The 128,510-nt window shown below is 42.8% G+C and overlaps 7 protein-coding genes across 10 annotated transcripts; 4 read left to right on the top strand and 3 right to left on the bottom strand.

The window, feature by feature from the left end:
• Positions 1–52,960: 52,960 nt before the first annotated feature.
• LOC139640234 (adiponectin-like) lies at positions 52,961–54,258 on the top strand. The gene is given in 5 exon segments (XM_071514416.1): positions 52,961–53,167; positions 53,562–53,723; positions 53,936–54,097; positions 54,099–54,148; positions 54,150–54,258. Coding segments are annotated over 5 exon segments (690 nt in total).
• A 7,016-nt stretch (positions 54,259–61,274) lies between these two features.
• Positions 61,275–72,176, bottom strand: LOC139640175 (WW domain-containing adapter protein with coiled-coil-like). 3 transcript variants are annotated; one of them, XM_071514351.1, is made up of 13 exons: positions 71,883–72,176; positions 71,360–71,393; positions 70,719–70,902; positions 68,944–69,035; positions 67,257–67,372; positions 66,932–67,029; positions 66,311–66,592; positions 65,149–65,271; positions 64,480–64,637; positions 64,219–64,313; positions 62,669–62,858; positions 61,945–62,072; positions 61,275–61,857 (listed from the first exon to the last, which is right to left on the bottom strand). In XM_071514351.1, exons 1-13 carry the CDS (start codon positions 71,921–71,923, stop codon positions 61,788–61,790), a joined length of 1,611 nt encoding a protein of 536 aa, XP_071370452.1. In that variant the 5' UTR covers positions 71,924–72,176; the 3' UTR covers positions 61,275–61,787. The 3 variants fall into 3 exon arrangements, with proteins under 3 accessions (XP_071370452.1, XP_071370459.1, XP_071370465.1); XM_071514358.1 differs by having other exon boundaries at positions 62,669–62,855; XM_071514364.1 differs by lacking the exon at positions 65,149–65,271.
• A 3,144-nt stretch (positions 72,177–75,320) lies between these two features.
• On the top strand, positions 75,321–92,054 carry LOC139640198 (MAGUK p55 subfamily member 7-like). The gene is made up of 18 exons (XM_071514375.1): positions 75,321–75,345; positions 75,674–75,792; positions 76,593–76,670; positions 78,258–78,338; positions 79,987–80,121; positions 81,844–81,925; positions 82,033–82,118; positions 82,334–82,408; positions 83,023–83,219; positions 83,379–83,437; positions 83,656–83,676; positions 84,091–84,144; positions 86,839–87,012; positions 89,283–89,363; positions 89,459–89,552; positions 89,878–89,986; positions 90,847–90,990; positions 91,824–92,054. Exons 1-18 carry the CDS (start codon positions 75,321–75,323, stop codon positions 92,052–92,054), a joined length of 1,845 nt encoding a protein of 614 aa, XP_071370476.1.
• A 3,959-nt stretch (positions 92,055–96,013) lies between these two features.
• On the top strand, positions 96,014–102,546 carry LOC139640263 (homeobox protein Mohawk-like). Its single transcript, XM_071514449.1, has 6 exons — positions 96,014–96,186; positions 96,848–97,007; positions 97,142–97,295; positions 97,452–97,790; positions 101,981–102,014; positions 102,279–102,546. Exons 1-6 carry the CDS (start codon positions 96,014–96,016, stop codon positions 102,544–102,546), a joined length of 1,128 nt encoding a protein of 375 aa, XP_071370550.1.
• Positions 102,547–103,974: 1,428 nt separating this feature from the next.
• LOC139640217 (ras-related protein Rab-18-like) lies at positions 103,975–108,555 on the bottom strand. 2 transcript variants are annotated; one of them, XM_071514398.1, is made up of 7 exons: positions 108,429–108,555; positions 107,962–108,017; positions 107,772–107,833; positions 107,450–107,522; positions 106,890–107,008; positions 106,452–106,518; positions 103,975–105,709 (listed from the first exon to the last, which is right to left on the bottom strand). In XM_071514398.1, exons 1-7 carry the CDS (start codon positions 108,494–108,496, stop codon positions 105,534–105,536), a joined length of 621 nt encoding a protein of 206 aa, XP_071370499.1. In that variant the 5' UTR covers positions 108,497–108,555; the 3' UTR covers positions 103,975–105,533. The 2 variants fall into 2 exon arrangements, with proteins under 2 accessions (XP_071370499.1, XP_071370506.1); XM_071514405.1 differs by lacking the exons at positions 106,890–107,008; positions 107,450–107,522.
• Positions 108,556–110,074: 1,519 nt separating this feature from the next.
• LOC139640272 (patched domain-containing protein 3-like) lies at positions 110,075–113,193 on the top strand. Its single transcript, XM_071514460.1, has 4 exons — positions 110,075–110,794; positions 110,882–111,003; positions 111,189–111,334; positions 111,671–113,193. The coding sequence occupies exons 1-4, from the start codon at positions 110,075–110,077 to the stop codon at positions 113,191–113,193; spliced, it is 2,511 nt and encodes an 836-aa protein (XP_071370561.1).
• A 355-nt stretch (positions 113,194–113,548) lies between these two features.
• Positions 113,549–128,032, bottom strand: LOC139640206 (ATP-dependent zinc metalloprotease YME1L1). The gene is made up of 13 exons (XM_071514388.1): positions 127,888–128,032; positions 120,961–121,044; positions 120,421–120,594; positions 120,051–120,203; positions 119,706–119,838; positions 119,170–119,232; positions 118,941–119,053; positions 118,455–118,610; positions 117,965–118,116; positions 117,446–117,572; positions 117,170–117,243; positions 116,946–117,032; positions 113,549–116,627 (listed from the first exon to the last, which is right to left on the bottom strand). Exons 1-13 carry the CDS (start codon positions 128,012–128,014, stop codon positions 116,484–116,486), a joined length of 1,587 nt encoding a protein of 528 aa, XP_071370489.1. The 5' UTR covers positions 128,015–128,032; the 3' UTR covers positions 113,549–116,483.
• Between the last annotated feature and the right edge of the window lie 478 nt (positions 128,033–128,510).

Below are 128,510 nucleotides of genomic sequence, written 5' to 3'. Positions count from 1 at the left end.
TGCAAATCTGTCTGGGCTAAGAATGAGCATGTGCAGGACATTCTCCCCACGTTTTTTTTTTTTTTTTTTTTTAGAAGAAAACACCTACGAGGTGATAGCAGAGGACGTGTAAGGAAAAAATATTTCTAACATTTGGTAAGGTATTCACTCCCATGAAATGTCACGACACAAATTTCTTCAGGGTGTAGGAAGAGGGATGAGGAGTATATTTTTGTATTGATCGGTTTCTGACTGTAGCTACAAAGTGAGGTTGAAGAACCCAAGTTTTTTTTCTTCCCCTCCAGCATTTTGATGACTTCCTAGACTTCCTAGACAAGATGATAAAGACAAAAAAAAATGACTTTAGCACAATAACGAGAATGTACTGGTAACAATTTTCAAAGTATCAATCTTTTTTGTCTTTCTTCCATGTGAACTAATTTTCATTTTCTTCGTCACTTAACACTTTAACATGTTTCAGTGGTTGTCAGCTTTTATTGATATTTGATATGTAGCATTGCTCGCATGTACAGTTCCTTTTAAACCCATTGTAAATATGCAAGAATAAGTAGCTGCTTGAAGCATATGATCCAGAAATGGTGACTTTGAGGCTACAGAAATAGGTGCACATCCAAGAATGATATATATTTGGTTCCTTCAGTATTGAGTTTGCATGTGCACTCTATTCAGAGTTGGAGAAACACAGTAATAAAAGATTGTTGATTACACAGAATTTATCAATGGTAGCTATTTTCAGTGAATGTAATGTCATTGGCACAGATAATTCATTGGCTAAGGCACATTCCTCTAAAAAGAGAGCAGGTCAGTGGTACGCATAAAACCTCCCAGGGTACAGGCAAAAAAAAAAAAAAACTTCTTTAGAGAGGGGCACTAATTCATGCTCTTCTGGGACTTTTTTTGGTACAGTTTTTAAATAGGCTCCTTGTGTGGTTCCTATTCAGCGGATGGTGCACTTCCATACCTTAATTACAGCTGAGAGATCACATTTTTCTGGTCAAACCCAAAAATTCAGGGTGCTGCATGTGTCTAAAAATAATAGGAGTCACTTACTCCCCTGAATGTAGCAAGGTTATCTGGAACGAGTTACCAAACGATCCGCAGAGTCCCTCTCAATCTTTAAGAAAAGGCTAAAGACCCAGCTCTTTAGTGAACACCTTTTCACCTGATGGACAGTGTAACCACAAAAAAAAAAAAACTCTTTATCTGCCTCTATGCACTCTATGCACTCTATGCATTGCCTCGTAGCACTGCCTCATAGCACCTATGTCCTGTTGGACCAGAACTTAGCTTTACGGTACTTACTCTCATTGTTCTCTCCTGACTAGAACCTTGCTTGTGTTGTATTAAAATCTCATGTGTACGTCGCTTTGGATAAAAGGGTCTGCCAAATGGGAAATTTTAATTGTAGTACAACATGGATAGATGTGGGTACCGGCCTCTTCTGGCTACTATGTCTGGCATTTGATTGCACACATATTTGATTAACTGGCAATGCGACATGAAATGTAAAAATTCTAAAAGAAACACAAAACCCTCCCTCAATAATTTCATTGATTTTAACAAAGTTACTTGAGGCAACAAGCATCTGATAGGTGTGATGAGTTTGTTGTGTATATATATCGTTTGCCATGTGCTTGTCTGCATCTTGTTCAATTTTGACAACCGACTTGACATGCTTTGTTTGTTTGATGATTGTAGAGCTTCTAAAAGCATTGCATTGACGCTTTTCTGTCAGTAGATGTCTAAGCTATAATTGGTGTAGTACTTGGGCTAGTGATTATGGTGTTTGCACTTCTATGTGTTTCACTTTTAGGACATGAACTGTTTTCTATGTACCGTCCAGATCTTGTATACACCAGTGTACATAAGGTGATACCAAAGCTGAGGAAATTGTAATATTTTTTGAAGGGTGATGTTCAATAAACATTTTTTTTCTAAAGCAATTCACAATACTTTGCTGTCTCTTGATAAGTTTGCTTAGAAAGTGGGGTGATCAAACGTATAGGCTTAAAGAGTGCTATAGTCATGTATATAGGTATATAGCTATATACTGTATGTATATAATGTACAGTCATATTGCAAATAGTCATTAATAGTCATATGTGTATATACAGTATATTTCAATCCATAGAATCACATTCAAAATACAGCTGCACCTTGAAAAAAACGCTGATAGTGAGCAATTCCATAGCCAGGATCATAACATTAGACTGTAACTGTGATAACATCGCTTCATATGAAAGTTACCTTGAAAGAACTCTGCAAGCTGCTAATGCAATAACTACAATGTAATCAGCTTTTCAAATGGGAATATTACATTTCAGACTAAGTCAGTCCTGTGTCACAAGATAATTTTTCCATCAGAGGACCTCTATCAAGTTTGAACTAACTCCAAGAAGTTTAGCCATGCCACCCTTCAACTCCACACACACACACACAAACACACACAGACGCATGCACGCACACACAATCAAATGACTTTGGGGAGTCCAATGCCTAAATGCTCAATTCTTCCAATACCCTCTTGCCAGATGTCTTTTTTAGACTCTTTGTTTCCCTCCTTAACCCATAATTTAAATTCACACTCATTTAAGCCCTGATTTACCTAAGCATGTTAACTTATAAAAACAACTTTTTTCCAGCCACAGCCTGGGGAAGTTAGTTGCAGGGGGAGAGAAGGTTACACATTCACACACACACAGGAGCAGCCAAGTAGAAACACAGTCTGGTGTTGTTGGCCACTGAGTTGTTCCTCTGGGTTCCTCAGATTAAAGTGCCTTGTTCAAGGGCAAGCCCACAGACAAGCTGCTGAAGGAAACGTGTACAACGAAGACCTGAATATGGATCCGTGTGTGAAATCTATGTTACGGAAATTATAGTGAATTGGCTAAAATAGGGACAGTTCTCAAATGAAATATACTATTAGTGTTACTATTACTTTTCTAAATTTGATGTTTGATGAATAAAACTCAAAGGTTGTATCATATCATGAAGTGATGTGATTATATTACCCATCTGAAAACAGTCACCCATGTTTTTAGTCAACACTGTAATATTGCTAAATTATTAAAAATGCTATTACAATATCATTTCAGAATTCTACTATTTTAAATTAGATGACCTTAGAAAACCTGAATGTCTTCAATGAGACTTTGAGATAGCACAAGGATCAAACTTGATGTTTGATAAATAAAAGACAAAGCTTGTATCATATGATGAAGTGATGTGATTACATTACTCATCTAAAAGCAGTCAAATATGTAATATTTTGAAATTATTAAAAATGCTATTACAATATATATCTATATTTATACGTTTTACTATTTAGATTACTTCATTAAACTTCAATGAGACTCTGAGATGCCACAAGGCACCATAACACCCACATTTTAAAAGCATAAAGCATCGCTAACAAACCATAACAGCAGTAATGAACACTGATCTGTGGTTTTGGGAGCAAGGTGCCAGCTGTTCAAATGAAGCTGATGGGCCCAATTATTGTTATCAATCATAGATGGATCATTATTAGATTATTAGGCTTACTACGTTTGATGTGTTCGATTATTTGCTGTTGTATTCGGGGCAGTAGATATTACATTATCAGCTGCCGTGAGACAAGATGCCCTCGTTTCCAAATTTATGTCATCAGTAAGTAGAGTTACAAGAACTACACAAACTAACTCATAGGCTTATCCATAGGACATTTATAGAGTGAACTTGTCCTGGTAGAGGGACTCAAAACTGTTCTCAGCACAGATTTTAAACCTTTCAGGCCTCACTGCACCTTTAGAGAAGTTCTTCTTGTGTTTTTTGTGCGTTGTCCTTGGTCTCCGCTGTTTACTGTAAAGCCTCTGGTGAGTGCAGATAAGAGACGCCCCAATAATCAACATGGCTGTGAGACGGCATCGCGGCGTTGGACTCTATTAACCAGCAGCCCCGGGTATAATGTCTGATTAAGCAGCTGAATAGCCTTATGACACCCCGTCCTCCATCAGGGCTGGAGCAGGGATGAATGGAATCCAAATGACCCCTTTTGTCACCAATCCTCTCACCTTTAGGCAAAAATAAGAGCCAGTCAGTTGTCTTGATAAACAGCTGCTCAGGAAGGGCCTGCGTCAAAATTGATCTCCCTCTCTCTCTCACTTTCTCTCTCTCTCTCTCTCTCTAACATTCTCTCTCTCTCTCTCTCTCTCTCTCTCTGATTTTTTGCTGTGGAGAATGTCAAGGGCTCCTTGATTTGGTCAGCGGAGAGGAAAACAGATTGAGGAAATAAAACGCTGGGTTTAACAGAAAGTTTACAGCTCAGTTATGTGTAGGAATCTAACTTTTCATTTTATTTCCAGAGGTTAGAGACATGACTTACATGCCTATGTTTTGCTGTATCAGCAGACCTTTTTTTTTTACTGTTAGAGATTAGAGGGATACAGCAGCGTTTATTAGCTAAACCGTAGAGAAAGACATCAAGCTCGAACAACCGGAGCAAAGTTAAAAACATTAAATAATAAAAGGATCCATAGTAGCAATCTGGTGCAGCACTCTCGCCTATTAAAAACACATTCTTTCCAGTAAGATTACACACTTGATGTTTTAGTCACAAGGACGAGTTTTTATGGACAGCAGTGTTCCTATTTGCATAATTTATGCAGGGATTTTGATTAGTCACAAAAATCAGCTTAAACAAGCACAAACAACAGTCATCTACAGCATCGACAACAAGAGGGGTTTTTAGCAACTGCAGACACTTGCATATTTCAAGACCTTACCTGTGATCCTTTGCCTTCACACCGGTAGCAACTACATTCATCCTAGTGTCAGACGGGGGATTTGAGGAAGATGAGAAGTAAAGATAGGCAGGACATATAGCAACACTGGCACGTATTGGCAGCTGATGGGCAACTGTGACCAACTTTTCTGTGCAGGCGAAGAAGAAAACAAGGCAGCCGTAGTTAATCGGTCCGCATCGCCTCGGCCATGCAAGATGATCGGAGTCCTACCGACTAGTTTTTCAAGGTGCTTGTGGTGTGAATGCACAGTTATGCAGCAAATGAGGCATACGACACCTCTAGTCTGGGATGGCCATTCTTTTAGCATTTTCTACAAACGTGACATTGAAAGCCTGGCAGCCCACTCTGTAAGTGAGATGAGGTTATGTGCCCACCTTGGAGGAAAAGAAGAATTGGAGACTTTGCATGACAAAGGCCCGAAGGAGGCAAGGAGTTCAGCACCATAACCGTTTCCCTTCTCTGGATCGATCTGACGTGTATAATGTATGTCCATATTTATCCAATAAATTTACCAATCAGTGAGTTATCTAATCAGTCACGTAATGTTTTCCTGCAGGCTAGACGACATTTATGAAGCAGCAGAGCACTAAAGAAATCAATTTCTCTAACATCACATTGTCATGGTTCCTGCAGCGCAGGTGGTGGAGTGTTTGTCTATGGCTCCTGCCAAACAAGCCAGACTAACAACGATTGTAATATCTGGCAGGCTGCCCTGTGACCAGTGGGGCCAGCCAGCAGTCTGATGATAAAACACATTGTAAATGAGTGCAGACAGGACGGGGGATTCCACAGTTAATTGATTAATACAGTCCACGGTCACCCTAAGCTGCCCACTGTGGATTTTCGCACGGGTTTTCCAGTTAGGACCTGGCAGATGCTCTTTGTGTGTGAGGCAGGGCAGGACCAGAGCTCATTTTCTCACTGATATCTAAAGCACCTCACTTAGAATTAACTCTCCATCAGCCATTGGGATGAGTCTGACCGGATCACAATTTTGCAGCGCATCTCAGATACTGCATGTAAGGGATTTCTATATTGCAAAAAAAAAAAAACAGGTATGTTAACAGTTCATTAATATACTGTATAAGTATGCTGCTGAAAGTTCCCTAATCAACAGTGTTTAATTACTGAATATACAATAAATGGCTACAAGCACAGGCACAAAACTTACTTGGAATGACTCAAAGCTGCTAATCAGTGTCATTGTTGTATCATGAGATCTGTACACAGTGGGAGTTCTCTATGTTGGTGAAGAAAAACAACTTGACATACAATTCCTGCAATTATACAGTGATTATAATTAAATGTTTCACTAGTTATCCTTATTAGTATGTGGATATAAAGTTACTATTAGCTTAAATTACAAGGCATTGAACTGACTCATTGAAAATTTGATGCAAGGTTGCTGTTTAACTGAGTGGGATGACAGACTACAGAGAAAGTGAAGAGGGTCTTGGAGGAGTATTTAAGTCTATTGGGCTGGCTAATCTACATATAACAATTGTTCTTCTCTGGTGTTTGGGATGGTGTAATAATGAGATAAAAAGAAAGAAGAACAAATCACCTGGTGTTGAATGGAACGCCACTGTTTTATTTCTTTCTTGTTAGTTTCCAGCTTTGCACAGCATTAACAGGCTCCATTTGAATGAAATTCAATTTCCGCTCTCTTTATATAGGCCTCAAAACCAAGATAATTCTAGTAAACCCACAGCGTTACGAGGAACAGCTTTCCGGCCCAACTCCATATCAGATAGTGTGAATAATTCAATTCATAGCTATATAAAATTTGTCTGGCACAGATGTTCAGTTCGGTGGGTCTCTCTAATGTCATTGCTGTGAATTTCTCTCTGGGAAAGAGGTATGTACTGTATAGAGAAAGGTGGTGACTCCTAATGATGGAAATAGCAACCAGATTGACACTCTGTTATGCTAAAGCAGTGGTTGTCAAGCTGAGGGTCGGGACCCACCAGGGGCATTTGATACGTTCTGTGTGTTGGGTGGACATCAGGTCAGTCCTAAAATATTTAAGAGTAAGCTTGCTACTGAAATGGCCATCTGCTATTGGCTGATCTTTGATGCCAGGTAATCAGCCAATAGCAGATGGCCAGTTCAGTAGCATGCTTTTTATCATTAGATGTCAGGCTTTACACAGATTCGGGTTTGGTGTTTAGTTACTCTTCATATTCTACATATTCTTATTCTTATTCTTCTTAATATTTATACAAAACAACTGCACCAGTAGGTGAGGATGGGTGTATGACTACCGTACTGCAGCTATACCATCATGTGATACATAAACTCCCATCTTTATATGAGGATGGATTCCATACTCCCAGCTGGTGTTGTTTGAGGCAGGGCCACTGGCTGCGGCTTCAGAAGCTGCCTTTGTGGCCTGCCGTAATGTGTGATCACGATTCCCCGACTCCCTGAGTAAATTGGTAGCGGCTACACATCCGTGGCAGCCAACTTCCACAGGGCATACCCTGGTTTTCCACCACTGCTCTTCAGCGTTAGCCGCTAACTCAGTGAACCCAGGCTCCTTCCTCTCATATGCCTTGTCTAGCAGGTCCTCCCGTGGCACGGCGAGCGCTTCAAAGTAAATAGACTGCTGAGTATTGGAACCACAATACCAAAGTCAGATCTTAAGATGGTGCTGACAACGTCTGGCTTGCATGTCCCAGTCCCTCGCCTCCCGCTGCTGCCCTGACTTTAGCCTTTTTCTTGAATTGTTCACCCTCACGTACAAAGACACAGGGTTCTCTCTCTTAATAGGTAAAGAATTGATTTATGTTTGTTTATTCTCAGTTGCTGCTGCCAGGGACTTGGTTATGCCACTGAATGTATGATCCTTGTGATAGACTAAGGTTGCATCCTAACAGGATATGCTTAAGTGTTGCTGTTTTTGTGTTTGGACAGTAGAGTCTTCACTAAGCCACTGGGTGAGGTTTGGGGGGGGGGGGGGGGTGCTCTAATCAACAGCAAATCACCAAGCTTAACATCAGAATCACAGGTAGTGGGAGACTCTTGATCTCAAGGACAGATGCAGCTGGAAACAGTTTGAATGTGATATGTATGAATTGGTCTGAGTGGAACCAACTCGCATCCAACTGAGACCCTGCATATTCAGCCACACTGTACCTGACATCCAAAATTTGGATGTCAGGTACAGTGTGTACACTTGTCCGCCCACAGGATGTGACAAATCGAAACTTAAAGCATAAGTTATATAATTTGGCTCTTACATGCCTGTAGTATTTGGACCCACAAAGAATATTGACAGTCAGCTGTCGGTTGAAACAGTGAGCTCCGTTGCCTGTTGCTGCTAACAAGTGAGTGAACGAATGAGTCCAAACAGGGTTTGTCAAAATATCTCTAAAAAAACCATTTGTAGGCTCCCCAGGGGAGTTGAGAGTAAACATGACACAGTTCTGCCATTACGCACACTTTCACTGATCAGGAAGTCACTGAACTATTTTTCTCTGCCACAGGCAGCTGTGGGTGAAAGTGCGTTACTGGCAGCGTGATCTAGTTTTGCGGGCGGTCAGGTCAGACTGTGAACAGTAGAGTTTGGTAGAAGACTATCCACTGAGTAGAAATGGTGCGGCGCTGCTACTTTCCAGGCTGCAAATATAAATATGTTGGTTGGTCTCCATATCGTTTTCACAGACTGGCTTTATTGGAGATATTCTGACAAACCCCGTTTGGACTCATTGTTCGCAGCAAGAGGCAATAGAGCTCATCGTTTCAACAGACAGCTGACTCGGTAGCCAATATCGTCTGCGGGTCCAAGTCCTATAGGTATGTAAGAGACAAATTATGTATAGAACTTATCCTTTAAGAGCAAAATAAAAATACAAACTGTCTCCTGAACAGCAGTGAGCAGCGCTCTGTCCAGAGAAAGCTGGACTCACCAACATTAGATCTTTCACCTCTAACATCCCTTTGGTATCTTTGGTATAACGCATCACAGACCAGCTGTGTTGGTAAACATGAGTGTGCAGTTTACTGACATTACATCACATGATTTCTGGGTATTGAAGTTCAAACTTTTCAAACAGTTACCTCTTGCAAACGTGCAAAGCTGCCTATAGTGCAACTTTAAATGCTTACTGCTGCTTCACTGCTACCCTATCCTCAGGAGAAACTGTTGGCAGAATCCTGGAGTACTAATGCAGTATAGGTGAATTGTGGAGGAACTTTTACCCTGGATACTGTAGGAATCTGCCACAAGAATAGTGAGAGAGTAAACACTCTTGTTGTTCTCTCTGTCATTTCTCTTTCTCTTCTCATCTTTGCTTTATTCCGCATTTTGTCATTGTTTAGCGATTATGTCCAGTTTGTATCTTTGCTGCTACTCACCTCATAAGAATTCAAACCTATCCGTACACACAACAAAACAGACAGAAAACAAAGCCAAGAAAAACAAGGAGACAGACAGACTGGCAGATGTGCACACAAAGGCGTATGCCTGCACACGCATGCAAACACACACGCACGCAGACGCGCGCACACACACACACACACACACACACACATACATACATACACACACACGTCTGGTCGTCTATAATAAATAAAAATCAAAATGTTTCTCTGAAATAATGGCATTTTATGTGGGAAAGGCACTTTACCGTAGTATACAGTGGTTCCTGGACTAGTACTTCATAGTCCTTTTTTATTTGCATTATCTAAAAAACATTCAGCTACTATTTAGACAATATGGATTACCTAGGGTATCTATGACTAACTTCATCAGTGAAATGCTTGGACCATTTCACTACCATACCATATATATTTATTTGATCTATTGGAGTTCCACAATAAACACTGAACAATGATGTTTGTCTCAACATAGAACTATTACATAACCAACAAATACAGTCCCACATCGATGATAACCCATGCTACCTCATATCTATGGTCCTGATAACGACTGATAACGGCCATTTAATCGGCTGATAACATCCGAAGCGGGTGGTCCCACAGCACATACATAGAGATGAAGTAGAGGCAGGCACCATTGATGTCAATGGTAAAATTGTGTCTTTTCTGTCTCTTCATACTGAAGCTGTCATAACATCGGTTGCATTCTGACATTCAACATATTTGTCTTGTCTTTGTTGGGTAACGCTTTATTTCACAGCCCGCTAATTATGGTGTAACTAGTTTGTAATTATGTTGTACTAATAAAATAACAATGCTGTAGTTACAAGGTAACAAAACAAGAAGTCCGGGAATTAAGGGATAAAAATTTTGTAATTATGAGAGATTTATAAGGTAGTTATGGTGTAACTGTTTGTGATTACTGCATACTTCAAAAATAATTACAGGGTACAATAACGTAATTAGTGGGGACTAAACTAATGTTATTGGTGCTTAAAGGTTAATGCACTGGAAAAGGACATTGTTACAGTGCTACCCATGTTTCTATTAACTACATTGGTTGATGCAGGTTGTTCTGGAAAAAATAAATTCTACACCTGAAAACCTTAAAAGCTGAATGGAAGATTAATAACTTTTGTTTTTATTTTTTTTCTAAAGTATCCCCTCAGATATGATAGTAGGTAGTAGTAACAGGTAATAGCAATATATAGTAGTAACAAAAGTAGGTAGTAGTAAGATTAGAGTGAGCTAACTTGTGGCTTAAAACAGTGAAACTGCAATAGGAATTAGCAATTAAATAAATGTTTTCTGCATAAAAAAATACATTATCTTAATACAAATACTAAATATTCAGTTATGTGTTTTTTAATCATGTGTAGTTTATAAACCATGTACGAAGTGAGACATCTCTGTCATCAAAGTTGACTGGAGCCTGAGCTTCATCTGATGAATCATAATGCAGCTGGACACAATGCAGCAGAGTTAATAGAATTTAGAATGTCAGTGTCATAAAGACAGACTGACCTGAAGACAGACTCAGACTCACAGTTTCACCTGCACATTGAGACAGAAAACTCACGTTGCTTTCATTTGGAGAAACATCAACAATATCTGCCTTTTAGAAAGGAAAACATGGAGAGTGATTTCCATCCTGGTGAGCCACATATATTTATAATTGTATTATTTACCAGGAAAAGATTAGTACAGAGGATTTTGCTGAACAGACAAACAAGAGACAGACAGTCAGGATAGACTAGTTGTTTGTGTTGAAGGATTTGCATTTGTGTCCAGTTCTTCCTTAGTTTGATTTACATTGTAAATTCACAGTTAGATTTGTTGCTGAAACAAAACTATGATGAAAAGCATAAGAATCTGAGGAAGCAACAAGCGAAATGCGTTGTTCGCTCCTAAAGCCTATTTTTGCAAATGTTATAAGAAAAATAAAGATGTGAGTAAACTGGCAACAAAGTCTAACAGTGTGCGGCTGGATAATTCCTTTATATGGACTATGATGAAGTGTGTTGACCTTGAATGAAGCTACATCAAGTGGCCTCATGGTTATTTGATTATTAAGATGTTGCCATTGCATTTCATCCATGCAAATGGTCGCTCGACTCAACGCCCTTAATGACGATCACCATGAAAACTGCATGTTTGCGAAAGTCCTGAACAAGGAGCAATACCTTTATGCTGAAGCCTCTAGTTTCTCTGGAGTGACTGCTGAGCTCGACTGTGACCTTTCACCTCAGTCTGCTGTTGGTCTCGGCTCCAAACCTGCTTGTGGATTTGTGAGCCTCAATATATGGGAACCAATAGCCAGCACAGCTTCATCAGCATACAAACTTCTCTTGGATATGGATGAAGGACACCTTCCTCCCACAGAGAAAGAGTCTCCTCTCATGACCAAGGACACAGTGTTAGGTAATGCTGGAGCATCCATCCACCCAGCTCAGCATGTTGAGGATCAATCCAACCTGCTCCGCCTTGTTGAGGCTTCATCCCATGAGGCTCAAACTGATGACTTCAAAATCATTGAGAGATTGAGGCTGCTTCAGCACTCCCCCTTTGGTTTTGACGATGACATCCACCTGGAGAAAGTTGGAAAGAGATACCTCTATGCCCCCCCATGTGACACATCTGGATTTGTGGCTGACTGCTGCTCACCCTGTGGATCCACTCTGGGCTGCCTGGATGAGTGGGAGCCACTGGTCAAATCCCACTGTGACTTGGAGAGGGAGGGATTTGGTGAGGAGCTCCTCTACGCTTCATCACATCTCTCTAGATTTGTAGTTGACTGCTCCCCACAGCATAAGCTGACTCTGGACCAGCTTGACAAATGGGAACCTGTTGTCAGCAGCACTGATTCTCACCTGATGCAGTTCCTCTCAGTCCTCCCGGAGGAGGAGGAACTTCATCAAAAGCACATGAATGCTTCCTCATCAGTGAGTTCTACATTTATGGCTGCCTGTGCTGCACACCATGCCCCTACTCAAGATCATCTTGATGAATGGGAGCCAATCGTCAAAGCTGATTCTAAACTGATGCTGTTCCTCCAGGACTTGGAGAAGGAGGAAGAACAATGTCCTTTTATCATCAAGAGTGAAACGGTCAACCCTTGTGCACAGATTGAGGCCTCTGCTGAAAGCTCGGTCACCGTCCTGCATCAACCTGAATGTTGTGAGGGAACAGAAGTCTCTGTCCTCTCTGCTGGACCTGACAATAACTCCACCTCAGAGGAGGCTCTCCCCGTCTCTCCTGCTGAATACACCCTGATTCACCTGCTTCAGGAAGGATCAACCAACCTGCTTCAGGAGTCCCAGGCTCCGGCCATCCAGGTGGAGTTCAAAGCTCCACCAAGCCTTGTGGTTGAAACTGTAAAGGACACCAAGGATCTGTCCTGTCTGACCCTGGAAAAAACACTTCCACCCATCCAGCTGGTCAAACCTACAGGACCTCAGAGTCCCAGTGCCAAAGACGGTCTGTCAACAAAACCAAAGAAGAAGAAGCGTGGCTTCTTTTCTTGGCTATCCCGCATATTCCGGAGGAAGAACAAGAAATCTGCTGACAACATGGCTGCAACAGCAGAGACGCCGCTCCAACAGACCTGCCAGACAGAAGCAGATGAGCCAAAGCCCTGCTTGACTGCCCTCTCACCTGCAGTCCACTTCTGAACTGTCATCTTCCTTCCACTTTACACAGTTTAACAACTGAATCATTTCATTTGAATACATTTATTTGCACACCAGCTGTTACAGTGTCTTTGCAAATTTCTTAACCTGTAGCCCTAAAGCAGTGAAAGTGTAATGGAATTAGTAAATATATGTTGGCCATTAACATTTTCAATACCTCTATTACTAACAATATAATCAATATTCATTCTAAATGTGGCTGTTTTTTCACTGAGAGTCCGTTTTGCTTTTAATATACCACTTGTTTTCTGTAAAAAAAAAAGTAATTCTAGAGTAAGTTAACAGACTTAACTTAACATACAAGAGCTTTATTGAATGTAATGTACAGTATGTTGAGATGAAATATCAAATATGTCAATTTTATAATATAAAATGTAAAATAAAAACCTTCATAATCCTTTTATTAAACAAATTAGGTAATTTTGTCCCCCCTAATTACGTTATTGTACCCTGTAATTAAGTATGCAGTAATTACGAAAACAGTTACACCATAACTATCTTATAAATCTCTCATAATTACAAAATTGTTACCCGTTAATTCCTGGACTTCTTGTTTTGTTACCCTGTAACTACAGCATTGTTATTTTATTAGTACCCCATAATTACAAACTAGTTACACCATAATTAGCGGGCTGTAAAATAAACGTTGCCTGTTGTTGTTTTTGAGAAACAAATGCATAAACAGTGAAATCCACTTGCCTTAAACCATTAAAAAGCTCCTTCCCTTCATCTTGTTTCCTGGCTCAAACACCATTCTGTATACATGGAGATGACATATGGTTCCTTTAGAATAGGATTGCAGGACGTGAAAATTCACAGCTAAGGTGTGAAGATTATGAACTGTAATTAGTGCGCTGGTATGGAGAGAGGAATGAAGTGTCTATTCCCTGACTGACTGACCTGAATTCGGGTCTGACCAAGGTGCTGCAGTGATGGCACCCTGGTAAAAAAAACCATTATTATTTCTGCTTAGATCAGTGTAGAAAACCATTTAAAGGTCCAAGCTGTTGTTCAAATGATTAGATTCCATACTGCACCATGTAGCCCACACAAAACTTCTGACAAAACATCAGTGTTTAGAGTGTCGCTGTATGCCACAGTTAGTTTGACAGACTTGCGACACACTTAAGTCCAATCATATGGCTCTAATTGGAGCCGTGGGATTCGGTAAGGAGGCCAAATGGACAGTATCAGGTCATCCTTCCTGTGAAGTCAAGAAAGTCTATCTGCAAATAGATCCCACACTGAGGTTTCCCCACTGACAGGAGGCTCTTTGAGCTGCTCTTGCCTTTAAGAGATGTCTCTGAAAATCATCATCTACGTAAATCAGTGTATTTATAGCGTTACATGAAAACAATTAAAGAAATAGGTTGGAGTGGACGCTTTAATCTGTCAATGATAATAAATTCCAAATGTGTGTTATTAAGTTTGTGTTTCTTCATAACAGTTTCCATTAATTCAAATGAATGAAAGGATGAAAGAAAAAGTAAAAGACAAGCTCAATGATCCACTGTGGGAGGGACATTCAAATGTATGTGCTCTCCAGTAGCACCTCAAGAAGAGGTCTGGCATTTGAAGACAGAGGAAACAATTCAAACAAAAATACGTTGAAAAGGTAGAAAAAAAGTGAGGCAGCTTTCTTTGTGTGCGTGTCACAGTGATTTATGTTGAGGTCACACTGTCTCTGTAATCGTCCACAAGCACGGGCCAAGCTTGATTATAGAATTTAATTAGTTAGACAGTGGCTGATGGGAATTAACGGAGGAAAGTGACAAAAATGGGAGGTTATTATGCATGGCCATGTTAATTGTCCCATCCAGTATTATAGAAATCCAAGAGTGAGGAGGGAAATTAAACTCCAATTAAACTTGGAAAATATGACGTCTTTCCCCCCATCATAACCCCTCCCCACCCTCCGAGAAATTGGATGGATGGATGGATGGATGGTAGATCAAAAGATGAACAGGCTAAGAGACAGATGGATGGTGAATGGATGGAGGATAATGGCAATATGAGCAAAATATCTGATATTGTAATAAAGTGGTGGGCTCCTTTGAAATAGAGGGTGAAGACAGAGTGAAAATGGAACAGCACAAAAGATAATTGACCACCCGCTGTGAGAAGGTGAGATTTTTTTCTTTGTCAGGCGGCTACAAGTTCTTCAGAGGAGCACCTTAACTACAGGGGCCCAAAAGTGAAATTTCATCATGGCATTTGGGAGCAGTTTGGCGGTTTATGCATTCATGTTTCTAAAATAGTAATGCTCATTGTATTCAAATTTTTTGGCACTGTTGTATAAAATTAATTTGCATTGCAAAGTTACTTTTACTGAAGGGGGTTGTTCAGAGATTATTATGGTGGCCCCAGCAGATGGTCCAAATACTGGATCTGTATTTCAGGTTTACAGTCTCATTGAAACTACAGAATTGCATGCTTGTGTGTGTGTGTGTGTGTGTGTGTGTGTGTGTGTGTGTGTGTGTGTGTGTGTGTGTGTTTGTGCATGATGTTTGTGTTTATGGCTTGAATTGACAATGCATAAATAGTACAACTGTTAAGATTAACAGCATATTTGCCTCTGGGAGTCGAGACACAAGTCTTGAGTCAATGGACTCTTGTTGTCATTTTATTGAAATTCATACAGACACACACACACGCACACGCACACACACACACACACCAAAACAACAATCAGAACCCAAACAATTTCATGGTTCATAAAATTCAATTTCCAAGTTTACAGTTTGGCTATTCAACAAGAAATAGAACTAAACGGGGGGGGCATGTGTAGCACCATATGTCTAAACATTATTCATTCAATTGTTTTGAATTGTTTACCAAATATGTATCAAACTTTGGTGGCAGCAGGAAATCTCCACATACAAGGTAAAAGGTAAAGACGTTGTACTATCACAAATCATGACTTTTTTTTCTTATGTAACAATAAAAGCTCAGATAGAAGCCATACGCCGCACGACTCTAACCAAATACAACAGCCAGGCACTGCAGGTAAGTCGATGAGCAGTTCTTTGGAAGCTAAAATGGGTCGGCGCAAAGATAGATAAGGTGCCTGATTGCTATGTTTGCGTGGAAATGGCAGGGCAAATCACTTTTCCTTTCTCTGCACCAAATTGCCCACTTTTTCACTTCTCCTCTGCATTTTGCATTTACTCTAACTGTGTGTTCCCTCGATATGGAATAACCATCTTCCCCCCGAAATGATTTTTTTCCTTTACATTTTCATTTAAACAGTTGCTCTTACTTCACATATGCAGCACTTACCACTTGGCTGTCAGCTGCCCCCTAAGTGTTACACTGTTTTCTTTCTGTTGTTGGATCTTGGAACTTGGTCTGCAGATGCCGCATGTTTCTGAGTGGACTTTTGTAACTTGCTTAGTATGAAAAATTGCTTTGTTGAATGTGATATTTAAACACTGAGAGGCGTCGGGAGGTTAGCAAGACTATCATGAAGTCACGCAGGAGGTCAGACTGTGCATAGCCCTGCAGAGATGGAAGAGGTATTGAAGCACTGATGCACAACCAGGGCCTGCAGATAATTCATCAAGCAAGGTGGATAACCTGTCTTCCCCTCTCCCCCCTGTCACAGCCAGGCACACATCACTCCAGAGGATGACTCACCACAATCGGCTCAATAACTGTATCAGTTTTGAAGGGCACACATCAACCATGCCAGAAACAACAAGAAGGGCACTCGGAGAGGGCAGACCTCCGCCAAGGTTCGTGCTATTATTGCTTGTTCGTGAGTCGGATGCGGATCCGCTCCAAAGTTTAATGGGTTCTTCCTACACCCTTCCACGAAGTTTCATGAAAATCGGGCCAGTAGTTTTTCCGTAATCCTGCTAACAGACAAACAAACAAACGGCACTGAAAACATAACAAGAAGCCAAAATGTACAGAATATTTAGAGGATGTCAGGGGGAGATTAAGATATTGCATTACATTTTTAATCTAAATGTCCAGTGATTGTGGCCTTTCCAAACACCTGGGATGTCATTCAGCAATTGTGAAAGGATGCAGGTGATTATGATTTGATTGCATTTTCTGGTACAGCACTACAACATGGAAATCACATAGTAAAGCACTAGTATATCAAGTGCAAGCATACTACATACTCCTGGCTTCTCTCCATTGGCTCCCTGTTTGGTTTAGAATCGATTCTGAGATTTTACTGATCACTTTTAAAGCACGTTTGGGTCTGGCTCCAAGCTACATAACAGATATGTTGACCCCATATGAGCCCTTCTGGCTGTTCCAAAGTCTAGACTTAAAACTAAAGGTGACCGTGCCTTTTCCATCAGGGCCCCTCAGCTTTGGAACGACCTGCCTGAGGAGATTAGGCTAGCAGAATCAGTGACTTCTTTTAAATCACTTCTTAAAACCCATTTTTATAGACTGGCTTTTATGTGATGTCGTCTTTTTATCTTTTATCGGCTTTTTATTGTCTCTTTATCATCTTTTTATCATCTTTCTATTGTCTTTTTTACGTCTTTTATCTTTTATCTTAACGCTATCTTAATTTGATCTTACTTTTATTCTATTATTTTATTTATTTTGGTTTTCATCCTATGATTATACCACTATTTACTTGAATGTTTACTCTTTTCCACCTCTGTCCTATGAATTTAATCCCTGTTTATTATTGTGTTATTGCCTTTTAAATTCATAATTTGAGTATTCTGCTTTTATTTTGTCTGTCGAAGCACTTTGTAAACTCTGTTTTTAAAGGTGCTATATAAATAAAGTTATTATTAATATTATTATTATTATTATTATTATTATTATTATTATTATTATTATTAATATTAATATTAATATTAATATTAATATTAATATTAATATTACAAGGCTCCAAAATCAGCCTCCTGTCAATCACAGATCACCATCTTGATGACATCACCAATTCCATTCTCTTGATATTATCCTTCGGTGACAGTTGGTTATGCTCACAAATGTTATAATAATAATAGTAATAATACATTTTATTTATATAGCGCTTTCTCAATTACTCAAAGGACTGTGCAGCATAAAAACAGCATTAGAAAACAGCATTAAAAGAAAACATTTATAAAAAAAAAAATTATATATGCTTCCCTAAAGAGGTCTTGAGTCTTGAGAAGTGTTGATTGAGCCATAAGGTGAAGGTGAATCCTGTTGCTCAGTCAGTTCAGCATGGTAGTATAACACACACACACACACACACACACACACACACACACACACACAAACACACACAGGGTTGTTTGTTTTGTAATCACCTTCTTCTAAAACCACAGAGAAACAAAAATCCCTTTGCTTTCCTATAGCCACAAGATGAATCCCCCAGCAGCCTTTATGACTCGACCTCCATATTGTTCATCACAGTTCACCGTAGCGCCGATCCCCGCGGACGCTGATGGCAGTAACGTTTACAACAGATAGTAATCATCCCGGCTCCTCCCTCATGCCCCGTGGCCCTCGACATTTCATCAAGCATTCCTCTCTCTTTTCTCTCAATGCCTTCTCACCTCCCCCCAACCCCCCGTCCTCTCTTTCCCTCTCCGTCTTCACCGGCTCCCTCCGATGTCCCCATTAAGCGCCGCGGCGGTGATGCAGTGCCGAAGGTAAATTGAACTATCCCAGATCATTCCAGCTGCCTGTGGCCAGGTAGGGGAAAACGCAGATTCAGTGGGAGTATCAGGAAGGGCAATCTCTGGGTTTGGAAAGGAGAAAATTCCCAGGGAAAACAGATGGCATTCCATACTTCATTAATCACCAGCCAGGCTGACAGCTGGACTAAATTGGAGAGGCAGGGGCCCTGATTCGCTCTCCATCAGTCCTTCCCTACACTCCCCCCCCCCCCCCCCCCCCCACTCTCTTTCTTTTGCACCTTTTCCTCTGTCCTCATCAGTTCTACTCCCACCTCTCTCCATTCTCTTTCCCGCCTCCCACGCCCACTTTTTCTTCCCTGGACTTCCGCAGCACTTTCCACAGTGCCGTCCACTTCGGAGCGCGCTCGCACACCAGCAGTAAAATAGGCAGTGCGGCCTCCATTATGCAAATATGCAATTATATTTTAAATAGACCAGTGGATTTCCCTGTTTCCCAAAGTGTGTGGGTTGCTCTCTTTTCTGTCTTCTCTCTTTTTCTTCTCTCTCTCTCATTGCTGTGGTGTCTCATCGCAAACAGTGTGGCCAGCACTGTGATGTCTTTTCCCTTGGATTTTCTGTTGATGAAGATTGTAGGCACTGGCAGGGTCCGAAATGACCACCCACCAAGCGCCAAATGCTGGTGAAATTTGTCTTTGGCAGATAAATCAATCACCCGCCACACTGGACACTAACTTTTTTGAGGCGATTACATTTGGTGCCTCAGTTTACAGTCTTTGTTGTTTGCCTGTTCTCCAACTTTGTCCCTGCGGACCGCTGCAGAGTCTCTTTGACCGTGAGCCAATCAAATCAAAGCAAAAAAAAATGGCTCTGTATCAAACAGGCTCCTGATTGGCTGCCTGTTACGCTGCTCTACACAAAGCGGCATAGAATTACAATATTACCATACTATACAAGTGTCTGAAATGGGAGCACCTGCTACACAAAATTGATTTTTACTAATTTACAGACACGTCTGGATCTCACGCCTCTATCCTGAACCTTTGTCTCTCCAGCGGCTGGATGGTTAGCTGACCAAATGTTAGCTGAAACTTCACATTATTCCCATGTGGTGACACACAGCGGGTGTGACGCCACTAAGTGAGCAAGTTTTAAATTAAAACTCCATATCTGCTTGTCTCTTTATTCAGTTTCATTTTACACAGCACCTGATCCTATACACAAAATAGCACTGAAAACGTGTAGGGTGACATATTTCTGTGAAATTATGAAAATATTCATAATTTGGGCTGGAAAAAATGATTCTTGGCAGGTGATTTATTTTTGTTTACCCGCTCTAGGTAGGTGATCCAGAAAATTAATTTAATCCAAAAATCAATCAATTATCTGCATAAATTTTGCAACAGAGAGTAGCAAAATGGACATTTATTTATATTAAAATGTTGTAGATGCGTAGAGCCTTCTCACCCTGAATAAATCTTTATGCTCAAATGTCATATGGTGAAATAAATGCCACAAACTGGAGGTAAAGAATGTGTGATTATTGTTCCACTCGTTCTACACTCTACCCCACTGGTCCAGTTTGTTGTTCTTTCTTCCACATGTACAGCACACCGGCCTTCCCTCCGCTCCCCGTCTCCCTTTCTTACTCTTGCCTGTAACACAGATGCACAAGTCTCCAGCATATGTGCCAGTTGTGTGATGGATTAAGTCAGTGTATCAGGGGCTTATGGGAGACCCCTTGAACCAGAGCTCCTTCATCATCCAGATATGGTCATTACTCTTGAAGAGGCTCAGGAAGCCGCCCCGGCTCCATCACCCCATTATAGTTAGTGGTGGTCATGGCGGTGATGATGATAATGATGATGATGATGATGTTTTTTGGTGCTGCGCTGCCCCTCGATGCAATGTCACCTAAAACAATGATATATTCTTAGCATGAGAAAAGGTAGTGCTGTGTCTCTCTAAAGAAGAGCTGCGCTGTTCTCGTTCTTTATCATGTTTTATCAAACAGTTGACTTGGGGATTACTTCAATTACTATTAATAGTCTCAAATGTGCAGTGAAGGTGTGAGGTGTTGCTTTGGGTGTGTTGGAAACTGTGAACTGTGCACACTGAACGTACAGTGTGACGTAGATTTTGGAAGTTTCACAGTGTGCATGCAAGGCCTGGTGTTTCATGGGTATTCTGAGTGTTTTGTAAGAGTTATACTTCAGCTATACTTCAATTTTTCAAATGGTAATAATATGTCAGACGCCATTTCACCTGCAGCTGCAGGACTGTCACCAAAATGTTCTATCTTCGAGATGCAGAACTTTTCCAAAATGATAAATCAAGTTTATATTCTCACTGTTATATAATTTGTCCCACGGGCCCAGACCCTGCTAATGTGCCGCTTGCGGCTATATTTAATATTTACTTCTGATGCAAGCAGAATGGATTCGACAGGCAGATCTATCATCTTTCTGCTGTATTTGCTGTGACCACAGCGGCATGGTTCAAAATGGAGAGGGGATTGATTTGTAGCTGTGGTGAGTGTGGGGTTACCCAGACGACTTGTTCTGACAGTACATGAGGTGAAGAGGGGGAAGCATTATGCAAAAGAGGAAAAATGGTTTAATCAGGAAATGATAGCAATGACATGCCAAATATCTCAGCTGCCAATAAGTACAATGAAGACTATTAAAATGTAGCCAAAACAACTGGTTTTTAATATTTTATGGAATTATAAACAATTCACCACAGAACCAGCCCCCACTCTGCACACCTGGACTTGTTTTTCCTTCAAATGCAAATGTGATGAACAATTGCTCACTGATGTCTCTTAATTGTCACCTCCCATGTTGTGCTACATGATAATGTTGCTTATGAACTGTGAGCAGGGAAGAGACCAAGGTGCCTCTCCAGCTCAAAACGCCACTCAGCAGAGGAAGCGGAAGTCACTGAGCTGGCGTGATGTTCCCATAATGCATCAATTACCCGGCGACATGTTCTCTCCATCCCGACAACAGGCAACATGCTCGGCGGGGAAGAGCCTGTGATGTCCCATTATTTCAAGGTCTTCCTGGGCTAACCCTAACCCACGAGTTAATTAAGAAAACAAATGGTTAATTATATGGTCTGTTTACCCCTGAAGGAGGGCCGTGGTGATAAACGGCTGCAGCAAGTCCATTAAAAGGGTTTTGATGATCGTGCCATTTCTGTTTTAGTATGAAAAGATCAAAATGTCAAAAAAACAGCTAATTAATTTAAATGATTTTAAATTAAATTAATTGAAGCTGAAAAGTGTGTGTGTGTGTGTTTGTCTGTCTGTGTGTGCATGCACATTCATTCATTAATGTATTTATGTTGCAATTATATTGCTACTTAATATCTAAATAATAGCAAGGTTTTTAATTTGTGTTTTTTTTTACTTACCTCAGATTGTTGGTTGATGGTGCCTCTGAGCTGGGCATTGGGCCAATTTGTGTGTGTGTGTGTGTGTGTGTGTGTGTGTGTGTGTGTGAGAGGGAGAGAGGGAGAGAGAGAGAGAGAGAGAGAGAGAGAGAGAGAGAGAGTGAGTGAGAGAGAGAGAGCACTCAAGTCAGAATAGTACTCCTGTCCATGCCTGACTGTTTCTGCTCATCTGTCTGTCTGTTCGCCCCTCCAGACTACAAGCAGCTTGCATTATGTTGTAAATCGAGTTCATTAAAAGAAACTAAGTGTCAGACAGCTGTCAACAGGTATCAGACCATCAGACAGCAACCTCAATGGCCCATTGAAAAGAGCCTGGCTTGTCAGAGCTGATATTCTCATGCAGTGGAGCGCTCCGTTCTGCAGTACATTTCAAAGAGACGGAGAGCGTTCCACTCGCGGCGTGATTATGCCTTTCTGAAGTCTGGAGCCATTCTCGCCTTCCACACAACTGCACGGTCCCTCCAGTTGGATCTATTCATCGCACTCAGCTCACTAAATCGCCATTTCTTGAAAGCTCCACGCTGCATTCTGTCCGTTTCACTGCAGGGCGAAGTGATGGATTGTTGAAATTGTCACATTGAGACAGATCTGCTAAGTATTCAGCGCTGTCATTGCAGGCACTCAAGTCAAGGCCATCTGCAAAAAAAAAAAAAAAAAAAATGAATGGCACCAGCTGTTGTGAATGAGTTGCAATCTAGTGGTGTTTGCTAAAGAAATCAAACCAATTACCTATGCTTTTATTAATATTTCCATCAAAAAGAAGGAGGACTTATTCACTGGCTGTCCTTTTTCTCCAAGTGACATTTGTTGTTGCATGAACTCTAGCAGGATGGATGACTATCAAACTCAAGGATGGGATAATGTTGCTTTCAGCGAGGTTCTGGGAAACACATTTTCCTGAATTTTATGATTGACAATATTATACCATATGACCTGCTTGCTGAGCAGTGAGTCATGTGGCTGTTCATTACTAATAGCAGTAGAAGTGGTGATGATGGATGAATACAAAGCTTTGAGAAAAGACACAAAAAAATGTGTCATTTAAGTACTTTGTGTGAGACACATGTTACCGAATTTCGATGCTTTCAGTGAAATGGCTTCTTAAGGATTTTATGCAGTTAAAAGTCACAGCGGTAAGTGCAGTAGTAGAAATCCTGTGGTTCTGAGGCAGCTAAGGCAGTACATTATGTTCACTAGAAATTAATAGGCATATCGGGACACAAAACCCATATTTCTAAATAATGCGGTTGTCATTCCTCGCCTGTAATGACTGGAATTAATTCTTCTCAAGGCTGGGTGATAATACAGCAGAAATGCAGCGAGCAAATGCGACTTCTACAGGGGCGCCATCTGTCCGTGTGCCATCACTGTCACACGCTGTTGAGAAGTTCATTTTCTGCAAAAAAAACAAAAAGTCACATTTGTTTTAATCAACACCTAGAGCTCCCACGTCACAGAATCTATTTTGGAATGACCAAAACTTACATCTTTCCAGTTTTCAAACCGCTGTGTTGGAAGCCTTGGTTGGGCATCCTGTTTGTTAATAGAATATCAAATGTCTACAACATGAATTTATAAGACTTTGAAATCTAGTAATACCTAACCTAAGCATTCATGTACAGAAGGACTGGGGGTTGTACACTCCAAAAAAGACAGACTTGTTAAGTTATTTTATCTTGTATCCAGACTTATCAAGCTTCTTTTTTTTGTGAAATCATCTTACTGCACTGCCAGATAATTTTACTGATTTCAACAAATTTGACTGTTTTTTTCCTGGATAATGTAACTTGTTTCAGGACATATACCTGGTAAAAGTGAAATTGTCTTGGAGAAAGTTTCACGATGATTTCTTGAAAGATTGGCATGTATCAAGTGACATTTATTGAAGCCAACAAGATTATCTGCCAGTGGAATGAGATAATTTGACTAAAAATATCCTGAAATAAGCTTGATAGGTCTGGAAACAAGATAAAAAACACTTGACAAGTTGTCATTTTTTGCAGTGTAGCCCTTAAAGTCTACCTGATTTCCAACTTCTCCTCATTTATTTCTACCTTCTCTTCACTAAAATGAAGCAAGGCAGCGGATGCGGTTGAATTCTCTTTGCAGGATTCATGTGTTTGTATCCTTCAGTGTGCACCGGATGCTCTATCATGCAAGCTGGAAGCGTGGCATTCGGGAAGGACACTAAGACTAGTCAAAATGGCATGATGGTATGCTAATTAGGTCTCTGCAGGAGGCTTCTTTCCACTGAGTGACCTTCCTCTCTGAACTGGGCACAGCCATCCGAGCGCGGGACGGGACGGGAAGGGGAGGGAACGCCGAGGGAACCGGGCCGGGAGTTATTGAACGGCCTTCACGACTGACAGCGACTCCGTTTGTGGAAGCAGACACATGCATAGACGGATACACACACACACGCACGCACACACACACACACAACCTCTGCGGCCCTTCATCCCATCCCATTCATTTTTCCAGTTTCCCCCTCCCCCCTTTCAACTTAAAAAAAAAAAAAACTTTCCCAGGAAGACATGGGCTTGAGAAAATTAGACAGCGGGGAAATCAATGTGCTGTCCCTGGGGTCCTGGGAGAGAAAGGGGAGGACGGGGCTGTTGCGAGTGGGAGAAAGAGAGCCTGTCATTTCTACTCGTTTAATTAATTTCCCAGGTCCCCGAGGCTGAAGGCTACAGGGTGAGGAGGGAGGGCAAGATGGAGTGAGGGAGGGATGGGAAGGAAGGAAGGTGAGTCAGTGGTGCTAAGGTGAAGTTTGCATAGTGCGGTTTCTCCTACTTTAGATTTATATGAATACTCTCATCCATTAATTGATTCATTCATTCATTTTCTCTACCTGCTTAATCCTATGTCGCAGGAGGGCTTGTTCCTATCCCAGCATGCATTGGGTGGAAGGCAGGGAGACACCTTGTATAGGTCGCAGTCCACCAGTATATCATAAATGTATATCTAAACACATCTATAAACCTTTTATTTGTGATAAAACTGTGATAAGACTTACAGACAGAATATGCAGAAATTATATAATGCATGTCTATACACTGAGACACTTTCTGTACATGTGTATGCGGCCCTCTGTGTACCCGGTTATGTGAATACAAGCACTGTTTTACACATTTTTATTTGCATATATCGATTTTTTTCTAATTTTGTATGTGAATATGTATTTCATATTCATTTTTGCCTCAATAAGTAAGTTAACAGCCACTTCTGCTGCTATTTTGTATACCCTCTTAATACTTAACAGTATGTTAAACCCCCATTTGCTCCATTCTGGTTTACATTTTATGTTTTTTTATCTTATTTGCTGCTCTAATGGCCCCATTTTCCCACGAGGATCATACAAATGTCATCTGATCTTAAAGAGGCTATAAAATATGGGCTTCATATAATGCAACCATGCACCTTATCTGTCTGCCAATCTCCCCCGTCCTCATTAGATGAATGCTTCCGATTTAAACCCCAGATTAATTAATGAAAGCAATACTTTCAGATCCGACATGATGAAATCATTGAAACTCCTGTCCACTAATTCTTTTTGATTAGACTCTGAAAGAAAGTGCGCTAATTGCGTGTGTAGCAATCTGAACAGAAATAAAACGGCTAAAATACAGCCAAGTGGTACGGACGTGGATCAATAATCCATTTACATACAGATCAATGAATAGCGATAAACATGTCGGCCATATATTTCCCCCCTCCATGTCGCTGTAAGTCATCTCCCCCTCACGAGTAAACCGTCATCGCGCGCCGCCACCACTGGACTGTATAATCGTATTAGTGTACGCCACTCCCCTGCTGCCTTTACCTGGCCTCCTCGGGGGGGGGGGGGGGGGGGGGGGGGCAGAAAGGCTGGCACCGGGACGGTTATGAATGGACTGAGAAATTGGAAGTAAATAAAAGCTGTGTGCGTGCCAGCCCTGTGTTCTGAGATCCTGCAGAGTAGAGGGTGGAGGCCCGCCGAGCTGAAATATGGAGCTGTCAGGGAAAGGCAGAGAGCGGCAGAGAAGGACACTGTGACCCAGCCAGGGGATCACAGAGGTGTGGCTGGGTAGGTTCAGGCTGACTTCTGCTATTGGTGTGTGGATAACCTTCTCCCAGTCTGAATAAAACTTTTGTCTGCATTTAAATGTGTGACATTTTAATAAACATCCGTTTTGCTACTCTCTATACCATAATGATTGAACCAATACCCATTCATAAAAGCTTTTACATTTGCTGCTCTAAACATCCGGTGTCTGGTAGATTTTTCCCAAGAAAAATCCTTCGCCCACACTGTTTGATTGACAGGTGAACTCTGGGATGTGCAGTGCAGAAATACCACAGCAATGAGCGATTAGCACCAAATACTAAAAAATTACATTACTGCTTTAAATTCAAATGCATATATGTATGCTGCGTACCTACAAATAGCAAATAAACTTGAACTTGAACTCTCCATCCATGCACCGTGACGCTCGTCTTCCTCCTGTTTGCTGTTTCCACTGTGTGGCACACAGAGGGAAGGCAGCGCCTGCCTAAAAATATCTGGGTAGAGGAAATGAAATTTCCCCACTTCAAAAACTACTGTCAGACTGTCCTTCAAAATAGAATACCACTAAACTGAAGAATTCGGTTGTATTGTTCAACATGACTTCAGACGACAATCTGCAGTGGCTCAGAGACGACAAGCTATACTGAGGAGCTCTAAGGTGTATACATGGTCTTTACATTTTTTTGTGTGTGTGTTCTCTCTGTTACCTGCATAAAAATCAGATGTCACCAAATAAAGATTAAAAAAAAAGTGAGGGAGGTAAATGATGAAATAGGCTGATAAAAAGCAGCTTATGGGCTCTGTAATGCTGCTCCGATGGTCGTTCCCACAATTAATTTGAAACAAAGCACCATGTTATTTTTAATAAGCGTGTCAAGACACATAGCGGAGCTCATTATAAAGTATAATATGCTCTGAACCAGCCCGTTATAACACAAGCCAGTGCAGTGGAAGGGATTTAAATGGATGCTGGGGGGAGCACCTTAAGTGTGCTTAATTAATCTACTAATCAGAGTAATGGCTTAATCGATGTATCGAACCGCTGAAATCAGGTAATGGAAGAGTCCTCTCCAATGCACCCGCCACAGAGATTAATCAACGCTGAGGATCAATGAGTCAATGATGGGACTGTGTATGTGTATCTGTGTATGTGTGTGTGTGTGTGTGTGTGTGTGTACGTGCAAGTTAATGTGCTTAGTTACATGATAGTTAGCATGTGCGTATCCACATGCTTGACTGCCTCCTTGCACATGCATGTTTGCAGGTGCAATAATTACTAATTACGGTAAGGCTTTTATGAAGAATTGCAGAGGATGTGGAAATTGAGAACTAGGAACTGTGTGTGTGTGTGTGTGTGTGTGTGTGTGAGGACTAGGTGGTGGAGGGGCAAGTTGTGGCCAGGCGATAACAGCGATGAATGGCCCCGCCAAGTATCTAATGAAGCATTAGTGACAGACTGAGGGAGGACACCCTTCGCCTCCTCTGCCGCCGGTGCACCCTTTCCCATTTTTCATCCCCGTACGGAGGGACCGGACCGAAGATGAAGGGATAAATAGAGGTGTAGAAAGCGGGCGGCGCGGCGGAGGCGCTGACGACGAGCTCTCACCTCAAGGCGGCGGAATGCCGTCGTCTCATTTATTACGTTCGTTAGCGGAGGCGCATTTGCTGAATATGCAAAACGCGGGACGTCTCTATGTATCAGGAATGACATTATTGGGTGTCGCCTGCATGTGAGGATGGAGGGTATTGGAAAAAAAGCAGGTGAGGTGCCACCAGCTTGTACAGTGGTAATGAACAACTGTAGATAGGAGCAATCTGACCTACCAGTGGAGGAAAAGGGGGAGGGGGTGTAGCTGCTGTCACTGCTCCCACATTGCATTTTCACTACAGTGTTCAGTGGTTTCTAAGGATCACAAGACCCACAATAACTTTTACCATCTTTGCTCAGGCTACACTCACCAAACACCATATTTCCTCAAATTTTCTCTGGAATCAAAAATTGGTAGAACTATTTTGAGGGGGAGGGAGGGGGGCAATTTCACCACCTCCCAACCTCTTACCTCCCCCCAATGTCTGTCTACATTACACATCCTATACAAGACTATAGGAAATGGAGAAAGCCAGTGGAAAAGTCTGATGCTCAGTCTGATGCCTCGAAGGCAGCAGTCGGAGAGAAAAAGCAGAAATAGGCCCTCGTAAGAAAAAGGTCATGGTAGATAAGAGGTGTAAAGATATGTATAACTCACAGAGAGCCAGAGGGAGGTGATTGCTACTCTCGAAAAATGTCAACTTCCAAGAGCTCACGGTGTCAATTGCGCGGCGAGACACTCTTTCTCCTCTCACAATTCATTCTTCATTAGTCTCAAAGCTACAGTACGAGTGTGTAATGGCCTTTAGAACCATCCAGTCAATGAAAGGCGAGGACTTTCGATGGTGCGGATGAAGGATTCCCTGAAGGCCGAGTTTGAAGGAATAACAGGTTTGAAGGATTCTGCTCCTGCTTCTCCATAAACCACATGGAGGGAAATGTTTCTGCTGACACGAACATCTGCATCTATGTAATCAATGACGCCCGGACGCATCGACAGGGACCGGCTAAGCGTTTCCACTGTTAACCCCTGACCCTGCATGGCCAATTGGAAGCAGACCATGAACTTGAGGTTTCCAGCACCCACTACCTAAGCGTTTCCCTTACTTGATCATCAGTCAAATCTCCATCCCATTGATTTTTACAGAGCTTGTCACCATTGCTGTGGACAGATAGATTCAGTGAGGACGGAGTGGAAAAATGGATGGCGTGTGCTTTGTCAAGCTCTCCCCTTCCTCCTCCTCGTCTTCCTCCACCTGCTCCTCCTCTTGCTTCTCCTCCTCACCTTCTCCTCTGAAATGCAGACGAGTCAGTCGAAATGAGTAACGGCTGGCCGTTTCTGCTAGATCGACACGCGTTACCAAGCCATCCATCAACCCGACGACAGCTCTCCGATGCTTTCTCAAGAGGAAGAGCTTGGCGTACACACCCGGGCGAAACACACGCGTGCGCGCACTCCCGACACGAAATCTCTTGAAATCCACCCCCCCCCCCCCCCCCCCAACCCCCGGCCATTTGGAGTTCCCTTACCCAGCATTAAGCCGGCAGGGTTGGGACTTGGGGAGCTGGACGGGAGACCGTAGGGGCAGGCAGTAAAAGCCGTGGGACAGCTAAAGCTAAAGTGCCTGGTTAATCTCTGTTGATGTAGTGATGAACACGCCAAGGCATCAAGCGGGAGCTGTGTTGTATCCTCCATCTGTGGCGATTGGAAAGAGAATCTCAAAGTTTCCCTTTTGCGGGCAGCTCGGCCTGGATGACAGCAGAATTGCCAGGCGTGGAGCCTCCAATCCCCTTGTCAGAAGCCTCAGTACTACTGTGGCGGCTGAGCTTCTGCAGTCCTGCAAATTTTTTTCCAGGCCACGTCAATTTTTCTTCCCTCACATCCTCGCCAACCATCTCCGCAACCCTTACAGCGATGTTTTGCAAGGGAGACATTTCAATTCTCCTGTCTATGATTTTCCTTGTGATAGCCCCCTCTCTTTTTCACCTCTATCTCTCTGTCTGTCGGTCTCTCTCTCTCACACACACATCTATGGGATCACCCCACTTACACACTTTTCCAACCCTCAAATCATTCATCAAATATGGTGATTTTCATGGGTTTGGGATGTGTTAAGAGTGCTTGAGATATACTGGAAGTCTATCACAGTGTTAATTCAGCACAAAATGTATTCAATCAGCAACAAGTGAATTGTATAATTGAGTAAAGGCCAAAACACACCAGTGCCGCAGTGCCGCGACGCATCATATGACACGCGTCATGTGCCGCCTCTAGCACCAATAGGAAGCATCACACTGCAGCGCGTCAACAGGAAGACGACCGACCACACACAGTGCGGGACAACAGGACAACAAGACAAAATGCCATGGGTGAGTTGCCTATTGTAGTTGTCTATTTTTACCGGTAGTTATTTATATATTATAGTTATATTCTGCACACACGAGAGACAGCGACAGCTAGAGGTGAGGAGAGGAAAGACGTCGAGCTGCCATGGGAGCAGAGAAGAAGAGCTGCTACAGGAGCCGGGATGTACAAAACAGCTCTAAAAAAAAAAAGTGTTTTTTCAGGGGCGGCAACGCTGGAAATAGGACAGTGGAGTGAAGTGTTGCGGGGCGGCGCATGCCTAGCCGCTGCCGGTGTGGGGGTTGTACATAGAAAATAATAGGGGCGGCTGTTTTGACGCACGCCGTATGGCGGCAGTGTGTTTTGGCCTTAAAAGAAAGACATGCAGAACAATGGAGAGAGGTATTACTACCTGTGAAGTTTATTACTGCCAAACAGTATTTGCAAATACGTTTTCTAGTTTGTGTTAGCTTTGTTGCTCAGAAGAATACAATGTGTGCCAGACAATTTAGACAATCACAGGAAAGATTTTTCAAAATTTGAAAGTCAATTTATGACACTTTTCTGTTTTTTTACAACTTAGATAATGCTATTTGAATGGCCACAATGTGGTATTCTATTCAGGGTAAAATGAATTACCGGCAATTTGATATAGTTCTGGGCAAGAATAACACATGGGCCACATCAAAAATGGAAGTATTGTCCTTTAAGAGCCAAGAGAAGCAGTGAGGAAGAAGTGTCTTTATCTGAAATCTTTTATTTGACAACCCAAAGGAAAATAAAATTGTCACTGGTTGAACTGTTAGGTAAGAGGTTCTGATTTTTGGTTTCCCCTCTTTTCCCAGCTTCCTCTGAATCAGAATCACTTAAAGGAGAATACCGGTGTCTTTTAGAGTTATAGCCCATTTACTCCTGTCTACATCTAGTTAACATTTCCTATCATTTTGCAATGCATGCATGTTAGTAATTAGATTTTTTAACAATTACTCATATTTCTGAGGAAAATGAGCTCTGATATCCTATATGCTGACTATGCGCAGGCACCAGCAGGACTAATGGAAAGGAGAGGCACCACCGAGATGGTTGGCGCAAACACTGGTATTATCCTTTAATTCACCCACTACATTAAATATACATAAATTTGTCTATGTGACACTGTGCAGAAAAATAAGAACTCAACGTAACAACTCCCGCAGTAGCATCAGTACATACACATACACACTGTACAGAGACAACAGGACACCGCAGTGCAGGACATATAATAGACAGTAAAAAATACATGCAGTAACACTCTACATAATATACATTTATATATCCTATCTAGACTTCCATCATTATGTGCATTCAGGCAGCATGGCATGCATTTGATTGCCACTGCAGGTGAGAGTTCAACAGTACATTGGAGCACATATCATGAGTAGAACGTAAATGCATGAAATTGTCCTGAGCATTGTGGAGCATGGACATATTTCCTGAGGCTAAAGTGTCATGTGATATTGTAAGTAGACGAGATTGTGCAAAAAATAATAAATAGTATGAACTAGATGGTAACAGTAGTGGCATTGCAATTGGTTCCTGTAGACCAGAGACTTTACTGGAGTAGAGTTCTAGGACAGCTGGTTGAGTAAGGTAAGGTGGACTGTATTCTTGTTTTAATGGACCCATATCATGTCCCAGAGGAACATTTCTGGAACAGGTGGTTGGCAGGGTGTGCAGGGTCGGCAGTAACCCTCCTCCCCTCCTCTTCACCCGGGTGTCATGCAGCTCCTTCACCTTCTGGCAGCAACAAGTAAATGAAACTGTCAATTTCTCGTGCCAGAAGCCTAACATCTTACTGGAAGCAGCAGAAGCACAATGTGAGTGTTTGGAACAATCTCTCCCCAAGTCATTTAAATAATTTATCAATGATTCCAGCGTATTATCGATTTGGCTTCGAGCTAAAAAGAGATGCGTGCTAAAATAATTGGTCGGGTAGGGGATTGCCATCCGCTAGTTTTGGCAGACAGCGCCTTGGCAGTGACATGGAGCGAGCCAAGTGATTACTACAGACTACATTAATCAAAAGTGGATGAAAATCAAGCTATCACCATTGGAGATCATTATTTGGTGAGCCCATTCAATTATCTGTAGGATTTCTCTCAAGACGAGGGCTAAATTCCCCATTTTTTCTTTGTTTGAGAGCCACAGCTCCTCATGATGGGGGTTGAATTCATACAGAGAATTACACAATGGTAATCAACTCAGGAACAATAGGATAAGGGAACAGTGGATATTTCTTTTCAGACTTGCAGCATGCAGCAAACTGTGAGGTACAAAGAGACTGCTTATGTAAGGTTACCTAAAACCATATACATTATTATGGGTCTAAGCATTCTATCCGTGGGTACGCATCTGCTTACAGCAGCAGTGTTTCTAGTGCTGCCTTCAGACTGGCTGGACCTGGAGACTCGCCAGTATAATCATTAAACTCTTGGCATTCTTTTACGTCCCCGCTATCTGATCCTGGGGGAAACCGACCTAACCCAAGCCCCGATCTGTGTGGTAAATACTTAAAAGTTTATGCTGCTCCTAAAAACTTATATTACTTCTTAAACTTGTCTTTCTTCTTTATGGGTTCTGCTGAGGATTTGGGAAAGCCAGAGAGAGGTGTGTGTCTGTCAATGAACCCAGGAGCACAGTGTGAGTGTAACTGACGGAGAAAGTTGAAGAGCTGTCGAACGGTAATATGAAAGCTCACGTCCTAATGCTTGCGGACAAGTCAGTGCTGCAGCAGTAACAGTGTGTGTCCTTGGAGGCGGGGACAGTGTGTTAGTCATATAGCCTGCATCACAAACACCTCTCTGTGAGTCTGACAGGTGAGACGTGAGATTAATGGTGTCTTTTTACTCTTAAGGAAAGTTACCGAAGGCCATGGCAATTGGCAGAGGGAAGGTCATATAGTTCTATTAGATGTCAAAGGTGAGATGAGGCTTGGAATATAAAGGGAAAAACAAAACCAGAATCAACTTTCATGGAGTCTGGGTTTCACAGGTCAACAGACTGAGGTACAACACTGATACAAGTGAAATACAGTTGCCACAGAGCAGCTCATCCACAGTGCTTTATGTTAGTTTTCATGGGCAGGAGAAAGGTAAATTTACATAACGATTTAAAGACATTGTTGAATGAGAACAAGGTAATGTCTGAAAATTCATGGTATATCTAAATCCAGATCATTGTTTCAACTGCTGTAGATTTTGGTCGATGATGTTAAAATTCAGAACACACAAAAACTGGCCCTTTGTGTGTGGAGTTTGCATATTCTCCCCATGTACATGTAGGTCCACTTTCCTCCCAAACTCACAAGACAGGTCAGATGGATTGGAGACTCTAAATTGTCCATAGGTGTGAATTTGAGTGAGTGATTGTCTGTCTATCTGTGTTAGTCCTGTGATGGACTGGCAACCTGTCCAGGGTATTTGCCTTCCTTCTACCCAATGCATGCTGGGATTGGCTCCAGCCCCCGTGACCCTGAAGTGGAATAAGCAGGTAAAGTAAATGAATGAATGATAAAAGCTTGTTTACACTATTTGGGTCCAATATTCTTTCAGGCTAGCAACACTTTTCCTGTTCTGTACCTTTCTTCTTGCAGATTACCAGCCTCACTTCGCAGAGAATAGCAGGTAGTTAATGCAAAATTGTATAACAGCAAAGCTGCAGGAGTTACATTTTGTATTTCAAACTTACTAGATAAAATATGCTACTCTATGCTGTATAGCAAATACTGCAGATCTAGTGTAGTCAGTGTCACTGCAGGAAATGACAAAGAATGCCTGGATGAAACATTGTGTGTCACAGTGTAATTCGTCAAAGTCTGATAGCGTACTTGTCTAAGGAAGGTAATTGCTGCTGGGCAGCGCCAAAGCATCAAAAAGATATTAAACTATAACTGCTGTAACCATCAGCAGCACCTTTAAAAGTGAACTTTAAAAACCGCTGCTGTTCATATTTAGAATTTGAATTACTGTAACTTTTTTAACTTGATTCGGTTGTCTGTTCATATCATCTCTGTTGTTCCCCAATTCCCCATTTCCACAGTTTTTTCTGTCTCCCTTGTCTTTTATTCTAAATGAAACCCCTTAAATTGTTTAAGTCCTTGTGCACCACGCCGAGAGACCATATAAGTAACTGCGGTAAAATGAAATACCTGTATTAACTGTAAGATGAAATAAACTTCAAGTGGAAACTCTGGCACGTTGCCCTTCACAGCCCAGCTGAACTTAAATAACCTGGGAGGCACTTTGAGACAACAGCCTCCTGTCTGATTCCCTGCTGGCCAGGAGCAGAGCCTGTGCCAGGGGAATAATGGCTATGGGCTTAGGCTGTTAGTAAAGGCACCGCTGAATTTGTGAAGCTCATAGATCCTGCAGCTGATGAGCAAAGGGGTGTCAGGGGGAGGCCGTTTCCCAGGATTTATATGCCGGCCGCCTGGGGGACGGGGCTTAGCTCGGACTCTGTGAAGACGACAGTGTTGTTCTAGGTGTCACAGCTGTTTGTTCTCGCCGCTTCCAAGACTTTTGAATCACATGCCTCCCCACTCGGACAAACCTGGCTGTCTAAGAAGAAGACACACACACACACACACACACACACACACACACACAAATCCATGTACTTCTATCCCTATGAGGACTTTCCATTGACTACCTTCATTCACAACCTTAACCCTCACCACCATAACCCTAAACCTAATCCTTATTCTACTCTAAAGGCCTGCAGCCTGTTGCACAAATTGTTAATTCATCTTCCCAGTAATAATCATTTAGACTAAAATCTTTCATTTTGATAACAATGAAGTAAGCTGAAATTCACTCTGTCATTCTGAAATGGAGTTGTGGCTTCTATGTGCAATCATTCACATTTACAAGTATCTTTGCTAACCAAAGCTCTTGTTGTTTATCAGCCATGATTCAAGTATTCTAGCAAAGGAGTTAACAGGGCAGGATAAACAGTTTATGGGACCCAGACTGCGTGGAAGTGGTTGACACTGAGATTTTCTGGTTAACCATGTGAGATTGGATTTAGCAATTTCTTCAGTGTGCATCAGAAGAACACTGTCACTCAGTCCGTTTCATTGCGGATTCACAGAGAATCAAGCACTGATCTAATTTAGCTGAGTCATATGAGGATACCCACCCACCCACACACACACACACACAGACACACACATACACACACACACACACACACACACACACACACACACACACACTTTTTCGATTAAGTTTATCACAAGTACTGTTAAAAGAACATTTACATAGCCAAAATACCACATGAATATCAATCAGTTACTACAGAAACTTGAGGCAATTTAACCATTATTGTCCAAAAGGAGGCTAGAAATGTATAAATGTTGGATGGAGAGTTTGAACCATTATTTACCAAGACATGGATATGGATACAAAAATTTTTTTTAAAAAAAGTGCTATTACATTAGCAGTTGAGATTATTACATTATTCAGCCCAAAAAATTATTAACAAGCCAATAATGTAATAACGTTTTTGCCAATAATGTAATAACTTGTTACATTATCATCTATTATTACAATAACTGTAGTCATTACATTATTGGCCTCTACATATCCATTCCATAGACTACATCTGTATTCAGTTCTCCTATTTGTTGACATTCAGTGATGGCTTTCTCCTTAGCAATGGTTAATTATGGCACAAGAGATGGATTTTGGGAGGCACCCTATTGACCACAGAAGGTGAACACAACACTGTGACAATGTTTTGGTTAGTGGTCCCTTTGCACTCTACTAATTAAGAAGTACCTTAAGTCTCCATGGTGCAACTGAACAAACAAACATGCAGCTTTGTCCAGCTCATTTCAACGTGACGTTAAGTGTAGACTTTACACCCTCACTTATGATCCCAATGCATGCTCAGCAACAAGCTTATTTCCTGTTTGCTGTCAATTATGTCAAGATAGGTTTGTATAAAGCTGGAATTGAAATAATCATTGGCAATTGTTTTGGATTTTATATCTGAATGTCAATACTGCTGTATCTTAAGTGGTGTTTACAATCATTTTCTGTGATGTAATGGTGCAAGACATTAGCATCATTCTTAACTTATTGTAAGCTAACACTGACCTGACACCTAAAATGTTATTTGTAATAAGGAGTGTTCAGTTTCTTTAATCCGTGCAGCTCTGACTTCTAACAAATGTCAAAACCACTGAATTTTTATTTGCCCACAAATATCGGCTATTCTTTTGTTTCTTTGCAGGCAGTGCTTCTAGCTTTGATCAATAAAAGAACAAACAAAAGCGGCCTGACTCTGAAGTTCTGAAACATTTAGAGACCAAAGCAAAGTCCAGTGTCTGGATGTGTAACACCTCTCATAACAGAAGCTACATGAGCATACAGACCTCACAATGACATAAAATGATTACTTACTAAAGTAATTTAATATAATATCAGCGGTGTTCTTAGGCACTATTGCACCTTGATATCAACACCATTCACTCAATTGAGGCTTGACCATAGAGCATATTAATCATTGGATGTCTGACATGGTTGGATTTTCCAGATTGGCATGACGTGTTAGCTCGCTGCAGCTGAGCTCAGTAGGAAACCATGAACCATGAATTTTGTTGATCTAGTGATTTCAGTGTAATATGTGCTTCAGCATTTGAAGATTTCATCATTTGTCATTTTTGTCAAAGTGATGGGCGTGCAGTTACATGGGTCATTGTCTCTGTATAGAAGGGAGATGATGCCAACCATACGTGGGCGGCAAATTGGTGGACGTGCACTTTGAGAAAGAAGCAGGATACTAACTGTTCATGCACTACTATACACTTTAGTTTTGCCCTTCAATACAACTCTATGAATGGCTTATGCATTTGAGTTTATTTCTGTAGGCCTTACTTTAAGAATGTTTTTGCACACAAGTTCATGCGAGTCCATACAAAGAGAAAAGACCAAGATACAGAGAGACTGCTCACATTTATCTTGAACCTTTAAGCTTTCATTAATGCTTTTCTCTTTTATGGTAGCAGTCAGGAATAAGTGCACCAGGGCTTTTAAAAGAGATTGCAAAGATCAACAGTAAATATTCACTAGGGCCAATCCTGTGTATATCCTCACAGACGCACCCATCAGCTCTTATTGGCCGGCTCAGTGCCAAGCACCTAATATAGATCCCAAATTGTATGTTGTATTATTTGTATTTGTATTAATATTGTTTGTGTCCTGTGGTGTTCTTTTCCCAGGCTACACATTTATGTCCCAATCTTTTCACTGTTAAGTAATCAAGTGATGTTTGGGAAATCAAGTGTCTCTTTCTTAGTACTTATCACCTGAATTTTATTGGCTGTAGTTAGGCAAAGCATGGTGGAGGCTGGTCCATAGAGGCAGAAGAGGATGCTCCTCCTCTGTTTTTGAGAGTCAAGAGGGAGATCAAAATGTGGAGATAAAAGTAATTGGTTGAAATAAACCATTACAAAATCATAGTATAATTTCTAAAGTCATTTTTTTTCTGTCTTCTTTGGAAAAATCCATTAATCAAATTCTGATTAAAATGCTTCAACAGCGACACCCGCACCAGAGGGGACAGGGCAGTCTGTCTGAAGTGGAGGTGTGGGACAGAGGACGGACTCCTGCTGTCCTCCGTTAGGGCGGGTTCTCATATATCAATTTAACGCACTTCATTTTTTTCCCCTGCTAGTTTGTTATTGGCCAAAACACATAAAATGATGCTTCAAGGGAGGATGTCCTCCCTTACCAATCAGCAACCAGAATACAATATTTACATCGCGTTGGTCCAATGAATGATCTCCAAGTTTCATCTTCAATTCTCTACCATTGTATTGTAATGTGGCAACAGCAGATTACAAAATAAATACATCATCTCACACCCTTGATGAATACTCTCTCCTCTGCATTAGGCCTGTATGGTTAATCTGGAAACAATAAGATTGAATATATTTATTATGTTGTTTTTAAGAAATCTTGTAAGCCATTGTTTTACTGCTTCATTTTTCATTGAACATAAGAAAGTAAAGTGTAAAATAACACGCAGTGGGTTGGTTTTCCTCTCCTCCCAATTCCTCTCCTCCCAACAAAAACAGCTGTGAGGAACAAGTGGCGGTAAAGGTTGCACAAGACATTTTCATACAGCTCGTGTCATAATGGAGTAATCTATATCTCCCGCAGGTTTTGTGAAGCACTTGTAGCACGTGTGCCAGCAAGTCTCTGGCACAGTCCAGGAGAGTGGGAGCAGACTCGTGCGTGCTCTCTGGGATGCTCGAGATGTTTTTAAGGTCAGTTGATGGAGGGCCTCGGAAATCAATGTGAGGTGGTTAAATTTCCCCTGAGTGGCGCGGGGGGAGTGCTGCTCATCAGGTAACTAACAACCAGAGGGCCCAAATGAATACCGCGGAATCGCTCGGAGAAAATGAGACTCCTCCGAACGGCGCGCGCTGCCAAATGTGGGCCAGAAACGATTACGCGGAGGGAGAGTGTGAACCACATTCGTTCCTCGGCCTGCAGGTCTTTCCGACCGTGAAGGAGAATGAGACAGGTCAGACGAAGGGCAGGAGAGTGAATTTCAAATTGAACAGCTGTTGTCCTGTGCTGGTTTAGTGGCACTTTGGAAGCGATGTGGTTTTAAGAATTTGGCATTTGAGTCACATCTCGCTGCAACGGATGGAATGAGAAGCAAAGCAGAGTATTTGCGAGACCTATATCAGTTCGTGTTCAGCTTGATGACTACATGGTCTTTCTCTCTCTCTCTCTCATTCGCCCTCTTTCTCATTGTCCATCTGCCTCTGTCTTATGTCTCTCTCTCTCTCTCTCTCTCTCTCTCTCTCTCTCTCTCTCTCTCTCTCTCAGTCACTCTCTCTCCCTTCCTTCCTGTCCTGTCCGGTCTGTACTGGATAAATGAAGGCCCATCAAGGAGATATCAAGATAAACATTAAAGTAGTCTGAGGTTGACAAGAAAATAAGAGTCATCCATCAAAGGGCTTGGCTACTTACACAACATGTCAGAGGAACCCTAGGGTTCTCAATGCACTGCCTGGCTCTCTTTAATTCAGGACACTGAACCGGATCGCCACATCAGACAGCTGGACAACGAGCCAGAGAAGAAGAAGAAAAAAAAAAAATCCAAAGTGCACTGTTTGTTAACGGCGTTGGGGTCCTGCAGAGTTGCAGCGCTGTACCTTTCAGAGGTAGGCAGAAGTAAAGGAGAAAAGATAAAGCATTATGTCTTCATCTTCATATCAGGCCTCTGGAATCTGCATCATCCCTCTTTCTCCAGATCCCCCCTGACATATCTGACCCCCTGTTTTTTTTTTGTTTTTTGTTTTTTTGCAAGGCCGCCATTCCACTCGCACAGGTAAATGAGAATTGGTGGGCCACATCATTTCTTGTCCGTTCTTTTGTCACAGATAAGGCGAGTTTATACAGTTTTGTCCTCTCTGGTAATGTAACACCACTGTCCTGATAAAATACCAGAAGAATGAAGCCTTGTCCACGACTTAATCTCACTCTTTACCTGGTTATAAATCATTCTTTGTCTACAGCATAAAGCAACTTTGTGGTTCACTGGTCCAACATTCATCATTGGAAAACTCTACCAGTATTGGACAGAAGAAAAAAAAAACACGTGACATGACTCTGCACAAATCAATTAAGAGGGCAATGGTGCAATATATTGGATTTAGCTACCTGTGATTTCACTGTAATATGAGGAGGTCATTAAAGGCGATTACTTCGCCCCAAGCAGCTCAAAGTCACATTTATGAATCATTTACTTCATGTCAATAGTTTGTTATGGGGAACTGTTAATGCTGCCAATGTCCAAAGACCAGCATGTAGCTTCAGGTGTTATTTGATTAACTTTGAAGTTCTTGGTTGAATTATATCTCAGAGTGTATGTGTCTAAATTTACAGTATCCTACGGAGCCCCTAAAGCTCCGTAGTATCCTATATATTTGACCCAAAAATTAAATAAGTGACTTTGACCATGTTGCTGTCATTGATATTATGCGATAAGTACAGTCGGTCTGTCCATTACACAAATTTGGTATAAGAATTGTTTTTGTTGCGAGTCTGCAGTCCAGACTAAAAAAGACTCCATTTGGAGGTATTTTTAATCCACAGCCAGATGTAATTTGTTTCCCAGGAACTGGTGACAGCCTCATGTAGATGAAGCTATTTTTGTTTCTAGTCAAAATTTAGCAGAGCACAGCAGTGGCAGAAATGCTGCTGCATTTTACCTGCTCTGTATGTGGAGGAACATGAGTGGGTGGAGCATAGGCATACAAAGTTATATTATATGTTTTTACCTCGTGGTGGGGCAAAACCTGAAGTCTGTCTGTCTGTCTTCCACCCGCCGCCTCCCCAACACACACAAACACACACACACACACACACACACACACACACACACACAACACACACACACACACACTTCTGTTTGGTATGTCTTGTGAACAGTGCTCTTTACCTTTTGCCTCCCTATCGGCCATATTGGAGGTCCTCTCTTGGGCAACAGGGCCGTGTAGCTTTGTGTTTCTAAAAGTACATTTTGGTCATCTCAACAGAACAATAGACATGGTTAATTTCTGTGTATTTTTGATGGGGAAGTGATCATTTAACCACTGATACCTGATTTATGTGTTTACATCAGCTTGTTAGCTAGCTAACAGCTATCTGGTCAACTAGTCTTGTTGTAAACATATCAGATTTACTAGCTAACTTAGAAGCTAGCGTTCGTAGTGGCTAGTAGTAGCATTTTAACATTAACATTGGTTGCTTTGCTAACCTGCTGACTAGTTAACTGCTGCAGCTAACAATGCCTGTTGAGGTTAACTGAGCTCACACTTTTTAAGCTAATGTTACCACTTGGAGTATAGATAGGACCAAAGGGGCATGAGCTAAACACACAGTTCCCTGTGTCACAGTAACCTAAATTTGGAAACGAATCACATCTCTTAACTTTTACTTATAACATTACTGAATTGATCTACACACCCACACCAGTCTTTTTCAGGTATTTTTCTTTTTCTAGCACGGGTTATTTTATATTTAGCCCTTATTTGTGCACAGTTAATTCCCCATTGGACCTCATGATGGCACCAGACGTGGCTGCTAAGAGATTAGTGATGCAACTGCAATGGCGCTATTTGTATATCTCCTCTTAAGAAGTGCCAAAGACACCAAACTTCAGTGCTTTTGTCACTCACTAGCCAGTAGGCTATGTTCAGAGTTCAAGCTGACAACAAGAAGGACATATCGTCTGAGATGTAACAATCCTTTCTGTTATTTGGGGAAGAGCACCCGTAGAAAAAAGTTTTCAGTGCACTTTTAGTATAATATAGTAGGCCCTAGCCTATATTTAAACTAAAAATGAGCAAGTATACTTTTATTTTACTTTTGTTGTACTTGCAAAAGGTACACTTGAGAATAGTATACTTAAAGTTATACCATAGCCTGAAATAATGAGGTATGCTGGGATAGTACCTATACCCAGGAGTATATTTTAGTATAAATTTAGCATTTGTGTGAGTCAACTTCAAGTATACTAAAAGTATACAGATATAAACTTAAATGGACTACTTCGGTCCCACACCGAGTTAACTTTATGTACACTTACTTTTATAAACAAAAAAGTGGGCCAATTTAGTCCCAACAAGTAACAAAAAAAGTATACTTATTAGTATACTTATAGTTCCCCAAAGTATACTTTTTATGCTTAAGTGTACTTTAAAAAGTAAACTTGAGGTATGCTACTTTTTCATAAAGGACAGGATGTTAGGGGAAAGGAGTGAGAGCTGGTACAGTATGTCATTGGAGTTATCAAGTAGGCACCTCCCATGACAGATGACTCATTAAATTATACCCACGACACCTCCAGAAGTTTCAGCAGTGATTTCTGCTGCCCAGTATCTACATTTAGTTCCTAATAATTTCTAATCCTGTTACTCGTCTCAGCAAAATTAGGCTAAAAGGACAGACAGTTGACCCTGCTGGTTTAAAATGGTCTGCTCAGCACTTCAGCAACTCAACTGCATAAACAGTCGAAGATATGCAGCAAATATATTATAAAAACAGGGACAGCTATTGGCTACTTACCAGAACAATTAATTACTGTAGCAAGGTAATTGTAACAGTCAGCAGATTACAAGAGGTCCCCTTTCACTCCTGAATATAAAATAATGATGCACACCTATCCCACTAGCACCCTCAGTCTCTATATAACCTGGATGTTTGTCAAACACTAATGTATACACTAATATCTGCAACAAACCCTCCTTGCATAACATTTATTTCCTTGGTATCTACGCCATCTGTTCCTATTTCTCTCCGGGGCAAAGTATAAGAAGTTCTTGAGAATAGAAACTGATGAGAGTACAGTTTTAGCAAAGCCGGCATTTCTAATTGGCTGCTGCTTGAGGTCATGGATCCTGTGATGGACAGGTCAGGATAATGAGCCCAAACAAAAAGAAGAGAGAACAAGGTTATTTGTGTCTTGACTCTTTGGCAGTGGACAAAAGGCTTCTGCCGGGGGCAGGAAAGGATCTTGGCAGGGATACACACTCACCTTTTAACCTCCACTCCTCTCTGCACTCCTCTCTTCCCTGGCATTATGCATTGTTCTTCAGTAATTCCAAATTTATTACACAGGCAAGGGCAGGATAAATGTGTTAAAATGTAAAGTACTGTTAGTGTCACGCCACCTTATACACACTCTATGTTAGGTAGATACACACCTAGATCAGCCACACCTGGCATTACATCTACCATGAGCCCTGATGACATGAAACTGCCCCCAACAGACACAGCTACACTGCCATGAGTCATGTGACGACAGCCTGGCCTGTTGCCATGTGTTGTGTCTGCCCAACACATCACACAGTGTGCAGCGGGGCTGAGCAGGACCCTCGGGGGCTCGGCAGCGCTCAGCGGCTGAGTACATGTTCGAGTAGAGCTCAGCTCAGCTCGGCGAAGCCCTCCTATCCCCTCTTCTCCGGCTACACTGTGATAATCCTAAAACCACAGCGTGGGCCCGCAACACCATTCATCACTGCCAGGCTGTAGGTCACCACCCATTAGTTAGGACGCATTCGCCCTTCCACACCAATACTCACCACTGAGAACAACGTAAGCAGTATACTGTAGCAGTCGCATTGCTGTGCTTGAGGGCACAGGGCCTGCAAACAATGGGACAGAGGGGCTGAGGTGGCGTGGTACATATGGATGGTCAAAGTTACAGCGATGGATTGTGCACAAGTTTTCATCAGGAGATAAGCTAAAGCTGTTCTCATTGGTGCCACACCGATGACCAAAACCCCTTAGAGGACATCATGTGAGGAGGAAAAATTGTTTATTGAGCGGGTGCCTGTATTCATGTGTAATTAAAAATCCAACATAATTAGTCACGAGGCAGGTTAGAATTAATCAGGGCCAATTAATCAATCCGTCCCTTCTTTGTTTGTTTGCTACAAGGAGCTTTTGGCTGGTAAGCTCGTTCAGCCCAGCCAAGCAAAAGAGATCTTGCTTCCAGTGAGCTTTTCTATCTGTTTTGCTGTCCACATGAAAAAGCGGGCGTAGAAGAATGAAGATATATGGCTTTTATTAGCCGTTGTGATTTGAGGTAATACATCAAGAAAAAATGCGTGGCACCCTCCGTTTTCACAGTCACTTTGAATAAAGAGGGGTCAAAGGTGACCTTTTGTAATTATACCAATCATTAAATGAGGTGGAAGCTGCACTTTTTTTTCTCTTCTTGGCTCTATGTGCGATGATCCGAGCATTGCCCGGAAAAAGGGAGTCGGAAAAAAACGCTCATCACCCTCTTTTTCGCTTCATTCACTTTTTTTCTTCTCTTTTGCCATAATTAATTATCTCCAGTAAATTGGGCGGAAAAAGGTGCTTGTGTGCAGTCATTGGCAGAGTATGTGATGGTGTGTTGGGATCTTCCTGTCTACTCATTGCTGTTATAGGAAACTTGAGGTCTGTCAACTGTAACTGTGCTGATTAAAACTCACCCACACAATTATGCAGGGTTAAAATAGCTCAGACACGTGCAAGTGCTGCGCTGACGTTGTGCCAGGCAAATCCTGTGTATCCTCCTGCATCTTTTAGTTGGATTTTGATGATCCTCACTATATCATATGTAAGTTTGTGATTGTAAATAGTCATATTTACATGCAAGTTGATAGTGTTGCTGTGGAGCAAAAACATAAACAGAATGTTTCCATAATAGGAGCTGCATGTATTACTGTTCAGATTTGTTTGTATTTTTTCTGAGGAAAAAGGTACAGTGTCAGTGTAAGAGACTATGCATAATAAACTGATTATAATTAAGTTCAGTTCAATCTAATGTAAAAAATAAATAAATAAATAAATAACCTCAGGATAGTCTAGTTACTGAAAGTGATATAATAAATATTTCAAGTAATATAATTGAATTGAGTGAGTGTATGTGAGTTTCTGTGTTTGCAAGTGTGTGTGTGTGTGTGCGTGTGTGCGTGTGTGCATGTTTATCTGTGCATGGGCGTACATGTGACACATGAGAAATAAAAACTAATCACGATCATCATAATGAACTGTAAACGACTTTTTAAGGATCAGAATTTCAATCAATCCCTTAATTGCTTGTTGCAATTACACTGCCATATCAATGGCAAATCTGTTTCCATACCACTCCACTTCTATTAATCTCTACTAATCTTCCTATACCTCAATGGCACCAATTAGTTGGATGTATTTCAAATAGGCATATATGATGTGGCAATGTGCCAACAGGGCTTTTTTTTATTCACTCAGGTGAGTGAGAAAAAGAGACAGGGGGGGACAGAGAGAAAGAAATACAAAGGGAAAGAGAGCATCTATTAAATGCCCTGAAAGGCACAGTGCCTTCTCATGGAAACACCACTGTTATATAGAAATCTAATCATGCTCTTGATTGCTACCCAGACCTGTTACACATAGTGAAAGTCTTTTCCATGCGGACCTGCATCTATTTCACAGATATTGATGTAGATTTGGCAGGAAGACACAGAAGTGGCCTCAGTGCAATTAAGTCAAGCACAAGTGCGATAGTAGCCTTCCATGGCCAGCGACTGACAGGATTAGTTTTAATGAGAACCTGTAGGGAGAAGCTAGATTGGTGGACAAAGTAATTCATTCCTCACTGTGATACCCTTTTTATTAATTCAGCGGCACAGTGGTGAGGATGAGATGAAACTGTTGAACACAGGCTCCTGTTCACTGTTGCACAAATCCTTGGACCTAGCAATACATGTTTTCGTTTTTTTGGGTTGTTCTGTAATTCAGTGTGGTTTGCACTATATCACAACCTACTGAAGGAGAAGATCTTGAGTGAATACTGTAATTAACAATACAATTCATTTTGTCACACGCTGCTGCCCATATCATGGAGACATCTATTTCGGTCCATGGTTCTCATTTGTTGTTATTGGTATTTCTATCAAGTGCGGACAGAAGGTCAGAGGACCCAACATCCGCAGTCAGGAGATGATGGGATCTTGAGTAAGTGCTGCAATTGAGCACCCGCACAATTTTTATGTGTTGTGTGTATACCCTGATCCTATACAGTAGATTTACCTGAGCATCCATCCAGGGGTTCGCCTTGAGCTCGCAATACATTTTTTGTCCTCACTTGAGATGAATACGGAATTAAAGCAGGCTGACAGCGGTTGCGGGGCCCAGATTTACGATGTTATTTACACTAACTGCCTTTTCAAGTGACGGGGAACATTGATGTTTCGTTCATGTCATCAAAATGGATTATGGAGAAAATTACACAGGGAAAGGAAATTCCTATTCAGCCGTTTCCAGGCTGCCGGGCCTCTGCACCTTCAGCGCAGCTCGCATCGGGCGAAGTGATGAAGTGGACGAGAGAGAGAGAGAGAGAGGGATCGGACGAGCGAGGGGAAAACGGAAGAGAAAGCAAACAAACACGCTGGGGACGGCCGTCCCGTCTTCTCTCATTCCTCTCCCCCTCTCTCACCTCCTCCCTCACAAGCACATTTGTTCTCTACCTTGGGCTCAGAGCTTAGGGGAAGATCAATACTTAATTTAGTTGAGCATTAGCCATCTTTAAGAGTACAAACTTCATTTGATTACCTGTGTATCATGGCGCCCATGCAACTCATCCTAAATTGCCCCAACAGAGAACGCATTGTCGGCCTCATTAACCCATTTTATGTTTAGAGTTTCTTTCTTTCTCTCTTTCTGGGTAATTCCCGTCTCTGCTTGCACCTAATAGTAAGAGAGAAGCTTCAAATATCTGACTGTGGCCAGATGTTTCAGATGATGCAACGTGCCAGCAAGTGTCCAGCAGTTGTAATTCTGTGGCAGGAACAGAAGTGTAGCAACATAGATTTTTTCAATATTTCATGACTCCCCCAAGCCTGTGTGAAAAACCTCATATTGTTGTAGAAGCAGCCACACAGTAAAGTAAAGACCAGAAATCCAGGCCAATATAACAAGACTCTTATTATGATTTGAAAGCAAAAGTAATCTTGGGTTTAGCGCTCCTTCTCCAGGGTGTGTATTGTACAAGCGAGGCAGATAGTCAGTAAGCCTTTTGCTCCGCAATGTAAACCTGCTTCGAACCAGGAGGCCACTCACAGTTCATCACTAAAACTTTCTTTCGGAGACAAGGACGGCAGGTGAAGGAGCGCAATCTTTCTTCACCTGCTGTCAGTCCAATGAGACGCTCAATCACAGACACCCTCCAACAATATACAAACATAACTAACCCTGCTCCATCCTCTTCCTCCTATTTAGCGTTGCCTTCACTCTTCCTCCCGCTCACTCGGAATCCCACGGCGCCGTTTTTCTCCGGTCACGCCGAGGCGGTCTGTCCGAGGTCCCAGGAACGCTTCAGAAGTATAGCCCCACGCTGTGATAAGTGTTTTATTTGTTTTGCTAAGTGTTTCTCGCAATCAAATGGGTTTTCGACCGACCGGAGCACGGCAAGTCTGTAATTTGCCATCGGGACTGTCAAAGAAACAAAAATCTTTTTAGATGCTAATCCGTTTCGTACTGAAAAAGACTGCCGGTATTACCGACTCACAGAGTGAATCGCCGTTTAACATTGTTTTCCCATAAGATCAGAAAGTGCATGAAAAAGCAAAACTGAGAAAGATATTCATTTACCTTTTTCTTCCTATCTCCACCCAAGGCCTCGGTGCAGTGTCACTGGGGTACAAATCGCACTCTAATACAAATCTAAAGGGACATGTTTGCCAGTAGGGCCAATGATTCTCATAGTGAAGTACAATGTATCATCGATATACCCTACACAGTCCCCTGGCTTGGTGACTCCATGCAGTTGCCAAGTCATTTTAGAGGCATTTTCTCCCGTAACACCTTTTTGTTTTCTCCAAGAAATGCACTCACCGAGCACTTTATTAGGAACACCTTACTAATACTGGGTAGGTATCAGCTTTCAGCTCAATGTCAACCGGTTGTAAAGAGTGGTTTATCTGAGTTACTGAAGCCTTTCTGTCAGCTCCAACCAGTCTGGCCATTCTCCTCTGACCTTTCTCATCAACAAGTGGTTTCTGTCTGCAGAACTGCCGCTCACTGGATGTTTTTGTTTTTTCGCACCATCCTGTGTAAACTCTAGAGACTGTTGGCAGAGAGGCAGGGTACAACTGTAAGTCAAAGAGCCACGAGGGAAGGTCAAGCCACTAGAACTTTTGATTGAGCCCTGAAACAAACGACCTATCGATTAGGCCCTAAAACAAATCTTTTATGCTTGACGATCTTTCATTTCGAGGATCTCTTACATCATGTCCTACTGCGACGAAAGCCTCGAGCCAGAAGACGCGGAGCATTTAGGGCCGGCCATAACGCTTCCATCATCCCAGGTTGCGCGGGTCATCAAACTGCCATAGAGTGGGAGGGGAATCTGCTGAACAGACAGCCCGTTGCATAGCTCACTGCTATTTATCTATGGGATGAAATGAAGAATTGACAGTCAAATGTCCCCTTGAGGAAATCACATTAACTCTTAAATACATCCTGAACAACACATAGGGTTTTGTGCATGGTGGGTGGCAAAGGCTTTGGACTAACACTCCTCCAAAGTGACCCTTACTTACTCACAGCAAGCAACTTAGACCCTTATGAGCTAAACACAAGTGCTGTAACTGTTCGAAAAACAATAAAAGTTTTGCCATGCAATTATCTCCCAGCTGATTGGGCATTGTTCTCAGAAGGCTAATTGGCCCGGTCTATTGGTGCTCCAAGCTGTCTGAGGATTTCTCTGCTATTTATTGTTATTAGCCATTAACATTTACAATCTAACTGTGGGGTGCAATGTCGTGGCATTTTCAGTTCCATGGACCTCTATTGAATGTTGTCAGCTCAGGGCTTTTTAAAATGACTTTAACATGTGCTCTTGCCCCAGGGCGGGATGAGTTAATTTGTCCTCAACGTTACATGGGCGGTTAGTGAAAACAGATGAGGTCTTATGTCTGAGAGTTCTTGTTAGCCATGCTTTTCATAGTGAAAGGGCTTTCCGCTCCCGGCAAGATAATCAAAGAATCATGGAATTTACTTGCCAAGGGAATGGAAGAAGCAACTTGTTACGATAAACAAAGAGATATTGATAGTTTTTCAGAGTTTCATACTGCCAAGACAATGCACCAAGACACCAGCGACAATAATACGACAGTGAGAATACAATGTGGAATTACATGATAATAATAATAATAATAACTTTATTTGTATAGCACTTTTCATACAGACTATGCAGCTCAAAGTGCTTTGACAGTTCAGCACACCCATATCATCACAACATATCACAATAATGAGTAATAAGTAAAAGCAATATAATGAGTAAAAACAATAAAATAAGTAAAAACATTAAAAACAATAAATGCAATAGAAAAAGAATATATATATATAAAAAAAAAAGAAAAAACAGTAAAAACAATAAAAAGATAAAAAATAAAAAGAGTAGGAAAGAGGTATTAGTGATTGTATGCCAGGTTAAAAAGATATGTTTTTAGCTGACGTTTAAAAATGTCTACTGAGTCCACCTCTCTAATACCTTTAGGCAGGGAGTTCCACAATTTTGGCGCGTAGTGAATTAAGGCGGCTTCCCCAATTTTTTTTCAAACCTGCGGTACTTTTAAAAGACCTGCCTCAGAGGACCTGAGGGCTCGTGAGGGGACATAGGACACCAAGGACTCTAATATGTATGGGGGTGCTAAGCCATTAAGAGCCTTAAAAACAAGTAGAATAATTTTAAAATATGGGGAGTTCCACCAGGATCCACACGTTACCTGCCACCAGTGCAGGAGCCAAGTCGAATGGGAAGGGGGAGAGGGAGCGGCACGTTGAATGATCACTCTTGATGGGTCAAATATACTTGGGTTCAAGCCAATAAATGCCCTCTCATTTTAATTGAGGTACGTGACCTTATAACAGCACCCCTTTGAAAGGTTAGGGAAATGCCATATATTTCACCTACAATTAATCACAGCAGCAGTGTTTTAGTGAAGTGTTCAAAACTGACCTTCATTAGGAGGGGCCACACAGCAGTCTGCCCCACTTCCTGAGTGAGTAAATGCCTGTCTACCGCTGTGTATATTTACTGAGTCCTCTCACTGGCGCTTGTGTATAAACTTTGTGACTCATTTGTACAGGACTTAATAAATGTGCAATTAGGCAGGATTTTGCTTTTGTTTTCTCCAAACAGGTTCTTGTTTTAAGGTTGTTTGGCCTTTTTGTTGATTAAAAAATATGCAAAGGTGACTTTGTTCCCCCATTCAATTTATGCATTTCGATGATAGTCAATGTAAGTGAAAAATTGTCAGTCAAAACAAGTAAAAAACATAACTGACACAATACATGAGACAAAAGTCTTAACTGGCAAAGCCTGTAGCCCCCTGGTTTCTCCTTTATTTTGAAGCATACACACATCTGTAAACACAACTTGATATCTTTTGAATGATCAAGGAATGCTTATGATATTTACTTAAACACAGTATCTGATGAAAGGGTAAGAGGGGAAATATCATCAGGTTTATCAAGTTAGCACCTCCCATCACAGATGTGCCACTGAATGAGGCCCAAAACAGAATTAACTGGGAGGCCAAATGGCTCATCAGTCCCAGAACTGCTTCCCTCCACACCCACACACCTAACCAACTGGTCAAGCCAATACACCTACACTACACTGACACTGCCCTACACTTTGACTCACTCAATAGTTACAAAATCATTGTATCAGCAAACAGTCTTAACTATATAAAAACAATTATACCAGCAGCTAAGGCCCGTTTATGACTGCCCACTCGATACACACACTCCTGTCTTAGTCATAAGACTAGTTTCCATACATTGGACCCAAACTTGCATCCTTGACTCTCCAGCCTCACTGCTCAGTTTTGCCTGCTAGTAAGTCATGGTGAAGTCTAATATTCATATCAAAACCAACTCTTCCCATCCCCTGTGACTTCTTTTTAGATTTGTGCAAGAGGCCGAGGAAGACATTAAGTCATTTGCAGTACTTGAATACAAGTGAGGTTTTTCCTCTCCCAGGTGTGTTTGAGCTTCTATTTGGAGACATTTAGCATTCCCCAGCTTTCCCTCAGGCCAGACAACATGAAAGCGTCCAGCAAGTGTCCAAATAGTTCCATGTTCATTAAAAGTTTAATACGTGGTTTAAGCACTAATTTCCTCTCTGGAAGCAAGCCAGTGAGTAATTTGCTCATGGATATGTATTCGACTCAGACCTGGATCAAAGCATCCCATGTGGATCTCATTTGTTATGAAACCTCGGTGGTGAGTCTCTGAATACTGACTAAGAGCACTCCCCTGTGGTGACTCTGGATTGTTACAGTTTATGAAAGACATATGAGACGGACAGTATGAATATTCTGCCAATATCCATTTCTACACTTCATTTACCTTTACCCAATTTTATATGTATGTGTATGTATGCATATGTATTCTATAATATGCACACAAGCAGGACTCAGAAGCAGAATATACAAGCAATGTTACATTAGGTCATATTCAGCCGGATAATATACACAGCAGGAGACTGGTGAATAAATTTACTGTTGGTTTGAATTAGACACTGCCTCTGCTTTGTACCTTATCTCAGGTATTATCTTGAAATGTTTTTGCACATATATACGCCTTGCCCTGGCCATTTCCGATGTGCTTGTTTATGCAACAGAATCATTCTGTGCAATTTTTGGTTTTGAGCAAAAAAGTCATCATCTCTTAAAAATAATTGGCTGCAGTTATGTATTCACTTGTTGTTTTCTGTGCAGGCAATTGTGAAACGAGTCAAAGTTTGCTACTTAATCAGAAGTCATTTAAATGATGAGCCATCGGTGTTTGGATAGACAGATTTCAGTAGTCCCCAGGCTGGAACACCTAGATTAGTCTGGGAAATAAATGAAAACAAATAAAAGATGCAGAGAGGCACTTGCAGACAGGCAATTCCAATTGTGAGTGCATTCATTGTAATTTTGAGGTGCCTCATTGCCACAGAGAGGTAGAGTTGTGATTTGAATAGTGTATGAGAATGTTTCCGTCGGTAAGTGACAAATCTCTCATGATATTGCAGAGATGATCACTTGGTGCTATAAAACCTATTTTAGCAGGTATGAATGGGCTCTAAGGTTTCGTTGGGTATCACATAACACTCTCATTGCTCATGTGTATGATTTTGTTATGCACTCCAGAATCACAGTATTCTTCACAGTTTTCTGAGATTTCGTATTAATACATTAACGTTAATAAATGAAAATAAAGTATAACAATGCACAATGCCTTAAGATCCCTCACTGGCAGCCGGAGTGACCCCTAGCCTTTTGGTGGCTCTGAATGGGATATGATTTGCAGCTCACCGCCATATTTGCAACAAGATTGCCAACCCACTTCGCAACCATCAATCCTAGAAATGATAATCAAATATATACTGTGTACCAAAATCCTCACAGTGCATGTTCTATGTATAGTAGGAGATCCTGCATCATGCCACAACATGTCCCAGCATCACTTCACATATCTTAATGACAGTCTAAACGATTTGAGCTTTAAAAAGCGCTGGCCATCAGCCCTCTCGTTTATCAGAAGTTTCTCAAGGTCAACAAAAGCAAACACTGCCCCCCCAATGTTAAGTTGAGTTTGAGGAGAGATCGGTCCCTTTAATCTAACCCCTCTGGCTGTGACAGTGGAACTGGACTAGTAGGGAGTCCATGCTGTGGGGGACGTAAATGGCCGAAGGAAGAGTGAGGAGGACAGAGGGGAAGAACGGGTGAGGAAAAAAAAGAAAGAAAGGGGGCGAGATGAGGAGAAGCCAGGGGGTTAAGATGAGGAGAGAGGGTGACAAAGGTGGAGTGGAGAGTGAAAAGTGAACGGGGCTATGGTTAAGCCCACAGCACAGCCTCACTCGGATCAGTGGGGGCCATAAATAAATGTGTGACAGCGATAAATATAGCATGACAGGCAATCAGTAAAGTTACCCATGTCCCCCCAAGGACACTGCTGGTGAAAGGGGCCACAGGACACTGGGACAGCCCTGTGTGTCTCTCTCTCTCACACACACACACACACACACACACTGACTGACAAGTGGCTGATGGAAGCCCACTGTGTGAGGAGACACCAGCAAATCTCACGAGGAGAACACACCGAACATAGAGAGGGTAAAAGCAGATGAAGATGACCCTTAACCTGCTGTATGAAGCGAGACCGCAGGATCGAAGGCAGTAGTGATGGGATCTATCAATCACCTGGTGTTCAGAAATAGTGGCTGTTATATAAGGTGACAGTGATCAAGCCTATTGGGGTTAAAGGAATGATATGAAGTGCAATTTTTTTAAACTGCCCCAGGGGCAAACAGAGCAATATCTTGCTCAGGTGCCACTGTTACCTTTGACAGAGTTTTAGAATCCCGCTGACATTGGAAAAACAATTCACCTTTGTAATATACAATGACAAAACAGACAACAGACAAAACAGTGAATCCTTCAACAGGCCTTTCAGAGGGTTTTTAAGGCACCATGATACTGTGGGCAGTGGTGCTGGGTCTGCTGGCAGGGAGCAGCAGTCTAGCCCAGGAGGAGGAAGAGGAGAAAGTGGTGGCCATGGGAGTAGAGGAAGATGCTGAAGAGCCTGCTGAAGAGTCTCCAGCTGAAGAAGAGGCTCCACCTGATGAGGGCCCAGTGGAAGAAGACAAGATGGCAGAACCAGAAGACCCTGGGACTGAGGTAAGCTCCCACCCACGCTTTCAGGAAGACGCTTTCAGGTACAGTACCTCATGCCATCTTAAGCAATCAGTAATAATTGCTGTGTCTTGATATTGCATTTAACAAGATCTATGTAGATCCAAAACCCCTCCCTTCTATCCTGCGAATGAACGCTCTGGAAGAGGAGAGTGAGCAGCATTGATCTGGGCAGAAAAAAAGTGATCATCTATTACGTTCCTTGCCAATTGGCACCATAAGAGGCTGTCTATCTTGCCTGTGCTGTCGACTGCTGACTAAGTTTCAAAAATGCATCGAGAGACATTTAGTCTACCAAATGTAGGTATATTGTGCTAGAACTTGGGATTGCTTTCGTTTTTGTCCTTAAGTAATTGGTCTCATTTGTCCTAATCAACAGCTGGGCCCACCTGATGATAGGAAGCCTTGTGCAATGTGGATGGGTGGGTTGCCAGGGACCCCAGGGCACAGCAGGCACCCAGGGAGAGATGGCCGAGATGGACATGATGGTCCCCGACCCCGAGGAGGGAAAGGAGATGAGGGTGACAGAAAACTCTACTAGGTTTGAAATGTAATGGATTCTCATTCATTAGTAGAGAAACTTCAAGGCCAGTAGTGGATGAAGTGATATTCTGTTATGGAATGCATGCCAAGAAGTGCATTTCTACACCTGTTTGTCAATTTGATATCTTCATGAAATATTTTAGAAGCTGCTGAAGTGAAAAGGCTGATGAACTATTTACTTGAATCTGGTTCTTTTGCCTTCAATGTGAGCCAGGAGAAAAGGGGGAACCGGGCGCGAAGGGTGACGACGGCCCACCGGGTCCTTGTGGTTTTCCAGGAAACCCCGGTTTGAAAGGAGCAAGGGGCGAGAGTGCCCTCTGGTATCACTCTGCCTTTAGTGTGGGCCTGACAGACCCTGTACCCACTGACACATGACAAGCCCATCCGCTTCAACAAGCACCTCCACAATGAGGATCGCTACCTGCAAGTTCCGCTGCACCGTCCCCGGAGTCTACTTCTTCACGTACCACATCACGGTCTACCAAAAGGATACGCAGGTCGCCCCGTTTAAGACTGACAAGGGAGTCCAATGACTTCACCTTCTCTGGGTTTCTGCTATACCCTGATATGGGGAAGGTGGTAGATGTCTTCTGTGAGGCTAAGGTGGACTTTCTCCTATGTTTATGCCTGTCCACCACTTACAGTGTTGCTACAGTTAGAATCTAGGCCCTGTGGTGTGAATCAGCTGTGTTAGCGTTTTTTAAACTATTGTTAGGAACCAAACTGGGTTGCAGACCAAGGTCTGGTGGGACACGACAAATCTATTTATAGTGTATTTATTTTGCGAATCTATTTTCATAAGCCTTGGCCCTCAAGGTAAGACTATATCTCATGTGGATCCTGGGCTGAAAAATGTAACCTTTGAACAACATTACTCAGAGCAAAGAATGAAGGGTGTCCATACAAGGCCCCACTGATTTACCATACTTGAGGAAAAGTGTGCGTGGGAAGGGGCTAGGGTGTGTTTCTAAACTGGACCCAAGTTATAGTGTCCTGTTCTGGACTGCTTGGCCTACTGTCTTAGGCTGAGTAGCCGTAATGGATAGATAAGGATAGATTCATGGTAGTCAGTTCCATTTGTGAATGAAGTCCGCGTTTGGTTCAGTTGTCATCAACAATATTGAGATGGTGTAGGTTTGGAAGTGCTTGCGGTAAACTTGTCACTCTGGGCAGCTGTTGCATCCACCGCAATATACTTCACTTTAACCAAACCAATGGGATTCAAAAAAGGCATTATCGTCAGTCTTTGCTGTAGATGCTCAAAGGCTTCTTTGCCCACAAACTTGAAAGAAAAAACAATTTAACACAACTGAGTGTATCAAAGATACTTTGAGGAAACCTTGCCAGTATGAGGTACTATATCAGCACATTGCAATTTCATGGCAGCGCCAGCAGTTGCAAAGCCAAATAACACTGTCCAAATTCTGATGCATGTTTCTGCTTTGGGTTGGCTGGCAGTCAGAGACAGAATTACACCTTTGTAATCTCAGGTCAAAGCAATCCTAAAACAGAACAATTACATCAACTGAGTCATATATCACCAGCCATGCCATTGTAAACTGCTACCCATGTTTCTATTACCTACATGGGTTGATGCAGGTTGTTCTGAAAAAAAGAAATTCTACACCTGAAAAGCTGAATTGAAGTGAAGTTAAAGTGTCCCCTCAAATATGATATTAGGTAATAGGTAATAGTAATATACAGTAGTAATAGTAGCAGGTAGTAGTGAGCTAACTTGTGGCTTACAACGGTGAAATGAATGAAAAATTAATAGGAATTAGCAATTAAATACATGTTTTCAACATAAAAAATACGGTATCTAAATATAAATTCCAAATATTCAGTGAAATAAAAAATGTGTTTTTTAATCATGTGTAGTTTATAAACCATGAATGAAGTGAGACATCTCTGTCATCAAAGTGACTGGAGCCTGAGCTTCATCTGATGAATCATAATGCAGCTGGACACAATGCAGCAGAGTTCATAGAATTTAGAATGTCAGTGTCATAAAGACAGACTGACCTGAAGACAGACTCAGACTCACAGTTTCATCTCTGATCGGTGTTCACCTGCACATTGAGACAGAAAACTCACGTTGCTTTCATTTGGAGAAACATCAACAATATCTGCCTTTTAGAAAGGAAACCATGGAGAGTGATTTCCATCCTGGTGAGCCACATGTATTTATAATTGTATTATTTACCAGGAAAAGATTAGTACAGAGGATTTTGCTGAACAGACAAACAAGAGACAGACAGTCAGGATAGACTAGTTGTTTGTGTTGAAGGATTTACATTTGTGTCCAGTTCTTCCTTAGTTTGATTTACATTGTAAATTCAGTTAGATTTGTTGCTGAAACAAAACTATGATGAAAGGCATAAGATGAAGCTATGATGAAGCATGTTGACCTTGAATGAAGCTACATCAGGTGGCCTTGTGATTACTTGATTATTAAGATGTTGCCATTGCATTTCTTTCAGCATCCATGCAAATGGTCGCTCGACTCAACGCCCTTAATAACGATCGCCATGAAAACATCAACTGCATGTTTGTGAAAGTCCTGAACAAGGAGCAATACCTTTATGCTGAAGCCTCTAGTTTCTCTGGAGTGACTGCTGAGCTGGACTGTGACCTTTCACCTCAGTCTGCTGTTGGTCTCGGCTCCAAACCTGCTTGTGGATTTGAGAGCCTCAATATATGGGAACCAATAGCCAGCACAGCTTCATCAGCATACAAACTTCTCTTGGATATGGATGAAGGACACCTTCCTCCCACAGAGAAAGAGTCTCCTCTCATGACCGAGGACACAGTGTTAGGTAATGCTGGAGCATCCATCCACCCAGCTCAGCATGTTGAGGCTCAATCCAACCTGCTCCGCCTTGTTGAGGCTCCATCCCATGAGGCTCAAACTGATGACTTCAAAATCATTGAGAGATTGAGGCTGCTTCAGCACTCCCCCTTTGGTTTTGACGATGACATCCACCTGGAGAAAGTTGGAATGAGATACCTCTATGCCCCCCCATGTGACACATCTGGATTTGTGGCTGACTGCTGCTCACCCTGTGGATTCACTCTGGACTGCCTGGATGAGTGGGAGCCACTGGTCAAATCCCACTTTGACTTGGAGAAGGAGGGATTTGGTGAAGAGCTCCTCTACACTTCATCATACCTCTCCAGATTTGTAGTTAACTGCTCCCCACAGCTTGGGCCGACTCTGGACCAGCTTGACAAATGGGAACCTGTTGTCAGCAGCACTGATTCTCACCTGATGCAGTTCCTCTCAGTCCTCCTGGAGGAGGAGGAACTTCATCAAAAGCACATGAATGCTTCCTCAACAGTGAGTTCTACATGTATGGCTGCCTGTGCTGCACACCATGCCCCTACTCAAGATCATCTTGATGATTGGGAGCCAATCATCAGAGCTGATTCTAAACTGATGCTGTTCCTCCAGGACTTGGAGAAGGAGGAAGAACAATGTCCTTTTATCATCAAGAGTGAAACGGTCAACCCTTGTGCACAGATTGAGGCCTCTGCTGAAAGCTCTGTCACCGTCCTGTATCAACCTGAATGTTGTGAGGGAACAGAAGTCTCTGTCCTCTCTGCTGGACCTGACAATAACTCCACCTCAGAGGAGGCTCTCCCTGTTTCTCTTGCTGAATACACCCTGATTCACCTGCTTCAGGAAGGATCAACCAACCTGCTTCAGGAGTCCCAGGCTCCAGCCATCCAGGTTGAGGTCAAAGCTCCACCAAGCCTTGTGGTTGAAACTGTAAAGGACACCAAGGATCTGTCCTGTCTGACCCTGGAAAAAACACTTCCACCAGTCCAGCTGGTCAAACCTACAGGACCTCAGAGTTCCAGTGCCAAAGACAGCCTGTCGACAAAACCAAAGAAGAAGAAGCGTGGCTTCTTTTCTTGGCTATCTCGCATATTCCGGAGGAAGAACAAGAAATCTGCTGACAACATGGCTGCAACAGCAGAGACGCCGCTCCAACAGACCTGCCAGACAGAAGCAGATGAGCCAAAGCCCTGCTTGACTGCCCTCTCACCTGCAGTCCACTTCTGAACTGTCATCTTCCTTCCACTTTACACAGTTTAACAACTGAATCATTTTATTTGAATACATTTATTTGCACACCAGCTGTTACAGTGTCTTTGCGCATTTCTTCAAAACACACCTTTATTCCTGCAGTTCTGGGTAACCTGTAGCCTAAAGCAGTGAAAGTGTAATGGAATTAGTAAATATATGTTGGCCATTAACATTTTCTATACCTCTATTACTAACAGTATATGTGGCTGTTTTTTCACTGAGAGTCCATTTTGCTTTTCGTATTACGGAGAAAAATAATTTATGTCGTGGCCACGATTTACTGTAACGTGCGCACAATATGCAATTCGAGCTCTCGTTTTCTTTTTTCGTGCGCACGATACAGTTCGTTCCCTCGATTTCCTCTTTACATGTGAACAAATTGCCAAAACGTGCCCTCGAAATAGTGATATTGTGCTCTCGATATATAATACATGCGCTCTTCACGAGCTTATAGAGTCAGTGCACATATGGTGATTATGTTTAAATGTGGGCTGTCCGGGGTGTGTTGCCACCTGATTGTGTTTACATGGCCTGTGGCTAAATATGTTGCAATATTTGGGGGATATGCCTATTCAGTGTAAACAGACAATGGATATTAACATCCTTACTAGGCCTATCTGCAATACCTAAAAGGTACCCTTTAAGTGGCATTTTTTCCTAAACTGCAGAGTTTAACGAAATCGAGGGAACGAATTCTTCTCTCATAATTACAAAATTGTTACCCCTTAATTCCCGGACTTCTTGTTTTGTTACCCTGTACAGCATTGTTATTTTATTAGTACTACATCAATATAAACTAGTTACACTGTAGCGGACTGTAAAATACAGCATTACCGGGATTTTTCCTATGTGTGTTTATCTATTGCTATGACAGTAGTGAAGCTGAAATAGAAGCTGGAGATTGTTTGTAATGTGAGCAGCACATTGCTATCTCCGGCATGCTCAGTGACCTCAACTCTAGAGCCAACTGGTGATCTCCACACATACAGTACAGTCGCTGATGCGCTAATTAGAAAAAGCCTCACTGAGTCTCTGCTGTGGTCTCTGCTGTGCTATGATTAAATGGTAATAAAAAATGAAACCAAGGGTAAGTTCTGAATACCAAACAAGTCATTTTGCAAGGTATGAAAAACATCTGTTCTTCTGTTCATAGGGACTTTGAAAATTGAAAGGTACCTGCAAAAAGGATGTGGAGCCCCAAAATTTCCCCAAATTCTTTGCATCTGAGATTTATGGAAACTGATTAAAACTAAAAAAAAAAATCCTCATCACTTTCCATTTTTTCCAAGGAACAACAATCAACTTAGGTTACTGTACATTGGATGAGAACAATACAAATGTTCCATTCAATAAAAACAAGGATATTCAAAGTGACACAGAAACGAGGCTCATGCTCTTACTGGAAAATTGGATTGAACACATCAGTCACACCTAACAGCCTACATAAGACACAAATGTAATATCTGCAAGGCATCTAACATTAACTAGTCAGCATTAGCATTACAAAAAATTTATTGTTCAGCTCCTGTAGTAGCAGTTCTCCAGTGAAGCATTTCTTGTGCTTGAAATGTTAGAAGAGCTACATGAGCACTTCTAAAGCTTTGAAAGGAATTTGCAGCAAGTCTGTGTTGGCCAAACATGCTGTTGGGGCAATGGAAGCAGGAAAAGTGGTGTTTAAAAGAGGCGTTTAAACTGGAAGGCCATGTTCAATGTCATACTAGATGTAACAGTAAAATACTTTGCCATTTTCAATTCACCACTCTCAACTGTTTATCATGTGCTTGTCTTGTCAAACAGATGCTGCTGATTAATATCATCAAATCTATGACCCTCTGTGTGGGCCCCATATCAGTCATGGAAGAATTTGAGTTGGCCCAGATTCATAAAACAGGTCACCTCCATCCATGATTTTATCCACCCTTCTGCCTCTGTACAGGCTACATTTTACTTTTACATGACATATGCAGTAATAGGTTTTTAATCTGATTGAACTAAGATGCACACATAAGCAGAAATGTGTGAAAACCAGACTCAAGCTGAGCTTGCCTGCTGAATGTCACCATCTTGTGTCCAGAAAAGAGACTGCTACTGACAACATTGATGTGTTGCCAGTGTATGGAACGCCCTAGGCAAGTTTTCCATTAAACTGTATGTGCAGGCTGTGGGGACAAGGGTGACACCTAGCAGCTGACCTAAGTACATGGTCTGGCCCCATTAGTCATCCATTTCACAATGCCATCACCTGAACTCTCCTCTGGACTGGGTGCACGTTTGCACAGTTTATTATGGGAACTTGCATGATTCATAAAGAACTTTAGTCAAGACACAGCATACACACACCACCTTTATCAAAAGGCAAGAAGATATCAGTTAAATTGTAAGTAAAAATCAACAAGCAGGAGGTGTGGTAGAATATTTTATTCTCATATATTTTATGGAATAATATACAAAGCCCCCCCACCCCCCAAAACAAGTGTGCACATCAGTCCAGATCTGCCAGCCAAAATAAACTGGTTGGTGGAAACTATTCTCAAGGACAGGGTAAAGAATAGCCTAGAGAGACAAGAACTAGCTTTGTGGGTGTAGAAGGTTATGATTGCAGTTTCATGTGACGTCTCATTCATATAAAAAGTACATCATCTCATCATGAATGAACCTTATAAAAAAGATAGCCGAATTTGGCTGGAGTCAATTGAAACTAGTGCTGCAGCCATGACAGCTGAACCAAGACAAGAAAGAAAAAGATGAGTTTTGAAAAAATAAAATGTCTTTCCATCTTCATTATCACTACAAGGACGTAATCAATCATGTGCAACAATAATTTAGGTTTACATGACTGTAAAATCCAGACCTTTACATTTACATTTTCTGTTATTTTTCACAATCTCTTGCTAAGCTGCACAAAGGAATGAAAGACTTGCCCACTTGGGACAGAAACAAAATTGTTGACAATTATACAAAAAAAGACAAATAGCTGAGGGGATAAGAAAACCAGTGAGCAGGGCTACGAATGAATGTAACCTCACATGTTCTAAGAGCCAAACTAGGTCCAATAATATAGGGTTTTTCAAAGTGGCTCTGAAACATTTGGAGTGTGTTTGACATAGCTAGCCATTACTCGTTGATTTTGTACCACTGGAACCACAACACTCGCTCCCATCGCTTTGGACAAGATAAATCAAGCGCACATCAAGTATTTCAAATACACCTGGCCGACGGCCTTGGCTAATCTCATGTCATGACATGTAAAAGCAATCAGCTCCCAGACAGACCGGGATGGGAAACCTATTGACAAGTATAATAGTGAGCAAAAAGAACACTTTTAAACATCACTACCATTGAATCCATCCAATTCAATGCATGATTCACCATTACTGAACAAGTCCATTTCATAATTTTTGAGGAATGAGTATGTTCAAACCCTCAGCACTGATTCACACCAGTTCTCGATATGAGATGGTTCTTTTTTTTTTCTTTTTTTTTTTTTTTTAAGTTCATTTTCCAGGAATGAAGTTCATTCTTTTCCTCACCACTACACGTCAAAACACATCAGAAAACAAGTTATCCCAGTACAATAAACACAATCCAAGGGTTCACGGTCCAAAAAGGTGCCATTTGAAAAGAGCCTCGGTCAAGAAACCTAAGGCCCCAGTCCTACAGTCCTGTGTCCACTCATTAAAGTGTCCAACTTGGTGAACCATCATTTTCACCTCGTCCTGGTGAACGAGGACAATTCACATGGTGGACATTAGAGAAAAACAAAAATCGACATGTTCAGGATGATGGGGCCACTGTCTGAGTCGTCTTCTGCCAGTTTCAGCTTCACTCCCCCGGGCCTTCCTCTATGGCTCTTACGGAGAGGATACAGCAGGCTGCTACTGCAGCCTCAAGAAGCTGGCTGCCTGTCTCTATTCCTCTTTTTCTGTCTCTTTAAATCCAGCCATCCATATCCTCTCTTCTCCAGTCAGGCCCTCAGACCATGTATGAGTTCTGGTTCTTTAGCTTGTCCAGCTCTTTGCTCTGCTGCCTGAGAAACAAGATTCTGGGGGGGGGGAAAGACATATATGAATGTATATGTGTCTCTATCTGTCTATGTGCATGTCTGTGCGAGTGTGGTTCTTGCTCTCACCTCTGTTCCCTCAGTGTGGCTTGGATTTCACACACTCTGACCAGGGAGCGGAGGTTTTTCAGCTCTGTGCAGATCTCAGACATGTACAAGCTGCCCATGTTGTGGACGTCCTCACGCAACCTCGCCGCCTGACAGAAAGGAATGAAGTTATGACCACAGATATTCACAACATATTAAGAATTCAGACCTGATATTCACAAAGTTTCTTGGAATACAAGGATCAAAATGAACTTACTCATTCAGATTAGACAAAGACAAATATGTCATGAAGCAACACTTGTTCAACACCAGATTTCAAGGCCTCTTTAATCCAAGAGCCCCAAATACGAATAAATATGACATTGACAGCTTGAGTAAATAATTTACATGTTTTGGTGTTTCATCAAAAGTTCCTGAGCTCAAGCAGTTGTATCGCATGAGACTACTTCCATCAGTTGCAAGCTGGTGGGTTTTTGCTAATCTGACACTGTGAGAGGATAGAGCCACATGCAATATCAAAATGGAACAGAAAAATCCCTGGTTGTGGCGCCCATTAACGCAGGCAGGGCCTTCATTGTTACAAACAAAATGAGCAACAAGTGTCATTTTATGGTTTTCATGAATTCATAATGACCCCACAGCTAAATTAACCAGTGTCTGGCATTCCATTGCTCAGTATGCAAGTATTCATACAAGAAACAGTAACTGTTGGTGCTCTGTCTTCCCTCTCTATGGAGGACTCTACCTGCTTCTCGGTGTGTTCTGCTGGCCATCCTTGGACGTGTCTGATGAGGTTCTCATCAAAGTGAGCAGCCAGGGTGGGGGTGAAGGAGCCGGGGGTGCCGGCCTGGGTTTGGCTGGTGCTGCTGGAGGGGACAGGGGGCAACCCGGCCCCACATATGTGGTTCGATCCCGTGGACAGAATCTCCTGGCTGCTGGGGCAAGAGAACAGATCAACTGCATGATGATGATGATGATGTGAATAAAATCCAACTGTTGTCCCCAGGCTGGGATTACCAATTTTTGTTCCCCATGATGAAATCAGGGGGAGTATGAATCAAGTCTCTTTTTATTCGTTTGTCCACTATATCTTATCGTCACGTGATATCTCAGACACCGCTGATTGGATTTTCATGAAATTTAGGGAAATAAAGGTTCTCACCACTGCCTTACAGCACTTTCAACACTGCAATGATTAGCCCAAGGGGGGCACTATAATTACATGTCAGAACAAGGTGACATATTGTTACCAACTGGCTAACATGGGGCACAAGATGCTTACTGTTGCCTTGTTTTGTTTGGTAAGCAGTTTTCAGGAATCAATATATTTCAACCTTAAATGTGTTGGATTCTTACATTAAGAACTTGAGTTCTCATACTGTTTATAGTCACCTGTACTGAGCAAATAAACTGATTCAATTTTAAAAAGCAGAAAGTATACCAGTGTTGAACTGAAAAAAGTACTCTTTAGCATAGTGAAATGTGCTTTCATTCAAAAGAAAGGGTATCAAAAAAAAAACAGTATAATTTAATAACTGGTATGAAATTTGAAGTATCAGAACACGTCAGTAATATTGACAATTTTTCATCAATGCTCAGCCCTAACTGCACCAGATTAAAGCGGTTATCATCGTCATAACCACCAAGTCAACTGAATTTGTTAAGAGCCAAAAAACAAAGAACTATGACAAAGTATTAAATTCCAAAGGCACGGGCAAAGACTTATTAAATGCACACATCTTCTTTGTACCACTTTGACATCGCAGCACACAAAATGGCTCACTCCATCAGTTGACAGATGGCAAAAAAAATTCTAATGACAATGCATGCATTCAATTTATGCTGAAGGCATAGGCTGTATTAGCACCGAGTTCCATGTACAAAACCAGTTACTCTCTCATAGTTAAATGTTTGATGGTTATGGCTTACATTTTGTCATAGAAACGGTCTAAGACAATTCTAAGACTTCAAATTAAGGCTTTGAAAAAAAGGTTCGGTCTCACTGTCCTCACTACTACTTAGGAATGTGAATTTCAGGTTTCTGGACTCCCATTCATTTCTAGTGGGATATTACAGTCATCCTACTTGGATGTGTTCCGGATAACATCTCCGGCAATCAGATATTAGGTTATTTGGCTTTGTTCACTCATCTTTCATAAAGGTAAATCCATTTGCACTCAATCACTCACTGTCTTTTATTGCAAGGTAAGTGTGAAAGCCCTTCTTTGTTTTTTGACCATGAACGTTACGGTGTGCAGAAGCCATTTAATGGTGTAACCTCTACTGGGAAACTACCTTCGCTGTTGGAGAGTCCTGGGATCCTCTGGACGTTTCTCTACGGAGGTCTGAGACAGAGGGAGCGGTCCTGGTTTACCTGAAGACATATTGCCCTGGGGAAAGAGGGGGAGACAGCGACAGAGAAAAAGATGCAATGAAAACAAAAGGGAGGGGGGGGGGGGGGGGGGTAAGTATATATGAGCAAGGGAAAGAATATTTAGGGTTTTCAAATGTGATTTTTATCTGCTACTTTTAAAAAGGAAACTATCTGGTGCTCACCCTGGTTTGGGAGGAAGTGACGCCACCAGGAGGCACGCCCAGCAGGGATTTCTGGCCTATCAGGTTGGTCTGTGGCGTGCCGTTCCGTGGTGAGACGTAGGGTCGCGGTGACGAGGCATCCGATGTCAGAGACACGGGGGACTGACTGGACTGCTGAGCTGATTGGGGGCATGGGAAAGAGACAGAATCAGCATAGAGAGAGAGAGAGACAGCATTACGTTGGTTTCTATAGCAAGGCAATCATCCTACAAATACGCAAATACAGACTGATAGGTGTGATGAACAGCAGGAAAATTATCAATACTGGCAGTATTGGTCCCTAAGAAACCAAAAACCTATAGTGACTTCCTTATTTGGAGTGGAGAATAGCGCACAGATCAATAAGCACTAAAAACAACAAAATAGGGGGGCATTTAATTATCTGGCAGCAATAAAATCCGACAACTAGCAAATCAAAAGGCCAAGGTCATGGAGAAAGTGATATCCACAGACGACTTGCATGACATGCTAAATGCCATTGTGACTTAGGACAAATAATGTCATTTAAGGTTTTTTTGCTACATTTAAAAAGACTGATTCCAGAGAGTCGGGGGACAGCGGGGTAATTTAAAAGTGGAGGAGGGGAGTGTGAGACAGAGCAGGTGGTGAGAGACAGCGAGAGGGCCGTACCTTGGTTGGAGTGCTGAGCGGCTTGGGAGAGCAGAGCAGTGATGTTGAAAGCAGACGGTCCAGCAGTGAGGAGCTTATGAAGCATAGACCGCAAGGAAGCTTGGGTGACAGCAGCCGCCAGGACTGGAGGGAGGAAAGAGGAAATGCACACATACACAGGTAGGTGAGCACAGACACGCATACAGTAGGTGAGCGCACAACCACACACACACACAGGTGAAGACACGTGAATCCAACAAGTGAAGTGAGAAAACACAGGTAAGTGACAGGGCAAGAAACTAATTTCTCTTTCCACCGGCCACAGTGGCTGGTTCTTTCAAATTCACCAGCAAACTAGACTTTTAGAACGGTAAAGGACCTCCAAATAAAGGCCAAAGTGGCAGGTGAGTAAACAGTTGAATATACCAACCTACCAGCCACAGTCAACATTTACCTACATTTGGCCGATGGCAACTCTCCACACTGGTAGGGTGAGCATTAACACATATAAGTGAACTCAGAGGTTAAAGGACAAGCACACACACACGACAAATTCACACAGAAGTCAGAAATCCATCATATAAGACAACAGAGGTGCACACAGGTGAAGGACAGCACACAACCACCCATTTACGGCAGGATCCACACACACACACACACATGACGGAAGGAAAAGGACATTTTTAGCTGTTATAACATAAGACATTTGTTGGACGTTTTTATCCAATGCGCCTTACAGTATCATAAGTGCATACATTTTTAGCGCGGGTGGCCCCAGTGTGGAATTGAACACCTATTGATCCCCAATTGAGCATTCACCATTTCTATACAATAACCTTGCCAAAGAGACAAAACAATTCTGGAATATTTTCACTACTTTCAAATTTGGAAAAGCAACATGTTCCCTGTATTTCATTGGCATGACTTATCACACAGTGACTGACAGTGATTTTCAGAGTGCATTCTAGTTTAATATGGCAGCTGCCTCATGTTCACCTGCTACTACTCTGCATCATATGATTATCCAAGCCAATGACAATCAACTTTATACAAATTCAAGTAAGTTCTAAACAAACTTCTCCTGGTAAATGTCTTTGCTTCAAACTCAGTTTCGGGGGGGGGGAAACACCAGCCCTGGTCTACCGTTTATCTTGTGTGCACCGATTATCTGCTGTCCCCTCACCCTCGTTGATCTTGGCCATGTCCATGCTGCCGTTGTTCATCTGTAGAGTGGCCTGCAGCGCCGGGATGAGCTGATGCAGGAGGGCGGGGTCCTGGAGCAGTGCCGGGGACTGGGACTGGACAGCAGAGGGTACTGGCACCGTAGAGGAGGAGGAGGAAGTGGTAGAGGGGGTGGAGCCCAAAGCCCCAGGAGCGGAGTTCAGGCTCTGAGAAGCAGAGGAAGAGGAGGAGGAGGAGGAATGGCCGGAGTTGGATGCTGTGGACTGGTCTCCTGAAGTGCTCTCTGTGGAGACAAGTAGAAAGCAGAGCTTGAGAGTTATGATATCAACCTTGTATCAACCTCAAATGTGTCAACAGAGAACACAGCATTACCCCAATACAGTGTTCTCAACACCTGCTGCCCAGTTTTGGGTCTAAATCTCTTCCAGCACCAAACAAATGTAGCAAATCACAGCCGTGTATATCTTGTGACCTTGTGTGCATCTAGGACGTTTAGCCAGAAAATGCGCATTCGGAAGTTTGCAACAATTTCGGGGACGACATGCCCATGCCAAGTTCCACCAGAGCCTGGCTATGTAAAAACCTGAACCACATGGCTAAATCTTAGTTAGGCCATACTTACTTGCTGTGGCTTTGTCCTGCAAGGCCTCTTGTCTGTAGTCCATGTCCCTAGGGAAACTGTTTGCCGCCATCTTGGCTGAGTCTTTCTGACGTTGTTCTCTGTAACAGGATTAAACACATACTGAAATCAACAGTGGCGATGTGCAGATGTAGGCCGCAGCTAGATTTCATACCCTAACCTACTGGAAAATTGTCAGGACTGGTACACTGGATGAACCTTTCATATACTGTATGTGCAAGATAATCATAACCACTTTGTCAGGTAAATCATTAAATGATTATTGCAGTGCATGTAGTCATTTCAATCAAGGAAAATGCCGGCCTACCTCTCCAGCAGGTCCTTGGGCTTCTCCCACTGGGAGACCTCAGTTCTACAGTTGTAGTAGTACTTCTTCCCAGAGGAGCTGATATGCTCTGTCCAGTCATCTGCTGGGTCTTGGCGCTGGGAGAGACAAGGCGAGAGACGTCATGGTAAGTATACATTAGGCGTACCACAGGGGAAAAAAGGAAGATGTAAGTTGTGGCATCCCTCAATATCACAAAGCCTGTTTCCAAGATTGCTGACAACCAGACTGTGCAATATCCATTTCTCCCATTCTGCTCAACCCTATTACAGCTCAAAGATTTTACATTTCAAACAGCTACCCCGAGTCTTTATACCCTGCGGGATATAGATGTGGGTGGTAGGGGCTGCTCTCAAACTGTACCATCAGTATGACAGCCTGTTACAATTCAAAACTCTTCGAGCCTTTGAGTCAGTAAACAAAAACTGAACTGACAACTATGATGAACAATGGAAAAAAACGGCACTATAATTTTAGGGAATACAACAGCAACAGAGTTTGACAACTGCAGGCCCACAAAAGACAGATAGTTGTTTTTGCAGCAGCTAATGGGCGATCGAATAAACTCTTCTGGGCTTGTGAACCTCAATTAAGGACAGGGCAGAATGGATAGGCATAGTTAATCTGTCAGCCTTTTACCAAAACATCATCTTTGCTCTTAATTCTCCCGACCCCGAATAACACGTCTCTCTGTGTCTCTTCCTGTGCCTCTGTCTCTCTCATGATAGACACACACAGAAAAGCAGGGAAAACATGCCTGTGGGCTACACATTTATCACTTGCTAGAAGATATCCAACCAAACCATGCAATTTTACATCAGTAAACACAATCTAAATATCATTTTAGTTTTTAACCACACACTCAAGACCCAGAACAATGGACTTTTTATTTTAAGATCATAGAGTGAAATGCGTAAGTATGTGGCATTTTAACAGCACCTCTTGACTGCCATGCTGTGCACAAGGTTTTTGTTTTCTTGTAGATTTTTTTAGCCTGTCATGATGTTGGCCATGTTTACTTTTACATATGTACCTTTCTCCACTGTCAATGCTGTAAAATGGTACGAGTAACTAACTTTATCCAGCTTACAGACATAAAGGAGACACTCGTATCAACACTAACCAATTAACTGTACCGTGAAAATACCCAGATGGCCCGTATGTATCTATGCTAATAAACCGGAGTCAGTGTTTTCTTTACATTTATTTAGCTACAGTGCCCCCCACGACTAGGAAAATGTAAGTACAATGAAAATTCATCATCTGGCCTTAATGTTCAGTCGTTCAAAAGAAAATATAACAATCACAACTGCAGCACAATTGTGCATCAGGATATAAATATCCAAATAAGAGCCATTCTTCAACTGTGAAATGGAGTGAACCTGGGTCTCACAACTAACCTGCGACCACCCCCGACATTTCTAAACAAGAGGTGCAAGGCACTCCAAAACCTAATCCGATAGGGGGAAACTGTGGTGTACGTATACATTTTCTATCATGTATTGTTCTTGAGTTATTGTGTTGTTAATGTGTCTACACAGACAGACAGACGCCACCATAACGACATATTGTCCTGCATATACCATGCAGCCTGGTGGCAGGGCATAAAAATTCTACAGGAAGCACTGAGGGCAGATCATGAGATAGATAGTGTTGAACAGTGCCTTACCCTGTCTGCAGGCTTGCTCTGAGTCGCATGTGAGTCGGAGCCGTGGTGGGAGCTGTTGTTGTGAGAGTTCTCTTGAGGAGAGCCACTGGTCCCTGCAACAAAGCCATTTGTCAAGTGATGGACAATACACAATGCTCTGCAGAAGAGAAAATCCTCACAGGTCAGTGACGGCTACAGAGTCTGCATCATTTAGTTTTGAGTACAAGTGGCAGTGTTAAAAGCAGAATGATGGCACTGTGCTCTGATGGTGAAACACCACAGTATAATCTAAAGATTAAAGGTTTGTTCCTTGTGACAGTATCTCTCTTTGATAAAGACGATGAGCCCCTATCTGCTCAATGGGCACCGGGGTTGAACCTATGTTGAACCTATGCTAGGAGTGTGTCTGAAGGGCAATAAAACAATGGACTGGAGACAGAAACAAATTGGACTGGATGAAGATGATTCATTCCTGTGTGTAGATGCTGCTCTTCTGCCACGTGTGCAGCCTTGAACCGACACTGGCTCCAGTAGCGCCGGCTCATTTGATGACCCTGTGCTGCTACCTAGACATCATATTCACTATCTGTACTGTATTTAAGGATGTCAGAAGTCTGTCAGCAAAATACACACATTTCCAAAGGTCTTTAAGGTGTTCCATTGTTCACTGTACAGGGGAAAAGCCAGGGGAAAGCCAAGGAAAGTCTGGGCGATGAATAATGGTCAGAAACAATGTACTACTACTTGTACTGTTCTATAAAATAACCTTTACATAAAAGTGTACTAAAGGTTTAAACTTAAGATTTATTCACAGGCCTGGAATACAAAATTCTATTGTCTGAATGTCATGACTCACATGTCGGACCTTTTCATGGAATTTTACAATATAAAAGCAATCACATTTTTTACAACTCACGCTTTTGTGGTGAACATTCCAATAAAAGTTCTCAAACAGCAGACTGTATTTTATTTTTTACTTGCAATTGCTGTCAATCTCTACCACAAAAAAGTGCTATGTTTGCTCTGCAATCTCTGAAAACGAAGAGCATTTCTGGTGGCAAAAATTACAGAAACGCAATTCTGGAAAGATTGGTCAGTCTTTTGAATCCTTGGTAAATTCTAACAACTGAGGATTTATTTGATCAGGGTTACAGTGAGTTTTGTCTGAGGTTTCTTTGGTCAGCTTGCCAGGCAAAACAAACAGAGCCGCCATTTCTGACAACAAACTCATTTACAAAGCAAACAACGATGCCTGGAACTAATAAAGAGGGCTCCCAGTCTGTCAATGCTGATGGAACATTGGACAGTCCCAGGTGCTCAGTGTGTTCCAACTGAGTTTCCCTTACATTTCCAGTAGTGGCACCCCACCACCAGCTGGAAAACTGCTCCAAACTAAAAAAATATGTGAACAACAACAGTGATGATAAAATGGCAAACAATACAAGCAATGTTAAAACCTTAACTGGTTGCCCATACTGTCTGCTGTCATATACAACACTTCCCAACAATCTAGTTGGGTCAAAGCATGACATTAACAATCAATTCAATCAGAAAGTTCTCTTGAATTTCTTGTCTGATTATGGGTGCTAGTGCGGTCCATTGTGAGATATGGACTTTTATATCTCACACTATATTCCGGTGCTGATGTTGATCCATTGCACCCATCAGATCTACATGAATGAGAGCAGGAGTGTAGCTGTATGGTATAATCAAGCCGCTGCCTTTGCTTTTTAACAAGCCTTTGAGGTAAACCTTTAAGCCACATGTGTGTGTGAGACCACCAGCTCCGGGCTTACCATTTTTTCCTCTGAGTGTGTGGGAGGTTTTTGCCTTGCCCGCACTGTCTCCATGTCTGCTGACAGGACTCTCGTCGGAGCGTCGCAGCATCTTGTAAGGGGGTGTGGGATCTGATGAGCCATCACGCACCTTGTCATAACGGTGAAGGCTGCTGGACTGGCTCTTTGGTTGAGATTTATGGGTCTGAAATGGATAATGCATGGTAGATCAATACAACATGGAGAACATTTTCAACAAGTGGCAAACTTTAAAATGCATAACATTACTGTGCTGGAATAATTCTATATGCTTGACTTGCTTTATGAAGTATAATCTTAGCCATTTAGGTCCATCTACTGAATATCTTCAGTGGCTTACTTAGCTTGAAAACAATACTGAATGGTTCAAATTTAAGAGTTTAACTTGACTTGGGACAGTAAGACCTGTATTCTAGTACCTAGGTTCTGGTCAACCAGGTAGCACTGATCCACGCTGTAGATTTAAAAATAAAATGTAGCGTAGGGCTCCTCTACCTCCAACACAACAATTTAACACCTAGATATCACCCTAGGAGGAAACAGGCTTGAGACCCTCATTTGTGATGGGGTGATTTATGATAGGTAACGTTAACGTAAGCGTTCAGAAAATTAGCAAATCATACCTGATAGGATTGTGAATCCCTTCGGTCGTTGCACCTAGAGAGAGACACAAAAAAGAAAATCATTAATCTTTTGGGCTAAAACGGGACATTTTTCTTACCTTAGTTAGCTATAAGCTAACTGCAACCCATCTTAGCTAATTAGTTAGCTACTGGTTAGCTAGCTTATCAATTCGCCAGCTTAGCATTAGCTAGCTAGTTACTCGTCTTGCTAGTGGTGACAAATATGTATATATACCATTTATATAAACGCTTTAGTGTTGTGGAGAATGTCGTACAATAGCAGACTGTGGCAGTCGATGTATCGCTAACGTTAACTTGCCAGCTAACTTAACGTTAGCTTGGGTCGGAATGATTTTGTTACAGGAAATATCCCGAGCCCAATATAGCTGAATTGCTAGCAAGTTGTTAGCACTGATAACGGTAACCGGCGAACAATCTTGACTGGTAAGCAAACTACAAATTCAGAGCTAAGCTACACCCTGGACACAATGTTAAATATGTTAAGGTTTTACACTTGATTTACCCATCGCTGACTCTTGTTGGTTTCCTTGCATGCATCACCATCAAGGCCGTGGTGATGTGTGTATGCGTGTGAGGGGGAACTGTGGCCTCCTGTCTGTCTGCTCTCAAAGCTCTTCTCTTTTCTTGAGCTACCTGATATCTGGATTCAGCCTATCCTACCAAAAAGATACCTACGAGTTGTGCACCAAGCACAAGCATTGCACAGCGGGTGGTCTGTATCGAAAACCACCCTCAGTGCATCATCTGGCATGTAGATATGGTCTGCGCTTGGCTTGGCCGAGGTAGCTTAGCGAAAAACAGCAGAGACAGGAGGAAGTAGAGAAACCGACACCAGTGTAAAGCTAGCCAGAACAAATAAGAAAACTTCCGGTTATAACTTTCAAAATAAAACCCGTATTACCTTTTTAGTAACGTAAAACACCAACGTAAAAATAAAGATCTTTAAAGGAAATACATTTGCTGATCTTTTTCAAAATGCCATTCTCACGTCGACATCTATTCATAGCCATGTGAATACACTAATGAATCAAAAAATACACAGAAATACTCAATCACAAAACAGGCCTATCAGACACCTTGAAATTATGTCCACTAACGTTACCTTGCAAAAAGCCCATTTAATCCATAGATGGGAAACAGTTTTTAAAGGCTATAGAATGGGAGCTCTTGTAGACTACCTGTTGTCAAGTAAGCCAGAACAAGGCATTCTTTCATCAGGAAAATACCATGCAACATGATAACATATAGTCTTTTTCGTATCTTTACAGCTAACGTTTATCTCCATAGTTAATGCAATAATCAGAATGAGTATTTGCTACGATTTTTGTCGTTGAATACATACAATTTTTTTTTTTTTCCGGGAGTGGCAAATGTTACGCGTTTATTTTGAAGACAGATATCCCATTTTCCGGTATTACCCTAGCTGCGTCCGGCTAGCTTGACGCAACTGAAAACGACGCAGCTGCAAATGGCAAGTATACCCAGTTGCAGCCCGCGGAACGGGGCGGGGCTACAGATGGAACCTGTAATCCCGCCCATTGATGATTTCATTGGTTTAGCGAACCTGTAATCCCGCCCATTGATGATTTCATTGGTTTAGAGGTCGAAACAGGGCGGGACAACAGATCGCCTGTAATCTAAACTGAGAATCCACTATGGTTGGAAACGGGAAGTAGTGGTTTGTTTACTTAGCGGTAGTTATTTAATTTAGTTTCCTACCGTATATATATTCGCAAACACCCTGTTGCATATAAGTTAAGTCAATAACACCGCCAAGTAAAATAAAATGTTTTTATGGTGAAATATATTTATTACCTTTTCGAGTTTTTTCAAACGACAAAGACAGTACAATTCACACTAAGTGTGTGTGTAGAGAGAGAGAGAGAGAGAGAGAGAGAGAGAGCATTACTTTTCACTCACTACAGTACTCACTATTCAAATCATCACAATGTACAACTGACAAGCATAGTTAACATCAAGGCTATCATTACTGGCCCACTAGTTGCTAATGTTAGCTACAGATCGCTAGCTGCTAATGTTAGCTACAGATCGAAACTGTAATCCCGCCCATTTATGATTTCATTGGTTTAGCGGTCGACTTCATTGTTTTAGGGGACGATTTCATTGGTTTAGCGGTCGACCTGTAGCCCCGCCCGGATATGTAGCCCCGCCCCGATCTATAGCCCCGCCCCGTTCTGCAGGCTGCAGCTGGGTGCTTCTAGCAAATGGTGCTGTGTTCTCGTGGACTCCGCCTCCAAGTTCACATCTCGTTGGCTGGCCCGTTTCCGGGATACACCCACGATCTGCCGGCTAGTCTGCATGAACACTTTGCCGATCCATTTAAGTCTAATGTTGTCAATTTCCCCTGGGACATTTTGCTATCTGGTGTGGAGAATGAGACAAAGACATTCTGCAGGTTATTTGATCAGTAGCCTATACAGATGAGGAACAGATGAGGAACCATTGTTTCTCCATTTTTTCCATAACACATATAATATGATAATGTGACTGATCAATAAAGCATAAACATTAAAGTTCCCTTGTCGCTCTCCCCCTCCTCTCTGTGGAGGTGGATGCTAAAGTTCATCCACTCCCAACCCCCTCCTGTTCTCCCACCTTCATTGTCATTTACAACCCAGTAGGTGACTCTCTTTTATCACCAGAGAGACAGAGGGAACAAGTGCAAAACAGATCTAAAAAAGGAAAGAAAGAAGAACAACCATACTTGCAAAGGGAACTGGTATAACACTGGCAATGTCCCATGCCCCGTGATTACTGTATCGATTGCCTGCTGGCTTGATCTAGGTCAGATCTGAACATCTATTGCCTGAATCAGAGACAGTCTCTTTTACACTCGGACCAGTCCAGCACTATGCACCACCTCTTTGCAAGCGGATGCTCAAATGCAACTATACTCTTAGGTAATTGAGGGATAATGGCCTGCCTGATCTGGGCCTAAATGCACAGACGATCTCTGGTGAGTCTGATCTAAGTTTTGCATTGTTGTGCTGAGCAATGATTTCCTCTGCATACACTTTGTTGGAATGGAGACAAGACGCCTGTTGGGCCTTGAATTTGTATAGAGCGGTGCATTAATCCAAGTTCATTTATTGTCTTACATGATCTCTTTATTATTTATCATCAGGGCTGGAAATATTAAAAGCCCACAAGCCCATGAGTGCTCTGTCTCAGACAGGATATTGTCCTCCAGCCAGGCTAATGGGGGGATAATGGACAAGAAAGGATTGTAGACCCAAATTCTGTCGTCACATTAGTGCATTATTTAAACCGATCCTCATTTTGGACTTACTGTATATACCCTGACATGCTTCTTCAATGCAAGTTTATGTCTGCAGATGATGGTTAACTTATCCAAAATTGATTAAAAAAAAATAAAGATCTTCCAGAAAGCATATGTGAATAACTGGATCAGGCCATGAAACCTAAACATTAATGTTTTATATAGAGTCATTAGAATTCATAATATCCAGTATGATAACCTATGTTTTTATTTGTTGCTACATGCAGTGGTAAGTCATACTGATCAACATAGAATGCTAAAATCAAAAGTTTCATGTGATGAGGAGAAGAATCTATGAATATTATTGACAAACCATTGATTGATTAAATAACAAACACAGCTTATTGATTTGGCCTCATGGAAAGTGGAACAGTAATGTTAGGGTTGAAATAGCCTGTTCCGGCATTAGGGGGCAGTAATATCACAGAAGAGGCATGTTTTACATACAATGTGGAAATCTAAGTTCTCTCTCTCTCTCTCTCTCTCTCTCTCTCTCTCTCCCTCTCCCTCTCTCTCTCTCCCTCTCCCTCTAGACTGATTAAAACAAAGCAAAACTGTAGAAAATAATTGTGTATAACTGTACAGCCACTGATGTGTCACTATTCGATGAAGTTTGTTTTTTTCTTTCACAGTGTGAGGATGCTGAGTCGAACAGAACACAGAGGTATGTATATGAGCTGGATAGGTTTTTTCTTTGGTTTTTGCATCCCAAATCCTGTCCTTATGGATAAAACACCTGTATAACTGGAACATAAAGGACCGATCACGATAATAGTTGGGTGTTCAGCTGTATACACAAAGTCTTGTAAGGATTCTCCTATGGGAGCTTTTTCATCACACCCTCCGTTTAACCTGTAACCCCTGACCTCACCCCATAACCTTCAAAACAACACTCTCATAAATAAAGTAGAGATACAGGTGTACCGCTCATTGATGTGGTGTGTGTGTGTGTGTGTATGTGTGTGTGTGTGTGTGTGTGTGTGTGTGTGCAGGCGTATGCGGGCTGCTCTCATCAGTGATGTCTGGAACAGAGACTCACACAGACAGAGAGGAGGACTACAAGTTCCTCCACAGCATGCTAATGGAGAAGAAGCTCCACCTGCTCTTCAAGGTGCAGATAATCTTACACCCACACGCTGTATAATTACTTATTGTTTATTTCCTCCCATTTAGGTCACATCATCTATCTTTGCACTTGTCTCAGTTGTAAGTCCCTCTCTTGTCTGCAGCTAATAGGTCTGTGAAAACAGAGATGAGGTCACATAACCCCAATTTTACTTAAACTGGTTTCCTTTAAGAGTTAGAATTCATTTTGAGATTTTTAAGGGAGGCTTAGGTCTGGCCCTGGCAGTCCTGGCAAATTACAGATATTTAAATTCCTGATGACCAACAACAGAGCTTTAGTTCTGCCTGTAAGGCTCTTTAAGATTAGAAACAGAGACTGATTGTTCCTATTTTCTTGTTGTTGTTGTTTTCTTACAAAAAGCACTGCCAAGGTGTTCCTCTCTTCTTCTTCTTCTTCTTCTTCTTCTTCTTCTTGTGACTGATTATTAATAGTAGGCGTAGGAGTAGCAGTAGTAGTAGCCTAATAGTAGTAGCAGTAGTAGTAATAGCAGTTGTAGTAATAGCAGTAAGAGTAGAAGTAGTTGTAGTAGTAGTATAGTAGTAGCAGTAGTAGTAGTAGTAGTAATAGTATTAGTAGTGATAGTAATAGTAGTAGTAGTAGGCTAGTAATAGTAATAGTAGTAGCAGTAGTAGTAGTAGTAGTAGTATCTTGATAGAGGTATAGATACACTCAGACATTTGGACAGACTAAAGCACACACATACACACACACACACACACACACACACACACAGTGCGTCTTTACTGCACTGTGGGCTTAACTGTGACACTTTACTGACTTGACAGATCCACGAGCGGCTGAAGCGTTTTGAGAAGCGCAGTGCCGTCCCGGTCCAGGAGCATGCGGCGGGCCTGGCCTCCGATGTGAGTGACTCCCTCCAAACTGCTTCTGCAGACAGATGCACTGCCTCGGATAAAAATGCATTTTGACAGGAGAGGCAAAGTGGAGGATATTTCATTGTTCGAATTGTTTCCTGTGTTACGCAGACGACTCTCTTCTTCTCACACTGAAACATGTGCGGAATGCACTTTCCCATTTAATACGTATTAGGCGTTGAAACGTAATCTCCTCACTATGTCACCTTGGATGTGATTAGTGCTAATCCCTGCTGTTTCTGCGCAAAAAAATGTGTTCTAAAGCACATATCATTTTATGTCTGTATTCCATGAAGGCCGGTCACCAAGGACAGCGCCGAGCATTAGGCTGTTAAAATCATTTTGTGAGTAGTCTAACGTTTCAGGTTGGAGGAATACAATTAATTTCAGATTTAAAATGAAGTGACACAGAACACTCCCACTACGGCTGTGATCCAAACAGCACAGCTCCCTCTCTATTCCCTTCAACTGTGCATCTATTATTTCATATACCAGTCTCTTTCACTCCTGTTCCTAATCATCCCTTTTTTTCCCCAACTCATCTCTCTACCTCCTTTGTACCATTTTGATAACCCTTCTTTATTTCCTGGTTTCTCCCTCTTGTTCCAATCTGTAACAAAATGCTGCTATAAGGCCCTTGTTTTTTTGGTTTTTTTTACCCTTTTCCCTTACTCCATGCTTCCATCCTCTCTTTTTCTCCATCTCTTTTCCCTCTCCACTTCCAAAATCCCGCTCTCCTTCCATTATCTCGACCCTTCCTCCTTCCTCCCTTTCTCCTTCCCCCCTCCGTTTGCCTCCTTTTATCTTCTCCCCTATACCTACATAGTTTTCCGCTGTGTTTCCATACTCTCCTCTCCTCCACCCCCCTCCCCTCCACACACACACACACACTCCTCTCACATCTCCTTCCTTTCACTCCCCGCGCTCGGAGATTCGCTTCGACAGCCGCTCTCCGCCTGGCTTAAATCATCAGGGCCCTACTGGTGGGGCCAAAACCCGTGGATCTGTTTCCCCTCAGAGAGGCTTCTGTTTGCTCACAGTGGAAACTAACGACCTTCATACATTGTGTTTCTGGAGCGCGCCCTCGACATCTTGAAGCAGTCGGAGTCATTACAGTAATACGCTTGACGGGGCGGCGGCTGCACACGGTCGCTCGGCCGCCTCGCCGCTCGCAGCCGGCGGTCAAGGCCGCTCCGCTTCAGCCGCCACCGCAGCTGTCGTGTAAAGCCTGGAAGACTCGTGAGCCTTTTCCTGACGGCGGCCCCGAAGACGCGGAAAAACCCCGAAACACGAACAGAGAGGAGCGGTTTAACGAAAAGCAAAGTACCAGCAAGTTGGAAACATGTGTGACGGATAACGGCAGCACTGATGATGTGTCACTGCAGTCTGAATCAGATATACGTCACATTAGGCCTATCTGTGTCTCTGTCTGTGTCTCTATGCCTGGTTCACTGTCTATGGTTGAGCTGGGAGGAGGCTTAGCTTGAGGAACTAGGACAAACCTCACTCAGGCCATCATATGACTGTATACCTCTAATTATAACAATATTCTGCCCCCTCTCTCTCTCTCTGTAGTTGGTGGAAGAGCTGATGCATCAAGGCAGGAGAGTTGAAGTCGAAGAGCTGGTTGCCCTCTTATCCAACCCCCACTTTAAGGTAGAAGAGCATTCCCTTCCATGGTGTAGATAGGTTCTTCTAGCCAGCTCAGTCCAATACTTTCCCTCCGTCCAATCAAATCGTCTTGTTTCCACCGCGGGAAGTATAGCCTACGATTCGCTGACCTCTTCATCTCTGTAACATAAGAGCGCCCACACACACACACGTTAACGCGCCCAGAAAGTGTGCAAGCGCGCTGTTTTCTGCCGCTGAAGCGTATCCCATAATTGTCACTCGTATGGGCCATTTGTGAAAGAAGAAATTAATCCAGTTGTAAAATGCTGTTTTGCCTCACCCCCCGCCCCCCAGCGCTCCAGTGTGAAAGGCTCATTAACAATGAAAGTAACCCGCTTCTGAATCGTGTTTTGCTCATGTTCTTCAACATATCTGATGCTTGAAGGTGCAATTTGAAAGATCAGATCACCCGACTACGCTAAAGCACACGTTTCTCATGCTTCATCGGAGCCGCTCTGATGCTGTTCAGGAGATTGAACACTGTAACACACACACACACACACACACATAGTATTTTGTTGTTTTGTGCTGCAACTGCACATCCTATAATTGCCTCTCACACACACCGTACAAACTGAGAAATGTATCCAACTGTAAAGTATATTATTCCTTTTTTTTTTTTTATTCAGTTCACCTCATCGTTCTCCCCATCGGAGGGTGTTGACATCTATCAACCGCACCGGCATTCAAGCTAATCTACTCCTGGGTTCTGTTTATTAGTGCTCACCCATGTAGAGGACCAGACTACTCAAGCGCATGTTTCCCCATTTCAGAACCGCTGACAATCAACAATCATACCTCAGACACACACACACACACACACACACACACACACACACACACACGCGGTGCATGGTTTTCCAGTGGGCTGCTGCTCTTAATGAGGAGCAGAAGCCAGCCGCGAACCAACAGGTTTGTTTAAACAGCCTTAATGACCTGTTTGTTCTTGGCCCGAGCGCGGGAGCTCACACATACTTGCGAGAGACACTGGGTATAATACTCTGTAAATGAATGTTTGTTTTTGCAAAGCCGTCTCTGAAAGTGACCAGAGACACATTGCTCATGCGCTGGCAGCTCCTGCGCAGAGTAACTGTTGATGGACGCGGGGATAACAAGTAGACTAACTGACAGATGGATTGGCTGATTGTTAAAGCGGAGTTGATGAGCAGATGTTTCCTCGCTCCTCGCTCTTCCACGGGTTGCGGCGCATTCCTTTTTAGGAATTGTATTTTCTGCCGGGCCCCCGTAATGAGAAATTACTGCACATCCAGAATATTGTTTTTCTGCAAACAAACTTTGGGGTTTTTTTCACACAGCCAAAGCTAACAAAGAAAATGTAACTTAAATGAACTGTCCTGGCTTTGATGCTCATTCATAGGTTAGTTTACAGGAAATGTGCTGGGAAGGAGATATTTTAAGGCCAGGGGCGCTGCTAGTGAGGGTGGGGTGGGCAAGGGGGTGGGGGGGATACATTCAAGTGGCCCTATAGAGAGGTGAGGTTCTTCTGCACTAAGTTAGATGTATCAGGGTGTGGGGGGGGCCCAGTGTCACATCTTTGCAGGGGGCCTAGAATTCCTAGTGACGCCCCTGAATACATGCCAGCATCTTAAATATATTTCTGTTTCCATCGTAGAGTTTCTTGTCTGTCCATGACACGGTGGCCCAGAGAGACTTTGAGCCCGCTCTGCCGCCGATACCTGACGGCATCCTAGAGGAGGACGAGGACTCGGTCAAAATTGTCAGTCTGTTCAAAACCAAAGATCCCCTGGTCAGTAAACGTCTCCATGTCTTTGTTTTTCAAAAGTCAAGTGAAAAATTCTTGTAAACTCTGATAAAAATGTTCACTGCTTTCTATGTCCCCTGTTTTCACACATGACCCAGAAAAAGCCTAGTTTCTCCTGACTGTAAACACAATTCCACTCGGTTGAATGTCGTTTTTTTCTCCCCCTAAGAAAATCCTTCAAAAAAGCTCAGAAAAACCAAGCGTAGCTATAACTTGACTGTCACCGTCTCACTGTACGTATGTCAGCCTGTTTCTAATTTGGTCAACCTGGCCTTGTAATTGCACGCAAAACAAATAAGGCTGTGTGCGCGATGTAAAAACGCAGGTATTAAAGTTAAGACAACCATGTAACAGGGCAACTGGGCTCGAAAATGTGCAATTTGTCCAGCAACAATATCTGACGTGCGGAGGCGGTTCAAAGCAATAAAAGAATCCGAGCGACTCGGGGCGGAACTTTTGTGCGGGGACTGAATTTATGTCATGTTGTCAAGTAGCGAGACCGCGAAAGCCACGTAAGCAAAGGTGTAGCCAGGACCAAAGCCCCTTGGAATGAGGGGAAACATAAGGAAAGAGGTTTCTGCAACAGCCTGGATCACCTTTGTCTCCGGGCTGCTGCTGCTGCTTGCTTTCTTCAAAAACCACGACTTTACACAGTCAATTCTTCCACATCTCTGCTGCCATATATCAGCTGTGACACACCGCAGAGTTGCAGCGTTGTTGTGAAGTATGTGCATGTGTGTGTGTGTGTGTGTGTTTAAGCATGTGTATATATACCCATGCACTGTAAAAAACCTCCGTCCTTTAATAAAGTCATTTAATGCAGTATTGAGCCTTAAAACAGATGGAAAAACCTGCTGTTTTGGGGGATAATTTCACTACTTTCCAATGTAAATCAACTTGTTTCAAGAATTTTCTTGAATCAAGGGTCATTTTGTTGATACTAATTGAGTGATCTGCCTTATTCTGCCGTGTTTCAGGATTGTCAATTTAAAAAAAAAATAATTCCTGTATCAAGTGATACTGCATGGGACACATTTGGAATTATCGCACACCATTGGGAGTAGTTTTAACTTTATTATATTCTAAGAGCAAATATGAGAATAACATCCTTATTAAGATGGACATTTTTTTGCAGTGTGTGTGCCTGCTCTTGTATAAGTGGTTCAGCTTTGGGACGGGAGGGTACTCAGAGCCAATAATAGAGAACATACTTTTGTATTGATCCCAAAAGTAGATTGGAAGGGGCCTGACCTTTTTATGACACGGCCTCTTTGATCGATCCAGTATGTTCCCGTTTTCCAGACAACAGGGTTACACCCCGGCGTGAGCTGATTGTAGGCAACTACATAAGATGCTCTTTTCCATTGCGATTTGCTCCACATCCATAACATCTGTTGAAAATAATGCTGATTTGGATAACCTTTTCCAGCGCTCTGTGTGTTACATGAATGCAGCCGGCTAAATGGTCCCGTCTTGATACAAATAACCCTCGTCGGAATGGAGGGACTTTATTTGAGTAGCTTGTCTGGACTGTAATAAAATCAACATGTTGCTCTCACTCTCTTTGCCTCGCCATCGCTCCCCGTCTCTTTCCATCTTTTTCCTCTTTCTATCCATCGATTTATCACTCATCTGCTTTTCTATTTGTTCATCACCCATCCATTCATCACCACCCCCCCCCCCCACCCCCCCATCTGTGCAACACAGGGGGCCACAATTAAGAGAGATAAATCCTCTGGGGCTATTGTTGTGGCACGGATCATGAGAGGAGGTGCAGCGGACAAGAGTGGTAAGCTTAATAACGTTCATTTATTACAGTCTACACTTATGCTGTTATTCCATAGCGGTCCTGCCTGAGTTGTAGTAGCATTATGGCTCTTGTGTAACGTTTCGTAGGCCTGATTCATGAAGGGGATGAGCTGAAGGAGGTGAATGGAGTCTCACTGGAGCACAAGAAGCCAAAGGAAATCCTTCCTCTACTGGTTAGCCTCATCTCTCCCGGTCACATTGTTTGCTTCAGTGTCTCTTGATTGGCTATTTCTGTTTCTCTCTCTCTCTCTCTCTCTCTCTCTCTCTCTCTCTCTCTCTCTCTCTCTCTCTCTCTCTCTCTCTCTGTTTCTTCCCTCTCTCTCTGTTTCTCTATTTTTCCTTTCTTCAGTCTTTGTTAGTGAATGTTGTGTTGCTGTTCTTGTGTCAGGCTCGGTCTCAGGGTGAAGTTACCTTCACAGTCATTCCTGCTTCCACCAAGGAAGAGGTGTCATCCAGTAAGAAGGTACAGTAAATATAATAAACACATCTTTTTTTCCCCCATGATGTGTCCTTTTTTAGTCTTTACATTTATATGGAAGCTGGCTGAACTGGGAAAGATGCCCATCTGATTTCATGCTGACAGATTAAATCAGTTGTACCTCATGTGTTGAGTCAGTTCTTCACTGAGCAGTACCACTTTAATAAAAGGAAATTTTGTGTTATTGTGGAAAGCATTAGTTAACAATTAATGAAAAGATTTTCCTCTTTGTTTTCCAATTTATTTATTCAGAAAGAACTCTAGGTCATTGCCACATATAAATGGAATGGAGGTCCAAGATGGAAACAAGGGGAAGGGAACTAGGGCATTTTAATGGGTTGAGTCAAATGGATTTCAATGGTCATGCATTTGTTCTTCAAAAACAACACCAAAATCTATGAAAAAGTACAAGACAAAGATGTTGTGTTCATTGTCAGAATACAGGAAAAGCTCAGACAGCCTCAGTAGAAAGAGACAGAAAATATGAAATGTAACATTGACATCAACTGGGAGTCTCTTCTTTCTTTCCTCATCTGTAAGGAAAGCTGAAAGCCGAAAGCTGTTTTCAGCTAAATCATTACACCTGCTTTCCTCCCCAGTTGTTCGTTCGGACTCTTTTTGACTACGACCCCAAAGAGGATCCCGCCGTCCCCTGCAGGGCGGCGGCACTCGCCTTCAAGAGGGGCGACATCATCCAGATCGTCAGCACCGAGGACGACACCTGGTGGCAGGCCCGTTGCCACGGAGACGGCGACGCCCGGGCGGGGCTCATCCCCTCGCAGCAGCTCCACGAGAGGTGCTCTTCTTCTGCTGTTGCTGCCACTCGAATGACCAAAAAAAACCCCTCGGATAATTCCCGAAAGGCATTTTGACGAATCCCCTTTTGATTCAGTCGTGTTTTCTCTGTCGTTCCCTTCCTTCCTTCCTTCCTTCCTTCCTTCCTTCCTTCCTACAGGCGAGTGGCCCTGCAGCGGCCTAAAGCCCTGTTCAAGCCCCGGCGAGTCAAACCAACAGGTGATCCGCAAACATTTCCCCCGTAAAATCGCCACACCTGCAAAGAATAAAAGAAGCCCATTTAACACTTTTTCCCAATAAACACACTAGAGATCCCCCGGGTCAATAGGTCGTGCCTGAAGGTCACGGTCAAGGTGAAGGTCATGGGTGAGCTGAACCTCCCCTCTGCTGTCCTGCTGTTGTGCTCACTGCTCTTGTTCTCCCCACATGCTGCGCAGATGATGAGGAAGGTACTGTGGGTGCTTACCTTGTTAGCTATGATATGTATTTTGAATAAAAGAGTTCTATCATCCAATGGCAATCACTATCCTCACTCTATATTTCCAAAATGCAGAGGATTTTGTTTCCAAATATGTTTTTATGTAGTAAAACCAGGGCTTAAGATAATAACTTTAATGGCATTCCACAATACTTAACTTTCATGCCAGCAATCACTTTGTAAGAGTAGAGTAGTTATCAATAATTTCAAATTGTGGATATGATTTCTAAATAGAAGTCTTATTAGAAGTTTTCTGTGTTTACAAAGCAAATCATTTGGACATTAGGGTCAGAACATGTGCTTATACTTTGAGTATGAAATTTCAGAGCAGCGAATATGTCATCCCCTTGCGGTTTGTGTGCACAGTTTCCTCACTCTTCCTTCTGTCTTCCTCTTTTTCCAGTCGTGGAGGACGCAGACTATGGAGCAATAACAGGAATTCACATTGGTGAGATGCTTGGCTTTCTCCCCCTCAAACCCCACTGACACTGGAAAAGGGACATCTACCCGTGCGATCCAGGCGGGGAAGGAAAACCAGAGAGAAAATGAAATCCTGGCTTTATTTACAAACCAGGTCGTCTGATGATGTAGCCCTGTGGTTCGGAGACTTGGAGAGTGAACTAGAACGGCAAATGAGGTTTTAGCCGTCCCATTTATCCCATTTGTCTTGATCTCACGGATTGGATACGATGTGTTTGCATGCGTAGTGTGTGTGTGTGTGTGTGTATGCGTGCACCTATGGCTGATTGTGAAAAGGCCCTTATGCCTTTGCAAGGCAAGGTGAATTATAGATGTTGCTTTATATCAATTGTGAGAGTCATGTGCATTTAATAATGTGCATTTGATCTTTCCTCAGGCCAGGCCAGGTTCCACCTGAGGATGTGGTTCAGACTCTGCATTTCCTCCGAGTCTGGGATTTAAACTGTTATTGATCACTTAATAGATGCCACAAGAGCAACTGCACGCACACTACAGAGAGGGGAGAGTCAGTGAAGAAGAAGGGACATAGTAGTGTATTATAGATACACAAACAAAGGCATTTTTTAGATCACTGGTGAACTAAATCTAGCATTTTTGTTAGTCTGTCAGTTTTTACCATGTTCACTTTTACATATCAGGTTGTTTTGGCTGTCAGCGAACTGCAAAATAGTGAGATTGGATCATTTTAGTGAGACTGGTAGCTGTACCATGCAAAAGTACCCAGATGGTCTGAGTTTATTTATGGAGGACGATGAGGTTTCATACTGAGAGTTGGTTGCCTGCTCTTTCGCACTGCAAGCTAAGGCTCATATCATCTAATCTTGACATTATGGGGTTCAAGTCTATGGTTCAAGTCCAGCTCATGACCTATGTTGCATGCCATAGCCTTCCTTCTCATACTCATCTGTCCTCTCACCCTTCACTGTATAGTGTACATTGTCCAATGAAGCGGAAATGTCATAATAACATTCCCACAAAAAGATACTGTGAGTTAATGGTTATTTAATGCCGAGAGCTGGGCTGTTTTTCACTGAAAGATGAGGACTGCTCTCTGAATTCCATTGCCAGAATTACTTAAGACGGAGAATTACTTTGGGATGTTGTTTTCCTCCACGTCTTAGATCTCATTTCCCCTGAGGAAATAAGAATGATCCCTTTTCGCTCTCTAACGTTGGTTTTACACAGTATCTGTTAGCCTCTGACAGACTCTGGGTGAAATCATCAGCTTAAATCACCCGTCACGAGCTTGTCAACAAAAAAAAATTTGAAATCCCCGAAAAACGGCAAAGCAGAGAGGGGGGAAATGGACAGATATGCTTACATTGTGAAATTACAGCTGACGTCAAAGCATCCCTGGCAGAGGGAGCCTGCCAAGCCGGGCCAAACCACAGTCGCATGGCAGACACTGGCTGTCAGACGGCCTACAAGCCACGCGTGACCGACTATTCTGGGATGCTCGACTCCCAACTTGTCGTCTCTTGACTCTCGCTCCGCTGGAGAGTTCTGTTAGATCGGGAGAGTGCGTGATAACAGTTTCGGGGGTGGCAGTGTTGATGGTTTCTTGAACGCTGCTTTCGTCTGGATTCCTGCCACCCATGTGCACTGTAGTGCTCTCTTAAGTGTTGTGATGATCCTTGTTGTCATCAAGAGTATCGCTGTTGCCTTTTTAACCCTGTTGAACAGCTCCAGTGTTCAGTCTTCATCGAAAGTGTGTCCAAAGTTTTTGATAAGGTGAACCAAGGGAAGCAATGTGAAATGGACGGTGAACTTTGGACCAAAACATGTGATTGATTATTGATTCTTTCAGAAGTGCGATAAGTACGAATTAGCTTGTAAGTCTTATGTGGAGTTTGTTAATATCAGAGGTGTGAGCAAGTAAACTTTGCTCGAGTCCCAAGTCACTCTCAAGTCTTGAGGCACAAGTCTCAAGTCCAAGTCAAGTCCAAGTCAAGTCCAAGTCATTCGTGTCAAGTCTCAAGTCTAAATGTAGAACACCAATTCAAGTCAGAACAAATCAAGAGTCCAGAATCAATTTCATATCTTAAAGAAAACTAAATATCTAGGACTTTTCAGTGCAATATGGTTTTAATAGGATAAAAACTTGGTCAGAGCATCATGAGTTTGATTTCTATAATCAGTTTCAACTTCAATAAATTCAATCATTCCATACAAAATCAGAAAACAGAATTTAAATTCAGTTGTCTGCTGGAACAAATCTCATCACTTTCAATCTGAGTCATTTACACAAACACAAGATCTTTAGTCAAGACTTTAGAAACCTTTTCAAGTCATCAAAGTACAAGTCAAGGTCAAGTGCCAAGTCACCAGAACCCAAGTGAAGTCGAGTCCAAGTCAAGTCCCCACCTCTGTTATATATAACTAAATTACATGACCACATAGACTTTCATGAAGGACAAATTTTGGCCTCCTTTGCACAGTCCTGCTTTATGTCATGGCAAATATTCTTCTGCTGCCCCGTCTGTCCAGCTTGCTTTGAATTACGGGAAAACACCATGACTTAGTGTCAACATGAACTTGTGTTTTTGACGGCTGTCATAGTGAGGATTTCCCTCCTGCTAGGTTCTGAGTAATACACCTGTCAGGTGGGCTGGCGCGCACGCACATACCCACGCACTCACACATCCATCTCTCCCCGTCCCAGCTGGCTTGAGAAGGAGTTTCCGACTGGGCAGGAGGGGAAGTCGGGCCAGAGCGGCGGCCCAGTCCAGGAGGAGGAGCGCTGGGGCGGATGGCTCGGTCCGGACCCCTACCTACATGGAGGTGGTTCCCTACCGCAGGGAGCCCAGGGACAGACACCGCCTGGTGCTCCTGGTGGGTGAGTGTGACCGAAACACACGTTCATGTAGAGGAATAGGTAAGTTCCCATCCCGTGTGTGAGGGAGAGAGTCATTGTGCTTTGTGCCTTTGTGATTCATTTAAAGCACGATGTGAATGGCTTATGAACCAGGTTCCCATGCTGTGAATAGGGCGATGGGGGACTGTGTGATACAGCCATACATGCATGATTTACACTATTTACACTACCAGTCAAAAGTTTGGACACACCACATTTATCTTTATTTTTACTATTTCCCACATTTTAGAATAATAGTAAAGACATAAAAACTATGAAATAACACAAATGTAGTTATGCAGCGACCAAAAAAGGGTGAAACAAATCAAAAATATCTTATATTTTAGATTCTTTAAAGTAGCCGCCCTTTGTCTTGATGGAACGGCAAAGGCTTTGGAAAGAAATTCATACATAGGCATCAACTTCACTATTTATATTTGTCTAAGAAACTAATTTCAAGCATTTAAGCATAAGCCTTTAGATCAAAATGGCTTTAAGAGAATGAAAGACACAGTACATTCAATCAGGTGGGTCCAAACTTGACTGGTAGTGTATATCGCATGGACCCATAGCCCATTGGAGATACCTGTGTTTTTTTAGTCTGTGAAATAAATTCAAGATAGCATGAGCCCATTCAGTAAAGGGACGCTAATACTGAAGCCGTCGTTGGTCAAAAAGAATCAGTAACGCTTTGATGAAGATTTATGCTTCCAGTCATGAGTGCGAGAACAATCTTTTCCCATCAGACTCACGTAAACACTGTCAGAAAAGTCCAAGTCAGAATATATTGTGTTCTCTAAAGTTACCTAAGAGCCCACCCCAGGTTCAGTTCTCTGCCAATCCTGCAGGCCTGCTCTATGTACTTTTGAGCTATATCTCTCCCAGGAGAATCTTACACTGAGCCCCGCTGAAGGTCTTTTTAATGTCATATTACAATGCCGCTGTAGGTCATCTGTGACCGAGGGAAAGTGGAGGACTGAGAGGAGAGATGGAGCGATAGGAATAATTGAAAGTGGGAAGGAGGCGAGAGGAGAGAAACACAATGAACCGAAGAGGTGCAAAAAACAAAGGTACAGAACAGATAAATGATAGACGAATGGAGAGAATGGGATGAGTGGATTGCGAATAAGATCCCTCATAATGTCAGCCAAGTGCTCCATCATCAAACTGGAACAGTTAAGACAGCCTGGATTTAGATTTAGACCTCTTTAATTGAGTTGGAGCTTACCCCGACTCTGGATTATGTTTTACTGTCTGCAGTGAAGGCTCTTCATTGACCGGAGGTCATCAATAGGAATATATAGCTTATTGGCAATGAGAGTTATAGACAGGAAAACCAAGCCCTGGATCGCTAAAACAGGACCAGCTGGATCAGGTTTGACCAGGTTGGAAATTCAGCCTTCTCTATCTGCATTGTATACCCGCTTTCAGTGAAACAATAGACTGCGCTGCCCCAGGAAACTTGGTGAGAATGACTGCCAGCCACTTTAAGCCAAAAAGATCATGTAGCTTTTGGAAAAAAAAAAAAAAAAAAAAAAAAAAAGGACAGAAGAAAGTATCCGTAGCGTAGGATGATGCTCCTCTGCAGTGCCTCGGAGCAGCTGTGAAAGACATTAGCAATGTAAGAGTGGAGAGTCTATAAACTTGATATTTTGTAATGTATCGAGGTCATGCAACGCCGTGATGGAAAAGGCAGGTATGTCAGGAATCCCACTTTCAGACAACACTCCATTTGAGGCTGATGCAATCTGGGGCTGCTGAAGCCTGCGCTGGAAGAAAAAATCCCAGATGCTGTGTGTGTGTGTGTGTGTGTGTGTGTGTGTGTGTGTGTGCGTGCGTTGCGCTTTGTCCTGTGCATCCTACACTCCTAATGACACTGATACTGTGTGGCGTTGCAGATGTCACATTTAGATGTGATGCTATGGATTTTCCAGAGGGTATAGAAGTATTAAACCTTTGAGAGAGAGAGAGAGAGAGAGAGAGAGAGAGAGAGAGAGAGAGATGCAAAACTAGGAGAGAGGGGAGGATTGGAGAATCATAGACAGATTGAAATCAATGTGAAATCAGAGCTCTGTCTGTCTGCCTCTCTCTCTCTCCCTCTCTCTCTCTCTCTCCCTCTCTGATGATAAAGACAGATGCGTCTCCAGATCACTAGAATAAAGGCCCATTTGATGCCGGGCTTGTCGTCAGGAAAACATTAGCACACACACACACACACACACAGAACGCAGCGTTTTGATCTTTGTCTCCAGGGCCCAGCGGTGTCGGCGTTAACGAACTGAAGCGGAGGCTCTTCATCTCTGACCCCGACCGCTATGGCGTCACCGTCCCACGTAAGGCAGGCGCCCAGAAGCTTCATGACCGATGCTGGCTGGCACCCTTTGCCACCCTCGTCTCTTTACAGTAGACTCCTCTTCTTCTCTTGCAGACACCACGCGCGAGAAGAGAAGGCAAGAGAAAGACGGGGTGGATTATCGCTTTGTCTCCGCTCACATGTTTGAAGAGGATATTCTCAATCATAGGTATATTATGCTGGTGCCGTTCATCAGGTTGCCATTTCCATGGTGATAAAAAAACAAAAACATCTCCAGTCCCAATTTTGTTCTGTGGGTGTCTTTATTTTATTATTTTACTTCATTTTATTTTTATGCTTTTATTTGCTTGTTAAAGTGCTTGGTAAGCTGTTTTAAAGAAGTCAATACAATTATACTTTATTAGAATTAAACAACTACGTATATTATATTATATTATATTATTGTCATGATCATAATTATTGCTGCCTGCCTGCCATCTTTTAGGCTGTCTTTCTGTTTGTCTGTCCTTGTGTCTCTGTCTCTCTATCTGTAGGTTCGTAGAGTATGGGAGGTACGGAGGACACTACTATGGAACAAGTCTGGACTCTATTCAGCGGGTGAGAGCGGAGGGCAAGGTGTGCCTTCTGGATGTGCACCCTAATGTGAGTGGGCCAGTCACAATCCATGCCCGAGTAGTTGAACTGAGCCAGTTCAAGGCAGACTACTGTTAAAGGACACACAGAGTTTTTGAAGTGGTGGGAACAGTAGAGAGTGATGATGATGAGAACGTGGAAGCCAAAATCATCCATGTGTCCCCGGTAAATCACTCCAGTGCTCCATGCTAACACTTTTGAGCATGAGTAGGCAACTGGCATTATCCAAAGCACTACAATTTTTATTAATAAAAAAGTTGTTTTTATTATATGACTTGTCGATTTATAAAGTTTAAAAATGAAATTTCATAAACTCAGTGTAACTTATATAGTTTATTCTTGGAACTATTTCAGGTGAGCAACCACGTATTCATCCATTTCACAGTGATTTGTAGCTGTAGACAGTCTCACATCGCCCATCACATTCACTTCTTATGGAAACAGGGAAAAGTAGACCCTGGTAGTTCAAAACTGTAAAAAATTTACAGTAGTGTAAATTTGACCAATCCCCAACACAAAACCACCAAACTAATTTAAGATTGCTCACCATTTAGCTTTAGAACTGCTACAAATTCTCATTTTATGACTTTTGAGATACTGCTAGTCGCCTACTATCACTCAACATAGTGTAAGCTAAAGTGTTAGCATGGAGCAGCAGAGCCGATGATCTACCACATGGATCCTTTTTTTCTTGTCTATGCTCTCATCGCTTAACGGATAAGTCGACCAACCGGCCAATCTTCCAAAAACTTGAATATGTTTCTTTAATTCAGCCAATAAGAGACAAGTGTATGTTGTTTAGACTACATGTCGTGCTAAAAACAGCTCTTCTTCTGCCTCCACCTACTTCCATGTCTTGGGCACTACAGAAAATAAAGCATGTGTACACAGCCGAATTCAAACCATACGTGGTGTTCGTGAAGCCGCCGCGCATCGAGGAGCTGCGCCTCACCAGGAGGAGAGCCAAGTTCATCTGTGACGAGGAGGACGCCAAACCAGTCAGGATATTTTCGGTAAGGCAACCTGTGCTACACACACACACACACACACACACACACAGAACACATTCCATCAGGTATGTATCATGCGTGAAGTCAGGTAGTTGTTCCATGTCGTGTAACATGCACAGCGCAGGGCGGTGTGAGGTCAAACGCCTTCACTTTAACACACCCACCCACACACCACACACACACCTAAACTCACACACAGGCTCTCTCACTCATGCACACACACACCTTGTCTTACACATGGCTGACCCTGCGGCTTACATGTGACATTTAAGAGACAGGAGATCTCTCGAGGAGGGGCAAGGCTGCTGGGTGGGTGGCTGCTTGTTCCATAACTGTGTTGCAGAAGAACATATAGGTGAGCACAAGGGGTGAAGGGTTACATCTTCTGTGTGTGTGTGTGTGTGTGTGTTGTTGTTGTATGTGAATCTCAGGATGGTACATGTGTCTGTGGCAGGGCGAGAAGACACCAGGTCACTTTCATAACGCCCATCTGTCTTCTCCTTCACTGTTTGACCCCGGCTGCCCTTATTAAAAGGCAGGGTCGTACACCTGTGTAGCAGCGTGGCTGGAGGTTGCCCACTGCCACACCGTTCAGCCATATCTTTATAGGACCTGTGCTTTCAGACTGCACTACAGCTGGTGTGAAAAGGCCTCTTATGCTCTACTCTCAGCATGTCGGTACAGTGGACCGCTCATGGGGATCCGTTTCATATCCTGTCCCGTTACACCCGAATCATTCTAAAACGACTTCTCAGAGGTGGTCGAATGCTTTTTAGCTGATGGAGACGAGGTGTCGCATCCCATCATCGCCTCCGACTTGTGTTTTTCATTCGCAGGAGGAGGATTTTGAGGACATCATCGACTCAGCGGAGACCATGGAGAGCCAGTACGGTCACCTGTTCGACAGGGTGATCGTCAACGGCGATGTGGCCGCGGCGTTCGGGGAGCTGAAGGCAGACCTGGAGGAGATGCAGGGGGCAGAGGTCCAGTGGGTCCCTGCAGAGTGGATCTGCTCCTCGCCCATGAAAGCGCGGAGATCTTGTGGTCACTTTGCAGGCTGGATTTGATTCTCTTACGCAGGAACCCAGATCACTACAGTGTACTAGCCGTCCAAAAGCAAAGGAGGCATTTAGTTCTGTATGTGCTGCTGCCAAAGTACAAAAAATGATATATATACCATATATAAGATATCAAGATAGTATATCCAGTATAATCGTACTGTCTTTTAAATTGAATCTTGATTTTTTTCTTATTTCAAATGCTTTCATGTTGTCAAGCTAGGCCTGCGTATCCCATCGTGTCCCTTGAAAACAGTGTGGAGCTAATTAGCCAAACAGAAACCCTCTCTCGCTCTCTCTCCCTCCCTCCCTCTATCCCGGAGCCAGTTCTTCTGTTGGCATTTGGCTGAAGTAACGTCGGCTCGCAGGACGAAGAAGAAGAAGGAGAAAAAAAAGAAAGAAAACTCTCCATAACTTGTGGCCGCGTGCAGCCCTTCCCTGCCAAGTCGCAAACATCAGCATGTAATTATTCTGACAGCTGCTGCACTTCAATTAACTGTAATGTACACCAGAGGAATATTATTAGCAGCAGTCGGGGGGAGACACTCGCCAACGACATGCTATACGAAGTCGGGATACAGACAAGATAACAGACAATGGAAGCCTTCAGACGAAGCGGCATGTCAGCCTGTTTTAGCTGTTCAGGGCAGTGATATTTTCAAAGGCTGTAAGTTATGTACATTCATAGATAATGAAGGCACTGTGTGTCATTTACACTCCGAATAATGTAAATGGATTATACACATTGTATTACATGAGCTGTTGAAATTTTTATTCAAACCACACGGATATATGGGTCTTTGAGGGCTTCAACTGATATGTTTTTAAGTTCCATACATGTACAGTTGAAGGCCGACTCTGCTTTGAGAGTCATGCATTACTTGTGCAGGAAGCTGTGCTATACAATACCATTATTGAAGGAATTCAGAATAATTGGCAGCAACTCACCATTAGAGACACTCCATTAGCAAACACTCATATTTGACTATCACAGCTGCTTCTAAACCATGAGACGCATAGTGCAGATTTCACCCTGAGCGATCGGAGCTAATTGTATTTAATGGCTGCATTCCTCCACATTCGGGGGGTTTCCTTCCTCTTTTTGGACGCTGCGGTCAATTGGGTGTGAAGGAGTGTTAATGTGTCCATCATGCCATGTTTGGGAGGAAGGGAGAGCAGCGTGATGTGGAGGGAAGGTAATGGGCTTCTGGGGGATTTGGGCCTTACGCGCGGACGTACCGGGAGAGGGAGAGTTACGAGCGAGCATAAAATCCTACTGTAAGGGCAGGGGGAGCCTCGTCATAGGCAGGATTAGGGCAGGGGTGATGAGCAAATCGGTGGAGCGCACCGTCGAGTCAGAGGCTGAATGAAGTATTTATTTACTTTGGCGTCGATGTCAAACACGGTCGGCAATGGCGGGAAGATGGCGGAGTGCTGCTGTGTCTTTGGGTGCTGATGGAGAGGCAGCCATGAGCCATCGGTGTGTGTGTGTATACATGTATCCCGGGCACCAAGTGTACCAAGCAGGCTGTCGGGGCAACACTCACAGCTCTGCCCGCCGCCTGTGCCAGGTCTGAAGCCCGACCTCAGCCAAGCATGGCAGTATAATTCTGCAGGCACCCTCTGAGATCATAACGATGCCATTAAAGACACCGGAGCGATCCAATGAAAACCCCCCGTTTTATGTTCGCTGCAGCTCCCACTTCAAACATTACGCAGAAGTATGATGTCAATTGGTCTCGGTTAATTTGGCTCAATCATGTAACTGTCTGTTCGAGGAACCTGAAAATAAATACGGCTGATGTCGAACAATATCTTCGTCTCGGCGTGCGATGTTCATAACTTATAAACTACCACAACTGTATAACACATGCTTAAAGTATATGGTGGTTAATTATGCTCCTTGAAAAGAGGAGGGAAGCTCCATCTTTAATAAAAATGCAATTTCATTACAGAATAGGAGGTATTCCCATCTTATTAATAGAGGCATGTGAGAGTAGGAAAATCCCCATGCACACAAACAGTAAGAAAAGACCAAACCACTCAAACACACACACACACACACACACACACACACACACACAGTTTGAATGTTCTAATCCACTGAATTAAATTACAATTTACATGAGATTCAAATCTTGCAGAGGGTCAACACAGTTTAGGGACATTTGAGGATACAAAAAACAGACTTTTGCTAGTTGTTTGGATCTTTGGATAGACCTGGAGTTTGTGAACCTGGAACACACACACACACACACACACACACACACACCCTCAGACAGACACCCACATCAGCGCCAAGCTATCCAAACAAGGCAAAATATATGTCCCTTCACAGTGTTTTTCTACAGGTCTCCAGGCTGCTGAATGTAGGTGCGTTCCCACCTAATATCAACAGTTGAGCCGGTAAACACATCACAGAGGGACAGGACTAAATGGCCTGTGATCCCGTGTAGCATTCTCTGACCGCCGCTGTGGAATGTGAGCGTGGAATTTACTGCACCTAACGGGGATGCTGCTGCTCCATGTGTTTTTCAGCTTTGAAACCATTGAAACTCAACCTCCCTACTGATATGGGTGAATTATGAACAGGGATAAGAGTTGTGGAGTGCTTTAATATATCTACCGGTCTGTGCTGAACAAGTGCTGCTTAGATTTTAGTCTCTTAACTGTGCTGAACACAGGCAGGTTTGTAAGTCGTGGCAATCACATGACATAAGATATAAGTTATACTAAAAATAATGTAATTTGATGTTTTTGAGACACAGGATTCACAGCAGTCATTATAGCTTTTTTTTTGTGTTGGGAGGATGTTTGCATGCAGAGAGGACGAACATATGCGGTTGACAGCTAAAGTTGGACTATCAGGCTGTGTCCCGGGCCGGGTGCCTGCATGTTGTCATAGCCTACAGTTCTACTAATGACGAAGCTAAAGCTTCTGTCAGACCCAGTTTTCATCATTGTTCCTAAGCCTTGTTACTAAGTGCTCCGCTGAAACGGAGACAAACACTGACAAATATGTGCATTATCTTTGGATTATCCTCACTCCGTGCACGAATCTGACACACACTCCATCCTCACACACACACATACACACACACACACACACACACACACTGGCCAAGGATGAGATAGGCAAAGATTAATTTCATTTTTCCATTGTTTGTGTTGACTTCATTATGGGCCAATTTGTCCTCAAATCCATTTGAACTCAGCAGGATTCGCTGCCGAACACAAAGCGCAGTTCGGCGGTTTTGCTGGTTATTAAGCACCATGTAATTACACCCGTAAATTTCCAGAATCCCCTGGTAAAACATATATTATTATTTGCTGACACGACTTTTGGTGAAACCACAAGCTCCACGAGAGTCGTATGCCTCATGAAGAAAATATGAGGGCATGTCAGACTGCTTAATATGAGCTGCACCCCCCCACCCCCCCTCCCCCACCACACACACACACACACACACACACACACACACACACACACCAGACAAAATCTCAATAGTAAATTTGATGACCACATCTGCTGATATTCTTTACATATGATACATTCTTCAAAACATGGTGTGCTACTGGCACTGCCGCTCAGCAGAGCTTTTCTTCCCTGAGCCGTCCTGAGAAGCGATTGGACGCCGAGGGAGCCAATAGGCAGCGGAGGAGCAGGTTATTTGAACTCTCCTCACAGCAGCACAGCTAAACCAGACAACATTCTCTTATTTTGCACACATAATTCTCTCATTGAGGAACTGCGAGACTGGCATCATCTGTCCGGTCAGTCACTGAGGCTTGGAGACTTTTGACTTTTGCAAGGAGAACTTTATTCCCCCCCCTCAAGCTCTTTTGAAATCCTCTTTTATCAAGTATATGACAGAAAGGATGGGAACGTACTGCATCTGTTTACATCTGGACGTCTGCTGATGCACCTGTTGATTGGGAAAAATCTGAGAATGAACAAAGTAGCTGTGATGAAGTCTGATACTCTCCTTCATTTGGAGGACAACAGGAGAGCGGAGGAGAGGAGCAGACTGGACTGTGTGGAGATAACTCAAACCAGTATAACAGATGGGCAGAGCGCAGACATGCTGCAGTGCCAGGAGGCGACTGAAAGCAGCTCTCCTATCAAGTACAGAAGATATGGGTACGCCCCCTTTGTCTGATGTTGGAAATATGTGGCAGTTGTTTTGATGCCATGATTGCCACTGAAATAAGTTGTCATATTTTGCATTACTGTTAAACCTTTGTATTTTTGCAGTTATACCTAAAGATTTGAAATCATATAAAATAATAACTAACATGTTTTAACCTCACATTATGACATGTTATAGAAATGTTACAGCTCTGCATTTGCATGTAGCAATACAGACAGTTGAATAGCTTGATTTTGATTTCAGATTTTTGCATTTGCACGTAACAAAAATTGGTATAAAGGGGGAAAGACTGGTATAGTTAATGTGCAGGAGAGGTCAAAAGGCATAAACCAAGGAATTAAAACAATAATAGGATATTGCTAATAACTAATGTTTTGGCTATTAATCAAGTGGATTTGATGCTGTAAACCAGTTTTTAAATGGCAAGAACAATTTTTACCACAACAAATCAATTGCATGCTGCCTCTATCTATTCATACAATGTGCAGACACCAAAATCCCTGATACTACAGAAAGCTGTTAGACAGAAATGATCCAGCACACGTTTGATATCACTTGTATCAATGCCAAACAATCACGGCAACAAGAGGCCCTCACAGAGAGGACTGTGGGTGGACCCGGTTAACGGCAGATGCCTTGTGACTCCTCCAGGTCTCGTCTGGGTGGGGTCAAAGTTCGCCACAAGCGGCAGGTGCTGCAGGACATGGCCCGGCCACTGAAGCACTGGCTGTACAAACACCGGGACAACCCCTACCCCACCAAGACCGAGAAGGTCCTGCTGGCCCTGGGCTCGCACATGACACTGGTGCAGGTGAGGTGAGCTCGTGTGGGAGAGTGATGGAGGGATGGAAGCGAACGCTCGGCTGGCCGGTCCGTACCTGGAAGCATGCGTCCCTAGTGAATTCTATGGCCGCCCGTCCTAAAAGCAGTGGTGTGTGTGTGCAGGTCTCCAACTGGTTCGCCAACGCCCGGCGGAGGCTGAAGAACACGGTGAGGCAGCCGGACCTGAGCTGGGCCCTGAGGATCAAACTCTACAATAAATACATCCAGGGCAACGCCGAGAGGCTGAGCGTGTGCAGTGATGACACCAACTCAGACGGTGAGGGCCACATCATGCATTATTTTATCGCTCTAGTAGATAGCATAGTTTTATAGCATCATATGTGAATCACCTGAAATGGTTTATGTTTGTATTTAGCCATGTTTGCTCCCTCTTAGTCACCGCATTTGTTGTTGTTGTTGTACATTGTTGCAGATGAGGAGTGTCCCTTAGAGACTCCCATCAGTCAGTCAGACTTCGGCAGGTCGTCTTCCCATAAGGCCGCGCTGCAGAACCAGGGCGGAGTCCTCGCCACGGCCGACTCGGCCAACAGCGACGACAGCGCCTCGCCGCCGTCCAAGTACAAGAGCAGCTTACTGAACCGCTACCTGAACGACACGCTGCGGCACATGATGGCGGCGACGTCGGACGGCGTGGCCGCGCCCCACAAGAGGAGGAGCCACTCGGAGTCATTCAGCTCCAACGACTGCGACGAGGACGCCGTCTCTCCCGCCTCCTCCTCCGAGACGGAGAACAACTTTGTCTACCACATGGGTGAGAGATGGCGGGTTTTTTTCTCTTTCTGTCCGGGATCATGATGGTTCCCTTGATTGATTTCCCAGAGACAGGAGGTTTATGTGGTTCTCCTTTAAAATCACATTATCACACGTTAAAGCAATAGCCTGAAAGTTGATTCCATTTTTTGATTTTTTTTTCTTTTAGTGGCAGATGGTAGTCTGTGCCATTAAATATCATGCCATACAATATTTTGCCATAAAATATTAAATGCCATAACAGTATCAAAAGTAGGTGTGCAAAAAAAAAAGATTCATACTGGCACAACTTTTTTAGAATGAAACTGCAATGAAAAAAAGCCTATCATATTTTTACTAATAATAATGATGAAAAACAAAGCTGTATAATTTTTTGTCATTTTGAACTTATTTAGTTATTTTAACAAAATATTTCAATATTTAATAGTCAGGGAATATTAGGTGTACCTGGAAACAGGAAAAATAATTAGTAATACAGTGCATATTAATAATGTATATAAAAATGTATACCTACACTCGGTAATGTACAACATCATATCATGCCAACAATCATCATACATAATATCACAAAGCCATTAAATATAATGCATAGTCAGGGGGCAAGCTGAGAGGAGATAGCACCCCCTGTTAGCTGAAATTATTAAAAACATCTTCCTTGTTAACTACAGATTTATGCTTAATGTGAGGGAAAATGACACTTTAACTACCCAGAATCCCCTTTGTTCAATTTGAACATACCGCTGTGTGCAGTAAAAGGAGAACAGAACGCACAGCAACTTCCACATGGCTCCTCTGTGGTCCCTGACATTCATAAATCTCTGGCATTCCACTGACAGTCAGAAGCTTACCAAGATTCAATTATAAAGTTACTGCAGAGTTGGACTGGAGTTTTGACACCTGGGTGCCCTTTCAGACCTATAGGGAACACGGCAGCTTAAGTTACGTTGACAAGCCTCAAATCCGCTAAGGTACGGGAGCCAAAGCCTTTACAAACATTACTAATAAGACTCATGCAGACGCTGAAATCCCTCATTTTAAAAATTGGATAGGGCTGGAGCTGGCTGCCGCTGCGCACCGCAAATATGATTTCCATATACTAGAATGTGCCATTTGTTCCGCTTCAGCCTCTCGCCATGGTGGAAATGTCCAGTCTGTCTCAAGGACAATTACAGAATGTCTGAGACTTTATTCTTCCCAGGGTGAGAAGTGGGCGCCTCTGCCAAATAGTAGAAGTGGAGTAGCCTGTCAGTAAAGCAGTGAGGAGTGCTGTTAGAGCCACTGTCACAGCTGTCACTGACATCCACTGTGAGACGAGGCAGAGCAAGGCTGCTAATAACCGCTTTGCTTTCCCCCGCCATGCTGGAGGCTGCAGGTGTGCCTCATTGGGTCATGTGTGCTTTGGAGCTGCGCTACTCCCAAGTGTCACTTCCCTCTTGAAAATAAATCAGCTTCTTCATTCGATTAGAGTTGTGAGAGCAAGTGACTGCACTTCCACTGAATAACACGGCTCATAAGTTAGAAGTTAACCCTCAAAATTAAGTTAATTTTTGCTATTTTGCAACTTTAGTGAAGGCTCAGTTAAAACAAAAAGAACAAGTGGTGATAATTCATAATCTGTACAGACTAACTCATTTAAAGCAATACAGAACCAATTAAATGGTCCTACCTTCTAAAATACATTCCCTTGTTTTTACAGCTAGAAAAATATGATTCAAATGGTAAACAATGGTTCTATGAACAAACCAATGCCAATGCAAGACTTTCTCAAGTACTTCACTGTTTTATAAATATGCCTTTACAAAATTATATTTCTTTTGGGGCATTCTGTGGAGTTTCTTGGTGTCAACACACACTGAAATGTTTGCGCAACATTTTAATGCGTCCCCACTGGTCACATTATGGGTGTTTGTAACCCAGTATGGTTCCTCTGCGGAGGTGAAGTGGAAAGTCAAGCTGCCAGATCCATGACAAGCACTAACACCATTAACACGTCTGTACTCGGCCCGGGAGAGGGCTAAAGCAGTCACTAAAGCTGAAGAGCCGGACTAATCAGTGGTGCCACTATGGAGCGTCTTGCGAGGACGCTTACACCCTGTCAGTCTGAATCCCACTGGCAGTAAAAGCCCACTGGAGAAGCGCACATGCTCGTACAGTACATGTTAGCCACTACGCACCGGACAGGAATGCGAATGTGACAGCGAAGTATGTCGAGACCATAAGATGTGGTCCTCGCATCGGGTCCAGGATTTCCCTTGAAAAGGGCTGGAGACCCATAATGTGACTGGAATCGTGTTTTATTGGAGAGTTGAGCGAAGAAAAACCTATCTTGACACGTACCTCGCTGGGTTTTTCCGCCCGGCCTTGTTTCGAATGAAAACATACATGCTGAGCGGAGAAGTCTCCCGCTTTCAAATGCCCTAGATGCGTAAAGGGGGCTTGTCCGCGTGGAGGAAATGGGTCGGGTCCAGGATTTTTTCTCAATATACAGTTGTTTTCCAGTGCGGATTGCGATGACGCACCCTGGTGAGGGTGACTAAAAGTCATCCCCGCCGGGACATGAGGGAATGTGAACACACAGCAGGACAACCGAGGCTTTAATGAACTCTTATAGAGGCTATTGCAATGTGGGAAGGTGACATGAGACAGGATTTATGATAGTAATAGAAAGCTAAATCCCACAAAAGGACAAGATTCCTCCTTATTTCTAAAATAGGGAAGGTTAGAGGTAAGTTCTGATATGAGGTTATGACTGCACAGCTCAGTATAGCGCATTATCAAAGAAGCAGGAGCAGCTTCATTAAGCCATCGAAGATTTTGCTGCAGTTTGAGACTTGCCAGAGGTAAAACAAATGGATTTTTTTTCCCCCCGGTAATAAATACACCAGAGGAAGTACTTTCTTGGCTAATCATGCTACGGCTAAAGAGAAGAAATGCTCGGGGACGATCGGTAGCAAAAAGCGAAAACGGGGCCAAATGATTTACTATCAACGTGTAGTTGCTCTTGGCCCGGGCCCGGCCAGAGAAATCAGAGACGGGGATGTTTCAGGCCGTTAGCACTGGAAGGCAGCGTTTTGCGCGCTGCAGATCTTGGCCTCTAATTTTCCCTCTCTATTGCTCCCTGAAGGAAAATAGCTCTTGACCAGCCTCAATCTGCTCGGCCGAGAAAAATAGACAGAGGCAATATTCCAAAATCGAAATGGAAAATATGTTCTACACATTATGCACACTGTCGCATAAACGTTCATAAAATAACATAAAGCAAGAGACCGCGAACACACACTGTGCAATCAATATAAATTACTCATAACTCCTATTTTTCCTGCTCCTAGTTCTATTCTAGGAGTTGGAAGTTATTTTCAACAACAAGCATTGTGAGAGGAAGAGATTAGCTGGGGACTGATAAGATTAGCAGTGACAGCCATATTCCTCTTTCTGCGGATCCAGTGGGATTCTCTAACTGTAGCGTTCATTCACATGGCTATGGTGCATGGGACTCAAGATGGAGAGGTGGAGAGGGAGGCTTGGTGGAGGAATGACATGCAGTAGGCTATAACTAACTTTATGGGTGCTAGCGGCGCTCTGGAGATCTGAACACACGGCGTCTGCCTTCATGACACGACGCAGATATCGTATTTTTCCGTCCCAGAAAGCACAAGAGGAACATATAAGTGCATTTGTTTTGGCTTGAGCAGCTAAGCGCGGCCAGACCGGAGCACTTCGCTGAGTTAAGCCTCTCTGGCAGCGTGAAACACACCCAGAGAGACATACATACAGGCACACACACACACACACACACACACATTGACAAACACATACTGTGTATGCGTGCAGATGTACACACACCCTTGCATGCACAGACACACATGCGAACACCCACACATGCAAACACACACACACTTATGGCCACACCCATGCATGCATACATGCCATCACATTCCCACACACACACATATCTGCACGCACACATGCAAGCAAGCACATGCACACACACACACACACACACACACACTGTTGGCACAAACTGAAAAGCAAAACATTCATACATTCATACTATCTCTCACTAACACAATGCAGGTATTGAATGTAATGTAAATGTTCTGTTATGCCTGTAAATGTTATTTCAGCACCAACAAGCCACCTGATGATTCATGTTATTCATGGCAAACTGAGTGTTTTTCTCCTCTCTTGCAGACACAGTGGACTATGCCTCAACTAAATGTGACAAGTAAGTGCAATTATTTATTGCTCCATCTGCAATCAAATCAGCTGTTTGCACTTCTCAACTCCCATCAGCTTGAAAAGTAATACTACATATAGTCTCTCTTGGCGGTTGTCCTTGAAATTGAAACGGCATCCTTCGTTAATCCATAGTTACACTGCCTCACTGAGGAGAGAGCTAAGCAAATGGACAATTTCTGCTGTGGATTTCCCAGATTGTACTTCAGATCGATTCTATCCAGGTTTATTTGGTTCATGGTCTGATCCGCAGTGACCAGCAGCAGGACAGAGGCCAGCAGAGAAGAGACGACCAAGGCTGGAGGGAGATCCACGCCGCCGTGGCTCTGACCAACCTGGCCCAGGGGCAGAGCTGCGCCAGAGGGCCCGCCGGCACGACGAGGACCACCATCGTAGGCAAGCTCTGCGCCGCGGGGCAGAGCTGCGCCACGGGACCCGCCCTCACCAGCCGCATCATCCAGAAGTCTTCGCACATCTCGGAGATCCAGACTGTCAAAGTGGCTCTAGCAAACAGTGTGTAGGCATTTAGTGTGGGCACATCGTGCCACACAGGTATGGGTGCTAAAGTAGCCAGTGCCTTGCAATATCTGTGATGCCTGTGAGACCTTTATTTTGTAAAAAAGAAATGACGTTTTCAATCATTTTTGTATTGTAAAATGGACAAAAATAACCTTCCACATTTGAATATTTTCTACTGTTGATGCTATGTTTGTAACTTCTTCCCATTGCCCTCTGTTGCAGTAAGTTATATTAACTTCCATGAGACTGGATTATCATCCAACGCTAAACTTTCACAGCAGCTATTTGAATAAACCCAATGTGAAACCTTTTGACCTGTGGGATTCTTTACATGCTCGCTGGATTGTGCATGCTCATTATGATTGCTGGATGTTATAGTATCCACTGGTTATGTTGGCAATTGTACGTCTAGCAGTTTCTTTTGATTCTTGCCATTTGCATTCTAAAGTAATGGGATTTAATGGGATGTCCACCCTGCTGAAGCGTCCTTGAGCAAGACACTGAATCCCTACCAGCTGTTCTGTAGCTGAACCCTTCTTTGAGGATCCATAACTTTTAGTTGAACATAAGCAACTTTTGATATCTGTTGAAATACATGTCAGTAAATCAGCAGAAGAATAAAAGTCCATGAAACATTATTGGCCAGATTGTACATTTTGAACACTTTGGACCTCTTGCAGACCCCTGATACAAAATGGAGTCTCTGGAAAAATCCCTGATGAAGTTAAAACGATATGTCATAATATGTCAACTTGATTGTGTAATGAAAAACTACCATCAATTCTCTTTATTGTGCTGCACACAGACCGCTGTGACCTCTGTGTCCCACAAAAATCATCGAGTAGCTCACAAACGCAGCCTGATTTCTGGCCCCCGGAGGAACAAAAGCTTGTTTTTGGACTTTCTAGTACAGTAAACATCAGGGCGATATGAGAGACGCACAATTTTCATCTGTTTTAGATGTTAAAACGTTACGTAAATGCCAAATGAGATCTCAGGAATTTTCTGACCTCAATGCGGGGTCACCTGCCAAAAATCTCTGATATAGGAAATATAGAGAACATGATAAGCCTCGGGGGAATGTCTGGTACTCTGCCTCTGTGCAGAGAGCTGTGGGGAGCATCCTGTTCCATCTGGGGACGTCCTGACACCGAACATAAGCTTATAATCACACACTGTCCTCTGGCGCAATTTTCTAAAACATGCTTACCAGGATTTTTCCACTCGGGTCCCTGTTTCTGCCTATTTTGTGACATTTTGTGCAAAGAATGTTTTCAGTTTTGCATGCAGAACAGGCTAGAGTCATCAGCGAGGTATTGTGGAAAGAGCGCCTCACGCCATCTCCACTGTCACCTGCTTTCGATTAGCAAGAACTCAATGGCAATTGTTGATTGGCAATAAAACACTATTTAGTCTGGAGTAAGGGTATCTTAAGATTATCATTTATTTCAGTTTGAAACAATACAAATGTCCATGTTATGAGACCATAACAGTTGCGAATGCCATTCAATGTTAAGGCAATTTTGATGTAATGTGATTCAAACAGATGCACGACAAAAAGCGACAGAAAAAAAAAGTATGGGAATAAATGGAGAAGAAATTTTTTTTTTTTTTGATAAAGACAATGGAATTCAAACAAACAGCAACCACGCAACAAACCCACAGTATATTGCAGGTGTAATGCTCCTCGATGGGGGGAGCGAAGGTCTTGACAATGACATTTCTGAAAAAGTGCCACACGGAATTCCCCATCACAATGTGTGAGAAATGTCTTCGGTATGTCATTGCATGGACCGCTACACCACACAGACAGCAAAATACAAAGGAAGGAATGAACAAACGCTTACAGGACCACCTGCCCACTTTGTCCCATCGAGTTGATAATTAATTGCTTTCTTGCCATAGCAGATAGGCAAAGGACACAGAGAGCTCCAGTGAGTAAAAAGGCATAATTTATTGCAAAAGCTCTCAGCACTGTAAACCTCACACTTGCGACTGGGAAAATTATGGTCGGGACATGCAGAGTCGAGACAAACAAGCTCGGTTGCAGGCAATGCTACAAGACAGCATTTTGCAAAGAAGCGCTGTACTGCATGGTTCCATGTAAGGAAGAGGAAAGACAGGGAATCCATCAATTTTAAAGCATCTATAGACTCAATACCATCAAATAAACAATAATTGGGTTAACAGTGAGGATAAACTGGTGTCAGTAACTGCGGTGGAGAAATGGAGTTTCATGAAGTGTTTTCTTTGGGAGCGTTCACAGTGTTGTATGGAGGCTATCACACACCCTACATCACCAGTCTCTTCCCTCTTCTCCCCCAGCTGTAGTGATGTGGCATGTACTTAATAAGGCCTGCAGATCTACGTGTCAAGTAGAACATTTAATACTTCAACTTACCAGAAAAACTTCGTATGTAGACAATTACAGCTCACAAAGCAAAAGCAGTAAACTAGCTTTTTTTTTTCCTGGAGGGAAAGGTTGAGAAGGCTGCCATCTTAATTATACTTAATCATTTCAGATCAAACTTGACAAGCCATGTACTGTGACCTACAAATTGGTGTATGTTATAGCCACTATATATTAACCTGATGCCTTAATGTACAACAGAATCAATGTTGCCCATACGATAAATTCAAAACAGACGTGTACTTACATCATATATACATGGCATGGTTAAGTTAATTTAAAACAACGTACTTCCTTTTTCCTTTGACGAGAGATTATTTTTACATGATCGTTTCGTTCATGTTTTGAACACAAAGTAATGAACCGTGACGCGTGACAGATGATGGTTGAATAGGAAGTGTGCAAACAGCAAAGTCCCTCCGACCGACCGAACTACTCCAACAATGAACTCTTCTAACACAGTACTCATCCGATCTCGCTCTCTCTCTCTCTCTCTCTCTCTCTCTCTCTTTCTTTGCTTCTCCGTTTCTGGTCCGTGGTCATTCTTATTGGGTTGGTGCATTTTCGTTCGGTCCAGTTTTAGGGTATGGAGCAGTACCCTCCGCAGGCCCTGCCGCCGCGCTGCTGCTGCTGCTCCCCCAGGCGGACCTTCTGACCCGGGTTGTCGCTCTCCCAAAGCCCCGGAGTCTGGAGGATCTTCTCCACCAGCTCCTCGAAGGCACACTGGACACCATCCTTGGTCTTAGCACTGGCCTCTGGACAAAGGAAACAGGAAGGTTATTTATATTCATTAGAGATCAGTAAAAAGACAGCAGAACTCAGTAAAGCACCATGTGGGTAGAGCACTTTCTGAAGTGTTACAAAGTGCACTCTAAAAAACTACAACTCAACTCTGAACATCTCATTTTTGGTGATTTTTTTTTGTCATAAGCCTTATGATAGAGATTTAAAAAATGGGCATGTGTTGACAAATATGACATAAAAGGTATGAAATGACTTCATCTAATAAGCAGGAGACATCCAGTGGAAACAAGACATCCACATAACGGATTAAAATCCATGACATCTTCGTGCCCAGCCCTTTTCAAAACCCCTTAATTTAGCCATTCTAAAATGGAAACTCTACAGAAATGTTAACCTAATTTCCCAGAGAGGGGCAGATTGGAGCTGGGAATCAGAAACACGTGCAGACATGGATTTGATAAATGAAAGACTGCTAGATTTTAATCATAATGCAGTTCTTCTGGAGTGGCTGCATCTTTCAGTGCGCTGACAGCGGAGATTCAAAAAATGCCAAAGCACTATAAACAAAGCAACAATCTCAAACTAAATGCACGACTTGCTAAGTGACGTCTCGACTTGTTCCAGCTACACAATTACAGCTCTCCGACTTTCAAGGTCAGTGCTATGCTGAAAATGAGGTTTAGCATTATGGTTCTATGAGATATTATTAGTTTAAATGACCAGGTTTGATATTACTGAGACAATAATACATACCAATAAAAAGCATAGAGTGTTTCCTTGCAAATTTCAGGCCCTCGTTTCTGTCCACTTCACGGTTGTCCTGAAAACAAAACAGATTATGTAAGTTCCTCCATTCCTACACCTGTATGTGGAATACACATTCTAAGGGAGAACGTGTATCAAGTGAAAACAATATTATGTTATGATGCCTACTGTGGGTGCTCTGAGTATTTAAGATTAGTAGTTTAAGATTAGTAAACGTGAGTGGGATTTCTATAGCCAAAGTTCACAATTAGTCCAGAATCAGTTAATCATCTGTGAGCCTTTACACTGCATAGCCTGAATATGAGTTAACAGCTATCGAAGATCTGTCTATAAAAGGAGATAGGCATATGGAGAAGTGAAATCTGTAACTTACATTTACAATGTAATCTTGTATATATCAAATTGGCAGAAGCTACACAGACTCACCATATCGATTTTGTTCCCGACCAGCATTTTAACAATGTCGTTGCGTGTAGTGTAGGTCTCCAGTTCATTCAGCCAGTTTTCCAGCCTTGTGAAAGTGTCCCGTTTTGTGACGTCATACACTGCCAAAAACACAGGGGAAGAGAGCATGAGGAAGAGGGAATATTTAATGTCTGTATGGTAATAACTTTCCTTTATCCATACAGATTCAATCAGGAAGCTGTAGGAAATAACACTGTGATTATTGATTTACAATTTTGGCATTTAGCCGATGCTCTCATCCAGAACGGCTTACAGTGACTGCACAATACAATAAGCTTCAACTGCTTGCTCACCAAAATTACAAGCAACCAATATCACTGTGACCCAGGAGGGATCATGTAAGAGAGAAGTGCTAGGAAAAGAGATCAAATAAGAATTGGAGAGAGAGAGAAGACATCTTTTGAGAGCGAGGAATGTGAGTAGAGGAGCAGGGGATATGATTCCTCGTTTAAACAACATCTTTTCAATCACAAATGAAAATCATATGGCTTTATAACACTGCATTAAGCACCACTGCTCACCAAGTATGACTCCCTGTGCACCGCGGTAGTAGCTGGGCGTCAGGGTGCGGAACCTTTCCTGTCCAGCTGTGTCCTGCATGAACAAAGACACAAACACTCACTATCAACACCAGCTACAGGCTGCATTTCATGACCAACATGAACACTTTGTGCCCCATGGAAGGAAGGCCTTTTCCCACTTCCTTCCAGTCTGGCTCTGCCTTTTCTGCTTACTAACTCACTATGTAATGTCGCCATCTTATGGACAAACCTCGTACTTCACCATGTTTTTCATGACAGCACAGATATACAGTAGATCACACCATAAGGACACATGACTTACCCATATGGCAAGCTTTGCACTGTTTCCATCTATAGCAACTGTCTTTACTTTGAAGTCCACACCTGCATTGATCGACCATGAGAAAGAGGAGGAGGGAGGGAGGGAGACAATTTAGCATAAAGAAAAGTTATCAGTTTCCAGAGTTGTGTGTGTGTGTGTGTGTGTGTGTGTGTGTGTGTGTGTGTGTAACCTATTGTCGCTGTCTGTTCTGGATCAAAAGTATCCTCTGTGAACCTCAGGAGGAGACTGTAGGGGAGAAAGAGAAAGATAAAGTGGAAATGAGAGGGACAGACAGTAGGGTGTCTGTACTAACAGCTCTATCTTTTCTTTTACTTTGTAACTTACAGGAGGATCACAGGATTACAATAGAAATGTGTTATTGATTAACCAACACATATGCCTTAGCTTATGAGCAAACAAATTACCAGTGAAATAACAACAGCTACTATGTAACGTTAACTAATAATGAAGTGAGCTAACATAACCTAATTTGTTTGGAAAAGCTGACAATAGTTGGCCTCAATTCGCAGAACAAGGGCAGCAGCAGTAACATGAGCTAGCAACAGCTGCTGAACTGTGTGAGGAATTACATAACAAGCAGAATGTCAACATTCACAACAGGCTAGCTAGCTTAGCTAGTTGCCGACAGCGACGAACCTGGACTTCCCGACTCCGCTTTCGCCGATTATCAACAATTTCAGAGTTGTCAGCACGTCTTCATCCATATTCCCGTGGGAGGTAGTTTACTTTTCACTTGGCGACGCTTTCTGCGACAAATTTCACTTGTTATGAGGACAGCAGACGGCTAGCGGCTCCAGGTAGCCTGCTGCTCATGCAAGTTCCGGTCAAACTGTAAAATGTGACGTCACTGCGGTTTGCAACCAATAAAAATGTATTTCATGTCAGTTCTATGTATCAAGTTTTACATCAAGGAGTCACTGTTGTATCGTGGGTAAATGATGATGCTTTCCAAGTTTGCAGGCTCAGATGTTTACCATGAAGTAGTGGAATCGTTGCCTGGTGTCCAGAAAAAGTGCAAAAGACTGCGAGTCACGGGGGTTGGACACCAGCAAGTGGAATTATGAGTGAATGTTATACATCCATTCAGTGCTAAAATAAACACCTTATTAAATTATGTATTTATTTGTTTATTTATCTATTTGTTTATTTATTTATTTATTTATTATAAAAAAAAGTATGCAGGGTAAATTCATGTCAATATCTTTCAGGTTTTCTATGAAAACTTTACTCTGCCAGGTTCAGAATAATGACCACTGCATCCCCCTTCACTCCTCTTGGGACATGCATGCTATGATTTCATTAAGATGTGTGATTGAGAGAATAAAGAAGTACATGTACACAAAACATGATAATGACTGACTGATCAGTCCCATCCCTGATATCAGAGGCACAGCTCTCCTCACCCTCAGTGGTGGGACAGCCAGGCCTAAAAACAGTCCCATAGGGGAACTGTGTTGTCTTAACCCACCAGCACAGTAAAATGAACATTGTACTGGTCAGGGACTTTAATTTGGAATTTTGTTATGTAATCATGTAACATAGGCTGGTGTTCATTTTCCATCATCACGTGTCTGTTAACCTAGCTTGTCCATCACTTTTTGAGTGTCTTATAGTGTGAGTGTCTTTACAGATATTTGAAATAAATGCACATTGTGCTTTTGCTAATAGTTGGCCAGTTTATTCTTCTTAAGCAGATGTGGAGTGGCTAGAGGGATGTCTACCCTAGAAAATGATTGTCAAGTGACAGGTAGAGAACTTAATCTTTTAATTGTAGGGTCTCAACAAAGATGCACATTGTACAACACAGCACTCCTTTGTTCTGCGGTTTTACTGAAACACTGCACTGATCTTTAAAGGCCCTTCAACCATGAAAAAGAATCACTGGGGATTTGGGGGTTAAGCTAGAGGAAACCAGCGGCAGTGATAAGTATTGAGGCAGAACTGGTGAGCCATACACTTAAGGCAATAGGCTCTTTGATAGGGCCAGTCCTCAGCCCTCCATCTACTTCTGACTATTACAAAGAGGGCCTATACCCCGATATTATGCAAATACCTCCTAATGAAGGGGTTGTAAAACATCTCACTGCACACACACACACAGAGTCAACAGCACAACAAATGCAGATGGGTGAGGTTACAGCTCTCTCTACTGTTAGTCTGAAATCTTCAAGGCAGGGAGCAGCAAGCTCTAGTATAGAAAGTATACATTCTCCACAGTGATCTCTATACTAAATTTCAGCTACAAATTAGGTTTCAGTAAGCAACATTGAGTTTCCACAGCTATGGCGAAATGGCACACAGATTGCATAGAGAAGCCCCTACGCATCTGTTTTGAGATGATAGGCCACTTTGTTGGATCTCACCCCTGGTTGTTCTTCATTGCGCCTCTTATCCTCTCAGCAGGCCTGGGGAGCGGATTTTATGTTCTAAAGGACGGGATGTTCAATAACATCGAAGAGCAGTTCACACCTGTGGACGGACACGCCAAGTTGGAGAGAAAATATATCCAAGAAACTTTCCCAGGAAATGATTCAATGTTTTCGAGCTTGAGGCTGAGCACAGATGGGACTTATGCAACGTTCATAGCCACAAGTGAGAGGAATGTTCTGACAGTGGAATCACTTCAGGAGATCCTAGACTTGGATCTTAAAGTTAGGAGCATAGTTATGTGTTTTGACGATGAATCATTTGAATATGTGGATGTTTGTGCTACAGTGATTGGGACTTGCTCCTCTAATGACATTCTAGACATCATTGGATACAATGCCAGCAATATAGACCTTGTAAATTTGACATTTCCATGGTATTACTCTGATTTTGGGAGTATTCCCTTGCATGTCAGTCTGGGGAGTGTCAAAGTCAACAAGGAGAACTCAGTTGTTGAAAGTGCTAAAGCCATACAAATCCATTACTATTTACGCAAGGATAACAAGACAAAAACAGACCTTTGGTTGGGAGGCTTTATGAAATTGGTCTCAAATGAATCAACCACTTCCATTAAGGTAAGTTGAAACAACACATTCACGTTTTAAATAATCTGCTTTTTTTTTAATATGTGGTATCTGTTAAGTGTTTCATAACCTTTCTAGGTGTCATACTCCACCTCCATGTCAATGCAGTGGGAATTTGAGAAATCTCCAGCTTCTATTGTCCATCTTTTCTCCATCACCTACGCCATTGCCATCACATTTTCAATTATATCATGTTGGAGGTTGGTAAAACATTTGATATGCCTATAATTGTTTACGAAAGGGTCATATTGTATATTCTGGATTGTTTTAGTAGGTACAATAGGCAATTCAAGTTTGTGAGTTTGCAAAATTAAAATCCACCATTGAAAACAAAGATTTTTTATTGTGGAACTGAATGGCACTTTTTAATCTCTAACTTCTATAGGTTGGATAATGTGCGGAGTAAGGTGTGGGTGGCATCCTGTGGGGTGCTCTCCACGGGTCTAGCAGTCCTGACTGGTTTTGGCACATTGTTGTTACTGGGCCAGCCTTTCGTCATGACAGTCGCCTCCTGTCCTTTCATGATACTGGGTAGGTTCTGCTGAACATCCAGGTTCACCATACACCGTTTAAATTGACTCAAAGTAAGAAAGTACAGAACAAAATGTCTTCCATTGGCCCCGACAAATGGAAAATTTGACATTCATTGGATAAATTTGAAACAGGATAATCATTCTTGTTTAGATTCATATTTTCATGTTTCCATTTTCCAACATCTTACAATTTCTTAGTCCAAGTGCATGTTTCGAAATCTTGCATCATCAACTGACAATGTTCATGATCAATTTTCCCTTTCCTTTTATTTCACACACCAAAGGTGTGGGTCAGAAGTCATGTTCTTGGTAACCATGTTTTTTCATATTGAAGGTATCGGAATTGATGACATGTTCATCATGATCTCCTGCTGGCAGAGGACCCGTGTTCTGGATAGTGTTCCCGACCGGCTGGCTGACACCTACAGGGACGCCGCCGTCTCCATCTCCATCACCACCCTGACCGACGCTCTGGCTCTCTTCCTGGGCTACAGCTCTCCCTTTGGCTCGGTCCGGTCCTTCTGTCTCTACGCCGGAATCTCTGTTGGTTTCTGCTATTTATACAACATCACTTTCCTGGGTGCATTTATGGCTCTGAACGGACAGAGGGAAGCGGGGAACAAGCACTGGCTCACTTGCGCCAAGATCCCAGAGGACCCACCATCAGGCAAATCAAAGGCCTTCAGTATCTGCTGCGTTGGCGGGAGCTACGATCGAGTCACTGAAAAGGAGGAAATTCAACCCGTGAGCCGATTCTTTGAGAAGTTCTACGGCCCATTTCTGACCCATAAATGGATTAAAGTATGCGTATTTGTCATCTATGCTGGGTATCTGGCTGTCAGTGTCTATGGGTGTTCTACCTTAAAGGAGGGACTTGATATCAGGAACCTGGCTTTGGATGATTCCTACATCATCAATTACTACAACAACCAAAGGCAGCACTTCTCTGAATATAGCTGTAATGTGATGGTGGCTGTGAAGCAGGCTGCCTTCCCATACTGGAGCGAGGGTGAGCAAAAGACTCTTTGTTCATGCATTGCAAATTTTGAAAACCTGACCTATGTTAATAGCACATTTGCTTGGTTCCTTTCCTTTCAACAGTATGCAAATGCCACTAATCTCAATATAAGCTCCCAACAGGCTTTCCAAAGCCACCTGCCCCATTTCCTAGAACTCAACTCCATGTTGAGACAAGACATCAACTTGACTGCAGACAATGAGATCCGGGCCTCTCGCTTTTTCATTCAGACACTCAACAAAACCACGATGAAGGACATGTTGCTCGGCCTTAGGAAAACAGCAGAGCAATGTCCGATCGAGCTTCTGGTGTACCACCCTGCTTTCATCTACTTTGACCAGTACACCATCATTATGGACATCACCGTTCAAACTGTTTTGGTGGCTGCGGTCGTGATGTTAGTCGTCTCGCTCATCCTGATACCCGATCCCCTCTGTTCCCTATGGGTGGCTTTTGCAATTTGTTCAGTCATTGTTGGCGTGGCGGGATTCATGGCTCTGTGGGGCGTGAGCTTGGATTCCATCTCCATGATCAACCTGGTCATCTGTATTGGTTTCTCCGTAGATTTCTCAGCCCACATCTCTTACTCTTTCGTCTCCAGCCCCAAGAGTGCCGCGAATGAGAAAGCTACGGATGCAGTGGCCCACTTGGGCTATCCGATACTGCAAGGGGCTGCGTCCACCATTTTAGGAGTGGTGGTGCTCTCCATGTCGGGGAGTTACATCTTTAGGACATTCTTCAAAATCATGTTTCTGGTGATTGCATTCGGGCTGTTCCACGGCTTAGTGTTTATTCCAGTGTTTCTGACGCTGTTTGGGGCATGTGGGAAGTGGTGTTAAATGTAGATTGGATAAAAATTTTTAAAGCTTTGATATCAAAACTGGTGCCGTTTCTGCTTGCTTTTGTTTTTGTGTGCATGAAAGTGTTAAAATACAATAGAAAAGACATTTACTTTTCTTTAATTTAGTTACATGTCTTTCTAACATGTTATTTTTCTTTAACAGATATTCAGAGTCAAAATCTAACCTGTTTTGATGCACCAGAAGTGTAAACCTATTACCATTTCTGCATTTGTAATAAAGGGATACACAATGTCACCGTGTACAATCTTGTAACAATGAAATTAAAATACCCCCCCTCCCTCCCTCGACCCCCACACACACACTCTTCAACAAACCCCAAGTTTTTGTTTAGGTTTCTTTTTATTTCAGCTGCACAAACGTTCATTCACCTTTGCCATCGCATTGTTGAGAGACCTTGTCAGCAGAGAGCCATTCAATGTTTACACAGCATAAAAGCGTTACTATACATCTATATACAATGTTCCCATTAAACCCCAATCGTATATACAGCTAAACATGGGTAAAAGGCCAATAAACAAAAAGACTTAAGTATCTGAGGCAAAGAAACCAGAAACCGGTAACACTACATAGTATACATAACTTATGCTGGTCATAAGCTCGTTTGAGAGGAGCTTTACCTTCAAAGAAATCAGTGTTCTCAAATGCCAAAATATGGCTTACAAACATCATCACTGCTGTACTTAAAATAGTAAGACATAACATTTGATGACTTTGCAAAATTCTACTCACATTCTGTGTTGAAAAAATGTCACATTTAGAATAAAGGATGTCACATTACATGTCACATGACTTCATGGACTGTTGTTGAAGCTCAAGCTGCATGTTCTTTCCTTATGCCTGGCGCAGTGCCAGTAAATACTGTACATTTATGGCAACTTGCCTCCAGCATAGGTTTGTGTGGAAAACAAAAGGCTGTGGAGCGCTAGATGTGGGTGGCAAATCCCCCTCTATGCTGAAGTAATGACAAAAGAGACAGCAATGGACAGCAACCCTGACAAAACCGGTCTGGTGTTTGTCAAAATAATGTAAGAACTAAGAGAATCTTTGATCCACTGATTTGCAATGAAGCGAAAACGATATCAGTGCTTTTCAGAAGCCTAGCTCAGATCAATGGAATGATGAGTAGCGTTACAATTAGGGGTGCACTGATCAATTGACCACTGATTATAATTGGCCGATAAATGTTCTAAATAGGTTTAAGGTCACTGTTTCAACCGCCTTCAATTGCCGTATCAGGAAAGCGGTTCAACGTATGCAGTAAAACGTATGAGCCAATTTGCAGCAGTCAGTAAAACTTTAGTAGGGTAGGCATGTCATCCATCTGACATTGACAGTTCATTTCTGATGTTGTGTTTGGAATTTCAACACTATGATCACAGATTAGAACCAGTTTAATATATTGGACAGAAAGCAGATCTCATGGCTACCTGTGGCAATAGGTGAGTAAGCACCTCAGTCATCAAACACACACTAAGTTGTAAGCCATAAGAACAATCTGTTAAACACAACACTAGATTAGAATTATTATTTCTGCTTTCACATTTCACAATGTGTCGTTTTTAATAGGAGGGTTGGTCAAATGTATCATTTCAATTGCCGATCGCATCGTTGATTGGCCAATCACACTGTTCGGCCCAAGGAAACCTGATCAGTGCATCCCTAGTTACAACCTCAAAAGCCTCAAGATTCCAATGCTCTGTCACTGTATTAATTTTGCCTACATTTGTTGCATGGTGACCTAAAGCATCCTTTTTGAGGCTGAGCAGCATGTTTCATTCCATCTGTACACACAGCATTGAAATACATTACATAAAGAGTGCGCAAGTGCATTTTCAATTCACACACTTACCAAAAGTGCTGAGAGACGTTGTAGCTCGACTTTATACAGTTCCTATTTCAAAGGACACATTTACACTTACATTCCCAAAAAGGCCACCTTTAGAAATAAGCAACACGGCTCAGACAAACTTGGGAATATGAAGGAGGGGTCAACGGGATAGACGAATGTTGGTGTTTCATCTATTTAGCCATAACAGACACAATTAAAGCATCTCAGACTGAGATAACCGTATCAAATGGAGAGACAAACGTAGTGATGTGTAGCCGCCCTTCATGACAGAGTGCTACCTTGGGAAACGCATCAATGGCCAAAGTAGAGAGTATACCCTTTCCTACCTATATGTCTGTTGTGAGTAACTTGGAGATATGCTGGACAAACAATATGACATAAACACAAATGCTGGAAGACAAGTGAAAAAATATGAGAGCTGAGATTTAATCAAATGCCAGTTGTCCTAATTACACAGCAGCTCTTTGGGTCGAATGACTTTAGGACAGTATGTGCTGCTTGGTGTTTCCTATTGACAACATGAGACAACATGAGCATGAATTTGACCAAATTTCAACTCAATTGTGCATTTGCACACATATATTTAACATTTAAAAGAGAATCCTATCCAGATGCCTTATTTAAGTTTGAGGTGCATATTTACATTCATGACTAATGATTCTCTCCCACCACCCGTTAAAGCGACCTGAGCAACATACTTTACATTACGCATTACCCTCCTTCACACATAGCGGACCCATGTATTCAGATTGTCAAAGGTCATTCTTTGCTAACAGTCTGAAGTTGGATAGGGGAAAGAAGTTGTAACATCAGTTACAAGACGATTGAAAGGTTAACCAGTCCAAACGCGGCAGACGACTCACCCCAATCCACAAGACTCCTGTCTTATTACATGAAAGAGTTCTAACACTGACATTGAGGGGGTCTATTTGTTTTTACTTCCTAGGACTATTTTTATTGCTAGGCATAGTAGGTTTCAATAATGGATTCTTCAACATTCTAGGACCTGTTTGAGTCAAGGACCCGTTTGAGCCCCCAGCAATAGCAGGGACATTAATATTTCATTACTGTGCATGCACCCTGCCCCACCCATCCCAGTATACATCTCCTTAACTCTGAACACAGGGTAGTTTTCACAAAGTATCTCATAATAAGACCACTTATCTAGGAATACTGATCAGATTACACGATAATAACCGTATAAACTGCACAAACATGTCATAGTGCCAGATGAGCACTCAACAAGATACTTTGTGAATGCATGCCGTGAGCTCTGAAACCCTGACCTCTGACCCCAATCACAACCATTCCCAGCACTGTATATGATTTGAGTCCAACCCTCCTTTCGTAAACCCTGAGCTCTCAAAATCTGACCCCCTTCCCCTTTGACCTCTGATTGTCGCTGGCCTGGCTGGTTTCATCTGGTCTCCAGGGTCTTGCCCTCCAGGACCAGCTGGATCTCCTTGGCGTCCAGCGTCTCGTACATCAGCAGAGCGTCCGCCAGGTTCTTGTGCTCTTTGGCGTGAGACTTCAGGAGTGCCTTGGCCCGCTCGTAAGAGTCCTGCGGACAGCGAGGCACATAACGGTTGGGACAAACATCTTTAATGCAGGAGCTGAGTGAGTTGTTTCTTTGGGTCAGTTTGCATGTTCAGTCTTCCTATAAAGGTTTCACACGTTCAAGTCACACTACAAAGAGTACAATCTAAAACACTTGTTACTGATGTATATGCTTTTTTTTTTTTTTTTTTTACTATGTAAGCCAATATACTGTATGTGGAGACTTCACAATAAAAATACATAAACAGGGGAGTGCTTACAGGTTAGTTTATGAGTACAGGTTTGTTAGTTAATAAGATGAGGTACACGATCCTCAACCAACCTTCAATAACACCCTGACTTCATGCTCCACAGCAGCTTGTGTTTCTGGGCTCTGCTTGGCCATGTCAAGGTATGTCATCACACCCAACTGAGACAGGGAGGATACGTAAAAATATATGTAAAATTCAAGCAAAAATGGTGAGTATAATACATATGTTATACAAATACTATGCACATTTCAAACCCTTCCTTTTTTTTTTTTAAGTCCCCTACAAGTCGACCTACCTTTTCGCACATTCCAAATCTGGTCACCATCATCTTAGCGATCTTGGTGGCGCTGTCAAAGTCACTGGACGCTCCTGGAGAATCAGAAAGGACATGCATTCGTTAAGCATTGTCCTCTGTAAGTGGATGTTGTCTTCATAAAAGCCTCCAACTGCTTTCTCGGGGGACAGCGAAGACGTAATTCTGGCCTCTCAATTAACACACAAGGTATGAATCACTGGCTCCCTAAGGAACTCTGGGGCCTATATTTTTGCCCGGAAAGCCCCGCTGTCTCACCGGTTGTGATGTACTCGTTGCCGAATATCATCTCCTCAGCGACGCGGCCACCCATACTGACGTCCATCTGGGCCAGCAGCTGAGAGCGAGTCTCACTCCAGCGATCGTTCTCTGGAAGCATGGACACCTGGCAGGAAAGGGGGAGGAGAAAAATGAAAAGGGAGGAGAGGGGTGTGGATGGAAGGTTTGAGGTAAAGGTGGTGGAGAACAGATGACAGGAGAGGTGGATGTATATGTGTTATAAGAAAGAAAGTGAGAGGGAGGGCAGAGTAGGAGCACAGATGGGAAGGGAGGAATACAGTCATAGAAAATGGTCACATTCATCTAAATATGTTAAAAATAGCAAATGCATATTGTATTGATATGAATGAGGTTATTATTAACCTGACAAATTTGACTTTATGGGCTTTGATACAAGCTGTATTCAAAGTGACAATGTTACTTTCTTTCACCACTCTGCTGTGAAAGGGGTGTAACTAGAGCTCAACCATTCAGTAAACTTGCTCTAGGTTTGCTTACATGTCCCAGACTGGGTCCCCTGGGCATGATGGTGGCCTTGTTGATAGGCATGGCGTCTTTGGTGTAGTAGGCTACAATGGCATGACCTGATTCGTGGTACGCTGTGATAAGCTTGTTCTTCTTGTCTATTTCCACACTCCTCCTCTCTGGGCCTTTGATGGAAAGAGAAGAGGGAGTGAATAAAAACGGATGGGTCGAAAGAGAGAGAGGAAGAAAGAGGAGGGAAGGGGCAAGGGTGAGAGAGGAAGAAGAAAAGAGAAGACTATTACTACTTCCTGACAAGCTTTGTCCATGAGGGAGAAGTAAACAGACAGACAAGGAGGATAGTGGTTGGTAGAGACAAAGAAAGAGAAAGAGAGACATCCATTTCTCAAGTCCTCAAGAGTGAGACAACAAGCAAGTGTGGGACAGAGCGCATTATGACAATGAAAAGCAAACAAGTAAGTGATGGTATTCCTTAACCCACTTGCTAAATTTCCCCACTGCTCACCCATGAGGATCTTGTCTTTAGCGAACTCCAGTTCCTTCAAGGTGACCATGTCTTTGCCGTCCACCGCCGCCTTCAGGGCAGCCTGGTTCACCAGGTTTTCCAGGTCAGCACCAGAGAAGCCAACTGTGCCCCGGGCAATGATATTGGCCTCAATATCTGTAGGGATAACAGACAGTACACAAAGAAACCATGTAACTACGGTGTGGCACTAGCCTTATGGGCACAAATATAAGAGAAGGTTAAATTACTGGAACTAGGTTCTTACTCCACATAGCAAGGATTCTTCAAATTTTCAGCCCAGGACCCAAGTTTATTAAAAGATACTAGTACTATTGTTAAATTGGGACCCATCAGAACCAGGCTTACAGACAACTCTGGGTCCTGACTCAACGTGTTACAAACACTCATACATCATGTACAATAATATATTGTCAAAATAATTCATATTGTTGCCAAATCTAGAATTAATCGAGGCTGATCTCGCACCTGGATCTACTTTAATTTTCTTGAGGTACCAGTTGAGGATCTCTGTGCGTCCCTTCACGTCTGGTTTGGGGACAGTCACCTGCATGTCAAAACGTCCTGGACGGATCAGGGCACTAGAGAGAAGGGTAGCTCAGCTGGTTAGTATATCTAGTATCTAGCTATACCGGTTTTGTTTATGTGTATACAACTCTGACGGACTCCTATTAGATACTGTGAAATTTAAACATACTTATCCAAAGCCTCTGGGAAGTTGGTTGCCCCAATGATGATCACACCTTCATTTGGTTTAAACCTACAAGTAAGATCATAATGCACAAGTAAGTGAACCGAATATATTGCTGCAATGCAATATTTATCATCTTGATTTCCAACTAATGGATCAACAACAGTAGCAGTATGCTTCATTCTGTGAATTAACAAGATAACAAGTAAATAAAAGCTTTACAACCCTGGTTTGCCTGCCCTAGAGTTCCCTGGATTTTCCTCTTTCTAGTATGTTCTATCTCCACACCAAAGAGCATGTTCAGCACATTCTTATTCTCTAACATTTCACAATCTGAGCTAGAATGCAGTACTTCCTTTATTCTAGTGTTTACACAACACTGTGTGACCTTCCTCTAACCGGAAGGTCACTGGTTAAATCCCAGCAACAGCCGCCCGTCTCGAAACTGATCCACTACCTCCTCACTCGCAAGTTGGTCTGGATGAGAGCATCAGCTAAATGCCTAATCTCTACAAATGCATCTGATATTTTTAGAGACGTACCCGTCCATCTCAGCAAGCAGTTGGTTGATAGTCTGCCTGGAGTAAGGGTGCATGGGAGACTCAATCCTCTTCCCACCGACGCTGTCCAGCTCGTCAATGAAGATCACACAGGGAGCGTTGGCTTTGGCCTCTCCTGGAGAGAAAGCAACGAGGCAAAGCCAAGTGTTGGAGTAACACAACATTCTGGAGAAGCTAGGGTTGAATGTCCGTTACAATCACTCAATGTTTTATCCGCTTCCCTCTTTTTCATGAAGTGTGAGGAAAAGTAAAGCAGACTCCAACAGCTTTTATAGATGAAGCGTAAGGAAAAAAATAACCTTAGAGAAAGAAAAAAAAAACACTCACTGAATAGGTTCCTGATGCGGCTGGCTCCCACTCCAACAAACATCTCGTCGAACTCTGACCCGGAGGCGTAGTAGAATGGTACGTCTGCCTCTCCTGCCACCGCTCTGGCCAGCAGGGTCTTACCAGTCCCAGGGGGGCCAACCAGTAGGATGCCTAAAGAGATGGAAGGAGAGAGGGATGAGGAAAACTAACAGTAGAACAACAGAGCCGTTAACACAGAGGTACAGACAGCTGTTAGCTACTGTATATAAGCTAACAAAAATAAGATTAATCTTCAATGATCATTCCTCCAATGCATAGAAAAACAGACATAAGTGAAGCATTTCTGTTATTCTTCTAGTGTAAAATGTGTTAAGAGAGACAGCCCTACCCTTGGGCAGCTTTCCTCCCAGGGCAGTGAACTTCTGGGGGTTCCTGAGGAACTCCACCACTTCCTGCAGCTCGTTCTTGGCCTCCTCCACCCCTTTGACGTGCTCGAACGTCACGTTTTTCATCTGGACAGGGTCCACTGCCGAGTCCAGGCCTGATGTGGTTCGGAATCGCACTGTCCAGAATGGTTAGATTAAAGTTCGAAATCACACCGCATGGCATGGTTAATGAACTCACACACACACGCACTGCTGGGTTATTGAAGGACAGCATACAATTGCAACTATTAGTGCTGTGATAATTAGTGAAAGGTAGGAATGTATTCGTTCTCTGCAATAAACTTAAGATGGTCCAGTCATAACAAGCTTGGTTCTTTATTCTATTAACGGTCAATAAATGTTAAATTCACAGGGATTAGTTTACCAGACAAAAGCTGAGCTCTACTCATTGCCAGGAGGAAATACATTAACATATTGCAGGTGAACTCATCTGTAACATGGAATCAAACAAAGCAGTGTTAGAGGGGAAAAGGAGCCTTTACCCGATAGGAAGGGGGTCTTGGAGATGCCGTAGAGCCCGACGAGCAGCAGCACCAGCAGGATCAGACGAGTCCTCCTCAGAGAGTCTGAACAATGGGATAAACATAACAAATTGGATTATATGGAAAGCAATATATCAACACTCAATGAAGAGATTACAGGTTATATAGGGTGTTGTGATGGCTATTACAACATGTAATACAATAGTCAGGTACATTTACATTTTCAGTGTTTAATGGACACTCCTAAATCAACATTACAAGCAACCGATAGTAAGGAGTGCAAGGCTTCAAAGATATAGTGCCCTGAAAATGTGACTCTGGAACAACCATTTAAGAAAGAGAAGTGCCAGCAAAGGGAATAAAAGCTAAAGTGAGAGGGAGAAAGAATTTTTTTTTTTTTACTTCAAGATAAGAGCAAGTTAGAGCAAGTGGGAAGATACGAGAGAGGTGATATGATGTCACAAGGGAGGTCGAGCTCTTCTGCAGCAGTGATGTCTTGGCCTGCAATGGCACCTTGGAAAGAGGACTTCCAGGCACAATATTTTTCAGGTCTGTCATCAAAGGCAGTTAATCCAGTGGTCACCAGCTGACAGCGTGCGAAATACTTGGTTAGGTCAGAAGTGGTGGGGGCGGTGACATGATCGAAACGACTAGGAGATAATGGAAGCCTGATTTGCTGATGAGTAGGTTGATGGTGATTGTAGATTGCTGTTGATTTTGTGTTCTTGCTTCCAATGTTGGAGAAGCTACAGAGAAGTACAGAGTGAGGCACCTGGTTGGTTGGCGTCTGGGAGTGGGAGAAATGATTCACTCTCTGCGAGAGCAGCATCCATTTCTTTTTCCTCCTGCAATGCTTGTAGTGTGACTTGAAGCCGGGCGGCTTTGACTTTTAACTCTATCTCTCTCTTGGCGTAGGCAGCTCTGGCTTGAGTGGCTTTGGCCTTGGCTCTGGCTCTAACAGCGGCCATACTTGATCTTGTCCTAGAGGATGAGCTATACGACTGAGCACTGATGGATTGTGCATCTTCAAGCTGTGAGGCAGCTTCCTGTTGACTTGATGCCATTTTGGGATGCAGCCTGTGTGCATCGGTATGAACTGTTGTAGAAGCTTGCTCTTGCAGTTCCACAAGGTGGCTCTCCTGTCTTCAGCCTGCTGTGGTGCTGTCTTTTCACTGTACTGGTCTCACTAGATGTAACTGATATCTAGCTATCCAGCAAGATAACCACTTGACTCAAAAAATCCACAGGAGACCATAAGTCTTTTCGGATGTTTACTGAGCCACAGTGTGAAACTGAAGAGACACGATACAAAACATTGTAAATAGAAATTACCCATGTGTCAATAATAAGTCCAATATTGTCAGGAGATTATAAATCTGTGTACTGTTAAGCCCACAGTGTGGGTGGCGCGAGGGGTTGTGGACCCATCCACTAGAATATAACGTTCCTTGGGAAAAGCAGGACTGGGGGTTAACAAGAAAGGGTTATTAATGGATTATGAAATGTATGTAACCACATTAAACTGTGCACTGTATGGCCTGTGAAATGTATGTAACCTTATTCAGTTGTGCTCTGTATGTGGAATGTGACATATATGTAACCATATTAAATCATGCACTGTGCTTCGCTTGCTGTAACTGAAATCTAATAAGAATTGATTTATGACAGGAACCGCCTATAATTAAGATCATATGGCAGAGATAACAAGGCTTGCTATATTTAAGAACAAATAGCAGAGAAACTAATGAGATTAGTTTAAGAAATGAAGGACCGCCTATGACTGAGGTCATATGGCGGGGAAACACCCCACAGAAGCTTCCTATATATATCCAGCTTGCTTGCTGCATAGACACTTCTACTTCCTCTTTTGCTAGACAGACAGCTCTTCTGAAAGGGCTGCTGACAGAGAGACAATTGAAAGGTACCGTTTACCGTACCTACTCTCTTTTAAGGGAGAATGTCACTCTAAGACTCAATCCGAAACTGGGAAATTCTTTCGTTTCTCAATAATGGGAGAGTGTGAGATTTGTATAGTGTATTTGCTTTAATAAAAACTCGGAAAGACAAAGCCAGGACGACTTCTTTTCTCTGCACCGGGAACAAAGAAAGGTAAGCCTGCTGACACTACTAAAGGGGTAATATTTAGCTCTCGTTAGGGTGACCTGTTTAACTTGGTTGTTTAACTAAATAAGGGATAGATTGTGGGATAGGTCAGAGTTAAAGGAGAAGACAACTACTAACCTTCTCCCTTGGGGGAACTCAGGGAATATCCCTTCCCGGCCTCTAGACCTATGGGGGCTAATGTTGTGTTAGTGACCTGAAGGGAAGGGACTCCCGCCCCTGCCAAACCAAGGGCCTTAGGGACGAGTGAGACTAAACAGAGGTCATTTTAAGCGAGGCATAGGAATAGCAAGCTTCCACCACTGATTAGCCTTTCAGGACACCCTAGGGGGAGGCAAGAAACTACATGGTAGTCCATTGTCGAGGCAGTAAAATTACTGTTGTTAAGCCCGCTGCATGGATGGCACGAGGGGTTGTGGACTCATCCACTAGGATGCAACGTGCCTTGGGAAAGGCAGGACCAGGGTGTCAGCAAGACACAGATGAAGAAATATGTTTGGAAAGAAAAGAGAAGGGAAAGGAGACAGAGGCAGCTGGTCGAGCTCAGGAAGCCGCCACCACCACAAACAGGGTCAGAAATAGTTCATGAACTGTATGTAACTTAGGAACCTCATGATATAAGCCACCATAGAGGTTTTGTGAACTTGATACACTGAAGGGCCTGTGAATTATATACAACTGGGGACATGTATGTAACCATTAAAGTGTCTGTGAGTTGTATGTTACTGTGCTCTGTACACAAGTGATATACACTCACCGAACACTTTATTAGGAACACCATACTAATACTGGGTAGGTATCAGCTTTCAGCTCCGTGTCAGCCGGCTACCAAAATGAAATCCGCCTCCAGGTTCGACGTGTTGCATTCTGAGAGGCTTTTCTGCTCACCACAGCTGTAAAGAGGTTATCTGAGTTACTGAAGCCTTTCTGTCAGCTCCAACCAGCCTGGCCATTCTCCTCTGACCTCTCTCATCAACAAGGCGTTTCCATCCGCAGAACCGCCGCTCACTGGATGTTTTTGGTTTTTCGCACCATTCTGTGTAAACTCTAGAGACTGTTGTACGTGAAAAGCCCAGGAGATCAGCAGTTTCAGAAATACTCAAACCAGCCTGTCTGGCACCAACACGGTCAAAGTCATTGAGATCACATTTTTTCCCCATTCTGATGTTTGATTTGAACATGAACTGAAGCTGCTGACCTGTATCTGCATGATCTTATGCACTGCACTGCTGCCACATGATTGGCTGAATGGATAATTGCATGAATAAGCAGGTGTACAGGTGTTCCTAATAAAGTGCTCAGTGAGTGTATGTGTAACAATATAAAGCTTTGTATTATGCCTTTTGCTTCGCTTGCAGAAACTAAAATGTATGGAGAAATGATTAAAATGTGTACCGCCTGGAATTAAAACCATATGGCAGAGAATAACAAAGCTTACTATAACTCAAGAACAAGTGACAATAAGGAATGAAGAGCCGCCTATGACTGTAGTCATGTGGCTGATGTATGTTAATAAAATTGTGTTTAGATTATAAATCTAGCAAAGTAAAACTACTAGCCCTCTCTCTTGGGGGAACTCAGGTAATATCCCTTTTCCAGCTTCTAGGCCTATGGGAGCTAAGGTTGGGTTAGTGACCTGAAGGGGAAGGGACTCCCGCCCACATCAAAACAAGGGCCTTAGGGACGAGTGAGGCTAATACAGGGTTTGTAAGTGGGGCCTAGGCATAGCAAGCCTCCACCAGTGAGTTAGTCTTTCAGGACACCCTAGGGGGAAGAAAGAAACTGCACTATGATATAAACCGCCTGGAGTTAAGACCATATGGTAGAGAATAACAAGGCGTACTATAACTCAAGAACAAATGACAAAGAAATAATAAGAAATAGAGGACCGCCTACGACTGTAGTCATGTGGCTGATGGATGATAAAAATTGTTTATATTAAAGGGGAAACACCCCACAGACGCTTGCTATATATATCCAGCTTGCTTGCTGCAGAAAAGTCTTCTCTTACAGACAGACAGAGACTACTTCCTTTTTTTGTTAGACAGTTAAACCCTCTGAAAGGGATTGTTGTGTAGTGAACTCTGCTTTAATAAAAACACGGAAAGACAAAGCCAAGACTGCACTTTTTCTTTTTCTCTGAGCCTGGGACCAAGAAAGGTAAGCCTACTGACACTTTTAATAGTTTGCTCTCACCAGGGTGGCTTGTATTTTAAACTTGGTTGGCTAAAATAAATTCTAGATACATCTAGCAAAGTTAAAACTACTAACCTTCTCCCTTGGGGGAACTCAGGGAATATCCCTTTTCCGGCTTCTAGGTCTGCGGGAGCTATGGTTGGGTTAGTGACCTGAAGGAAAAGGACTCCCACCCATACCAAACAAAGGGCCTTAGGGACGAGCAAGGCTAATACAGGGTCAGTTAAGAGGGGCCTAGGCATAGCAAGCCTCCAGCGGTGAATTAGTATTTCAGAACACCCTAAGGGGAAGCAACAAACTACACTGTCAGATCAGTTGAGCTGCAAACCTCTGCATGAACGGCAGATTTTTATAATGTAGGTTACAAGTGTAACCGTCTGAGGAATATATCATAATAGGTTGTATCTGATTAGAGTAGCCGATAGAGTATCAAGTGGTGAACGTGGCTCCATAGGTACCCAGGGATCACTGGTTAGAAGGAACCGAGAGTGATAAAACATGGAAGGGACCACAAGGAGTAAGAATAGAAAATAAGAGAAATAGAGAATGAGCCAAGGGGGTCTGAATCGCGCTAACTCCACAGAAACACTGCCAGACTTAGCAGAACAAAGGGGAAGAATGAACGGATCCCCTCCTGTCCCTCCTCAAGATTATGAGGAGAGGGAGCCCCGTACCATAGTGCCTCAGAGTGAAGCAGAAAAGGTGGCGATTTATAGTGCAACCCGTCCTGGGAAAATTGTAGGATCAAATGATGGGCAACAATATTGGATGACAGAAATAGCAGGCCAGAAATGGCAGGTGGTGGAACTCTGCAAGGCCGTGGTTCTGAAAGTAGCCCCTGAACCCGTTTTTATACCTGGGAGTGGCCAGCCCAGCACAGACTGTGTTATGACCAGTAGCCCGCCCTGCTCCGCACCAATCTCAGTACTACGTAAATTGAAAGCTGGCATAGTCGAAGAGGAGGGGATAACTAACTGCAACCTGTACTTTGTACCATGTGTAGAGCCTGTAAAACAGGACCCCCCAGCCCCTGATATGGAGGGAGAATATGTGGAGATACGAAAGGAGGGTGGACCTGGAGAGGCCGAGGGAACAGAGCGACAGAGAGCCTGTCCGGTCTGGAGTACCTTGCGATCATTGCGGCTTCCGAGGACGAGGGGGAGAGAGCACCATTGTCACCACCAGTGGAAGATTGCGGTGCGTGAGCTGCTGTGACACTGTAGCTTCCTGGTGAGACATCGCTGCCATAACCAGTGGAACCATGGCAAAGGAACCCCACCTCAAGGCCGGGGATGACCACTTGCTGCTAACTCTGGCTTTGCAGCCCCTGACCTTGCTGAGACGCAAGATCCCTAGTCGGGTGGGACTGTTCCCTGTAGACTGCATGGTAATGGGACACCCTGCAGGGTTCTGGCTATCCGTTATGACAGTCTGGCTCCAGGATCGTCGGGATCCTGACCACAGAGACTTGCAACCCCTTCACGCCAGGACAGGGTGTTAGGCCTGCTGCGTGGGTGGTGCGAGGGGTTGTGGACCCATCCACTAGAATACAACGTGCCTTGAGAAAAGCAGGACTGGGGGTTAGCAAGAAACAGATAAGGAAATTTGTTTGGAAGGAAAAAAGAAGGGAAAGGAGGCAGACAGAGGCAGCTTGTCGAGCCCAGGAGACCATGTGCCGACAGCAGAGTCATTAATGAATTATGAAATGTATGTAACCGTATTAAGCTGTGCTCTGTATGGCCTGTGTAGCAACTCACAGACAATGCATCCAACAAAGCTTGTGAGACGGATGGAGGGGAGTTGAAGCGGGAAGGAGCGCACTACAACCCTAACTTTCTGAGATCGACCTTTCGAGGGCTGAGGGAGCGAGTCAACAACAGAGTTCACAAGCGCATCTTACCCACGATGCATTGTGATCGTCCGTCATTTCCAGTGCATGTATAGGTGATGTATATAAATGTAAGTAAACAAACAATATTTAGAGGATTTAGACATATTATATATTATATTATACATATTATATATTATATTCATATTTTATTACTCATTGTTCTGTGTAATTTTTATTATTATTATTAATTATTAGGCCTGCTTAAGGGCAACTGCGTTCCATTTAAAATATTCTGTTCCCCCTCAGACTCCGCCCCCCTGCTCTGCAAGTGGCCACTCGCATTACATATGGTGATGAAATGCAGGGAGTAACTGATGTGAAACTGGAGGTTATGTAATACAGGATGTGATGTAAAGTTACCTAAATAATGGCTCCAAGAACAACTAAACATTTCCCAATCCAGCACAGAGGTAGTTCCTGAGAGATGAGATTTTTGCCTACAAGAGAAGATGAGGAGAGTCTCTGATGTTCTGACTAGAGCGGGAAGGTCATTCCATTTGGGATGACCAATTAGATCTCCACCAGGGGACCAGGAGGGAGAGGTGTGGAAGTATGGAAGTACATCAACGTCATAAGTGGCTCAAAGACTATGTACAAAAGTACTAGGTATTAGATACTTATATATACTTAAATATGTACTATTAAAGTAACATATGCAAACAGAATGCAGATGAATGAATAGTGATTGGTTGTGAGCATGCATGTGTATAAACACGTGCCTTGTGTGCGTTGTGTCAGGGCTTGTGCTTTCAGGAAACCCTCAGCGAAGCCGCTCTTGAATGCATCCTGCTGTGCATCAGGTATGTTCTTGTTCTTCAGCAGCCTGTCTAGAGTTTCCACCTCCATCCCCTTGTCGCGTGTCAGGAAACCCTGCGGCACAAGACAAGTTTAGTTTGCAGTGTTCATAAAGCCTGCACTTTAACCACACCTTTAACCATGAGAGTATTTCAATCCCCAGGACTCTCAGTCATGTCAAAAAGTTGGTGCTGGGAAATTTAGCCAAGGCGATGCTTACTTACTCACTTACTGTATCCTTTATCTGCCAAAAATGTTAACAATACAGTTACATTAATTAATTCTCTGATTGTTCCACAATTCACTTATTGCCTGTCGTCTCTACCTAGCATATATTCTCATTTCTATCTAATATTTCCCAATTTTTTCAAAATGAATTTACTGCTTTACTTTACTTATTAATTTTCAGTTTCTCCCACCAAAACATTCAACAGAGTTTCTGCAGCAGTTGTTATGGTTTAATGAAAACATCTGCATAAATAACAAGCCTCTTTGCTGGCCATTATTTATTGAGAAGCATATTTATTTTGTCAATTATATCATCGAT

This window comes from Centroberyx affinis, unplaced genomic scaffold (assembly GCF_046629955.1).
Source record: "Centroberyx affinis isolate AG114_WGS23_722 - 3 ecotype Tasmania unplaced genomic scaffold, CSIRO-AGI_Caff_v1 ptg000286l_1, whole genome shotgun sequence".
Classification (NCBI taxonomy): domain Eukaryota; kingdom Metazoa; phylum Chordata; class Actinopteri; order Beryciformes; family Berycidae; genus Centroberyx; species Centroberyx affinis.
This window is presented reverse-complemented; position numbering and strand designations above follow the sequence as displayed.

What these genes read in the sequence shown, in the direction of transcription:
- LOC139640175 (XM_071514351.1), bottom strand. Translation starts at nt 71,923, where the DNA reads ATGGTGATGCATGCAAGGAAACCAACAAGAGTCAGCGATGG. An exon ending in CACACTCAGAGGAAAAAATG is followed by an intron (nt 69,036 to 70,718) that starts GTAAGCCCGGAG and finishes GCTTTGTTGCAG; the next exon opens with GGACCAGTGGCTCTCCTCAA. An exon ending in CGCTCAGCACTCCAACCAAG is followed by an intron (nt 64,638 to 65,148) that starts GTACGGCCCTCT and finishes GCCCCCAATCAG; the next exon opens with CTCAGCAGTCCAGTCAGTCC.
- LOC139640198 (XM_071514375.1), top strand. Translation starts at nt 75,321, where the DNA reads ATGCTGAGTCGAACAGAACACAGAG. An exon ending in GAGTCGAACAGAACACAGAG is followed by an intron (nt 75,346 to 75,673) that starts GTATGTATATGA and finishes GTGTGTGTGCAG; the next exon opens with GCGTATGCGGGCTGCTCTCA. An exon ending in AACCAGTCAGGATATTTTCG is followed by an intron (nt 90,991 to 91,823) that starts GTAAGGCAACCT and finishes TTTCATTCGCAG; the next exon opens with GAGGAGGATTTTGAGGACAT.
- LOC139640263 (XM_071514449.1), top strand. Translation starts at nt 96,014, where the DNA reads ATGAAGTCTGATACTCTCCTTCATTTGGAGGACAACAGGAGAGCGGAG. An exon ending in CGCACATGACACTGGTGCAG is followed by an intron (nt 97,008 to 97,141) that starts GTGAGGTGAGCT and finishes GTGTGTGTGCAG; the next exon opens with GTCTCCAACTGGTTCGCCAA. An exon ending in GCCTCAACTAAATGTGACAA is followed by an intron (nt 102,015 to 102,278) that starts GTAAGTGCAATT and finishes TCTGATCCGCAG; the next exon opens with TGACCAGCAGCAGGACAGAG.
- LOC139640217 (XM_071514398.1), bottom strand. Translation starts at nt 108,496, where the DNA reads ATGGATGAAGACGTGCTGACAACTCTGAAATTGTTGATAATCGGCGAA. An exon ending in GTGCAAAGCTTGCCATATGG is followed by an intron (nt 107,523 to 107,771) that starts GTAAGTCATGTG and finishes TTGTTCATGCAG; the next exon opens with GACACAGCTGGACAGGAAAG. An exon ending in ACACTCTATGCTTTTTATTG is followed by an intron (nt 105,710 to 106,451) that starts GTATGTATTATT and finishes TCCTTTGTCCAG; the next exon opens with AGGCCAGTGCTAAGACCAAG.
- LOC139640272 (XM_071514460.1), top strand. Translation starts at nt 110,075, where the DNA reads ATGGCGAAATGGCACACAGATTGCATAGAGAAGCCCCTACGCATCTGT. An exon ending in AATCAACCACTTCCATTAAG is followed by an intron (nt 110,795 to 110,881) that starts GTAAGTTGAAAC and finishes TAACCTTTCTAG; the next exon opens with GTGTCATACTCCACCTCCAT. An exon ending in TCAATTATATCATGTTGGAG is followed by an intron (nt 111,004 to 111,188) that starts GTTGGTAAAACA and finishes TAACTTCTATAG; the next exon opens with GTTGGATAATGTGCGGAGTA.
- LOC139640206 (XM_071514388.1), bottom strand. Translation starts at nt 128,014, where the DNA reads ATGGAGGTGGAAACTCTAGACAGGCTGCTGAAGAACAAGAACATACCT. An exon ending in CAAGACCCCCTTCCTATCGG is followed by an intron (nt 120,595 to 120,960) that starts GTAAAGGCTCCT and finishes CATTCTGGACAG; the next exon opens with TGCGATTCCGAACCACATCA. An exon ending in GATTTGGAATGTGCGAAAAG is followed by an intron (nt 117,033 to 117,169) that starts GTAGGTCGACTT and finishes TCCCTGTCTCAG; the next exon opens with TTGGGTGTGATGACATACCT.